We start from the raw sequence: 144179 nt of genomic DNA, 5'->3' as shown, positions 1-144179 counted from the left end.
CTGTATTCACCATATTTGTGATAGGCATTAGCTTCCCACCAAAGCCATCTGCAAAACCTTCTCCTTTGCCACATCTCACAATGCAGACTGGAAAGTCTAATGCTTGTGTTGCCAGTTTTCCTTTTATCTAGGAGTTATGGCCCATGAGACATGCAAGTCTGCCATGAGGACTTCTACTAATATTCTCCAGTGACCTAGCCCTTTTCCTTTCCTTGTTATTCCTACCTGAAGTGTCCTCTTAATAGCTGGAGGACAGCAGTCATCTTGCAACCATAGGGAAAAGCCAAAAATTTTCAGGGACAGTGTAACTAACCTGAATTAAGCCTCTAATATGATAGTTGCTCTCTGTGGCTATCCTGTTACCTGAGAATAGTAAAGTCCCATCTGTTTAAATCAGCAAACTATGGCCCTGGACCAAATGGGGCCCATGTCTTGTTTTTATAAATAAATGTTTATTGGAATATAGTCATTCGCCTTCACTTACATATTATCTCTGGCTGCTCTTACAATGGGCTGAGTAGTTGCAATAAAGACCATATGGAAAAGCCTAAAATATTTACTCACTGACCCTTTATAGAAAAACTTAACTGACCCTGGTTTAAGCACCTGTTGGCCAGGTTTCCTGCAGACCACAGCCAAGTGACCTTGATTAATACCCTCAGTACTTAACACAGAGCCTATCCTCAGAAAATGCTGAGTGATTGTCTGATGAATGGATGAGTCAGTGATTTGAGACCAGTAATGATTTCTCCACTAAAAACACACACACACACACACACACACACACACACAAAACCTCCCCTGGTACCTAGCAGTGACTTAAATGAACACTTAAGTGTATATAGATTTTTGTCTAAATATGGATATTTTTGTCTAAATTTTTGTCTAAATAACTTCAAAACAAAGAAAAATTAAATACTAAGCCGTATAGACTTAGGTTTAGGAGTTCTGAGAATGCTGGGCTGTATGTGCGACATCGTGCACTAGAATTTTCATGGTGCAGCTGGAAATCTTAGCTATTCTCTTTTCTTGATGGAATTATATTCAAATAAGTTCACATAGCATTTGATCAATAAAGATGAACTTCTAGAAGTATGTTAATTCAGAATGATTCAGAAGAACATCTCCTAGAACTTCTGGTCCTTAGGATTTGACAAGGACTTAACATTGTTTAACCAGGTAGGATTTAAAGAGGAGCTGGTAAAGTGGGAATTGTAGGTGGAAGGTAGAAGGGACTGGCACAAGTATAAAGCACAAAGGTAATAAAAACCCTGACACAAATAATGTAGAGCAGAGTTTCATTTCCCCATTTATATTGGAATATAAATATTACTGTTTTCCTTCTATATAAAAGCAAATACTGATTCAGAATATTTTTTAAAAGCATATATTTTTTGAAGATTTTATTTATTTGACAGAGATCACAAGTAGGCAGAGTGGCAGGCAGAGAGAGTGGGGGAGGCAGGCTCCCCGCTGAGCAGAGAGACTGATGAGAGCTCAATCCCAGGACCCTGGGATCATGACCTGAGCCGAAGGCAGAGACTTTAACCCACTGAGCCACCCAGGCACCCCAATAATTCAGAATATTAATGGGACTTCTCACCCAATAAAATTATTCATGGTCTCACATATCTAGAGGTCTATTTTTTTGCAAAGATCAATGATTTTTAAACCACAAACTATACTTTTATCTGAGGCTGAGTTGTATGTAGAACAGTATTTTTAGAGTATATGCCTTTAATCTGAAAACTCAGGCAAATCCATCAATAATCCAAAACCCTTTTGCATTTTGAAGTCATTGCTATCATAAACACCATGTGTTTAAACAAAGATTCTACTTTTGATACACTTCTATTTCAAGAACAATGGAAGCCCAATATGAAAGACACTGTTTAAGGGCACCGGGGTGGCTCAACTGGTTGAGCCTCTGACTCTTGATTTTGATTAAGGTTATGATCTCAGGGTCCTGAGATCAAGCCACACATTGGGTTCTATGCTCAGCAAGGAGTATGCTTGAGATGCTCTCTCTCCCTCTGCCCCTCCCCCCACTCGGGGATGTGCACCCACTCTCTAAAATAAATACAGGAGTGCCTGGGTGGCTCAGTGGGTTAAGTCTCTGCCTTCGGCTCAGGTCATGATCTCAGGGTCCTGGGATCGAGCCCCACGTTGGGCTCCCTGCTCAGCAACAGGGAGCCTGCTTCCCCTTCTCTCTCTGCCTGCCTCTCTGCCTACTTGTGATCTCTGTCAAATAAATAAATAAAATCTTTAAAAAATAAAATAAAATAAATACATAAAATCTTTAGACACTCTTAAACCACTGTGTCATCCTTGCCAACTATTATCTGCAAAACTGCCAGAAATCTGAAATAAAAATCTAATGCTCAATGAAGAACAAACAAAAAGCGCATTTCTAAGAATGTAAACATGGTTTTGCTGGGAGTAGGAAAAGAAAAATGGAAGTGAAGGAAACCTTATCTTGAACTGACCCAAACGGAAATCATAATAAAGACCATAACGGATCTACCAAAAGCTGAGATGAGTGAGTGAGTCAGGGGATCAAGGTTGGGAAAACAGAGTTTATCAGGAGATAAAAATGGAAGAATGAGGAGCAGGCATATAAAACCAACTTGCTGTTTCTACAGTCTAGAGCTTGACTCTCTTAAACCCCACCCTACCTTGGTCAGCTGAAGCTCTGATGGGAGGACAAAAATAAGACTCAATGAATCTGTTTCTCTTATACTTGAAATCCTTAACTCACCAGGAGACCCAGTAACAAAATTTCTGCCTCTCTCCTAACAACTTTATTCTCTTTTTTTGAAAGGCTTCCATTCAAACCACACACAAAGCACTGGCTATTAAAGGGCTTTTAAAAGTGTATTGACCCCTGATGATTCAGAAGAAAACCTCAAAAGATTTCTGATCCTAAGGATTTGATAAGAAGTCAATTTCATCTAAAGACTCTGACACCTTGGGGTGTTCAAGAACTCTTTGCCATATAGATTCTGTTTTTGCCTTTTCACCCTTTGTTCTAGCTCCTGAGGCTAGTAAGAAAGATAAAAAGAACACTTTTCCAAAATCAAGACCTGAATTCTGGCCAAGGATCTGCCACAGATTAGCCTATGGCTTCAGTCAAGTCACTTAACCTTTCTGTGTCTTAATTATGCCTTCTGTAAAATAATAGTTTAGAGCTCTGAAGTCCTTTCCAGCAATATGAGCCTGATAGCAACCAAAGATCATGTAGTGATTATTATTCTGTACTGTTACTGCTCTAACATCACTTCTGAGCTCCTGTGAAAACAATTTTAAAGAGTACATTTGGGAAGGTGGCAGAACATAATAAGGCATTTGTATTTGGAGTCAGATACCTAAGCTGACAAAGCAAAAAGAGCTGCTCTACATAAATAATCCATGTGACCTTGAGCTGGTTACTCAACCTAGTTGAGCCTCATTTAAATATAAGGGTATCATGAGAATTACATAAAGCAACACATATAAAATATTTGGCAAGTTGCCTAATAAATGTCAGGTACTTAATGAATGTTAGTTCCATACCCTCTGTACCCCTCACTGATTAAATACAAAGAGAGAGGCAAGAGTTGAAAATTACTAAGGGCTTGACCAAGAGTAACTAGGAGTATAGTGAATAAGTAGAAATAGAATTTAGTAGAATAAGATGATTTGCACATACAGAGAGTTCAGTTTTAGGAATATCGATTTGAGATAAAAGCTAAACAACCTAGAGAAAATGTCTATTAGATAGATAAGAACATAGAATGTAAGGCTTATCAGAGGAAAGATTTGAGAGTGTAATTCATCAGTAACATTTCTTTAGAGCAAAGATTTTCAAATATTGACTGCAAGCCATCTGAAGAAATACATTTGATATTTCTAACTAGTATTTGTTAAAGTATATGTGTGTGGGCACACATGTGTATACAGACATAGGACAGTAAACTTACCATTAAGAAGTTTGTTTCCCAGTGCCTGGGTGTCTCAGTCAGTTGATGTCTGCCTTCGGCTTAGGTCATGATCACAAGGTCCTGAGATCGAGCCCCATGTCTTCATCTGGCTCCCTGATCAGTGGGGAGTCTGCTTTTCCTTCTCTCTCTGCCCCTCCCCCTTTTCTCATGATCTCTCTCTCTTAAATTAAAAAAAAAAAAAGTTTGTTTCCTTGTTACATGAGATACAGCTATATTTTTTTCTATTGTATTCTAGTCTCTTCTACTTTTTCTGTTTCATTAAGGAAAAAAAAAATCTTGGTGACAACCCTGAATTGATTGCAATTCCCAATAAGGAGCTGAAATATAGTTTGAAAAACACTGTTTTGGAGGAAAGACAGTCATCATTTATAAACTATTATCTAAACCACATAAGTTATTGACTCAATAATGACCTCCTAGCTTTCTCCACAGAATGAGAATAATCCCTGCTTTCCTGTGACATTGTAAACTATACCATGTTTGCTAATTTGCTGGGTTCTTTAATGTTACACCCTTGAATAACTCACATAAATGGAAGCCCTTAACAGTTTTAAACTGGGTTCATCTGTACTTGAAACTTGGATCTCACCAACTCTAGTGAGACTTAACATTCTCTCATTTTTTTCACAAAAAAAACCGAGGTCCCCAAGTCGCACAGCTTTGAGTCCAGATTTCCTGAATCTAGAGATCTTGCCCTTCGCAAATACAACTTGCCTTACTATTTTGTTCAAAGCGCCATTACAGATGAAGTATTCTTACTCAAATCAGTTCTGACTACTGCTCAATAGGTAATCATTTTCAAATTCCAATCAAAACATAGTACAACCTAGACTTAGTCTCCCTCTAACAAGGTCTCCAAAGTTAAGGTTCTATTCATCTCTCTCCTATCATAGCTAGGCTTTAAGGCTCTGCTGTTTCCACATAACAAGATGAGAGATGATCATAATTATTATTGCCCCTTATCTGTCTGAGTGGTTTCCATTAAGCCAAATCCTTAGCTAGTCTCAGTAAGAGGTAATTTCTTAATGTGAGTAACTCAAATGGGGAAAAGAATGCCTTTTCTCACAACACTTTGCCCTATAAAAATTTTCCACCTAAAAGAAACATGAACATAAGCTCATTTGTTTTATTCCCTTTAGATTGCTGCTCTACCCCTTTTACCTGCTTTGGTTAAAATTAAACTAGGTCACTCAATAACCAATTCTTTTTTTTTTTTTTTTACGTTTTATTTAAGTAATCTCTATACCCAACATGGGGATCAAACAGAATCAAGAGATCAAGAGTCACATGCTCTTCCCAAGCCAGCCAGGCACTGCACGCACGCCCCCTTCTGTTTTTTAAAAACATCTGCTTCTTTTCCTTTTTTATTTTATTTTTTAACTTTTTTTTATTAACATATAATGTATTATTAGCCCCAGGGCTACAGGTCTGTGAATCATCAGGTTTACACACTTCACAGCACTCTCCATAGCACCTACCCTCCCCAATGTCCATAACCCAACCACCCTCTCCCTCCCTCCTCCCCAGCAAACCTCAGTTTGTTTTGTGAGATTAAGAGTCTTTTATGGTTTGTCCCCCTCCCGATCCCATCTTGTTTCATTTTTTTCCTTCCCTACCCCAAGCCCCCAACATTGCCTCTCAAATTCTTCATATCAGGAAGATCATATGATACTTATCTTTCTCTGATTGAATTATTTTGCTCAGTATAATATCCTCTAGTTCCATCCACATCGTTGCAAATGGCAAGATTTCATTTCTTTTGATGGCTGCATAGTATTCCATTGTATATATATACCACATCTTCTTTATCCATTCATCTGTTGATGGACATCTAGGTTATTTCCGTCCTAATAAACAATTCTGCACATGATGTTCTTCTTGAAATTCTCCTCCTTCAAGGTCCACAGTAAATGCATCTTTTTTACAAAGATTTCCCCAGCCATAATTAATGACTCCTTCTAATGTCATATGACATGCTCTATGCATCTCTGTTTTACCTCTGTTTTTATCATTCTGTTTTCATTACTTAAAATTTTTTATTTTAAAAGTATTTAAATTTTATAATAAAATTACTTATAGGTTACATATTACTCACTATTCTAAGTTTTTATTAATTGACAACCAGATTCCTTCAAAAGTCTAGATTTCATTCACAATTTTTAGTCTCAGGATATAATACCTTATACATAGGAAATCTACAGCAGTGAGATTTAATCATCCGTATGTTGGAAATCAATGTGGTTTCACAATAGTCTCTAGTATTATTATAAACAGTTCTTATACTGATATTACCTCTCAGAGAAAGAAAATCATAATTAAAACCATGGGTGGGGAGAATACTTCTATAGCGGGCAAAGAAAGCAAGAAAGGCAGAGTCAACCGAGGGGATTAATTAAACAAATTAAACAAGGGGATTAATTAAACAGCTTATAAGATGAATAGGGACATAGAAAAAAATTTAACACAGAAATCAATGTAAAGATATAAAACTATGAGATAAGAATTGGAAAGAATGGCCTAGCACTAAAAACCTAGTATACAGCAAATATACACAGTGATTTACCCAGTTCTCCCTAGCACAACACAGGGGCTGACCTTGCCTTCCGCATAAGTAAGTTAAAGTCTGGAAAAGCTAAGAACTTTTGCAAAATTTGCACTGGTTTAAGTGCTTGAATTGGGATTTAAATTTGGGTCTGATACAAATCCCTTCTTTCCCCTTACACAACTGCCTGTCTAAATTTTCTTTCCTAATTCAACTGAAAGGAAGTATAAACACAGATAAGGTTTTCGAATTTCCCACCTCTCAGCTCTAATTTCTGCCTTTGTCTTTCTATTTGCCCAGGTAACATATGTCCCAACTTGTAATAATGGGACTGACTTTATTTGCTTTCCCATAGACTTTTTTTTTAATTTAATTTTATTTTTATTTGTTTATTTACAGCATAACAGTGTTCATTGTTTTGGCATCACACCCAGTGCTCCATGCAGTACATGCCCTCCCTATTACCCACCACCTGGTTTGATCCTAATCCACTGGACACTGGAGATGTTTCTATCAAGGAACTATCATACCTGCTAAGATTTAATCATAGGTGTCTCAGGACAAGTTTCCTTAGGCCTTAATATGGAAACAGCAAGAGTGAGGGCCCTGAAAAGTATAGGAAACCTTGTTTACAGGTAACTCAAGCTACATACTCCATTAATTAACAAATGTATCCTTGTAAAGCATTCCAATAGCAGTTCACAGAGCACCTCATTTTCACAACCATACGGAAGTCCTATATGGAGGTACCATAGTCAATGCAATGCCCCTTGATGGATGGCCATTTCAATTTTCCCAGTATTTCTAGTTACAAATGATAAGGTTTATGCATTTGTATTTTCATACCATTGTTGCTATATCTCCAGGGCAGATCTCTAGAAGTGAGGTTGCTGGGTCAAAAGGAAAGCACTTAACGTTGTTTTGTTAGGCATTGCCTAGTAACACTGATGAAGGGTTGCACAGTGTGCATCACAAGTGGCAGGTATAAGAATAATGGTCTCCCCACAGTCTCACCAGCAGAACACATTGTAAAAACTGATTTTCACTAATCTAATAGGTGAAAAATGGCATCACGGTGTGATTTAGTACTTTGACTTTAAAAATGTAGAATTTTGCTGTGTTCAAGGGCCATTTTTATATGTTAATTTGTGATGTATCGGATCACGTCTCCTTTCCCACTTTTCCTACTGGGTTTTTGGTCTTTTGTTCCTTGCTGTTTAAGGTTCCTTCTTTACATGTAAGGAATAGTTGGGCTTTGTAGTATATGTCCCAAATACCATCTCCTAGTTTTTCAATTCTGGTGTGTTGACTGCAAAAATATTTTATGTAGTCAAATTTATCAGTCTTCTTTTACTGCCTGTAGGTTTTGAGGCTTTTCCCATGGTAGGATTAAAGACAAATTCACTCATATTTTCTTATAGTACTGAACGGTTTTACTGTTACATTTAGATCTTGGATGCACGCTGAACTAATTTTGTGTGTAGTGTGAAATATGGAATCTAATTTTTTCTTTTTCCAAGTGGCTACACCAGGTTTTCCAAGCTTCCTTTATTAAAAAGTCCATCTCTGCCTTTTAGCATATGCCAAATTTCCATGTGAACTTTGGTCTTTTGAGTTTTTCTATTCCACTGATTTATATGCTCCAGTACTCAATCATAACAGGCTGTATAGCAAGTTTTAATGTCTGATGGGATTTATCCACCCTCAATTTCTTTTTCAGTGTTTTCCTGGATATACTTTTACATTTGTTTTTCTGGGATAATTTCAGTGTCAATGTGTAAAATTCCATAAGACAGCTTACGTATATTTTATCAGTATTATGGAAACTTCAGAAAAGAAGAGACAATGGATAATGACGCATTTGAGTTAACTTGTATCTTTGGTTTCTTGAGTTTGTCAAATGTGATACATGCAAATAGAGATACTTTTAATACTTGATCTATTCTTATACTTTGATTTCTCTCCTCAAATACATTGGCTAATGCCCCTAAACAAAATGTTGAGATTTAGTGACTATGGTAGCATCCACGCTACCCATTGCTGATCTCAGTAGAAATTCCTCTAGTATTTTCCCATTAGTAAAATACTGCTTTGAAACTAAGAGATCTATTAAGAAACTGCTCCTCAGAGGAGTAAAGACGGCAGAGGAGTAGGGGGTCCCTAAGTTTGTCACGTCCCTAGAATACAACTAGATAGATATCAAATCATTCTGAACACCCGAGAAATCAACTGGAGGTCTGAGAAAACAGGTCTACAAGTAGAAAAGTGATGACCTTTATGGAAGGTAGGAGGTGTGGAGACTTGAATCCCCTGTGATATAGCTGAGTATATAGCAGTGGGGAGGGAGCCTGCTTAAGGAGGTTACCACAGAGAAGCAGAGTGCAAAATTGGAACTTTTAGAAGTCTGCTACAGTGGGGGTATGCCTAGCTTAAAGGTGTTCAGATGGTGAAGGGGGAAGGGATCCCAGGTGTGACACCATGATCTGAGGATCCCCTGGGTCACAAGAAAGAATGGCACCTAAGTGGTGCACTGTTCCCAAGCATAGGGGCGTGGAAGCTGACAGAACAGCAAGTCTAGGTGCTGGCTTTCTGCTCGGAGTTGCCATAAACTGCAAACTGCAAGTTGGGGCACGTTACCTGGGAAAATAGTAAGACAAAGGCAGAAATAAGAGGTGAGAGGTGGAAATTCAAACACATTACTCCTGTATCTGCATTTTTACTTCTCATCAATTGAAATAGGAAAGAAAAACTATTTTAGTTTTTAAGTAGTTGTGTAGAGGAAAGAGGAAGGGATTTTTATCAGACCCAAATTTAAAACCAGAAAGACTCCACGAAAAACAAACTGTTAGAATTGATACAAGAATTCAGCAGTCACAGGATATAAAATCAATGCACAGAAGTCTGTTGCATTTCTATACACTAACAGTGAAGCAAACAGAAAGAGAAATCAAGGAATCAATGCTGTTTACAATTGCATTAAAAACCGTAAGATACTTATGAATAAACCTAACCAAAGAGGTAAAAGATCTGTATTCTGAAAACTATAGAACACTCATGAAAGAAATTAAGGAAGACACAGTGAAATGGAAAAACATTCCAACATTTCATGCTCATGGATTTGAAGAATAAATATTTTTAAAATGTGTATGCTACCCAAAGTGGTCTACACACTCAAGGTAATTCCTATCAAAATACTACCAGGGGCACCTGGGTGGCTCAGTGGGTTAAGCCTCTGCCTTTGGCTCAGGTTGTGATCCAGGTTGTGATCTGCCACATCGGGCTCTCTGCTCAGTGGGGAGCCTGTTCCCCCCACCACCTGCCTCTCTGCCTACTTGTGATCTCTGTCAAATAAATAAATAAAATCGTAAAAAAAAAAATACGACCAGCATTTTTCACAGAGCTAAAACAAACAATTCTAAAATTTGTATGGAACCAGGAAAGACCCCAAATAGCCAAAGGAGTGTTGAAAAAGAAAACCAAAGCTGGAGGCATCACAATCTGGACTTCAAGCTATATTACAGAGCTGTAATCTTTAAGGCAGTGTAGTACTGCCACAAAAACAGATATACGTATCAATGGGACAGAATAGAGAACTCAGAAATGGGCCCTCAACTTTATGGTCAACTAATTTTTGACAAAGTAGGAAAGAATAGCCAATGGAAAAAAGACAGTCTCTTCAACAAACGGTGTTGGGAAAATCAGACAGCCACGTGCAGAAGAATGAAAGTGGACCATTTTCTTATACCCTACACAAAAACAGTCTCAAAATGGATGAATGACCTAAATGTGAGACAGGAATGCATCAAAATCTTAGAGGAGAACATAGGCAGTACCTCTTTGAGCTTGGCCACAGCAACTTCTTGCCAAACATATCTCCAGAGACAAGGGAAACAAGAACAAAAATGGAGTATTAGAACTTCATCAAGATAAAAACTTCTGCACAGGAAAGGAAACAATAGACAAAACTAAAAGGCAACCTGCAGAATGGGACAAGATACAAAGGACATATCAAAGAGCTACTTTCCAAAATCTATAAAGAACTTATCACATTCAACACCAAAAAAACCCAAGATATCCAGTCAAGAAATAGGCAGAAGACATGAACAGACCTTTCTCCAAAGACAACATACAAATGGCCAAAGACACCCAAAAAAAAATCCTCAACAGCACATGGCATTAAGGAAATACAAATCAAAACCACAATGAGATACCACCTCACACAGATCAGAATGGCTAAAATTAACAACTCAGAAAACAACAGATGTGGGGCGAGCCTGCAAAGAAAGGGGAACACTTCTACACTGTTGGTAGGAATGCAAGCTGGTGCAGCCACTCTGGAAAACAGTGTGGAGGTTCCTCAAAATGTTAAAAATAGAGCTACCCTATGGCCCAGCAATTGCACTACAAGGTATTTATCCACAGGATACAAAAATAGTGGTCCGCAGGGGCACCTACACCCCAACGTTTATAGCAGCAATGTCCACAACAGCCAAACTATGGAAAGAGCCCAGATGTCCTCTGATAGATGAATGGATAAAGAAGATATAGTGTATGTGTACACACACACAATGGAATATTACTGAACCACCAAAAAGAAAGAAATCCCACCATTTGCAATGCCATGGGTGAAACTAGAGGGTATTATGCTAAGCAAAATAAGTCAGAGAAAGATAAATACCATATGATTTTACTCATATGTGAAATTCAAGAAAAAAGGCAGATAAATTAGGGAAAGAAAAGGGAAAATAAGATAAAAAGAGAGGGACGCACACTATAAGAGACTCTTAACCATAGGGAACAAACTGACGGTTGCTGAAGGGGAAATGGAGAGATGGGGGGTAACTGGGTGATGGGCATTAAGGAGGGCACTTGATGGAATGAGCTCTGGGTGTTATATGCAACTGATGAATCACTAAATTCTACCCCTGAAACTAGTAATACACTAATATTAACTAAATTGAATTTAAATTAAAAAAAATACAGTGCAGGGGGGCGCCTGGGTGGCTCAGTGGGTTAAAGCCTCTGCCTTCAGCTCAGGTCATGGTCCCAAGGTCCTGGGATTGAGCCCCGCATCTGGCTCTCTGCTCAGCGGGGAGTCTGCTTCCCTTCCTCTCTCTATGCCTGCTTCTCTGCCTACTTGTGATCTCTGTCTGTCAAATGAATAAATAAAATCTTAAAAAAAAATAGTGCATAATACATAAAACATATTCAGAAAAGTACCCCTCAATTCATTTCATAAACTGAATTCCACCAATGGCTTTATCAGTATCTATGGAGAGAATCACATGACTTTTTTTCTTTAGAGCTATTAATATCATGTGTGATATTAATTAATTTCCTAATAGTAAGCCAAACATGGAATAAATACCACACTTGATCTAGTGTATCATATTACTGTAGTACTGAATTATATTTACTATTTTTGCATCAATATTCAAAAATACGGGTCTTTGATTTCCTTTTTTGTACCATGTTTATCAGGATTAAGTTCAATATTCAATTTTGCTTCATAAAAGTAAGGAAGTTCTCCCTCATTCTCAAAGCCCTGAACAATTTATAGAACATTAAGACTACTTGGTCTTCAAAGATTTAGTAGAATTTCTCTGTGAAACCATCTGAGCCTGGTCTTTTTATTGTGGGACAGTTCTTTAAAACTGTCTCTATTTCTACTATGAAAATAGAACTTTCCAACACTAGTTAGGCCAATTTTGGTAATCGCTATTCTCCTTAAAATTATCAATTTCACCTAGATTTTAGTACTTATGTGAAGGTCTATAATCTATTGATAATTAAGATTGTAAGATTTCTTCTGTTTCAGTAATTATTTCTGCCTTGTCAATTCTTTTTTTTGTATATAAATGCTTCCTCCCTTTGTTCTTGATTAAGTTACCTAGTTTTGATTTTTTAAAAAAACTGGATTTTGGAGTCTACTATTTGTTATTTTTTACTTCATTAACTTCTGCTTTTATCCTTATGACTTATGTTTTATTTACTTTGTTGTCTCTTTAGTTTTTTGAGGTAAGTGTATTCACAGTTTCATTTTTGCTGGTAAAATAATTTAGTGGTATATATTTCTTTGACAACTGCTAAAAATGTATCCCAGAGATCCTGATCTACATAGATCACTCCTTGTCTTAATTTTTTGTTCTGTAATTTCATTTTTTATGTCCCCTTTCACTCAAGAGTTATTTAAGGGGCACCTGGGTGGCTCAGTGGTTTAAAGCCTCTGCCTTCAGCACAGGTCATGATTTCAGGGTGCTGGGATTGAGCCCCGGCATCAGGCCTTCTGCTTAGCGGAGAGCCTGCTACCCCCTCTCTCTCTGCCTGCCTCTCTGCCTACTTGTGATCTCTTTTTTAAAAAAAGAGTTATTTAATAAAAGGTTTTTAGATTTCAAGACAGACTTTCTATTGTTTAGTAATTTCTAGTTTTATTGCTTTGATCATAAGATAGAAATATTAAAAATGTTACTCTATGAAACTAAGTGGTGTGCTACAGAAGACTTGTATGGCTTATGAAAGCCAATTGTGTAGCTCTCTTCCCAGCTTCTTGATCAGTGACATTACATGGGTAGTTTCAAATTGACCATAGGAGGATTTACATCAGAAAAATCAACAAATGCTATAATTCAGAGCTTTTCCCCCCTAAAAAAGCTCTTGTTATTTATCATCCTACCAGTGAACTTACTTTGTATGTGTCAATGTACAAATCGTGTGACTATTATATGAACTTGAGAATACATATTTTCTATCGAGGGTATAGAGTTTGATATTTATTCATAAGATCTTCTCCATTGAGGGGCGCCTGGGTGGCTCAGTGGGTTAAGCTGCTGCCTTTGGCTCAGGTCATGATCCCAGGGTCCTGGGATCGAGTCCCGCGTCGGGCTCTCTGCTCAGCGGGGAGCCTGCTTCTACCCTGCTCCCTCTCTCTCTCTCTGCCTGCCTCTATGCCTACTTGTGATCTCTGTCAAATAAATAAATAAAATCTTTAAAAAAAAAAAAAGATCTTCTCCTTTGATCATATTAGGTCTTCCTCTCATTTTTTTGTCCACCTTCTCTTTTCTATAGTAAGAGCACTGTATGAACATGTCCTATTATTACAGTGATTCTGTTTCCTTGCATCTCTTGTATTTTTTATAAAGATGACTTCTATGTCATTTGATGTAAAAATATTCATAAGGCTATATCTACATTGTGAATTGTGGCTTTCCCAACAGAAAGTGCCTCTAATTTTCTGGGGTTCTTGGTTGGTTGGATTTTGCCTTTGACAACTTGGTTTGCCAGGTTTTTTTTTTGTTTTTTTTTTTACCATACTTTAACTTCCACCCACTGTTTCTACAACAATCAACAAGCTTATTCTAATGTTCACAGCAGCATTATTCATAATAGCTAAAAAAGGTGGAAATTATCCCAGTTTCTAAAGGATGAATGGATAAGCAAAGTGTAGTATATACACAAAATAAAATTTTATTCAGCCTTCAGAAGGAAGGAAATTCTGACATATGCTACAATTTGAACCTTGAGGACATTGTGCTCAGCGAAATAACTACTCACAAAAAGACAAATACTGCATGATTCCACTTTTAGGAGGTGCCTAGAATAGTCAAAGTCATAGAGACAGAGTAGAATGGTGGTTATCAGGGGCTGAAAGGGGGGGTATGATTTAATGGATATGGAGTTTCAGTTTTGCAAGATTAAGAAGCTCTAGAGATGGAAGGTGGAAAATGGCTGCACAACACAAAATAATGCATGTACTTAATACCACTGATCTGTACATTGTAAAACAGTTTAGATTTTATGTTGTGTGTATTCTACAATAAAAGGGGAGAAATACCTTTTCTCAATTCTATCTTGTCTGATACCAGGCTTGCTAACTTCCTTACTTCTTCATTTGCCTGTATGCCTTTGTTCACCATTTTTAGCCTTTCAAAATGACTTTGTTTCAGGTATACCTCTTGTATACAGCACATACACAGTATGTGTTTTATGAGCCAAACTGAATGTTTTTCTCTTAGTACCTGAGTTAAACCTACTTAAACCTATTCTATATGACTTATGTTTGCTCTTATCTGTGGCAAAATATTTTTATGTATTTTGTTATAACAGCTAGGTTTCTTTTTCTATAGTATATGTACTCTTTGTCCTTTAACTTTTTTTGGTATTTAGAAGTGTTTATATTTTTGTTCTGATGATTATAATTGTAATTGTTAGTGTCTCTAATTTCTTGGCATTTTTTGGTTGGATTTTGCCTATAAAGATCTGGTTTACCACTTTTTGTTACCCTATTTTAACACCCACCTACTGCATATACAACAAGCAAAAAGCTTACTCTATTTCTCTTCCCTCCTGCTTTTCAGCTGCATTGTCTACTTTGTCACAACACACAACATTTGTACTTTAGACTTCCAACCTCTTCCCCACCAAGTTGTCATTATATGTACATTGACATACTGAAATACTCACCTTAGTTTTAGGATTTTCAGCAAAATCCTTTTGCTGAAATTTTCCCAGTTACCCCTGGTTCACTGAAGCTTATCCTCTACAACTGGCAAAAATCAACCAAACCTCTTCAATTCATTCTGCTGTTCTACAACTCTATTGTTATTTTCCATAAACTAAATTAGTGGCAGAATATCAACTCTTTCCCCTCCACCTTCCACAGAAAGAAATTTTTTAAAGATTTATTTTAGAGAAAGAGAGAGAGCATCACTGGGAGGAGCAGAAAGAGAGAGAGAATCCCAAGCAGACTCTGCACTGAGGGCTCTATCTCACGACCCAGAGATCAGAACCTGAGCCAAAACCCAGAGTTGGATGCTTAATTGACTGTGCCACCCAGGCACCCTGCAGAAAGTTTTAAGTCCATGGTAATTGGTCTTTCACATTGAGTAACCCATTTGGGTTAATGTCCTTCAATGTCATTAAAAGCATATATGTGAATCCTCCTCTGTTCAATTTGAAGCTACCAACATAATGCCATTGATCAAGAAGTTGGGAAGAGAGGTACTGGCTTATGAAAGCCAATTGTGTAGAAGTCCATTCTAGCACACCATTTAGTTTCATGGGGTATCTTTTGTAGTCTTTCCATTTTATGATCAAAGCAACCATACTAGAAATTATTAGCCAACAGAAAGTCTATCTTGAAATCTAAAAAGTTTTTATTAAACAACTTGAGTGAAAGGAAATACAAAATGAAATTACAGAATTAAAAATTAAGACAAGGAGAAATCTCTACAGATCAGGTTCTCTGGGATACACTTCTAGCAGTTGTCAAAGAAATGCATACTACATGTAAAAAAAAAAAAAAGAATTTTCAAAGACCTTATAATAGCATACCCACTGAAGTATTTCAGTATAATCAGCATTTAATCCAATCTTTGTTAAAACCTATAACCTTAATAATGATAGTCAATGCTGGCATCATCCCCAGTCAATTATAGTTTTATTTATTCATTTGTTAACATTTAGTTGAATTATCTAACCAAAACATCCTAAGAAACAGAATGGATTAATTATATAAAGAGAGCAGAACAATTATAAAGCAAGAGCAGTTAACATTTAGCTGGGTTGGAGCGTTCATTTGCATATGCCTATCTCAGGTTCAGGTTCTAGTGGCCTTGGCTGTTTTATTTTGTCCTTCTTTGATTTTTGCATGTTTCTTAGTTTCCTTCAATGAGATGCTATAGGGTGCTTTCCTTACTTAGGTGTCACTCTTACACATGTATTCATTTCCATTCAGAGATATGCCCAGGAGCCTTGGAAACATAGGTGGGGTGTAATTATAGGACACTTTGGGATGACAACAGGGAAGAAATGCATGAGGGAGTCTGTCCGGAATTAGACCTCTGTTTCCATAGAAGGCACAAGGTCTTAGATTAAAATCCTATGGGCCTTCAATCACATATACATTAGCTCATTAGGAAAACCTCTAGCATTTAACTGTAAATGAAAAGTTCATAATTTTATAAGACCTTTTTACAGTTCTAGGTCCATTTCTTTAGCCTGAAAGGAAACTTTTATAAGGAGCAATTTCTCTGACCTTATTTTCTCAATTCCTTTCATATCCTTTTCCTTTTCACCATCGTCTTGCACAGAAACTATAAATATATATTCCTTGAACCTACTTGCTTAGGTACTTGGCAGCCTGACTCAGTTCCCAAGGAAGAAGTGGTTTGGATTCATGTATTTAAATCACTTGCTTTAAAAATACATTTCTCAAAAATACACCTCTTGAGTCTAAATGAAGGCTAGAGATATATAATGCAGTTTGTAAAGCTAAAATTCTCTTTGGAAACAAAAAAGGAAAAAAAATCTTGCCACTATAGTATGTTGTTCTGCAGTGTAAGAGACAGAATGTACCAGAACATGATGTGCTGTACACAGACAACAAATCTTCATAGGTGTATAACCAGAGCAGGTTCGCTGTTAATCCCATTTGATGTACCCCTAAAAAAGGAAAGAAAATGAAAATATAAAGGCAGTGACATTTCCTTACCTTTATGTCCCAAGAATTTCAAGGACAGGTGCATGTGAATTTAAGTCTTGATGAGGTGGTTAGGGTACAAAGGAAACATAAATGACTCATTCTCAGTGACTCACTCTCTCAATTTTTTAAAAACACCGTGTAATTTCAAAGGTTCAAATTATGTGACTGATTTTTCCATGACATGTGTTAAATCCCTCACAGCAATTAAAAATTTCCTGGGAGGAAGGGTATGATAGTTATCTGCCAGTATCTTTTTATATTGACACATATTTTTCTAAAATATCTCGAATCCCTTTATAATTATTCTCAAAAGTTTTCTAATAGTGTAATTTTTAGCCTTCTCCAGTCTAGATGAAGATAGGACAACAAGTTCACCTAGAATGAAAATGATGTATCACCAGGAGAAGAAAGATAATATAGTGGAAAAGTCTGAATTTAGGACAGAATGGGCAGGCATATGATGCACAGGACAGAGGTTTTTACCCCAAAGAGGCGGACTGAAAAGATGCCAAGAGGCCTGAGGTCAACTGGACATTATACCTAGATAAATCTATCATGACATGGTTCTTATCCTCAACCTTATAATCCTTGGTACTGGAGACTCAGATGAACAGGTTATTACTGATAGGTACAAAATTAAATTCAAACGAGACTTGTAAATGAACCAAAGGCCAGTTTGGGTGTGGTAGCCATGGAGACTCAAGAGAACCTGCCCCAATGAGTATAGTTAGATCCTGGAGATCTGCTGCAGTGTTTGAGCAGAGGCTATGCTTTACCTGGCAGCCCCTGCTAATTACTGTGCATGGTACTGAGAGGGATACTGCTCTACTCAGACTTCTCCTTTCAATGGGCCTGGCCATTTCTGCCCGACACAGATCTTCCTTCTCTAAGGAATCACCAGAACTCCCCTCAGTTTGGCAAACATTTTCTGAGAATTGCAGCACAGTCTAACCCAGTCTTCCTTTTTTCCTCCTCTCCTTTCAGAAGTGTGAGACTTACATTACAGACTGGTCTCTCTCTGCCTTCTCCTCTTCCCTCTCTCCTTTGTCTCTTATGGTCATCACCCACCCCCCCACGATAAATAAATCTCTTTTTCAGCATCTTCTGGTATTAACTAAGTTCAATAAATGCATGATGGAAGGGCTTCTGATTTTGAAATGAGAGCAAAATAAAGTAACTTGAAAATTTCCCCACACAAACACCTACAAATACTATTGAAACCTAAGAAATCTTCCTTAGGATACATTGCTAGGCTTACAAGGAAGGGGAATACCCAAATTTCAAGTGAGAACAGTTACAGATTCCATCTATAAATCCCCACTATGATCTAAAATACAAAAAGAGGGACACCTGGGTGGCTCAGTTGGCTGAGCATCTGACTCTTGGTTTCCACTCAGGTCATGGGATTGAACCTCATGTTGCAGAATCTGCTTGTCCCTTTTCTTGCTCCCTCTCTGCTCCTCCCCCAACTCTTTCTCTAAAATAAATATATCTCTTAAAAAATAAAATAAACACAAAGGGACAATCCATTTTGATCTAGAGATAGTGTATTCCAAAAGAATCTACAAGAAAATATAAAATAAAATATTATCAAAGCCATCTATGAAAAACCACCACAAATATCATTCTCAATGGAGAAAAATGGAAAGCTTTTCCGCTAAGGTCAGGAACACGACAGGGATGTCCATTATCACCACTGCTATTCAACATAGTACTAGAAGTCCTAACCTCAGCAATCAGACAACAAAAAGAAATTAAAGGCATCCAAATCAGCAAAGAAGTCAAACTATCACTCTTCGCAGATGATATGATACTATATGTGGAAAACCCAAAAGACTCCACTCCAAAACTGCTAGAACTTGTACAGGAATTCAGTAAAGTGTCAGGATATAAAATCAATGCTCAGAAATCAGTTGCATTTCTCTACACCAACAACAAGACAGAAGAAAGAGAAATTAAGGAGTTAATCCCCTTTACAACTGCACCCAAAACTATAAGATACCTAGGAATAAACCTAACCAAAGAGGCTAAGAATCTATACTCAGAAAACTATAAAGTACGCATGAAAGAAATTGAGGAAGACACAAAGAAATGGAAAAACATTCCATGCTCCTGGATTGGAAGAACAAATATTGTGAAAATGTCTATGCTACCTAAAGCAATCTACACATTTAATGCAAACCCTATCAAAATCCCACCCATTTTTTTCAAAGAAATGGAACGAATAATCCTAAAATTTATATGGAACCAGAAAAGACCTCGAATAGCCAAAGGAATATTGAAAAAGAAAGCCAAAGTTGGTGGCATCACAATTCCGGACTTCAAGCTCTATTACAAAGCTGTCATCATCAAGACAGTATGGTACTGGCACAAAAACAGACATATTGATCAATGAAACAGAGAGCCCAGAAATAGACCCTCAACTCTATGGTCAACTAATCAACAAAGCATGAAAGAATGTCCAATGGAAAAAAGACAGCCTCTTCAATAAATGGTGTTGGGAAAATTGGACAGCCACATGCAGAAAAATGAAATTGGACCATTTCCTTATACCACACATGAAAATAGACACAAAATGGATGAAGGACCTCAATGTGAGAAAGGAATCCATCAAAATCCTTGAGGAGAACACAGGCAGCAACCTCTTCCACCTCAGCCACAGCAATGTCTTCCTAGGAACATTGCCAAAGGCAAGGGAGGCAAGGGCAAAAATGAACTATTGGGATTTCATTTACAAGGCAAAAGCAAAAGGCAAAAGCTTTTGCACAGCAAAGAAAACAGTTAACAAAACCAAAAGACAACTGACAGAATGGGAGAAGATATTTGCAAACGACATATCAGATAAAGGGCTAGTGTCCAAAATCTATAAAGAACTTGTGAAACTCAACACCCAAAGAACAAATAATACAATCAAGAAATGGGCAGAGGACATGAACAGACATTTCTGCAAAGAAGACATCCAGATGGCCAACAGACACAGGAAAAAGTGCTCCACATCACTCGGCATCAGGGAAATACAAATCAAAACCACAATGAGATACCACCTCACACCAGTCAGAATGGCTAAAATTAACAAGTCAGGAAATGACAGATGCTGGCGAGGATGCGGAGAAAGGGGAACCCTCCTACACTGTTGGTGGGAATGCAAGCTGGTGCAACCACTCTGGAAAGCAGCATGGAGGTTCCTCAAAAAGTTGAAAATAGAGCTACCGTATGACCCAGCAACTGCACTACTGGGTATTTAGCCTAAAGATACAAACGTAGTGATCCGAAGGGGCACGCACACCCGAATGTTTATAGCAGCAATGTCTACAATAGCCAAACTATGGAAAGAACTTAGATGTCCATCAATCGATGAATGGATAAAGAAGATGTGGTATATATACACAATGGAATACTATGCAGTCATCAAAAGAAATGAAATCTTGGGGCACCTGGGTGGCTCAGTGGGATAAAGCCTCTGCCTTCAGCTCAGATCATGATCCCAGCATCCTGGGATCGAGCCCCACATCGGGCTCTCTGCTCAGCAGGGAGCCTGCTTCCCCCCGTCTCTCTGCCTGCTACTCTGCCTACTTGTGATCTCTCTCTCTGTCAAATACATAAATAAAATCTTAAAAAAAAAAAAAAGAAATCTTGCCATTTGCGAAAACATGGATGGAACTAGAGGATATCACGCTTAGTGAAATAAGTCAATCAGAGAAAGACAACTATCATATGATCTCCCTGATATGAAGACATGGAGATGCAACACGGGGGGTTTGGGGGGGTAGGAAAAGAATAAATGAAACAAGATGGGATCAGGAGGGAGACAAACCATAAGTGACTCTAAATCTCACAAAACAAACTGAGGGTTGCTGGGGGGTGGGGGGTCAGGAGAGGGGGGTGGGGTTATGGACATTGGGGAGGTTATGTGCTATGGTAAGTGCTGTGAAGTAGGTAAACCTGGCGATTCACAGACCTGTTCCCCTGGGGATAAAAATACATTGTATTTTTATTAAAAAATTTTTAAAAATTAAATTAAAAAATTTTAAAAAAAGAAAATATAAAATAAGTGTTAAAATTATTACATATACCAACAGAAGAATTAAAGTTCTAAGATGACACTATCAAAAAACTACACAATTCAGGAAAGCTTCAGCTAATGTTACAGAATCTCAAAGAAAATATAAAATGTTATAAAAGGAATAAATAATCTGAAGCCTAAGAATGAGATATGGGGGAAAAAAAGAAAAATTAAACCACCACCATGTCTCAGAATAAAATATAGGCACTGAAATTGAATAGTAGACAGATTAAACAGTTTCAGAGACTTGAACTGGAAAACAGATCTTTGGAAATCCAGAATGAAACAGAAAATACAAAAAAAAGTTAAGGGGAATAGAAGAGAAAGAGCAACGCTAATTTACATCTAGAAGAAGTAAATGGAGAGGCAATTTCAAGAAAGCAATGACATGACCTACAATGAAAAGACAAGAATCCTAAGATTCAAGAAGCATAACAAGTTCCAAGAAAATAAAAACCACTGAAATTATAGAAAACAAACACAAAAGGAAAATCTTGAGTAACCAACAACAAAAAAAAGGAACAAATAAACTAACAGATTTCTGTTCAATAGAAACTAGAATAAAATCGAGATGGAATGAACTTTAAAATGAGTTTGGTTTAGGCCAGAGAGGACAAATCAAGTTAGTAGGCTCCCTTCCATTACCTAGTTACATGTCCGTAGAGGGATTTTAAAGTTCACTCAGTCCTAATGAGGGTGGCGTGGGGCGGGGGGAATCCCTTAATTATTGCTGTCTGTCAGTGTCAGAAGAAAGGCATGTAAAACTCCAGAGTGAGGGTGAGTGAGATCCATCTAAGATGTAGGCCATAGTGAAACTCAGTGAAATTACTACCCTACAGCAGAAAACACTTTCTTCTATAGCCAAAATCTTACAATAATGGGCCTTAACTTTACCTAAGGAGGTTTCAAGAATCAAGCTAATATATATAACATGTCTCTAGAAAGATTTGCATTCCTCAAGTGGAATGGCATTAGTGAGGACACCGCTGAAACGCCTTCAGCAACAGCCTCTGAGCCCAGCACTTGGCACCCAGACATGGCCTCTTCAGCTCACCAGAAGTGGATCCCTGTGGCATGGAGACTGAAGATGTAACTCAAGAGAGCTAATACCAGACTAGCTCTAATTAACTGCATTTTCCTCGACAATGACTTGGCATTTATGAGCACAGATGTCAATATAATCATAATTGGATTTGTAAAGGCAAATTTCAAATTAAGGAAAATGGACCTTCTGACTAAAATACTACGATGTTGAATTACTATATTGTACACCTGAAACAAATATAACACTGTATGTAAACTATAATTGAATTAGATTCGTTATAGAATTAAATAAAAAGCAAAAAAAAAAAAAGCCATACTATAAAGTACATAAAGGCTTTGGAACCTGGGAAATATTTTCTCATATCGACAGTATAACAAAATGATTGGGTCTCAAACCAGCTTGATAAAAATCCACATTGCTTATAATGAACCAGAAACAGAATATGTATTATTACTCAGTACCACTTTACTAATATATCTTGTCCCTAAGGGGTTGCCCACATACAGATCCAATGTGAAATGTTACATCTAGGGCCAGAAGACTGAAGCCCTTTCCTTTAGCCATGGATTTTCCACTACACCATCTACCAGCCCCTCCTGCCTCCTGCCTCTTAGCACTACATCCCTCTCAACCCCAAACCCAGAGGAGGTTAAAGCAGGGGTGAGAAGCTCCAATTATGCCTGTGTGGACTTAGGAGTTGTTTGCATGGAAGATTTCCTTCCTTGGAGAAAATATAGGCATGCTTGTAGGCTACGAATTTTTTAAAAAAGAAAAAAAATATAAAGACAAGGTGACAAAGGCAGGATGCCTCTATAAATATTGTATAATGAAGAAATCAGTGTATTAAGCTCTAACTTAAGAAATAACATTGGAGATTAAGTGTTTAAATGGACCTGGTAAGGCCCTATAGTAAGCACTTTACATTTATTTTAAGATAGGTATTCATATTTTCCCCATTTTATAGAGAAGCCAGAGGCTTGGGAATGTTAAGATGCTAGCGTAGGAGCACAGGGCTAGCAAGTGATGGAGACAGGATTTGGTAAGACAAAGATGAAGTCTGGCACCACTGCGTAATAGTCTCCTGTCCAATCCTATTAAGCTGTCCGGAAGAAGGATTACATACAAAAATGGCAAATGGGTTTTAACTCATGCCAACTCTGATCTATTTGTGGTTATTTTGATAAAGATTCCAATGCTCCATCCGGGCTTAGTGACAAAGAATGCTATGATCATTTAGCAATGTCTGCCACTGGTGAGAAAGTGGTAGAGTGACAGTATTTGCCACATATTTGCCATCCCCAGAATAGTGAGTATTTTGGAGAGTTTCTATCTTTAATAGTCAAGTTAAAATTATGAGGAAAGGAACATTGACAATTGCTGTCACTCCAAATTTTTTTTAATGGAAAGACACCCATCTGTGATATAAAACTTAAAAATGGAATACAAGCTACTAAATTGTTCCAAAGTCTGTATGGGTGAAGGTTAACCTCAAATACTATTGCTCACAACATTCCATGATTTTAAGTAATAAAAAAGTGAGTGATAATCCAGCAGCAGGGACAAAATGAAGTAGTATGCTTTAAAGAAAAAAAAAAGGAAAGAAAAAGTAAAAGTCTCCTGCCAACCAACTGCCAGGAGTTTCATGAGTCAAGCCCCCAGGTTAATAAATCCTTGTTTCCCCCTCAAATCCAGGGAAACACATAGGGAAAAATCACATCTGTCTAAACATACCTGACCACTTCTCATCACCATGCCAGCAACTACCACCCTTGTCTCTCACCGGAATGACTAATATCCCCCTCACAGTCCTATGGCTCTACCTTTAGCCTCTACAGATCTTAGCACGGGTATTAGAAGAGTCTAAAACCATCCAATAGCATTCCATATTACTCAGGAAAAGACAAAGTTTGTATAGTGGCTTACAGGCTCTAAGAGGCCCCTTTTCCCATCTTCACCTCCCTACTCTCCCTGCCCTCTACTTAACGACACCAGCCTTCTTGCTATTTTGTCAACATGCCAGCCTTACTTCAGCTCTAGGCCTTTGTACCTGTAATTCCTCGGGGCTGGAATATTCTCCCCTCTGATATCCCCACAGCTCACTTTGTCACCTCCTTGTCTTTATTCTGCCTAGCCTCCCTTCCGTGAGGTCTTTTGATTTAAAGCTTCTACTCCGCACACCCTTACTATACTGCCTTCTTTTTCTAAAAAAGTGGTTTTCTTTCTCTATCACCTATAACCATTCTAGAAATTATTCACTTTTAGTGGGACTTGCCCCTTCTCTTCACCCGCACTAAATTTCACAATGATGGGGACATGTTCCATTTTGTGCTCTGCTCTATGCTCAGTGTCTAAAATTGTGGCTGCCATAAAGTAGCCATTCTGGTGACACATAATTCTATTTCCTGGACAACAAGAAAAAAGTAAACTCAAATTTTCAAAAAAAAATTTTTTCCAGTGGATCTGAAGCTCAAAGATTTTCCGAGATGTTGCTTTAGGTGCACTATTTCTCGACACAGATGCCCCATTTCTGGAGGCCTTACTGCCAAAGACTCCACACTTAAAGCACGCAGTCCACAGTGACCCCAAGAACATATTCCATCCCTACTACTGCACATGCCATCTGGAGACATGGAGCATCAGCTATGAGTTCGCTAGAAATGCAAATCTTGGTTCTCAGACCAGAAGTTATGAGCCATAACATACATGTTAACAGATATATACGCACAGGTGGTTTTTAGGCGCAGTCTAAACAGCATTATCTTGAGTTTCTGGCAAAGGGCTCTGAGGTCTTATCAAAGAAAGCACAAACAAGTCTTTGGGAAACTCAGATGTTGCTTGTTTCCTAAAAAATAACCAAGCTTTAACAAGCAGTAGAGTCCACGTGTCAGCCTTCCATTTCTAAGTTCTATGACAGCGATGTGAAATCTCTAGAAGTTTAAAAAAAAACACATAAATATAAGCCCTTAATATCCCATGCCACCTTTAGTTAGTGTCCCACTGCCAGCCCACATTACGGCTTAGCGAGGAAAACAATGCATGAGGAAAGTGGTCCTTGAGCTCCTGAGTTATAGACCCTTAGATAAATCATATTTTCCTGCTCAGGGCCCAGCTGACTCATCTGTTTGGTGGGTAGGAAATCGGGCTCTCCCTCCCTTGAGTATGTTTGGAGTTTCAGATAGGATATTTGTCAATTTCTCTGAAAATAGTGTTGCATGAAGTCAGTTATTATTGAAGCCTTAGTATTTTGCTTGCCATTTCCTAACACATGCTTGGTTCATGCTTAGTGAGATGGATTCACGCCATATCACGATTGGCATTTGAAGACCAACTGTTGTTTGTTCTTATACTAGAAGCCACAGCAGCTAAGGTAGGACATCTTCCAATTAAATGGTTTTGGTTCTAATTATCTTGCACCCACACAGGAGTAAGTTTTCCCTTACCACTAGCAGAATTATAAGAATTATCATTCCTTCCTGTATCACTACAATCCTTAGAACTGAACTCTCCCCAGAGAATTTCATTCTTTTTCTGTGTGTCCACTACTAGGTCCCTAGTGACTCTTGCCCCACTTTAAGGAGAATAACCCTATATTCACCAACAAGGAAATTTCCCACCTACCAGAGGAGACAGTTGTTGCCATTGGATCAACAGGCAAGCCACAGTTTCAGAGTTGCATGTTGTCTCTACAGGTAGGGACGTGCTGTCCCTGATCTCCTGGACTGAGTCCTGTTTACCACCGGTTTCCTGGTACATGATCTCCTGCCCATGTGTAAATTTGTATTACTATCAAAACCCTTTTATTTCCTGAGGTTATTTGGTTGTCAATCTCAGCTTACCTGCTCTATTTTGCTTTTCGCAAGCTCCTCTCTGACCTCAATGTTGCTCTGAATTCACAGGATTTACCGAGGGTAGGTTCCACTATCCCCCCACACCCTCCAGTTGTGATCTTTGCCTATATGCCACATCATCAGTTAGAGACAAAGTACTTGGACCTGCCCCCTCTGGGTCTCTTGAGCACTAACATGCTGGTCCTCCTAAAGAAACAGCACTCTGTTTGCTACCTTTAGGTGCCATTGTTGTTTACAACCCCATGGTTGTTCTATGGGACACTCTTCAGAAGCTCCTAGGCTATACTCATTTTTTAAAAAAATAAATTTATATACTGAAGTATAATACACATACAGAAAAGCACACAAGTCATAAATTATCAAATATTCAGAGTGAACAGACCTGTATAATGCCCATTCAGGTCAAGAAACAGAACACTACTGGCATCTTGGAAGCCCATCCATGTCCTCAGTCATTAAAATCCCTAAGATAAATACTTTTTCCTCCCAGTCATTACCCACCCACCCCCCCCCCCCTGCAAAATAGCCATTCCCTTGACTTTTTAGCACCAGAGATCAGTTTTGCCTGCCTTTGAGCTTTCTGTATGGAATCATGCAGTATGTAACACTTTTGTGCTTGCCTTCTTTTACTCGACTTGACGTTTATGAATTTCATCCACATTGTTGCATGCAATTTACAACTATATAGCCTTCCACTATATGAATATACAAGTATTTGCCTATTTTTGATGGACATTTCTATTTCTAGTTTTGGTCTATTATAGACAGTGTTGCTATAAACACCCTTGTGCATGTCTTTGGTGAGCATAATGTACACATTTCCTGCTGAGCATGTAACTGGTACTGAGTTATACACCCAAATAGTTCCAGAGGATATTTACAGGAGAAACAAATTAATATGGCTATATAATGAAACATTTTTGATACTGAAAAACTGGAAAAATGTCCAACAAAAAGACATTTGGTTAAACACATTATGATATAAGCATATAATGGAATGCCATATCATTAAAGTGAAGATGTAATAAAATATTAAATGATACCAGAAGATAGTCATAACATTAAGGTCAAAAAAATTATATGGGTTATTATTTGCTCTACTTGTACGTTTTCAGTATAACTTTTCTAAGTATCATACAATTAGTTTTGGTTCTGCAATCAGAAAGATAGAACGCTCTTCGACAAAAAGCTTGTCCATCCTCTCATCTACTGCAAATGTAGCATAAAAAAACACTCCTGATCTACCTTCACCAGTATGGTATTATCACTGAAGAACTTACAAATATCATGTACTATGGGATGTTGTTCAAAACTCGAAAATCTGCAAGGAGTCATGACCCTGTGCTGACCGGTCATTTGCTGTTTTAATGCTCCAATAACTGGTATAGGCAGTACAATTTATTTGGAGTAGGAGACGTAAAAAGTTAATAGATCCAGCTTTGCCACGTTCTGCTTGACTGACTTGGAGAAAGTCACCATCTCTTCATTTCTTTTTCCCATCTGTCAAATGAGGATACAACGGACTTCAAACTCCTTCAGAAAATACTGACCAGGCCTAATTCAACCTTGTCTGTGGATGCATTAATGTGCTCAAATAACATACATGCCTAATTCATAGAAGAATCTGGGGGGGGAACCATGGAGACTATGAAACCCATAAGTGTACCATCATTCTGCAAGGAAGGCTTCTATAAGGAGGGAAGATGAACTGGACACTTCTTACATACCAAGTCATATCCTTTCATACTCACCTATCCCCAGGGCATTTGGCCACTTGTTCCAACCTCAGTGGCTAGAGTAGCTACCACCTCTGTGGAAAATTTGACCAACTTCACATGGGCACAACCCAACAGCATTTCACCACATACCTCCTTCATATCCCCTCTTGCCTCCTGCCCTAAGGTTTCATATATGTGACCTGAAAGTACATAGGAATACTCAGGGTAAAACCCTGACTAGTGGAAGTCTTTTCCCTTCCTCTCCAAATAGACTGTCCTGAGAAATGGTCATTTATGGGGTCACTGTCCCTGATATCAGTTTGGTAATATGCCATTATGGTAGATTTTCCACCCTTCTGGCTTCATTCCCCTTCTCCTACATTCCTGCTTCCTGGGATTTCAGGCTCCCTCAGGGAGGGCTTTAAAGGGCAATCGTTCAAGAAATCTTAATGATCAGAGCTGTCAACAATTTTATTGTTCACTTTGTTGGAGACAGAAATTCTCTGAAATATAGATACACAAGTAATCCTGGGCAGTGGTGAATGAATTGGTTGGCTGGTCAGGGGCCTGGTGGGAACAGATTAGAAGATTAGAGAGAAAAGTCTGTGAAAGAAATTTAATGGACATACAAGCATGGGGAAAACTTTGTCTCACATTGTCCTCCAGAGAACATTCACCACAGAGAAGACCATTAAAAATGAAATGGATTGAAATTATTTGTCCTGTGGACATCAGCCAGGAGGTCTTCTTGACCACTTCCAGATGGCATAATAGGACCAGGAACGGTGACCATGGAAGAATGGAGGCTGTGCAAGAATCCTGCAGCATAGACTCCCTTTCAGCAAGACTCATCCAGTTCTATTGCTGAATGTACAAACGTCCAGCAGTAAAGACTATGCTGATCTCTCATTTGGCACCATTCTGCAGGAAACCCAGCAACCATTTGATGACAGGTTAATTATATCCGGTCCATTTTATCCTGGAGGAGTAGCAATTAATTTCAACTCGAATCCATATCTATTCTGGTTTCAGGCTTGGTTTCCCTGCTACTGTGCTATAGTCAGCATTGTCATTTATGGACTTACAGATTGCCTGCCTTACTGACATGATAATCCATATAATATCACTTTGGACCAATGGACAAATTTCTCATCAACAACATTCAACATGGGTACATGACCATGTGGTCAAGCAGCCAACCTAATAAAACTGTGATTAGCCTGTCAAAGGCTCAGCTAAGTTACCAGGTTGAGGACCACCGTTATGGGGTTGGGAGTCTCTTCTGTAGAATATAGTATGTGTATTTAAGGAATAAGTGTTATGTCCTTAATACTTAGAATATGGAGGCTCAGAAACCAAGGAATGAAAAAGGATTGGCCCTTATCATTCCTAATGACTCACCAGGGAATTTGTGTTTCTTATCCTATTTTCCAATTCTGGGTGGGGATGGAAATGGGGTGAGCAGAGTGAGTAACAGATTTTTCCATGGGGGGATAGTGCACAAAAGGGTTCTAGTGAACTGCTCACTGTAATATCAAAGGTCAATTCTTTCCCATGCTACTTGACAATGAAGTCTTTCAAGTGGTAGGAGTGATTTGATCATGACTGCCATGGGGAGCTAGGGGAGCTATTACACAATGGATGAAGGAAAGAGCAAGTCTAGAAGCAGAAGATTCCCTGGAACATCCCTTACTGCTTCTCTGCTCATTAAGACCAATAAACAGACAATTGAAAAAATCAAAATCTGACATTAATAAGATATAACCACTGAAGTATAGGCATAGGTGGGGAAAATCTAGAACAGATGGAGGAAGATGATAAATACCAATTAAGGCCTTGTGACTGGCTTTAAAAGCAGCAACTATAGTTTGTTTCATTAACCCCTTTGCCAGGGTACCTAGGTGGCTCAGCTGGTAGAACACACAACTCTTGATATTGGGGTCATGAGTCCAAGAAGTTTAAGTAGAGTTTACTTAAATCAAGAAATACTTATTTTTAAAGACCCTTTAAAAAAACAAAACCCCCTGTCCAAGTCATTTCAGAGTTTGCAGCTGGTCATTACCGTGATGGAGCCACTGTAACTGCACTGCTTTCCCCAGAGGGCACCACTCTGTAGTATAGCAGCAAAATGTAACACCTCTTCTCATACCTGCACCAGGTACTTCTTGCCTCCTGCCCAGGATTTCTTGTTGACACTGAGATGGGACACACTGCAGAGCCCACCTATGCATATTCAAGAAGTTCAAAGAAATTAACACCCAGAAAGTTAACTTTTGACCAAAGGCAGATAGGAAGAAGAATTTATACACTGGCTCTTTTCTCCCTTGGACAGGCCTCTTGCAAGCTGGTCATTCACACAATCTCAGAAGGTGATGCTGCAAGATCGAGCTCTCAGAAGCTCTTAACACCAAATGGTAGCTGATTTAATAATGCACCTTTATATTGGCTTTCCCTCCTTTTCTGACTCATTTCAGTTTTCCTTTCCTCCTATTCCATGGGATTTCACTCCTGAATAAAGAAGTAGCACATGAGTCTCTGCTTCAGGCTCTGATTTCTGGCAAAACCAGGGTAAGACCTAAAACAACTGGCAGCCACAGCTGTGGTGTTCACATAGGGGGATGTGTGGGGGGATTTGTGGAATAGTCATCAAGGCAAGGCTTTCCATCCAAGAGATGGGAAGACACAGTCCACTCTTCCCAGAAACAAGGTAGTCTTCATGAATTTCCTCAAGGAACCTGGTCCTTTGCCAAAATTTAGGCAAAGAGTAGCCCTTGCTGATCCAAATGGATAGTTCCATAATCCCTTTCTTTACCAGCCTTAGAGTACATCTTTCCTGTTCTGATGGTGCTGGCCCCATCTTCATCCCAAATGATAGTCATGAAATTAGACCTGGCCTGTCGAAAGCTTCCTTTCCCCTAAGTATCATGACTGCTTCAGGGATTAGTTTCTGATTGGAGCCAAGCCAGTCAGGATCCTCCTCCAAGATCTTCCTACCAGTTCTACAAATGCTTTCTCTCTACTGGGGATAGGAGTCTAGTGGTCTTCATGGATGCCACATAGAATCTGCCCAATAATGAAGCCCGCAGAAAAAAAGCAGAGCTTAAGGTGAAAATAGAGACTTTTGTTGCTACCACCATGGTCATGGGCCCAGCTGGGATGATCAAGAGTTAAGCACATATCAGTTTCTAGGAAAGGAGACAGGGTTTTTCATGACCAGAGCACTTGAAAAATGTGTTGGGACTTTTATCAACCAAGATTTGAAGGCTGTCAAAATGCCATTAATGCTAGTATAAGAAGAACAGTCTAAACAGTGTTGCTGGCTTCAGACATGGCTGGATCTCGGGGGTCCAAGCAATGTAATCATGACTATCACTTCAGTTCTGAGCTCTGCTTTTCCTCTTTTGGCTTCATTATTGGGCACAGTCCATATGGAGAGCAGCCACATCCTTTAGGTTCTGTGTGACTATAGCAGCTGCAGTAACTGGTGGCTACAGTAGGCAGGAAGTAGGAGATGGAGCAGTTCTGACGTGGTGGCAGCAGGTCTATTCCCAAGTTAAGAACAAGCAATAGTTGACAAGGGCAGCAGGGAGAACAGACGCACCACCCAATTCCTGGATTTGCTGGAGGAAAAGGCAGGCAGAAATCAAAGTCAGAATTCTAGGGATCACAACAGAAAAAGTGAGGGAGAGAAATTATACTTTTGATTAACACTTTCTTCTTCTATAGCCCCACGTGTATCCTTCTATAAGCACAAACCAAATCAAATGTTAAGCAGATGATATTTGACAGTCACAATGTAGTATTTCCTCTTCTCATCACTATACCCTTTCAGCATTTGAAATTCTCCCTCCTGCCCCGAATTCCAACAGCTGAGTCATGAGAAGTGACAGACTTAATACTTTTTTTTTTTTTTAGTTTCGTTGAATGTAAGTACCTAACTGTAAAGCCTGAGCATATAGGAAATTTAGTTTTACAATTAAAACTCCAACAGAGCTCACGTCTTGCCCTCCATGGTATACACAGACAGCATTCATGCGATGCCCAGCAACTGAACATGTAAAATGAGTGGCCCAAGGAAATGACTACTGTAGCATTTTTCATAAAGTCAAATTAAATGTGTTTCAGTCAGTTGTAAAGAGGGGAAAGAAAAATGGTTCCCTCTCTCCTGCCAAAGAAGCAATGCTTGGAGGAGATTATCATTGCTGCAAGAACCCCATCTCCAACTTGCCTCTAATAATCCAGGACAAGAGTATGTTCAGCTGGTAATTTCTAGAACAGCTGGAACCTCCATTCACATACACAGAAACCTCAGGTGTATCTTCAACTCACCCCATAACTAATCCAAGGGATTCCAGGGAAGCTCCCTGTTTCTTTCAGGAAACACAAAACTTTCAACAAAAGGATTCTGAAGTTGGCAAGAAGCTTCCAAAATGTGCAATAAAGTATGGAGTTTTGGCAAAAATAAGAAGTTTTCCTGTTGCCAGTGCTTTCTGCTTTCTAAAAGATTTTAGTATACTTTGACTGCAAAGAAGACAGCAATAAGGGGTGAATTGCAATCCTTTCAGAAACAAAACAAAACAAAACAAAAATCTATAACAAGAAAGACAAAGCAAACACTAATAGTTACTTGGAAGAAAATGTGATGCTTTCCTGTTTTTAAAGGAGCCAAAATTTTAAAACAAAAACAAAACAAAACACCACACCTACCTGCCCTTTCCCAAACAGCCTATCTACTTTCCATGCCTCTGGCCATTACACTGCCATCTATCAGAAATGGCCTTACACTGAGGGCACAAAATGGTGAGGAAAAAGAAAGTAAACCCCTGCCTGTTTACAAGCAGGGAAGCATAGAATATGCAGAAGTGGTGAGAAGGGGCCCCTTACCCAGACTCTGGGGGTTAGAAAACCTTTCTGCAGAGAATTTAGCGAAAAATGAAAAATCAAGTTTTAGGCAAATGAGGAGGATAATATTCCAGGCAGAAGAATGACATAGCATCATTGAAAGAAGTTCAGGAGAGTTCGTTTACTTGGGGGTTGGAAGCAGAGAAAAAGAGATGAAAATGGGAAACAGGGTAAAGAGCAAAGAAATGATGAGGGAGGGACACAGGAGCCAAATCATGAAGGGTTTTTAAGTCATGCTTTAGTTTTCACTATTTATCCAAAGAAAATGAGAAGACACTGAGGAACTTCAAACTGACAAGAGAGATGAACATATATATTTGAAAATCTTTGGAATCCCAGTGTCTAACAAAGTGCCAGACTCTTAACAGGTGTTAAGTAAATTCAAGGGTGATGGGGTGCGGCAGAAATGGAAGAGGGGATGCACCAATGGAACAGTCGTTATGAAGACAATCTTTTAAATAAGAAATCATTATAAACCTTGTAAGGTTTGTAAACATATACTAGAAAACTGTAAATTCATTAGACCATAGGCACAAAAAGCACCAAAATGTTTAGGATGCCAACATTGCATCGAAAGTATTAAAAACAAAATCAAATTATTCATGAGTGTTTTCTCATTGCATAAATCATAGTTTTCCTAACACTAACACTAAGGTTGCTTTCTCAAGAAGAGGGAAGAAAGCAAGAGTGTTCTGGAACCTGAGGCAGGGAGAGAGGAGAGTATAGCTGTGAAGAACATCCACTGTGACTTTACTTACATTCAGATAGTTCCTAATAAGATTCCCAGAGGTGGAACCCTGACCTCTGTACTTCTGTTTCCTCATTTATAAGATGAGAATGTTATCCACTATCTCAACTTTGTTACAGCAATTCAGTTACATAGTTACCTATAAAACAACTATACTATGCCTGGCATAGAGCGATGGCTCAAGGACTATTCATTCCCACAGGGCAAAGAGGCAGGCTTTGAAGAACACTGTGGACACTTTGAAGACAGTATGGTACTCTTGAGGGCTGGAGGCCACAGAATACAATTTAGAAAGAAGGAGGGTGCCAGGGAATCCTGACCTGTTCTGAAATCTTAAAGATAGGCAAGACCACCTCTTTTGAGAATTTAGAATTGAAACTGAGTTTTGGCTCATTTTAGGTTTATTCATTCCCCCAAACATTTGCTAAGCACCTACTGTATACGAGGCATTACTCTAGGAACTAGATACATAACTATTAAAACAGATAAAAAAGGAAAAACCAGGAAAATTATAGTAAAAAATTATTTCAAAGAAGATTGATACCCACAAAAAGGAAATGGAGTGGTTTGGCTGGGGTTCTTAGACATTGTGTGAAAGATGGGCTTCTTTTTACTTCCATAAGCCCAGAGATGAAACACAGGCAGTAAAAGCCCCGAGCAAAGTAAACACATACACACACACACAAACACACACACACACACACACACACACACACACACACACAATGTGATGAGATGTAGCAGTGACGAGTGATGAGATGTAGCAGATACCTGTGGGCACCACCAGCAGGTGCTGGGGTACTGATTAAAGTCAGAGATGGCAGAGTTTGTGGGGACTTACTGAAGAGTCTTGAAAATTTAAGAATTAGGGAAAAGTAGAGATAACACATGAAACATTTTAATACCTTTTTTTGTTTAGTCCAGCAACAAAGTTCAAGGGTAGCTGGTAGAAGACCTGCTCAAGAGATGGGGGTAGGGGTGGGGAAGGAGGAGGAGCAGCAGCTTCCTCAAAGGTGACGGAGAACTTAGAACCTTGTGTGGAGGTGAGTGAGTATGCAAGTGGGGTCAGACTAAACACAAAAGAAGAAAACCAACATGTTTGCCTGGATCTCAGTAAAAGAAGAAGGGAAAGGAAGTCCCTAAGTACTATAATTCACATCTGTTGCTCAATAAGGGTCCAGGAGGACATCAAAAGAATAAAGCATATTTTCCTATAAAAACAAAAACTACAATGTAATTTGTTTTATCAATGTAACCAGCATGGTTTCATCTCTCTCATGAATCCCTAAATCCCCAAATTAGAATATCTGAGATCCTTATCCCATTTGACTGAGTAAGTTTAGTATTTATCAAATTTCCATCCTAAGTAATCAGTACTCCTTGGGAGATGCTTCTGTGCCCTTCAAATCCATCTTGTCACCTGATACCTGAGTCAGCCACTTGGCTCCAGGCCTCTTATGTGGCCTCTTATATGACCTCCTGCCACCTCCTCAGAGATTATGTTTCTCGTTGTTGTTTTAACCACTCCTCTCCCTTAGACGGCTTTGTCTAGAGCTGGGGTATAATGCTTCCTCAAGTTCAGTTATAGCAGAGATCAAGCCAAGCAGATTTTATTGCTGTTTGGAGGACAATAGATCAAAGAAGAGGAAGGAAGGCAGTAAAACTGAAACTATTTTTTTAATATATGGTGCTCTCATAACCTACAAGCCAAGACCCAAGACTAACTTCAAGAGATCCCTACTTGTAGCTCTCCCATCTAGACCATGTTTTAGGAGCCAGCTTATGAACACCACACATATTTCCTAGCAGAAGGTCCTTGAACACATCCTGGTTTTCAGTGAAATGAGTTCTTAATTTCAAGGCCCAGAAAAATACAGGAGCTTATTCCTTACGTTTCAGGGCTCATTCCATGATCTGAGACCTGCATCTCCCCTTCAAGGTAAAACTCCCATGATAAGGTTTTGCTCAATGGTCTTTAGAAAGGCTACCGGGGGAAGTCATCAAGAAGATGTGACCACCAGTTGACATACAATCAGACCCAGGCAACCAGAGATTCCTCACCCTTTTTCCTGTCCTTGGAACATGCATTCAGCTTGCCTTACCATTAGAAGTTTCCACAAGGACATACCTTGAAATAACATGTTGAGATCACCTGGACAGTAAATATGTGACTAAGAACCCAGTTAGGGCCTATATATAAACTTTTAAGATGTGGCAGCCAGGTAATGGAAATTTGCTTGTCTTGTGGCCACCCACGATAAGCCTTCTAAGTAAGTTTCCTTGTTTACTAAAATTGCCATTTGCCAATCTGGAGTGGTTTGCCCCTTTCTTTGGTCCCTCCCTGCCCTCCACATAAGATGGCCAGTTTGCAAAGCAACTGTGACCCCCCAAATACATAATAGTTCAGGTAGATTAATTCCCAGGTCTGGATATTCACTCTTCAATGTAATATTTGGGGCCTCAACAGTCTATCTTGTGTTGAGCTGCATCAGACTCAGGCCAATAAGGTGAAGATCATATCTGCCCATGTTTTCCAACCAGGTCTTACATTCTATTCTCCTATCAGCGGTGGCTTAAGCAAATGCACATGAACTTATCCAGAGCAAAGGCAAGACTACATTGCTGTAGATATATCCAAATCTATACACAGGCATGTTCTAAAAAAAAATAATCCTCTGAGATGCAATTGTCTGCTGTAAAGACATACTTTTAAATTATAAAATCAAACAATTTAGTCTTTTGGACCAAGAAGTCTCAACCCTTTTGCAGTCCACAAAGGAAACTTTGCTCTGAGTTTAACTGAAGTTCCATGGGATGGGGGATGATGATCTCAGAATAAAGAATGATAATGAACCTCTGGTTCAGTAGCTGCTCTTTGTGAAAATCTAAGATTTTTTTCAACTTTTACCCACCACATCATTAGGGACTGTCATATAAGAGCTTGGATGTATAACCAATTGGGTATTTGTGAACTTTTTATTATTGTGACACTAAATATGTATATTACACATTTATCTTTCAAAACTAAAAAAAAAAATGTGGAAGGGCAAATGTATATGAAAGAGTGTTAGAAAGTATAAAGTGTTGGCTTAACAACTCTAAGGTCAATTTTGGAAAGCTGAAGACAAACTAGAGACAATGCAAATTGAAATAAGCCCAAGACCTTCCATATCACAAAGAGAGGGACAGTGTCTTCAAATTCTTTTATATCCCAAATTATATCCTTCGTATATTTTGAAAACCCATCGCCACATATTCCTGGCCAGAGGTCCTAGAACCCATTCAACTCACTGAGCCCTGATCCCTAACTACTTTAAAGTTCTTCAGGGCCAGAGAGTCACTAGTTGATCAGTTGCTACTCTAACTGCATATGTTCTTTTTATCTCAACTCTTCTCATAGAAATTGTGTTGAATATACATGAATTTTCCATAAATCTCTATCAACCTTGGGGTTCCTACTGAACATAACTTAAACACACATTTATCTTTACATCTTCCCACTCCACTAAAATTGCAATGAACTCATTTCAAAAGACAGGCCAAATTCCTTAGACACGGGAATTCCCCGGAGGAACCAAGTGCCTCCGAAGTCATGGGAATTCAGTAAAAATCCACATGCTGAATGTGAAATCTCTAGTTCTTTTCCTAGTTTAAGTCCCCAGACGCAAAGCAGCCAGGCACGTGCTCCTCAGCCAGGAGATTGAAGCATTCTCCCTAGGAAAAACTGTAACTCAACAAAAAGACCCACATATACTGAATTTTGCATCTAGTAAAATTCACTTCCCAGTGAAATTCAATCACAAAAGTCAGCAAGTCCTATGCTCACATGAGACCTTCCAAAAAGCATTTCAATACCCCACTCTTAAAATGCACAGCGCAAGATCACCAGATGTGTAGGAAATACTTCTAAAATGAAGATAGACCCAAACAGGAACACACACACACACACACACACAATACAAGGAAAGAGAGAATATTTGAAAAGAACTATTAGCCATTATGCTCTAGGAGATAAGAGTTTTAAAAACATTAGAATGAGGAGCTTGGAGGGGATACCAACATCATGATGGCATATGCTGTTTCTCATTTTTGTCCACCCCCCCCCCTTCCCCAATCCCTCCAAGATACACACAAATTCAGGATCCATCCATAGACAAAAGAGCCTTTGAAGGAGCTGTGGGACCTGGTACCAAATGCCAAGGGACCCAGGAGTCGTCTCACTCACTCACAAATCTGGTAAGAGGCAACGAGACCTCAGCCTACAGTATTGACCTAGCAATAGCCCATAAACCAGTTCTAGCAATCTCTGCTGCAGTCTAGGAGCCCTTAGAAAACATGCTCTTAGACACTCACCCAAGGATGAAAAAGTTCTTGTGCAAGTCCAGAGGAGGTTTCCAGAGAAGTTCCAGCAACCTGTTGGAGGAAAAAAAAAAATAGGAGTTTGGATGCATTTGAGTGGGTAAGAACACTGATTAGTAACATAAAAATACACAATACACTGTTAAAAGTATGTAGACTTCTGTTTTATGTAAGCTTCATAGTAACTACAAAGCAAAAACCTGCAGTAGAGTCACAAAAAGTAAAGAGGATATCAAAATATACCACTAAAAAAATAATCAGTTTACACAGTAAGGCAGCAAGAAAAAGAATAAGGCAACTAAAAACAGCTAGAAAATGGTAAGTCCTTACCCGTCAATACTCTGAATATAAATGGATTGAATTTCACCATCACCCCCAGAAAACAAACAAACGAACAAACAAAAAAGACATACAACAACAGTAGAATGGCTGAATGGATTAAAAAGAAGGGGGGAGGAGTCAAGATGGCAGAGAAGTAACAGGCTGAGACTACTTCAGGTAGCAGGAGATCAGCTGGATAGCTTATCTAAAAAAGAAGAACAAAAAGGACTGAACTATATATGTTGCTTACAAGACACTCAGCTTTAAGGACACACAAAAGAGAAGGGATAGTTATATATGACAAAATAGACTTTAAGCCAAAAATGATAAGACAAAGTCATTATATAAGGATATAGGGGTCAATTCTTTGAGAACATAGATCATAAGTGTGTGTGTATGTGTATGTGTGATATCTCCAATATCAGAGCACCAAAATATATTAAATACTGAAATCTGAAGGAAGAAATAAACAATACAATGACAGTATGGGGACTTGAATATCAACTTTCAACAATGGTTTTCTGTTTGGAGGACTGATCCAAAAAAAAATTCTGGACTTGAACCACACCTTAGACCAAATGGACCTAAAAGACATGTACAGAACATTCCATCCAATGGCTGAAGAATATATATTCTTCAAGTGCATATAAAACATTTTCTAGGATAATTCATATGACAGGTCACAACGCAAGTCTTAGCAAATTCACAATTGAAATCATATCACCACAAATATTTTCCTACCATAATAACATGAAACTAGATATCAATAACAGGAGGAAAGCTGGAAAATTCACAAACACATGGAAATTAAATAATATGCTCCTGAAACAATAGGTTAAAGCAGCAATCAAAAATGGGTATCAAACATCTTTAAAAAATGGAAATGGAAACAACATATCAAAAGCTATGAGATAATGCAAAAGCAGTTCTAAGAGGAAAGATTTCAGTGATAAATTCTACATTAAAAAAAGAAACATTACGGGGCGCCTGGGTGGCTCAGTGGGTTAAAATCTCTACCTTCGGCTCAGGTCATGATCCCAGGGTCCTGGGATCAAGCCCTGCATCAGGCTCTCTGCTCAGCAGGGAACCTGCTTCCCCCTCTCTTTCTCTGCCTGACTCTCTGCCTACTTGTGATCTCTGTCCGTCCAATATATAAAAATAAAATCTTCAAAAAAAAAAAAGAAAGAAAACAAAAATTTCAACACGGATGGTACTAGAGGGTATTATGTTAAGTGAAATAAGTCAATCAGAGAAAGACAATTATCATATGGTTTCACTCATATGTGGAATATAAGAAATAGTGCAGAGGACATAGGGGAAGGGAGGGAAAACTGAAAGGGAAGAAATCAGAAGGAGACTGAGAGACTCTGGACTCTGGGAAACTAATTGAGGGTTGAGGAGGGGGAGGTGGACAGGGAGATGGGGCAACTGGGTGATGGGCATTAAAGAAGGCACGTGACGTGATGAGCATTGTGTGTTATAAGCAATTGATGAATTATTGAATACTGCATCTTAAACTAATGATGTATTATATATTGGATAATTGAATTTAAACTAAAATCTTCAGATGGGAAAAAAGTTTACAAATTAAAAATACATATTTTTTTAAATAAACAACCTATATTCACACCTCAAGGAACAAGAAAGCTAAGCCCAAAGTTAACAGAAGGGGGGGAAAGATGAGAAGTAAATGAGACCAGAAAAATCGCAAAATTCAATGAAACTAAGAATTGCTTTCTTGAAAAGATAAACAAAATGAACCAGTGCTTAGCAGGACTAAGATGACAAAAATCAAATAAAAGATGTTTCACATAATACCGCACAAATACAAATGATCATTAAGAGACTACTATGCTATGTGTTCATAGCAGCAATGGCCACCGTTGCCAAACTGTGGAAAGAACGAAGATGCCCTTCAATGTACAAATGGATAAAGAAGATACGGTTCATATAAACAATGAAGTATTATGCCTCCATCAGAAAGGATGAATACCCAACTTTGTAACATGGACGGGACTGGAAGAGATTATGCTGAGTGAAGTTAGTCAAGCAGAGAGGGTCAATTATCATACGGTTTCACTTACTTGTGGAGCATAAGGAATAACACGGAGGACATTGGGAGATGGAGACGAGAAGTGAGTTGGGGGAAATTGGAGGGGCAGACAAACGATTAGAGACTGTGGACTCTGAGAAACAAACTAAGGGTTTTGGAGTGGGGGGGGGTGCGGTTGGGTAAGCCCGGTGGTGGGTATTATGGAGGGCATGTATTACATGGAGCACTGGATATGGTGCATAAACAATGAAATTTGGAACACTGAAAAAAGTAAAATAAGATAAAATAAAATAAAATGGAAAAAATATTAAAAGGGAGGAAGCTGGAGAGGAAAATAAATTAGTAAATAAGTAAATAAAAGGGAGGGGGTTGTATACTCTATGTTATTTTTAGTAAATCTAATTTAGTCATTCTAGAAATTATTGAAAAAGTTAAACATTTAAAAATAATTTTCCCTATTCTAGAAATTTTTTAGTAAGGAAACCAGGAAAAAGAAAATAAAAATCATCTTCATCTTCTTAAGATTCATCTTCTTAAGATAACCATTTTAATGTATTAAAATGTAAAACGTTGTATGTTTTATTCCAGGCTTTTTAAAATTTTATATATGAAAGTGAAATTTTATCAAAAATATTTCTTTTATAAAATAAAGGTCATACTGTACAGTTAAAAAAAAGAGACACAATATGAACATTATATTGCCAACAAATTGTATAACCAAGAAGAAATGGATCAATTCCTAGAAACATAAAGCCTAACAAAACTGAAAGACATAAAAAATCTGAACGAACCAATAATGAGTAAGGAGAGTGAATCAGTAGTTAAAAACTTTTCAAAGAAGGTCCAAGAACAGATGGCTTCACTGGTGAATTCTACCAGACATTCAAAGAATTCACACCAATCTTTCTGAAACTCTCCAAAAACAACTGGAGAGAATAACGACCAAACTAATTTTAGGAGGCCACCATTACCCTGATACCAAGGCCATATAAGAACACTACAAGAAAACTATAGGCTAGTATTCCTCATAAATATAGATGCAAAAATTCCCAACAAAATATTAGCAAACCAAATCAACACTACATTGGAAAAAATCATACATAATCATCAAGAAGGATTTATCCCTGGGATGCAAGGACAATTCAACATATGCATATCGATAAATGTTTTTAGAATATGAATAGAATAAAAGATTAAAAACACAGGATCTCTTGTGTTTTCAAACACAGAAAAAGCATTTGACAAATACAACCTTTCATGATAAGAACTCAACAAATTCAGTATAGGAGGAATACAGAACTCAACAAATTCAGTATAGAAGGAATAAAGACCATATATGAGAAGCCCACAGCTAACAGCACACTCAATGGTAAAGGCTGCAAAAGTCTTTCCTCTAAAATTAGGACCAAGACAAGGATGCCCATCCTAGCCACTATTATTCTATAGGATTGGAGGTCTTAGCCAGAGCAGACAAAAAACAAAAAGCATTCAAATAAGAATGGTAGTAAAACTGTCTTTGCTTGCGGATGGTATAGTCTTTTTTTTAAAGTTTTTATTAAATTCCAGTTAGTTAACTAGCAGTATTAGTTTCAGGTGAACAACTTAGTGATTCAACACTTTCATATAGCATCCAATGCTCATCACAGTAAGTGCACTCCTTAACCCGATATAATCTTTCACATATAAAATGCCAAAGACTCTATCACACATGCACAAGGAAACACACCCAAACTGTTAGAACCAATAAACAAATTCAGTAAAATTGCAGAACACAAAAATCCACATGTGGAAATCAGTAGCATTTCTATACTCCAACAAAATATCTGAAAAAGGACCAATCCCATTCACAATATCAAAAACAAACACAGGAGTAAATTTAAATCAAGGAAACCAAAGACCTGTACCCGGAAAACTACAAGATTTTAGTGAAAAGAAATTGAAGAGGAAACAGAAAGCTATCCTGTGTCCACGGATCATGAAAATATTGTTAAAATGTCCATACTACCCAAAACCATCTATAGATTTAACACAATTCCTAAAAATTCCAATGGAATTTTTCATAGAAATTAAAAAACAAAAAAATCCTGAAATTTGAATGGGGAAAACAACAACAACAAAACCCTGAATAGCCAGGCAATCCTGAGAAAGATCAAAGCTGGAGGGACTACATGTCCTGATTTCAAACCATACTACACAAAGCTATGGTAATAAATAGTGCCAGAAAAAAAAAAAAAAAAAGACACAAAGTCCAATGGAACCCTCACATATACAGTCAACTAATACTTGACAAGGGATCCAAAAACAATGGCAAAAGGGTGATCTCTTCAATAAATGGTGCTGGGGAAACTGGATAACCACAAAAAGACTGAAACTAAACCTCTACACCATGCTACTCTCAGAAATTAACTTGAAAGGGATTCAAGACTTAAATGTAAGACATGAAGCCATAAGATTCCTAGAAGAAAACATAGGGAAAACCACTCCTTGATGTTTATAATTGTTTTTTGGATAGGACACCAAAATCACAAGCAACAAAAGTAAAAATTAGTTAAGTATAACCACATCAAACTAAAAAGCTTTCAACAGCAAAAGACTTGACAAAATGAAAGGCAACCTGCATAGTGGAGAAAAAATATTTACTGGTCATATATCTAATAAAGGGTTAATATCCAAAATATGTCAATAGAATAACAAAATAAAAAGCAATCCAGTTATAAAATGGGCAGAGGAACTGAATAGACATTTTTCCAAAGAAGACATACAAATGGCCAACAGTATATAAAAAGGTACTTAAAATCATTAATCATAAAGGAAATGCAAATCAGAACCACAATGAGAGATCACTGCATATCTGTTGGGATAGCTATCATCTGAAAGACAAGAAAGAACCTGTTTGCAAGGATGTGGAGAAAAGGGACTCTTTATATACTGTTGGTAGGAATGTAAATTGGTACAGCCATTATGGAAAACAGTATGTCCGTTCCTCAAAAGCTTAAAACTACCATATGATCTACCAATCCCACTCCTGTGTGTGTACATGTGTGGTGTGTGTGTGTATGCATGTGTGTGTGTGGTTTGTGCATGTGTGTGTTTGTGTGTGTGTATCTCCAAAATGAAAATGGAATCTTGACAAGATACCGGCATTCCATGTTTATAGCAGCATTATTCACAATAGCCAAGATATGGAAACAAGATAAGGGTCCATCAACAGATGAATGGTTGAAGGAGAGGTATTAGCTCTATATAATGGAGTATCCTTCAGCCATGATAAAGAAAATCTTGGTGTTTACAACATGGATCTTGAGGGCATTATGCTAGTGAAAAAGTTCAGAAAGAACCACACTGTATGGTCTCACATGTGGAATCTAAAAAGCCAAACTCACAGAAACAGTAGAATGGTGGTTACCATGGGTTGGGGGAAATGGGGATATTTTGGCCAAAGGGTACACACTTCCTGATATAAGGTGAATAAGCTCTGGAGATCTAGTGCACAGTGTGATTATTTATACTGTACATATTTATCCTATTACACATTTCAAAATTGCCAAGAGATCGATCTTAAATGTTCTCACCACCAAAAAAAAGAGACGGTCAATATGTGATGTGAAGGAGGGGTTAGCTATTTCGATGGGGGTAATAATTTTGCAATATATAAGTGTATCAAATCAGTATGCTCTACATCTTCAGCTTATACATCAATTATATCGCAAAGCTAAAAAAATAGCAAAAACTATGATCAACATTATTTGATAAGCATTAAAAAAACGTATGGTAAACCAAATTGTAAATTGACTGCAATGGAATATTTCAGGAAAGTAAATATTTTTTTTAATTTTTATTTATTTATTTTTTCAGCGTAACAGTATTCATTGTTTTTGCACAACACCCAGTGCTCCATGCAATATGTGCCCTCCCTATTACCCACCACCTGGTTCCCCCAACCTCCCACCCCCCACCCCTTCAAAACCCTCAGGTTGTTTTTCAGAGTCCATATTCTCTTATGGTTCACCTCAGAAAAGTAAATATTTTTAAATTAAAAAAAAAAGAATTAGGTGCTTTAAAGAATATAAAGCTATTTAACCCAAAGATACAGATGTAGTGAAAAGAAGGGGCACCTGCACCCCAATATTCTTAACAGCAATGTCCACAATAGCATTCTTAACAGCAATGTCCACAATAGCCAAACTATGGAAGGAGCTGAGATGTCCTTCAATAGATGAATGGGTAAAGATGTGATTCATATGAACAATGGAATACTATTCAACCATCAGAAAGAATGAATACCTACCATTAAATCAACATGGATGGAACTGGAGGGTGTTATGCTAAGTGAAATAAGTCAACCAGAGAAAGACAATTATATGGTTTCACTCATACGTGGAACACAAGAAATAGTGCAGAGGACCCTGGGGAAGGGAGGGAAAACAGAATGGGAAGAATCAGAGAGGGAGACAAATAATGAGAGACTCTGGACTCTGGGAAACAAACTGCAGGTTGTGGAAAGGGAGGTGTGTGGGGGATGGGGTAACTGGGTGATGGGCGTTCAGGAGGATATGTGATGTGATGAGCACTGGGTGTCATATGCAAGTAACAAATCACTGAACACTACATCAAAACTAATGATATACTTATATGTCAGCTAACTGAATTTAAATTTAAAAATAAAAAGGAACACTATGGAACGAGAGACCATTTGTGATCATTAAAAATACCATACATGTTAAAATTCAGTACATTTTGGAAGACAACAGTGGAACTAATCTCCTAGGGAGACAAGCTGCAGTGGTGGTTTCAGGGTGTAAGCCACTGAGAAGCTGTAACGTGAGTGACTGTCACACTAACGACTGCCGCTGGCGCTGGGCCACATCTGGCCCTGCTCCAGAAAGAGCTTCGAGGGCACTCTATAAAATTTAGTCCATCCTAAACAGTCTGAAGTAGACAAAGCCTTTTGAGCTTTTGTTCCTTCCTCTTGTCACAAAGCACCAAAACATTCTAATAAATGTGATCATTTACTTCATTAGATAGTTGGAATACTGGATGCCAACTCTCTCTCAGTACTGGGTTCGGTCTACACAGGCACTTCCCTGGGACCCAGAAATGTCCCATTTATTGTGCAATGTGCACTGCACAGCAAGAGGGCATCTCCCCCGCCCACAGTCAGTTCTAAAGAAATGATTAAAACATGGGAAAATATGAGCTCCTGTCACCCATCACTGTTGAGTAATGATCACTGTAGTCACGAAGGAGTCTGCTCCGATAAGGAAACACACGGCCTGGAAAATGCAATGTTTCAGACTCCTGCATCTGTGCTCTTGCAAATGCTTTCTTGGCACCATCCTATTACATATGATTAATTTTCCACTAGATTTACAAAGGAATAAAATTCCTCCTTTATAAAAGTTTGACTTATATTTTCTGAGTAACTTCTGACACCAAATGCTGAAATTCTGCCTTGGGGGGTTCATCAGGAAAAAAAGTTATTTTCCTCAGCTGGACATTTTCAGTTGGACATTATCTTTTCTACTATAGAGTAGGAATAGTAAATAGTTTGTTATATCACACTTATGTAGCAAAGCACATACTAAGTATGCATTAAAATACACTGAGTCAGGGGCGCCAGGGTGGCTCAGTTGGTTAAGTGTCTGCCTTGGGTCAGGTCATGATCTCAGGGTCCTGGGATCGAGTCCCACATTGGGCTCTCTGCTCAGTGGGGAGCCTGCTTCTCCCTCTGCCTCTGTCTGCTGCTCCCCCTGCTTATGTTCATGCTTTTTGTCAAATAAACTGATAAAATCATTTTAAAAAGACACTGACTCATTAGGCCTATTGGAGGCCTCCTAAACTCTTGTGTAGACAGACAACAGAGGAAAATGGAGGATCCCCATTGTCCAGTCAATGATGTACAGAGCAGGATACTAGAGATCCATCAGAACACAATTCCAAGAATGTATGCAGGAGAGCTCTGTAGGAGAATGACATGGCACTGAGCTGGGTTTGCTGTCCTTTCTAAGAATACAGAATTATCCTTCTTAGGAATTTGAGTCACAGTCATAGAAAAGTGACAGAAATCTCAGGATCCTGTGTTGAACACAGAACTAGGTAGTAAGCTATATACACACTAGGTGCCATGCATATAGATCTAAGGGCACTAGATTTTATAGACTGTCTTTGTAGACCGTAAGTGTTTAGAAAAAACCTTTGCACATCTCTAACCCACCATGCCCTCATCAGGCACACACGTGCACATGTGCACGCACACACACACACACACACACTTCAATTCGTTACACAGAAGATGGGGCTTGAGAATTCATAGCTTTGAAAAGCTCCCAAGTGATACTGATAATCAACAAAGGAACACTTCTCCAAGTGAGTTTTTAAGTCCCTTCCAGAGCTTTGGTAGATAGACAAGAGGGCTATGCCTCCAGGAACTTGAAATACAAAGTTAAGGACAATGTAAGGTGGTATAGGACTAAGCGAGTATCTTAAATAACAAGAGTCCTAAGAATATAAAGGTTCAGAAGCTCATCTCTTAAGGAGAAAGACCGTGAAAGAAGTCTCAGAATTCTTAGAATGCATAATAGCAGGCGAGATAGAGGAAGACACTCCTGGAGAGACCTAGCAGAGCACCGGTGCAAGACACAAGAGGCCCAGCGATACAAGCAGGTGAATACTGGCTCTGAGTGGTGACAGCATGGTCTGTACCCAGTAATTCCCCCCTCTGGTGAGTCTTTTCCCAAGTTTGTTTTCCTAAGGATTTCCTGCAGGGGAAGAAGAGCACATCAGATGAGTCCCCATCCTCCTACATAAAGCCTTCTCAGACCAAAACAAACTTCTCTTCTTCTTCCTCTGAACTCAGTTAAGGATGAATTAAAAGTGCCTAATTCAACTCTCTATACTATGGGTCATCATACTGAGATGTTTATTTACTTCCCAGTGTCACATAGGTAGGAGAGCCAAGAGAAGGAGATCCATGATCTCCTGTTGACAACCCAATATTCTTCTCATTACTTCACCTTTCTCTCTTACTGGAGGGACATGGCATATATTCATAATGTCTAAACCTGTGTTTTCATTATTATCCATAGAATCTACTGCAGTGTCAGACATATGGAATACCCAATAAATACTTGTGAAATGGAAGTAAATTCTTTTAACTGTTTATTGAATAGAAGACAGACAATATGAATAGAAGACAGAAAAGTCTTGAATAGAGGATGGAAAGAGCAACCAAGATTATTAGCCTCAGCAAAACCTTCCCCAAACTCCCATGTTCTCTTTTCCTTTATGTCTCTGAACTTGCTCCCTGAAATTCTTCTACCTCTTTCCTCCTCTTCCTCTAGATATGAATAATGCATACAATTTCAAACAACATGCCTTGCAGCTGACAACTCTTTGGGAAGCCATCTCAGTTTGGTGTCCCTACTCCATATTCCCATAGCATCATACACCTACCCCAAAAAACAAATCATAGTGAGTGTCAATCCTTCCAACTGGATTCTGAGCCATTTGCAGAGAGGTACCCTGCTTTTAACCACTTCTATTTCCCTACTATCCATAGCATGGCCCCTGGTAGAAAAATACCCAGGAGTTCATAGGACATGTGCCCTCTACTGAATTAGAAAGTTATTCATGTATTAGACAAATAGACACCATTAGGGAAAAGGCAACAGACTAAGCAAGTTATAGGTAAGCATAACTTAATTGAAACATTTGGTCTTACTAAACTAAAAAATTTACACTCATGTACAATTTTTCAAATTTGTATTTTCTTTTGTCAGTTATAGCTGAATTTTTTTGTATAATCCTACTTTAAGTAGGGCAGTAGTATGTCCATACAATGGAATGTTTGACAATAAAAAATGAAATATTGGGACACCTGGGGGCTCAGTGGGTTAAGCCTCTGCCTTCAGCTCAGGTCATGATCTCAGGGTCCTGGAATCGAGCCCCACATCAGGCTCTCCATCCCGCCGGGAGCCTGCTTCACCCCTCTCTCTGCCTCCCTCTCTGCCTACTTGTGATCTCTCTCTCTCTGTGTCAAATAAATAAATAAAATCTTTTTTTTTAAGTGAAATATTGATCCATGCTACAGCATGGATGAATCTTGAAAACATTAAGTGGAAGAAACCAGTTGCAAAGGACTACCTATGATTCTGTTGGTGTGAAATATTCAGAATAGGCAAACCTACAGAATGGTCAGTTAGTGTTTGCCTAGAGCCGGGGGAAACTAGGAGATAGGGGAGGGGAGTTAAGGCGTGACAGCTAAGGGGTTTGGAGTTTCTTTTGGATAAAGATTCTGAAATTGGTTATGAGAGCACAGTTCTAGGAATATACTAAAAGCCACTGACTTGTACAGTTTAGATAGGTGGACTGTATAGCATGTGAATGTTTCTCAATACAACTTAATAATGCCAGACTTCCATTTTGGGGATAATGGAGATCTACTTTTCCCTACTCCCCTTCTGCCAAGTGTAACTGAAAAATCCCTGGACACTGCATTAAAAAAAACATAAGACTTTGATAGGTAGACAGAACATTCAAGGGCACCTTGGTAGCTCAATCTGTTAAGCATCTGACTCTTATTTCTACTCAGGTCATGATCTCATGACCCTGAGATGGACCTCTAAACTGGGTGTGAGCCTGCTTAAGATTCTCTTTCTACTTCTCTCTCAGCTCTTTCCTCTTCCCCCCCCCCCCAAAAAGAGGGAAGACTTGAAAAACCTATAGATATTTCAAAATGCTAAAAAGTTGTTCAACTACTCCATAAAAAAGTAGGGTGAAAAATTAAAATGGCAGATTTAAGCCCTAATATATAAAGAAGATATATATTAAATATAAGTGGTCTGAATACATCAATATTAATGACTGGCAGACTGGATTTTAAAAAGTGATCCAATTATAATGCTATTACAAAAAGCTCCCTTTAAATACAAAATATAGGCAGGTATTAGGGAAAGCTAAGGATATATAATATAATTTTTAATCAAAGGAAAGCCTAAATAGCTCTATTAATACTGGATAAGTAGACTTCAGAGCAAGGAAAATTACCAGTGACAAAGTGATATAATGATAAGAGATAATCCATAAAGAGAGCAATACTACATATGTATACATCTAACAGAACTGCAAAATATACAAAGCAAACACTGATAGACTAAGAAAAAAATACACAAATCCATAATCATACTCTGAGGTTTCAATATTTCTCTCTCAATACTGATAGAAGAACTCAGAAAATCAGCAAGGATATCAAAGAACTCCGTATTATCAATCAACAAGACCTAATAAACACAGAACACTCCACCCAAAACCAGAATACACCTTCAAGCACCCCCAGAACATACATTAAAACAGACCATATCCTGGGCCATAAAATAAACCTCAACAAATTTAAAATAACTGAAGCCAATATTCACTAACCACGATGAAATCAAACTGAAAAATCAATAACAGGAAAATCTCCAAACACTTGAAACTGAAATACTTCTAAATAATCTATGAATCAAAGAGGAAGTCTCCAAGGAAATTTAAAAATTTTATTTGAGAGAGAGAGAGAGAGAGAGAGAGCAAGCTAGCATGAACAGGAGGAGGGGCAGAGGAAGAGGGCAATGGACAAGGAGACTCCCCACTGAGCACAGAGCCTGACATCAGGCTGGATCCCAGGACCCCGAGATCATGACCTGAACCAAAACCAAGAGTCAGTGGCTTAACGGACTGAGACATCCAGGTGCCCCTCTAAGGAACTTTAAAATACACTGAACTGAGAGGTACCTGTTTAGCTCAGTTGGTTAAGCCACCAACTTTTGGTTTTGCCTCGGTCATGATCTCAAGGTCATGAGATTGAACCCTGTGTGGGGCTCCACACTCAGCATGGAATCTGCTTGAGATTCTCTCACTTCTCCTTGTACCCGCCACCCTACTTGTGCCCATGTGTCCACACAGTCTAAAATAAAATCCTAAAAAAAAAAAAAAAAGAAAAAAAAGGAAGATCTCAAATTAATCTAAACTCAAGTCTCACCAAAAGAGCAAAGTAAAAAAAGCAGAATAAAAAAAGTCAATGAAATTGAAAATAGAAAAACAATTGTGAAATCAATGAAACAAAAAGTGGGTTCTTTAAAAAGACATAAAATTGTCAAGCCTTAAAACTGACAAGGAGGATACAAATTACCAATATTAGGAATGAAACAGGTGATATACTACAAATACTGCAGACATCAAAAGGATAACGAGGGAATACTAGGATTATCTCTGCAAGCATAAATTTAACAATTTAGATGAAATGAACCAATTCCTCAAAAACACAAACTACCACCCACCCAACATGAGTCACAAAACTTCAATACCCTATTACTATTAAAAAAATTGAATTATAATTTGAAAACTTCCAGAAAAGAATTCACAAGGCCAAGACGTCTTCACTGGCAATTCTGCCAAATATTTAAATAAACATCCATTCTACATAATCTCTTCCAGAAAATGGGCAAGAACACTTCCCAATTTGTTTTATGAAGCAAGTACTGCCCTAATACCAAAACCAGACAATATTTTAAAAAGAAAACCTACAGAGCAATATTCTCATCAACATGGACACATAAAGTCCTTAAAATAATAGCAAATATGATTCCTTTTATATATTGCTGAATTCTGGGTCAATTATATTTCAGTTTTTTTAAAAAGTTAATTATACACCATAAGCAAGTGGAGTTTATTCTAGGACTATAACCCTGGTTCCATATTTGATAAGTAAAAATATCATCTGGTATATTAACAGGCTGAAAGGAAAGATCTGTGATGCTATTAATGTGGAAAATGCATTCAACAAAATTCGACACCCATTCTTGATTTAAAAACAAAACCTCTCCATAAGGAGGGAACTTCCCAAACTTCATCGAGAGAATCTATAAAATCCCACAGCTAAAATCATACTTAATGATGAATGACTGAATACTTCCTCTAGTTTAGGAGCAAGGAGGCCTGCTCCCACCGTTCTTATCCATTTTTGTACTGGAAATTCTAGCCAGTGCCAGAAAAAAGTCACACAGATTGAAAAGAAAAATAAGTTGTCCATGACTGTCAATGACATGATGGGCTATATAAAATCCCAAGACACCTACCCCCCTCCAAAAAAAAAAAAAAAAAAATATATATATATATACACACACACACACACACACACACACCTCTCCTAGCACTGAGTCTACAAAGTCACAGAGTACAAGATAAACATACAGAAATCAACCATATTTTTATATACTAAGCAATGAATACTTGAACACTCATAGTTAAAAAATATAATACCACTTACTACCATTCAACAGCAACAAAAAACAAGGTGTAAATCTAACAAAACCAGATAGGACTTGTAGGCTGAAAACTCCACCATGCTGATGAAAGACCTCAAAGAAGATCTAAAAAGAATTATTAGAATAACCAAAATAAAAACAGTGATACCACCAAATGCTGGTGAGATTGCAGAGAACTGCATCACACACATTGCTGTGGGGACTGTAATGATGCCAGTCATTCTAGAAAACAGGTTGACATGGGGCACCTGGGTGGCTCAGTCAGTTGAGTGTCTGCCTTTGGCTCAGGTTGTGAACCCAAGGTTCTGGGATCGAGCCCTGTGTCAGGCTCCCTGCTCGGCAGGAAGCCTGTTTCTACCACTCCCCCTGCTTGTGTTCTCTCTCTCACTGTGTCTCTCTCTGTCAAATAAATAAATAAAATATTAAAAGAAAACAGGTTGACAGTTTCTTTAAAGTATGAAGTTACCATATAAACCAGCAATTGCCCTTTTGGACACCAGTCTTAGCACCATTATTCATAGCCCAAGTAGAAATGACCCAGATGTCCTTCAAGTAAATGGTTAAACCATGGTATATCTATACCATGGATTACTACTCAGCAATGAAAAAGAATTGATGCATTAAATGACTTAAATTTCCAGAGCAATCTGATGAGTACAAAGAGATAATCCCAAACGCTTATATGCTGTATAATTCTATTTAGGTACCATTCTTGAAATTACAAAATCCTAGAACTGTTAAACCTGGCAGTGGCTGCAACAGGGGAGGAAAGTGGGTATGGCTATAAAAGGACAATATGAAAGATCCCTGTGATGATGGATATGTTCTGTATCTCGACTATATCAATGTTAATATCTTGGCTAAGATATGGTGCCAGAGTTTTTACAGGATGTTAGCAACAGGGCAAACTGGGTAAAAGACATGGGATCCCTCTGCTTTATTTCCTACAACTGCATGAAAAGCTACAATCTTGAGATCTACACTGTCAAAACAATTTTAAAAAAGAAACAAAAGGCATGCTTCAAGGAGATAACATGAATAAAATTTTGAGTAAACAAAAATATTTATTTCTCAAAGAAAAAAGTCTTAAAAATCTTGCCCTGGACACTTACCTACTGCTTTCAACCTGATGGTTCTAGGGACTAGGAGGGGAAGCAGAGTGGACAAACGGCTAAAAGGGTCATACACCAAAACACTGGAAATCAATCAATGGGGTTAAACAAAATGCATCCCTTAATGCAGCTGCTGCTCTACAGGGGGGAGACTTGGAAGCTCACGGACTTCATCTTTTGGTCTCTGTAAAAGGGCACCCATGCGGGCGCCTGGGTGGCTCAGTGGGTTAAAGCCTCTGCCTTTGGCTCAGGTCATGATCTCAGGGTCCTGGGATCGAGCCCCGCGTCGGGCTCTCTGCTCAGCGGGGAGCCTGCTTTCCTTCCTCTCTCTCTCTGCCTACTTGTGATCTCTGTCAAATAAATAAAATCTTTAAAAAAAAAAAAAAGGGCACCCATGGCAGAGCTCTAACGAGAATAGGCACGATGATGTCTGGAACAAGAATCGAACTCCTTAAAGACCCTTAGGTAAGCTATCAACTTCTGTGGTGGTCATGGTCACAGTTTGAAAAAAAAAGAAGGTAACTCACACTGGGAACTGTTAATATGCCTCCAATTTGCAAATGGAAAAGTGAAGCAGAGTTGAGGTAGAAAAGTGAGAAGGGAAGGTTTTAGTCCTAAATGGCACTTGCTTGATTTGTGGCCTGAGGTAAACCACTCCCATGACCCACAGACACCAGACCTTAAGAATTCCCTTCAGGATGGATGCTGCCAGTAACAGAAGAATCCAGTTACAATCACGTGGTGTCTCCTTCCATATCAAATTATTTCATCAAATCATTTCATATAAATTTAGCAACAGTCCACAATTCACACACAGGCATCCTCTCCATTTGAGGAGCTAGAAGGGTCTACGTGTCATTTCAATGCCAACACCACCCTCTAGTGGCCAGAACAGGTGCTGGTCTGACAGAGCTGAGTCTTTTGGCTTGTTTTTCGTGTCCTAGTGATGGCACTCTCCTCATCAAGAGCAACTGCACTGAAGAGTTGTTCCTTTTGACCAACAACCAACCCATTCTATAGTACCATGGATTAGCATGCTAGAACAGTAGTAGCTAGTAGGGCAGCTCTTCTACTTAAGGCCCTCAGTAATATCTAAATTCCCGTAAAAGTTAAGATTTCCTAGGATTCTATTTAAATATCAATAATCCTTGTAAATTTGGAATGGAATTTGATTTACAGAAACAATCTTTGCCCACAACTCTCAGAATACACCCATGAGTACATGGGTTTTCATTGCCATTTAAGGGTAAAAGGATGGTTTCTGCCTCCTCAGAGGGCAAAGAGGCTTAAGGCGTTGTGTGAGATAAAAGACACAAATTTTGGAGGATCTCAGATGCAAATTTAGATCTAGTCCTGCCACTGGTTAAATGTCTTAGTCAAGTCACTCAATATGGAGATGGTGTGATTGCCTCTGCAAAAAAAAAAGGGGGGGCGGCAGGGGGGAGTGGGGGCTCAATCAGTTAAGCATTTGACTCTTGAGTTCAGCTCAGTTCATGATCTCAGGGTTGTGAAACCCAGCCCTGCCTCAGGCTCTGTGCTCAGTGGGAAGCTGACTTCAGAGTCTCTCTCTCCCTCTCCCCCTGCCCCTTTCCCATTTCTCTAAAATAAATAAATCTTAAAAAAATAATAATAATAAGGCAGGGGGATTAAAAATAATGCCTGGCTGACAAAGTGAGGGAAAATGTATGTGCAATTCCTGGTATGTAATAGGTACTCAATAATGTACAATATTAGGTGTAAGTCTGTACCAGCTCACACATGCCCCCCAAACAAAGTTTAAGTGAAGTGTCATTTGGGAGAATTATAAAAAATGAGATGGATGCTAGCCTTTCCTTTACAATTTAATTACCAAGATAGGATCGCAAGACCTTATCTCTAAAAGCTGTATCTTTTAGTAAGTCTTTGAAATACATTTATTGTATACTAATGGCTGCTCGTGATACTTTACATAAAATATCTCAATTAATCCTACAAATACCCTACAAGAAAATAAGGTAAATTTCCCATAGCTTGTATGTAGCTGGATGGGTACCTGAACCCAGAAACCTAAACTCTGGCTTCACCCTCCTGTTCCACTATCCCATCTCCCTAGATCAAACACCTGGCCAGGTGCAGGAGAACACCAATTTGGGACTTTTGTTCCTGGTGGTTTATTCTCAAGACTTAGTATCAGGCTTACCAGGCTTTGGAGGATACAGAAGTGAGCTTCTACCCAAGAGTCAAAATATTTCTAATTAAAAACTCTTCCTACCCACTCACATTTTATGTGTTATCCATGCATAAACTAGAAAACAGGCAAAATGTTTGCAATTGTTTAGTACTTTACTGTAAGTGGTTTCTTCAAACTACTGAAGACAATTTTCCTCCTCACAATAATGCTGACCCAGGAAAATATTATGTCTTATTTTATATATCTGAGGCCAAGAGAGTTAAGATCCCACAGCTAGGAAATGGCACAGCTATGACTCTTTTTTTTTCTTTTCTTTTTTTTTTTTTTTTTTTTTTTTCAGAAAGAGATCACAAGTAGGCAGAGAGGCAGGCAGAGAGAGAGAGAGGGAAGCAGGCCCTCTGCTAAGCAGAGAGCCAGATGTGATCCCAGGACCCTGAGATCATGACCTGAGCCGAAGGCAGCAGCTTAACCCACTGAGCCACCCAGGCGCCCTGCAGCTATGACTCTTAAACCCTATTCTTAGCGCCAATCCTGTTCTTCCCCTCACAATGTCTCTGTAGATAAGGTCTGCAGAAAACCTATTTCTAAGTGAAAGATATCAAAAGCCTACTTTCAACAGGGCCAGCAGTTCAAAACCCAGTCTTCATTGGGGGGAAAAAATGGAAATAAGTTTAAGGTTCAGGCTAGAGGTACCACATTCTCAAGGGGCCATTGTTGCCTCCTTCTCTTCCCAGGTTAGCTATGGTTGGCCAAGCCTCAGAGGAGATTAGGACAGGAGAGGGCTGGGTAGATGGGAATCTCCCTATCTGTTGTGAATCCATCAGTTACTAACAGAAACAAATCCTCATCTGCCAACTTTCTGGGTAACTGCATGACTGCATTTGGAGGACACACACCATATTTCGCTTTACAATCAGACAATGGGATTGGTTTTGTAGACTGGTATTTGAGCTACACTTTCAAGGTGTATCTTATCACATCCTAAAACCTCATCTTCAAAAAGATATTTTAGAGGGTAAGCTTGAAGGGCCCAGTCCCTTGAAATCATTCTCCTCTACCCTGGATAACCTGTCAACAATTCATGTTTATAATTTTCACTCAAAATGAAACCACACCAATTTGGGAAGGGGGACAGGGAACCTGTAAAGATAAAATTGGCTGCCTGTCCCCCAGCTACCATGATCTCTCACAGGAGGGTGGAAGCTTCAGCGGCTTTTCTGTTCAAGAGGCAAAGTCACCCTCAAGCATATGGGGACAACCAAGACTACACTTTGCGAAGTTGTCTGGCAAATTATCTTGTCCCCTACTAGAAGAAAAACAAATCCCTACAGATATGTGCAGCTGCAAGCAATTACTCATCTCCATTATACACTCACTTAAAAGACTAATTCAAACCCTGCTGCCTACACCTGTGTGAGGCAAGTAAACAAGTTATAAGGGGAAAGGGCAACAATGAAAAAAACCTGTCTATAACAGCATGTATATGGTCATTCCCAGAACCCCAGCATTAACTAATCAAGGCATCAAATAACTGTTCTCATGATTGAGTGGTCTGGGTTACTCCCAGGATAAGCAATGTATCGCTTCTGTTGCTAAATATTGTCGATCCCTTATGGAATTACAAGTCCCATGCTACCCTTTAGAAATGCCATAGAATTAATTATCTGAAAGAGACCTTAGGGTCCAATAGCCTCCTATTTCTCCCCAGGCACAGAAGACTATATGCTTAAAGGTTCCATGAAGCAACCAAAAACCTGCAGAGCATGAAGGAGAGATGTGCAAGTTCTACTTCCCACGGGCCAGACCGACATTGCAGGCCATGTGCTGGAAATGTTTCATGGGGGTATTTTTCACCACAAATAGGACATTGTTAGTATCATTTTCAAACTTCAGAGAAGGGAAGAAACCAGTCCATGATCACACGACTCGAAAGCCAAACGGAAATCAGCAATCCTCTTACTGAAGCCCAGGGCATTAAGCGCTCTGCTAGGATAGCTCAGGGGCTAAGCATTTAACACGTGGAGTCTCAAAGTTGGCTTCATGTTGGAGTCACCTGAAGAGCTTTATTATTTAATGCTAATATCTGGATCCCAACCTCAGGGAATTTGATTTAATAGGCTCAAGTGTGTCTTGGGCTTGGGAATGTTTTTTCCTAAAACTTCACAGTTCATTCTCCTGTGTGACCTCATTTGCAAACCTCTGATGAAACAGAAGCAGGAGGGCTAATGTATCCCTTTCCAAGGTGGGAGCCAGAAATGGGAGTTTAGCATGGGGCATAAAACAATCATTTCAGGGATCATTTGGATCTGGATTTCCATCTCAGCTTTGTCACGTGCTAGTTTTATTACCTGGGCAAAATTAACCCTCTCTACACCTTAGTTTTCTCACTTGTAAAGTGGAAACGCAGTGTTCACGATGATTAAGTTGAACAGGATTATATAAGAACTTAGCACAGTGCCTGACAGGCAGTCAAGTACTCCAAAAATATCATTATCCCTATAATCTTTGAAATATATAGGAGTCTAGTGATTTCATTTAATCTAGATTATAAATCATACATAATATATCATTAATGTTGATAACTACCCTGGGAATTACCCATAGTTTGAGATATATTGACATATCTCATTTAACACTCCTCACATCTCTGTGATATACCCCGTATTGTAAGTGAAAATTAAGTTCAGGGACAGGAACTATCTTTCCTAATGGCACCCATTCCTAAATGACAGAATGAGATTTTGAATGGACTCTCTAACGGTTCAGGATGGCTCAGATTCAATCAAATAACACTTCATACAAATGGAGACTGAGAATTTTTGCTGTGTTTTGAAAAAAATACAAGTTTTTCTTTAATATAGACTTCCTACTGTAGAAACAGTTGGAGGAGTTATCTTTTGAACTACCTTTGGAGCCAGTTTTTAAGTACAGATTTAAAATAAAAAAAAAAAACCACTCCTGTGGTTCTTGTTCTTTGTCTTATATTTTAGAAAGTATTATCCAGTTTAATCACTCGATCCATGGTGCTTACTTTTAAATTATATTCAAGAACGGACTTGTTTTCAAGAAATGAACACTGGAGAGAATGAACATGTTCAAAAGATTCTTCAAGTAGTTTCAGAAAAGGGATTTCAAAATGAAACTATAATAGCTTATCAAAAATCAGAGGAAGTACAAGATCTGCTTTGCTTTTAGTTCATTTTCTTATTTTATTGAGACAGCTTGTAAATGTGTAGATCACTAAGAAAGCACAAGTGAATTCAGGAAATGTCCAATAACTTGTATCATTACAGAAAAAGAATTTTTTTTTTAACCTTCAATTCCAGCCAATCCTAAGGCCCCCGAATCTTTTTTTTTTTTTTCAGTTGGGAGTAATTTTTCCTCTGATACATACAAGTGAAATCATCTGACTTCATTTTTCTTTCATGTTACAGAATGACCTCTGTATCATAGAGGGTATCCTAGAATCCTGTCCTAGGATTACAGAATTGTTATGGATTCTCAATTTCTTATTTTAATTGTTCCTGAAGTTATATAACTATACTCCTATCAATCCTATAGTCTTTATGAAATCAAGAATATTCTTTCAAAAATGCCTGAAAACTGGGGTGAGTGGATGCTTCAGATGGTTAATGTCTGCCTTCGGATCCTGGGGTCCTGGGATCAAGCCCCACATATGACTCCTTGCTCAGCAGGGAGCCTGCTACTCTCCCTCCCTGCTTCTCCCCCTGCTTGTGCTCTCTCACTCCCTGTCAAATACGTAAAATCTTAAAAAAAAAAAAAAAAAAAGGCTGAAAACTAATCTCAGAAACTTGATTTTAATATATATACAATATAACACAAGAAAACTTGAAACCCAATCTAGGCAGCAAATGTAAGTTAGATGCAAAAGCTATTAAAACTAGAAGGCATAAGAGCCCACCCACTGGCCTGCCCGCCCAAGAGTTAAACTGCAAATGAAGATGTTAAAGGACTCATCTAGTTTCTCAACAGGAAGAAACAGAAAGAATTCATAAAACTTACTTTCTGAGTCTAAGAGAAGGGTGCCACAACAATATCGGATTTGCTCCAAACATCTACTGGATAGCTCCTACAGCTGTAACTATTTTCAAAATGTGACCACAATGAGATATTACAAGGGTAAGGAAAAAAAACTGACGTTGAGTCCAAACAATGTTAGACTGTTGAAAGTCTAGCGATTCCAGGGGCTAGAAAATCAATAAGCATTGAAGGCTTACAAAGAGTCAGATCATCTATTCATTTTATAAGTAAGAAATCCACAAAGGAGGACATAAAAAAAATAGCAGAAGTAATAGTACACACTGATTTTGCTCTGGGTTGAGCACTCAGCCAAGCCACTGATGTGCATTCTCCTTATCCCAACAGCCTTAACAGGTAGCTTCTATTAGTATTCCCGTTTTTTAAGATAAGGAAACTAAGCAAGAGTGTCAGTAGCTTACCAAGACCACATGGTTGTTGTAGTAGGCACTCTCTTAAATTGGCCCCCAGCAATCACTGCCTTCTGGTATTCGCATTTACATTGACGGATTTCTACCAAATGGAATACAGCAAAAGTGATGGGAAGTCAGTTCCAAGACTGGGTGTACAAAAGACAGACTTCTGACTTGCTGGCACTCTTCAAGATCTAGCTTGCTCATGGCAATGAAGCCAGATGTCATGATGTGAGCTGCCTCATGGAATGGAGGAGCTTCTGGCCAATAGCCAGCCGCAAGCTGCAGCCTTCCATCCAACACCACACAAAGCAACTAAAGCCTACCAACCACCATGTGATTGAGTTTAGAAGCTAATCTACCCTCAGTAGTATCTTGAGATAACCAGAGCCCAGCCCAACACCTTTCTACAGGTTGTGGGAGACTCTACAGATCCAACTAAGTTTCACGAAGATGGCAGACCTACAGAAACCGGGATGATACTGTGTTAAGCCACTAAGACTTGAGATCATTTGAGATCATTTGACAACAATTGATAATATATCTAGTACATTAATATCTCAAGATTTAAGGGTATTGGATTCTAAGGTCTATTCTCTGACCTTACCCAACAATATCACAAGCACAGGCTATGCAGATTGTAGCTAACCTACAGTATGATGACTATATCCATATTTTTATCCTTTGGTTCATTTTTAAATTACTGAAAATTACAGCTAGGTGTCAGGAACTCCCCTACATTCTAAGATATGAAGACAAGACAAGGTTTCTGATCTTATTCACCTTCTACGAGGGAAGAATACATGCAAACAAGCCAGCATTGTTAAATTACCACTCAAATTCAAATTGTAGCTATTTACTTTAATGATTGAGTATGCAGTTCTGGCCTTTCCAGATTTTAAAGTAGATATCCACTGAGCATTTAATTCCTACCTTTGTTAGTCTTTATTTTCTTTTAGCAGTACAGAAATGAACCTTATCTTACACACAATGTTACTTAGTATAAAAACCATTATTCACTTCTATCTCTTTGCTCAACCTAAGCACAGTATTTTAAATACTGTTTCCTAAAATTAATAAAGTAAATATACAGCAAATGGGGTATTAGAAAAATCTATAGGGAAAGAACAATGGGAGATGTAGAAGTATAAATTGAAAGGAAATTTTTAGGAGGGAAAAAGGCAAGGGTGACATTAAAATGGGCAGAAAAGAGCTGGTAGAGTATTGATTGTCTGCTGTAGCAAACCCATGTGCTGACATCTCCCCCCACCCTTTCTTTTTGGGGGCAATTGAGGAAAGTTCACACTAAAATGATAATCCATGGTTTATTTGAAAATCTATCTGACTTAATTAGCTGAGAATGACAGAGTGGATAATGATGGCACTGAGTGTTGACTTTGGGTTCCTAATGGTTTTCAGGAGAATTTGTCTCAGTTTAGTTGAGGAGACTGACAGGCTATGAAGTGAAAACAGCGACAGAATGAAAAATGATGTGTTTTTCCTCAAGCTATTTGATCAAGAGCTGGAGCAGTAGGTATAGATGTTTCACGAATTTACATTTTAATATCCATAAATTTCTTTCTGCTTCAGATAGATTAGTCTTTTTCATCTTTTCAAAAATATTAGCTTTGGCTCACTTCTTGGTTTTACTTATTTTCCTGAACGGTCCCAAGTGCTGTATGTTCCACCCTACAAATGACGCTATGGGAATTAAAGCTTTTTTTTTTTTTTTTTTTTTTTTAATTCTCTGAAGTAGAAAAAGCTTCCTACTAAATTAGTCATGTCCTAATCATTCCTGCCAGACCATGTGTCCAGCTGGTAAGTATCTTCAGGGGAATTATCCACCAAGAACATAAAGACTCCATTTGAGTTTCTAAACTGAGTGGCTTAACCAACAGACTATTCTCACAGTTCTAGAGAATGGAAGGTCGGATTCCCAGCATGGTCCAGATCTGTTAAGAATCCTCTTTCTAGGTTACAGTGGCTGCTCGTTTGCTGAGTCCTCACATGGCAGGGGGCAGGAAGGGGAGCCAGCAGTAGGGAGATCATTCTAGACTTTTCCTCTATTCTTTTTTTTTTTAAGATTTTATTTATTTAACAGAGAGAGATCACAAGTAGGCAGAGAGGCAAGCAGAGAGAGAGAGATGGGGGAGGAAGCAGGCTCCCTGCTGAGCAGAGAGCCTGATGCGGGACTCCATCCCAGGACCCTGAGATCATGGCCTGAGCTGAAGGCAGAGGCTTAACTCACTGAGCCACCCAGGTGCCCCCTTTTCCTCTATTCTTATAAAGACACTAATCTTACCAAGGGAGGTGGTCTACCTTCATGGCCTCATCTAAACCTAATTACCTCCCAAAGGCCCCACACCTCCAAGGATGATCACATTTGAGGGATTAAGCCTTCACCATGAATTTGGAGGGGACACCAATATCAGTCCTGACCTTCCTTCTAGTGCTAATGGAAGGGCTAATGAGCCCAAGTGGAGATAGAAGATGCTGTGCTCAGCCTGTGGTGCCATAGTACTGAGCAGCTAGGGCAATCAGGTCAAACTGGATTATGTATGAAGCACAACTGATAGAATAACCTATACATGAGGGAAACCAATGGAACAGAAATTTCAAACAAGTATAACAAGTACACAAAACAAACAGAAGATAAAATAAGCACAAGGAATGCTGGTGACCTGAAAGCTGGGACAAGATAAAGATCGTAAAATTCTGAAAAACTAGATAAGGAAGATACTGCATTGAAATGAAAAAAAACTGAAGGAATTAACAGCAGAGTGGACAAAGTTAAATAGCAAATTAGTGAGCTGAAAGACTGGGTTGAGGAAGTTGTCCAGAAAACATGAAGAATGAGATCGCTATTAAAAAAAAAAAAGTACACATAAAAAATATAAAGAAGTAGAACTGTCTGAAGAGAAAGGGGAGAAATTATTTGAACAAATGACAGAGGAGACCTTCCCAGAACTCCCAGAACCACAGACAGACCTGGAATCACAGAAAGAATATAGACTGAAAGAGGGCTTGAAAAAAGTCATTCTGGAGACCAAAAAAATTTAACATTAAAGACTTCTGAAGGGGAAGAGGGAAGCAAATACTCAGAAACCTGAAATTGATGTCCAATTTCTTAGCTGCATTGGAAAAAACGCAAATATGATGTGTTAGTATCTTCAAATTGCTGGAGAAATCATTAACCTGAGAATATATCCTACCATGCTAACATTTAAAAGAAAACATTTTTCAGATTTATGAAAATATATATATTTCAGAAAATATACCAACATTGAAGCTGTTTGAAAGATATTCTACAGGAAGAGGAGAAATGAATACAACAGGAAGAGATATGAGAAGTAAGCGGAGATTTATAAATGTAGTGGTTTAAATGAAGAACAGGAGGAGGAGGAAGGAAGACTAGGAGGGAGGTGGACCTGGGGAGGACAGTAAAGGACAACAGAAAAACAAGGAAATACGTCCTTACTTTGGAAGAGAGGGACAAAACCTTAAGACACTAAGAAAAGAATTCAGAAATGAATGTGAGGCAGGAAGAGACAGCAGGAAGTTCAGAATGTGCTCCCGTCCTCTCCTTATTTGAGATGGAAGGAGTCAGTAGAGGCATAAGGACAGACACACTTTATAAATGGACAGGGGAAACAGGTACAAATATGGCTTTCAACTTAGGAGTAACTAGCAGGATAGAAATTACAGCTCAACTTTCAAGTCTATCCAAAAAACAAAACAAAACAAAACAAAAACGTTGAGAGAAGAAAAAGCATGGCAAATAAGAAACATCATTCTCAAAAATTTTTTCTGTAAGCGTAGTAAACTACACTTTCTGACATTGAAACATTCCTTAAGATAAACTATACTTACTATGATGCATTAAAAAAATGCTATCAAATTTGTCTATGCAATATATTAAGATTTTTATATCTATGTTCATGAACGCCCCTATAATTTTTGTGGTTTGTGTGGGAGTTATAACAAGATTAATCAACCCCTGTATAATGATTCAAGCAGCTTTTTTTTTTAATCCAAGTTAAAGAAAACTTTGATACCTTTATTATTTTTGCTCTGAAGAACCTTTAAACACTTTGGGCCTAGCACATTTTACATAAGGGTGGATTCTTGCCATTTTAAGGTCTTTTTCAGTCTGGCGCATCTAGATCTCCAGATACATCATCCTCAACTTCTTACAATCTGTCCAGCCAATAGGTCCAGCCAACCTAGCTTAGTTGCAGTCACGTGGAACTTACCTCTGCCGCACAGCCCCGCTTGCTCACTTGTCTTTGGCACAGGTTAGGTCTTCTTCCTGGAATCACCACTCATTCACCTACCTACTCTCATTGGCAAGGATAAACTTGGAATTTCACATCTCAGTCTGTGCAATCTGTGCATTTAATTCTTCTCCTAACCCTTAATCTATCTTCTGAAGGGCCTACATATGTCCTCCCCATTGGACTGGGTGAACTCCCACAAAAACCACTTTTTCCGTTATACACATCTCCCAGTTCCATGCTGGACATGTTCTCGCAGCACCCTTAGGCCAGGACCCAAAAGCATGGAACACATGGTTCCTGCTGCAGCCCCCACCCCCATCTCCTCTGTTCTGCAGAGCTACACTGACCTCAATGCTGGAGCACTTCTCAGGCCTCAGCAACCTGAGGATGCTAAGAAGGGAATTTCTGAAGATTAATGTATGAGAAAGAGGTGGTATTTTTGGATTCACAGGCACCATCTTTTACAGAACCATCGATTTAGCAGGATATACCATTCAGGCTGAAAGAAACCTCAGGGCATTCCTGGGTCAACTGTCCTTCACAGAAGCCCGACCACCATACCTCAAAACCCTGTTTACCACTAAGAAAATCCTGAGCACACTCTTCTGACACCTTTCCATCCCTGTGTGTCGCTGAGACAGGAAGTGTGGGAGAGGCAACTGGGGAGAGGCCGCTGGGCTGAAGGCAGACCAGAAATCAGAAATGAGGCTGAGGCCCAGCTGCAAAATTTGGTACATTGGGATAGTGACCTTAGTACTGCCTTTCCTTCTCCCTTGCTAAGTATTCCCACCTAGCTCACAGATCCCGACCAAAGAGGGGATAAAAGGAGATTTCTCATTTGGAGGTGTTTTATAAACTGAAGAATTAGAAGCGAAGTGAGCGAAGACTCACTGGCTGGCCTTAAGAAGGGCTGCAATATTGTGTGGCTGGCTTGTACCATTTTATGTACTAAGTAGAATTTTCTTTTTTTTTTTTTTCCTAGACTATGGAAATGGTTTTATTTTTTTTCCCATTTTATTTATTTTTTTCAGTGTAACAGTATTCATTGTTTTTGCACAACACCCAGTGCTCCATGCAAAACGTGCCCTCCCTATTACCCACCACCTAAGTAGAATTTTCTAAATGACAGTCTCTTAGCTCAAAAACATTCATATAATTTCTCTTAACTCAAAATTTTGCTGACTTCTTAGAGGAAGTCCCAGACTTTTCCATCTGCAGATACATGTAACAGGGTCAAAAAAAATTTAACTCACAACTCAGATATGCAAGGTGGGTAAATCATTAGTCTGATTAATTTTTCTCTCGAGTCTTTAACTTCTTAATCCACTTTAGATATCATCTGATTCAATAATTAAACGGTCCTTTAAAATAGTATTCCACGTCTCTAAGAAAGGCTGCTCAGAGTTCCAGGTCGCCTCTACCTGCCCTGGCATGCAGGTGTACAGGGGAGTTGGGTGTGTGAGTCCTTGGGGACACTGGGCCTCTGGAACGGTAGCCCTAGTCTGCCTTGGTGCCCCAAGGCTCTGCGGGCCTTCCCTGAAGACAGTTGAATGCAGCTCCTTCTTCTGACGCAGATGTGCTCCTGTGCTGACTCGCCATAGTTTGCCTTCAACGGGCTGCATGCCCCCGAGTTACATCATCCTGGTCGAGGACCACACTGCCCCAAAGCTCTATCAGCCCTCTGAACAGACCCTCGGGCTCTCAGTTCAGTGACTTCCTGACAGTAACTGGGGTGACTCAGGGAAGCAAAGCTGCTGCCTCCCCTAGGCTGAGCCCTCAGTACACTTTCCTGTGGTGGGGCTCCAGAGAAACAAACCGTTTGCCCCCTTCTCTGTCCCGCACTGGACATTTCCCCAACACACCGATTTTTCAAGCCTACACCTAAAGGACAAATGGGCAACATGGGTCCTGCCATCTCCCTTCCTCATCTCCATTCTCTGCACACAGCAGAGGCAGTGTTTTCTTTGTTCGCCTACACCCTCCTCTCTCCCTCAGAGGGACCGGGCTGGTATTCCCAGACTAGGAGTCTTCCTCACACCTGGGAGGATTTGACTTATTTGTTGATCCATCCGCCTTATTTGTTGATATTCTTAAGGGAACTGGAACATCCTTCCTCAAGACCATTATTATGGCTTACAAACCTATTATCTTGTGGACTAATCGGATTTTGGTTATCAAAATCAGAGAGGGTCCTTGCTCTTTCCCTTAGCATGTCCTTTGCAATGTATTCTGTTCCCCAGAACTTCCCTCTCCCAGTGGGCCCGCCCCAGACTGCTGCGGTGGGAAGTGTAGCAAGAGTGCTTGTTATCAGAAAGGGGAAAAAGGAAAGCAAAGTAGTAAGTTTGAAAGTATCACACCTACAACAGACAGGTAAAAACACTGTGGTGAGATACAACACTTTCTTGGAAGGATGAGGAACAGAGCGCAGACACAGACTTCCTTTGGAAGGCCGAGCTCCTCAGGCTTCTTTAGATTTTAGTATAAAGGACACCCTGGTATTCAGGGAACCTCTAAGACATAGCCTAGAGAGGTTCCAAGTCTGAGTGGTCAATCCCAATAATTTATGGTCAAGATCCCAGCTACTAATGATGGTGACAACGGGCAAGCATCTGACTAGAGCTAGCCAGAACCTCCATGTTTATAGATGGCAGAGAACTCCAACCCAGGTGTTCAGTCAGCAGGCTGAGAGCATGTGTCTGAAGCAGTTGGTTTTAACAGGATATCAGAGTGGACAGGGTTTCTAGGGAACTAGAGAAATTTTTCGAAGTTTCAAACACCATTTCTACCCCCCACTCCAAACTGAGCATTTATTAAGGATAGAGATGGCCTATAACAGAGTTTCCTGTCTTTGGGATTATACAAGATTAAAATGATCCTAAATGATTAGTGTTCTCCAAGTGAATAGGGGGTTGACAGCATTGAGAAGGTTAAAAAAAAAAAAAAGCATCTCAGAAATACACTAAGTGTAGGGGCGCCTGGGTGGCTCAGTGGGTTAAGCCTCTGCCTTCGGCTCAGGTCATGATCCCAGGGTCCTGGGATTGAGCCCCACATCGGGCTCTCTGCTCTGCGGGGAGCCTGCTTCCTCCTCTCTCTCTGCCTGCCTCTCTGCCTACTTGTGAGCTCTGTCTGTCAAATAAATAAATAAAATCTTTTAAAAAAATACACTAAGTGTAGTAACTTGCCACCTTTCACCTTGTGTTAAATAAGAATGAATCTTCAGAGTAAACCCTACTTTGTCTATTTATGGCGGGGGTAATAGGATATAGTGGGGAACTGGTTTCTATCATGATTGATCCTAAAGTATTTAAGTCAGGGGTCACAAATCCATGGCCCCAGGGTTCTTGCAGGCAGGACCACTGTGTGGGGCAAGTGGGGGGCCACAGGGTGTGTGGGCTGTGAAAACTGGAAGGAGCATGCCTTCCCGTAAATACCCAAAACCTACATCTTATCTAATTCTGGTGACGAGACAGCTGCTGTATCCCTTTCACCAGCAGGGTATGGCACCACTTACAACCTCCAGTGTATACAAACAACTATGGATCTTCTGAAGGAATGGGACTGGTTTCTGCTTCATAAAACAAGTGAAGTTTATGGTGTGTGAATTAGATTTCTCTTCTGTGTGTCCAAGGGCACATGTGCCTATAGCCAGAGACGAAGAACAAGTCTGTCTCCTTTGAAGGAGTGAAAAAAGTGAGACAGCCAATTAAGATCCAAATCCCACATGTTTCAAACCTTTCTCCATAAAACATGAGCTTAAGACACTCATCCCTTTCATATCTTCTCATCCTTTCATATCTTCTCATCCTTGAGGATAACCTGAGGAGGAGAAAACCATGGATTGATGGGTGGGAGGAGGAGGTGGACGGAAGATAAATATACAGAGAAAGCCCCAGGCTTCTCATGTGTTTGTCCTACATGTGCTGAAGTCCTTCCCTCACTTTAGGACATTGGGTCTTTTTATAATAATCCAAACCAGTCAGATTTGCCTCCAGACACGTTTCCTTTTGCTTGTCTGGTGCTTTTAAATCTTTGAATTATTTTCCGTCTTTTAAAACCTGGGAGATTTCAAAAAGCCCAGCAGGACTAGAGCCAACACCCCGCATGTGCTGAACAGAGGATGCCTCCCCAGATGAGAACTGTACTCTCCAGTTCATCACAGTCCCCACCACAGAGCTTGCCTTTTATCGCCATCTTGGGCTACTCTTGGGTTTTATTTTTAAATAGCTGGTTACTTGGATTCCCTGCCTGACACCACAGGCATCGGAGCCTATAATCCCTCTTCTAGAGTTCCCTTCCCACACCCTCTTCCCTCCTGAGCCCCCATCACCAGGCTGGGTTCAGGATTGCCATCCCATGCTCAACACCACGTCTGTGCACCCATAGAAATGCCAGAGAGAAAACACAGAGCATGCATAGTCAGATGGGTTTTATCAGCTAGGGAGTAATGGTTTCAGAGGGATAGGCAGGACTCCACTGATCCTGATTGTACTTCCTGACCTAGGTCAGACTAGGCTCTTGACTTCAGCCCTGGACAGCAGGTAGCACAGTTTCCAGAGAGATTCTCACAGAAATGCCTAAAGGGACTTCTTCCAAGTGTTGTCATAGATAAATTTCCTCTTTCTGGGAAGAGAGTAACAGATCTTAGTGATACTTGCTTAGTAGTCATAGTTTCTCTATTTTCTAAGAGAAAATAAACATCATCAAACCTGAGGAGTGTTATTAGGAGGGTGCAGACAAGCTATGCTTGAGGTTAAAATGGACTTTTTTTTCCTTACTAAGTTTATTTCGTTTTCTGCCTCCATGTATCGAGTGATAGAACTTACAAAATATCTTGTAATTAGATCTCAAAAGCCTATACTTCCAGCCTCACTGATTGTAGGGATTCAAACTGCTGTTCATGGCAAGCATCTGCCCACCCTGGAAGCTTAGCCTATGACTCAGGGTGTGACAGTGCATGAACCCTCTGAAGATCTCCTGGGCTGATGGCTTCTCTTCTTCCAAGCAAAAGCCAATCCTAAGAGGGTAAAAGAAGTCATTTCTGAAAAGTGGGTGCTAGCTGTTCAGTGAAAGCAAGAAGAGTTAGAAGTGGCAGGCAGGGAAGAGAAAATTTTGACCAAATGTCATTTGCCTGTATGTATGATAGGAATAGGTTTTAAATATCTCCTAGCATATTTGTCCTTGGTAACTGTTTCCTTGCAGACCGTCAATTTTTGCCCTGGAGAAGAAGAAGGCAGGTACCATCTGGGGCAGAAGAAAATGGAGAAGCAGTTCCTGTTAGTCAAGGAAGAGAAACAGGAAGTTCTTGGTGTGGGTGAAGTAGCTGTGAGAGAGAAAGATAGCCTGTGAGCAGTCAGATATATTTTAACTGGCACAGAAGGGAATACATTAAGAAATCCAAATGGCTATGGGTCAAGACAGGTTCTAGAATCAACTATCAGTAATAGAACATTTTCCATTTCATTTTTAAACTGTTTTTTTCCAACTGGTTATAAATAGAAAACAGGAAGGGTATGATTTAGCAATTCCTCCATAAACCCCAATAAATGGCAGTAGGAGATTGCGTGCGGAATATTAGCAAATCTCCTTAAGTGCAGCCTGATTAAATTGTAACATCTTAAACAATGATAGGGATAAAAGTGAGCATTGAATCTAGCTAAGGATCATTGTCTGCCTTCCATGAGAAATAGAAATGAAACTGTACTGTCATATCGCAGGTCAAATGGAAAGGACTTAAGAGATGAGCAGTGGAAGAAAACTCTTGGCTGCAGAACTAAAACTTTGAAGAAACTGTGCCATTAAACCAAAATCAGATTCCTTCCAAAGACCAAGTCTAGGAGAGTGGAAGATGTCATTTGTGAAAGAAAAACAGGTATATATAACCATCTAAAAATTATATAGAAGAATTAAAAGTTATAAGGCAAGCCATGGACATTTACAATGTTAACATCAGAAATGTAATGTTTCACCTTGAACTCCTATCAAAAAATGGCAGAACAAATGCTGATGTTCTAAAACAATTATTTCCTGGGACAGAAACCTTGAATAAAGGACAAAATATTAGAGAGCCAAAGTAAAGGGCATTGTAAAGATCAAAATTATAAAGTAAAAGAACATGAAGACACATCACCCTACAGATCTGTCCCTTCCTCTCCTATAGTAAGGTACATAGACAAGGCCCTGACTATCTCTCACTAGTGAAGCACATAATCAATGAATTACCTATAACTTCCTTCATCAAACCTCAACATCTAGGCCAAAGGGGATTTTCCCCCCTCCACTAACTCCTTAAGGCCTATAGTCAGATCCTGCTGAATTGGAGACATGGACAAGGCAGTGGGTTCCCAAAGCCCTTCAACTCAGGACTTCAATCTATTTCCTTTTTTCATTCAGCTCCTCAAACTAGTTTCTCTACATCTTCCCCTCCCTGCAAATTTGCTTTTCTATGATGATTTGATATTTTCACCCTCACCTCAAAGACTTCTCACAGAGCATACCTGTGGAATTTCTTCCTCATCCTGGTTCCTATTCTAGTCAGCCACCTCCACCTCACCCCCCACCAATTCACAGGTTTTTCACTAATTTTCCCAAAAGCTTTCACTATCCACATTTTCTAACCCTGACTTATTAGAAATGGATACTAGGACTCACTCTGCTTAAACATACCAGTTTTTTTAAAAAGATTTTATTTATTTATTTGACAGAGAGAGAGAGATCACAAGTAGGCAGAGAGGCAGGCAGAGAGACAGGAGGAAGTAGGCTCCCTGCCGAGCAGGGAGCCCCATGTGGGGCTCGATCCCAGGACCCTGAGATCATGACCTGAGCTGAAGGCAGAGGCTTAACCCACTGAGCCACCCAGGCGCCCCAAACATACCAGTTTTAGGAGTTTCTATTTATTCATAGAATTTTTACATCCTGTGCAAGCAAAAGGGTAAATGCAGTTTATGGAAGTAGTGAGGATTTCTAGATCATTCTTTCTTCGGCCTCTGGAGGGTAAGAAAAAATTTGTCTCTGCTACATATCTCCCGGAATGGCAACAATAATGCTTTTAATAATGAAGTTGAAATTCCCCACAAGTCTGCTTCCATTCTTCAAGGGAAGAAAAAAAAAAAAGAAGAAGATGAAGAAGAAGAAGAAAGGTCACCTCCTGCCTACGAGGATAATTACCATTCAAAAAAAATTTAAAAAGTGTTTGTGATATGGAGAAAAATGAACCCTTGCGCACACTTAATGGGAATGTAAAATGGTACAACCACTATGGAAAACAGTATGAAAAGTCCTAAAGAAATTAAGAAATGGAACTACCATATGATCCAGCAATCCCCGTTCTGAGTATGTATCCCAAATATTTGAAAGCAAAGTCTAAAAAAGATCCTTGCACACCTTTGTTCATAGCAATATTCACAAAAGCCAAGAGGTAGAAGCAACCTAAAAGTCTAACAGATGAATGGATTAACTAAATGTGATATATGCACAGAACAGAGTATTATTCAGCCTTAAAAAGGAAGGAATCCTGTCACATGGATGAACCTTCAGGACATTATGCTAAGTGAAGCCAATCACAAGAAGACTGCATGATTCCACTTAGGAGATATCAAAAGTAGTCAAATTCATAGAAACAGTAGAATGGTGGTTGTCAGGGGCTGGAGGAAGGGAGAAAAGGGTTGTTTAGTGAGTACAGAATTTCAGTTTTGCAAGATTAAAAAGTTCTGAAGATGAGTTTCATAAGAACATGAATACACTTAGCCTACTGAACTGTACACTTTAAAATGGTTAAGATGGTAAATTTGTGTGTTTTACAACACAATATAAAGTGCATTTAGCTTCATGCCTAAATGCTACTTGCTGGGTTCAGATGTTCTCAATCTGCTGATTCATACATATTGTATACCTGAAACTAATATTATACTGTATGTTAACTGGAATATAAATTTTAAAAAAATTTTTAAACCCTGCTGATTTAGTCCATTCAATAAAATCTTACTAAATTGATGTAAACTCAATAGCTCAAGTTAGTTTTTGCACTGAATTAAACTAAAACTTCTGTAGACAAGGCCTCAAGCATGTGAAGGTGTCTGTATGGCTAATCCAGTATGTGAAAATAATAATAGCATTCCTGTTTAGAACCTCTGCCAAATACTGTGCTAGAAAGTATAGTGGGAGCGGAGTGGACCAATTTCTCCTTCCCCAAGAATTAGGAACTGGAGCTTTCTTCTTGTGGTGTTTGGGAGTCTGAACTGGCAGTAGAAATAGGGACTATAAGCTTTAACAACTGAATTAAGGCAGATGGTTTGAGGTCACAGTTTAGAAAAGAGAATTCAAACAGAATGTCCATTTGAAGAGGAAGGGCAGATCAAGAGGAGTGATTGGAGTCCAAGGAAGAGTTTATTTATTTATTTATTTATTTAACACACAGAGAGAGTGAGAGAGGGAACACAAGCAAGGGGAGTGGGAGAGGGAGAAGCAGGCTTCCGGCTGAGCAGGGAGCCCGATGTGGGACTCGATCCCAGGACCCTGGGATCATGACCTGAGCCGAAGGCAGACGCTTAACCACTGAGCCACCCAGGTGCCCGAGGGAAGCCACCTTCTTAATCATATCACAAACAGGGAAACCTGAGAGTTGTGGAGGGTCAGACATCAAGATGGGTAACTCTAATTTAAACATGCGTACTCTGCCCAACCCACGGCCCCCAAATTACGCATGGGAATGGAGTACACCTATGTATTTGAGAACTATTTAAATTTCTATCTGGGAGACTAGAATCCAGAGAAGGCTAAAGTAGGATACTAGGCAGCAATTGTTGATTTGCTATTTCATCAGGGTTTCTCCTAGCCATTTAACAACTCCCCTAGAAGAAGGAGAGCAAAACAAAGAATTTCCCAGATTTGTGGAGACAAATGCAAACAGGATCAATCTTAGAAGATTTGAGGTTTTTTTTTTCATTATCTTCCCATCTTTCATAATAGTTTTAACACTATTAAAGACTTATGGATTAAGCTATTTTCATACTGTTTAGGATTTCCTGAATTAGGGCAACTAATTTTTCAAACACCGCAGTAAATAAGGAGGCTGTCCCATGTAACCTCTATAAGCCTCAGTATCTTTTTCTGCCAAGAAGCCATCCAAAGCAGCACTTATCTAGGTGTAAAGAATTTAACTGAAAATCAAAAATAATTTGCCTAAATTTGAATCCTTACTGTACTACTTTCTTGCTAGACGGTCCTAAAAAGATTTGAGCTTTCATTACCTTCATCTTCTCTTCCATGAAAGGGGAACCATACTATTTGCCTCATGGGATTATTGTGAGGGTTAAATGAGTTGATCTATGTAAATGCCTAGAGCAGTGTTTAATCTAGAAGATGACTATACATATTAACCCTTATCACCTAATATTTTCCAGGTTGTTTAAGACTGGTTCAATCTAAATTTTCTTATTCAAACACATGAGCAAACTTCCATAAAGTGAAGTTCACTCATCTAAAATAGGAAAAACCATGTGCCTCCTTCAAAGTTCAGTGAGGTTTAAAGGAGATAACTTCACCTAGTGCCTGGTCCATGCTAACTTCTCAGTTTTTGTTTTAGTTTTCATACATTCAATTACCAGCTTTTGAAGACATTCTACTTAAGGCATTGGGCAAAGAGTCTCTTATTCTCAGAAGGCTTGGTCCCTCTTACTGAATTAAGACATTTATCATTATGATGTGAAGGAAGTGCTAGAAGAGGAAGAAGGAAGGAGACTCAGGACAAGGTCTCATGGAGGGATAGCATCTGAACCAAACTTTGAAGAATGGGCAACACCCTGAGGGATAGAAATAGGGGACTGGTTATAGCCGTATCTTTTTTTTTTTCCCCATTTTATTTTTTTCAGCATAACAGTATTCATTGTTTTTGCACAACACCCAGTGCTCCATGCAAAACGTGCCCTCCCTATTACCCACCTGTTCCCCCAACCTCCCACCCTTGACCCTTCAAAACCCTCAGGTTGTTTTTCAGAGTCCATAGTCTCTTATGGTTCGCCTCCCCTCCCCAATGTCCATAGCCCCCTCCCCCCTCCCAATCCCACCTCCCCCCAGCAACCCCCAGTTTGTTTTGTGAGATTAAGAGTCATTTATGGTTTGTCTCCCTCCCAATCCCATCTTGTTTCATTTATTCTTCTCCTATCCCCCTAACCCCCCATGTTGCTTCTCCATGTCCTCATATCAGGGAGATCATATGATAGTTGTCTTTCTCCGATTGACTTATTTCACTAAGCATGATACGCTCTAGTTCCATCCACGTCGTCGCAAATGGCAAGATTTCATTTCTTTTGATGGCTGCATAGTATTCCATTGTGTATATATACCACATCTTCTTGATCCATTCATCTGTTGATGGACATCTAGGTTCTTTCCATAGTTTGGCTATTGTAGACATTGCCGCTATAAACATTCGGGTACACGTGCCCCTTCGGATCACTACGTTTGTATCTTTAGGGTAAATACCCAGTAGTGCAATTGCTGGGTCATAGGGTAGTTCTATTTTCAACATTTTGAGGAACCTCCATGCTGTTTTCCAGAGTGGTTGAACCAGCTTGCATTCCCACCAACAGTGGAGGAGGGTTCCCCTTTCTCCGCATCCTCGCCAGCATCTGTCATTTCCTGACTTGTTAATTTTAGCCATTCTGACTGGTGTGAGGTGATAATCTCATTGTGGTTTTGATTTGTATTTCCCTGACGCCGAGTGACATGGAGCACTTTTTCATGTGTCTGTTGGCCATCTGGATGTCTTCTTTGCAGAAATGTCTGTTCATGTCCTCTGCCCATTTCTTGATTGGATTGTTTGTTCTTTGGGTGTTGAGTTTGCTAAGTTCCTTATAGATTTTGGATACTAGCCCTTTATCTGATATGTCGTTTGCAAATATCTTCTCCCATTCTGTCAGTTGTCTTTTGGTTTTGTTAACTGTTTCCTTTGCTGTGCAAAAGCTTTTGATCTTGATGAAATCCCAATAGTTCATTTTTGCCCTTGCTTCCCTTGCCTTTGCTGTTGTTCCTAGGAAGATGTTGCTACGGCTGAGGTCGAAGAGGTTGCTGCCTGCATTCTCCTCAAGGATTTTGATGGATTCCTTTCTCACATTGAGGTCCTTCATCCATTTGGAGTCTATTTTCGTGTGTGGTGTAAGGAAGTGGTCCAATTCCATGCTCCTGGATTGGAAGAATAAATATTGTGAAAATGTCCATGCTACCTAAAGCAATCTACACATTTAATGCAATCCCTATCAAAATACCATCCATTTTTTTCAAAGAAATGGAACAAATAATCCTCAAATTTATATGGAACCAGAAAAGACCTCGAATAGCCAAAGGAATATTGAAAAAGAAAGCCAAAGTTGGTGGCATCACAATTCCGGACTTCAAGCTCTATTACAAAGCCGTCATCATCAAGACAACATGGTACTGGCACAAAAACAGACACATAGATCAATGGAACAGAATAGAGAGCCCAGAAATCGACCCTCAACTCTATGGTCAACTAATCTTCGACAAAGCAGGAAAGAATGTCCAATGGAAAAAAGACAGCCTCTTCAATAAATGGTGCTGGGAAAATTGGACAGCCACATGCAGAAAAATATAGCCATATCTTACAGGTGAAGAAATAGATTCTAGAGAGCTAAAGTCACTTGTCTTAGAACCCTCAATTAGCAGGGGGTGGGACCCAGGCAGGCCACTTGGAGCAAGCCCAGGCTCTCCCATGGTTTCACGCAGATTCTTCCAGTAGTCTTCCATCTCTCCACTTGTGGAATAATATTGAGAGAATACATTTTAAATATTAAATGCTTCAGGGGCACCTGCGTGGCTCAGTCAGTTAAGCATCTGACTTTGGCTCGGATCATGCATGATCTCAGGGTCCGGGGATTGAGTGCCCCCCGCCAGCATAAGGTCCCCACACTCAGCAGGGAGTCTGCTTCTCCCTCACCTTCTTCCTCTGCCCCTCCCACCACTTGTGCTCTCTTCCTCTAATAAAAATCTTTAAAAATAAATATTAATTTAGATTAAACTAGAAGAACTTCCTGGCCTAGTTAACATCCTCTTTCCCATGGCTATAAGCCTCTGTTCTTTATTGACTGAGACCCAGGCCTCCATTACAACCTCAACACTGGAAAGGCCCATGGGATTAAATTTAAAAAGCACACCACATTCAGAGGACAAGAGACCAGCTGACCTGCTTTCATCTTGGCATTATGTCTTCACTCCAGATGTTTGTAAAGCTACTATTAAGGAGAGGGCCAATCCTCTCAGGAGAACAGGAAGAAGGACAGATGGCATTAATTTAAGTGACCTTGAGAGACTTCATCTTGAGTTTTTCCTCCTGGAGTGGGAATGGTAACATTTACTATATATTCCTCACACACTGACCAAGGGCCAAGTTTATTAATGTTTATGTTTTTCTCAGGGAGGCACTGAAACCTTTAAGGAAAACAAATCTGGAGCTCTCTGATATTGGCTGACACTCATGACCCAGTGGGGACCCACTGGTCACCCACAGCAGTGACTTTTCAGAATAGCTTGCTATAAACCAAGTTAACTACCAAGGGTAATGGCCTATCCTTTTCTGCCCACTAGATAGATTAACCTATTTTCCATTGATTATAGTTTGTTCTCAAGTAGTTTTCTTCCCAAAGTCTCTATCAAGTTGTGGGTCATAAAAGACCTTGAGTGATACCAGATGCAATTAGATTTGCCAAAAGGTAAAAATTTGTCAGAAATTGTTAAGTAGATTATTCCAGAGCTATAACTTATGAAGAAAACTTAAAACCTAAGTGGAGAAAGTGGGAGTATTATTCTAGGGAGGGATGGAGGGACAGAGCAACAGCTACCTTCTCCCTCCCCAACATCTAAGGAGATTGACAGCTCCTGCAATGGGGTGTTTACTAGAGGCCAGGCACAGCAGCCATGTGCTTTACACACAGCCCAGTTCATCTATACAACAACTCTGGAAGATACACATTATTGCTTAGATTTTACAGTTAAAAAAACCTGGGGGCGCCTGGGTGGCTCAGTGGGTTAAGCCTCTGCCTTTCGCTCAGGTCATGATCCCAGCGTCCTGGGATCGAGCCCCGCATCGGGCTCTCTGCTTGGCGGGGAGCCTGCTTCCTCCTCTCTCTCTCTCTCTATGCCTGCCTCTCTCCCTACTTGTGATCTCTGTCAAATAAATAAATAAAATCTTTAAAAAAAAAAAAAAAAAACCTGAAGTTGAGAGTAAGTTTGTCCTAGGTCACAGAACTACCAAGTGGCAGAGCTGGCGTCTGAAAATACCATTGCCTGATTCCAAATCTGCTATCCTTCTTCCACATACCCTGATCTTATGAGTGGCCCATTGGAGACCCCTGAATATTCTAGAAGCAGGAAAAGAAAGGGCTAGAAGAAATGGATATAAATAAGTAGGCATCTCCTAGACACAACCTGTTATAAAATTTACAAGAAAAGATAATCAGGGCATATAAAGCTGAGGTTGAGAATCAACCATTACAGAATAGTGTTGGTCATGAAACAGAGCCAGGCTCTGTTCCAGTCACTTATAACATGGCTTCTGAGAGCTCTCACCACCTGGTTCAGAAGGTGGTCATGTCTCTATAGGTTACTAAACACCTATTAACTCATCAAAAACATAGAAGTGCCTAAGAAATGCTAATCCCCCAACCCTTTCTCATAGGGGAGGTCCCATAACACCCCTTTGCTATCTCCCCCTCTTTTTAAAGATTTTATTTATTTGATAGAGAAACAGGGAGAGAGGGAACACAAGCAGGGGGAGTGGGAGAGGGGAAAAGCAGGTTTCCCGCTGAGCAAGGAGGTGGGGCTCATCCCAAGACCCGGGGATCATGACCTAACTGAAGGCAGACACTTAACAACTGAGCCACCCAGGTACCCCACCATCCCCCACTTTTATAAGAGATGAGCATTCAACCCAACATAATAAAGCTCACTCCAACCAAATGTGTAACTTTTTCATAGCCCACCTTTCTCTTATAAAATTGTAGAAATTGTAAAACTCACTGAAAAAAAAAAGTCTTGAATAAAAATATACCCTTAGCCAATCTATTTCCTTTGGTTTATTCCCTTTCCTATATAAACTTTACTTATATGTAGGAGACAAAATGTACTTGATAATATGCTTTCAAATAGGATTTCCTTCCTTCCATCTTCCCTATGGCACAGCTCCCAGAAAAAGTCTTCATACCTCATTAAAAAAAAAAAAAAATCACTGACTTTATTAAGAGTTTAGTTCTGGCTAGTCTTTCTGTTCCAAAAGATCTGACTATTGTTGCTTCCCCACCCCTCCCCCTCTCCCGGCCCAAAAAAATATTCTAAGAAGATAATGGAAAAACAAACCTCCACCAGCCGACTGTAAATCTTATCACTAAGGCATTATTAGGTAGAAGATTTGCCACACTTGATAAAGATGCAGCTTTAAGAAAAAGACATGTGACAAAGAATTGCTAATTATAGGATTTGATGCTGGTGCTAGAGAATGTTGTTGGCAATCACTTTGCAAGTGGAACGAATCCATGTATTACATACCTCAAACTTATGCTAGGTTACATCTCAATAAAGCTGTGGAAAACAAATAGATGGGACTCAACAGTTATAGTCAAATGTTCATATTACATTATCCAAAACATCAAAATCATTTCCTAGATTTATGGGATTATGATTTCATTTCTTTCATATTTTTTATATTATTTGGAAATCTCTAAGTACTATTTTTTTTTTAAACACAACTCACCAAGTCCATGTCACATTCCTGCTTCTAGCAGATCCTCTCATCCTTCTAACAGCACAATGTAATAGCAGTTCATGAATGTCTGGAGAAGATTCTAGTCCCTGAAGGGCAGAAGCCTTGTAATTCATTTTGGCTCCTGGCTCAGGGTCTTGCACATAATGGATGTTCAAGAAGTACCTAAATCTATTGAGCCACACCTTATTTATCTCTTGAACATCAAATACACCCTAAAATATTTCCTGGTATCAAGGCCAAACTTCTTAGATCCTTGGATAGCTTATTGAACTGGTGGTTTGTTAACCTCTTTATAAGGCAAGCATGGTACTTCACATGGAAGAATACATTGTTCAATGAAACATTCCCTGCACAATCAATTAAGTGGGAATTAAACTGAACATTCCATGAACAACTTGTAGGCTGTATAAAGCAGCTTGGGGTCCTACTTTATGCTTTTATGGAAAATGAGTAAATATAGTTAATTCTTCTAGAGAGCAAGAAAAGATTGACTTAAAGTGTGGAAGTATCCTTTTTCTCACTAGAGTATGGAAAGTTCTCATTACATATAAGATCCCTCTTGGCAAAATGTTCTAATTTTGTGAATATTGCATTATGTGAGAACTAAGCAATATGGGACTTCTCCTGAAGCATGAAAGAAAGAAAGAAAGAAAGAAAGAAAGAAAGAAAGAAAGAAAGAAAGAAAGAAAGAAAGACTTTAAGTGGGAAATAAGAAAGAGACTTTAAGTGGGAAATCCTATTCTAGATCAGTGGTTTCCAACTGGGGGTAATTTTGTCCCCAGAAGACATGTAGAGACATTTTTGACGATCACAATGTAGGACAGGGGGCACTTCACAACTGGTATCTAGTAGGTAGAGGCCAAGGATACTGCTAAATATCCTACAATGGAAGAGATAGCCTACCACCACAAAGATTTCTTTACTCCAAAATTCCAATAGTAAGGTTGAGAAACCCAGTTCTATAAGAAGCTCTGCCATGTGTATGACCTTCACCAAGTGACTTTCCCTAATCATGATGTGGGGCACGGGATTCTTTCCTTATCTAGCTTATAAGTGAAGACACAAAATGTTAATGAAATATTTGATAAACTGTAAGTACTGATATTAATGTTTTTAAAGCATAAAAACACATAAAAACTAGTTGCTGAGTTATAGGTATCATTAGCCAGCCAGTACAGTTAAAGTAAGCAGCCCTAAGGACATGGTTTCAAACACAGCCATCTAGCACAACAGCGTGTTTTCCCTAGGATCCTAGGGCCCATGCCAAAAGAGACCCTAATACCTCAGACTCTTCTAGAATAAATGTAGTCCCTGAGAGAACATCTAGGAAATGCCTTGGGAACCACTAGGGAAGGATAACTTGTTCACTCCACTGTTGGCCTCCATCTGGCACCAAAGTAATGGCCAATTAGCCTACTAATGGCAGACTTTCAACTAGAACCAACTAGTGAGGCCAAATTTCCTTCCATTCCAGTGACCGTTCCTTAAATACAGAAATTGTTTTCAGTCCATAAATGTTTGTCAAAGACATTCTACTAAAACATGTTGACCTCAAATCTTAACATGTGAGTATATAGAATTTGGGAATTAGTAGTGATAAGTCCAGCTCTAGCCCAAATTTCTATGGAAATAGGGGCAAAGGAGTTCAGAAAAGCAGTTTATATCAAAACATAAAAAGTCAGTTCTTTTCCAGCCAATGAGAACTCTGGTAGAAAACCAACCCTAAAGTAGTTGCCAGAGGGAAAGGTGGCAGGGGGTGGGGAATGGGTACAATGGGTGAAGGAAGGTAGAAGGCACAGGCTTCCAGTTATGGACTAAGTCATGGGAATAAAAGGCACAGCATATGGAATATAGTCAATAGCATTATAATAGTGTTGTATGGAGATGGATGGTAACTATACTTGTGGTGAACAGAGCATTATGTATAGACTTGTCAGACCATTATGCTGTATACCTGAAACTAACATTGTGTGTCAACTACACTTCAATTAAAAAGTTAAAAAGATAAGGGTTTAGGTACACCCAGAAGTTCAAACCACAAGTTTAATTTTTTACAAATCCTTGATATTTAGGACATTGAGTAGCATGCCCCAGAGGTCAATAACTGAACATAAAATTTTAAGATTTCTCCTTGAGTTTTGGCATCAGAATTAGTTCAGTCAACCTGCATCATGATCTCCTATAATAAAGACTAAGTCCTTAGATTTGTTAAATAGATATTAAAATAAGAGGTATTAAGATCTGTGAATTTAAAACCTGAACAAGGGAAAAAGCAGAGGAAAGTAATAGATGATAGATGTGTGGCACTTCAACTTCATCTGTGTTGGGAATCCAGAGTTGAGGCAAGTTATTCTAATATGTATGGCTGTGAATTAAGGCATGAGGATAATATTTTCCAGATCCAGAAACTAAGAAATGTTGGTGATTATAGTTACTATTCTTATTACTAGTTTTTCCTTTCAGAAAACTTTATTAAGAGATCTGAGAATGAAAAATATTAATTCCCTCTATATTCTGTACCTGAAAACATACTCAATCCAAACTTTATTGCAATGTGTTTATGTCTCTTTAAATGATGCCTGGATTAGGGGCTACCAATGATAAACTATGGACAGCTTCTTCTCAAACACCCAAGTGCAAAACATTCTAAGGGCTCTAAAAAACATCCAATCCCACAAGATTTCTGCTTCCTTTTAAAAAGTATTTTTCATTTTTAATTTTCATTGGAACATTTTATGGGTAGGATTACTTGTTCTCTGCATAAGATAAACTAAATGCTATTGGAATATAAAGTCAGAGGAATTATTGTGAACAGGAAAGACCTTGGAAGGTACCACAGAGAGAAATTAGAGTCATGTTTTCAAAGATGAATACAATAATGACAGGAAGAATTTTAAAAATGGAAAGATATTTCATTGTGCCAAACAAAAGGCAAAGGTAAAAAAAATCCAGGGAAAAGAGGATTGAATGATTTGGACCCAAGGGTGAAGGGGAGCCACTGCAAGAAAAATTAAAAAAGAGCACATTACAAAGGGCCTTGAAGGTAAATTTCAATTTGGATTTTTCCTTGCTGATAAAAAAATAAAATAAAATTTTTAAAATGAGGATGCAAGAATTCCTCAATGTCCCAATCCTGCCAGACCAATGACAAATCAAGACAAAATTTTTAACAAGACAGATGTAAAACATAGTACATCAGAAAAGGAAAAACCAAGAGCTAGATGGACCAAGGCCATAGACTGGAAAAACTACAGGCTACCTCTGAAGCTTAATTTCCTTAGCTATCTATCCAAAGCTATATATAAACTTTACTAAGAATGACAGAATACTGATTTGACACCTACTGAAAGATTGGCAGCTATGTTTATTTAAGTACGCTTTCTGCATACCAATAAATATTATTAAAAATGAATCCTTCTTTGGTGGACTCTACCACTCCACAGTCAAAATGTTGCTCAAGGAGAACCAAGCATCATTGATTATCATGAAGACATAATAAAATTAGGTAGTATTATAGTGGCTAAATGATAGGAATATTACTTGAATTATGAAATTCAACAGTTCTACTGGTTCCATCACTCTGGAACATGGTGCTAAATTCTAGAGACCATATTTTAAAAGGACATTGGTTGGTGTATGAGAATTACCCAGAATGGGGCGATCAGGTAGGATATAAAGCCAATCCAAGAATTAAAGAAAAAATCCATATTCCTTAACACTCTGGTTGCCCCATTCCAGACCACTGTATGTAAAATAAGTATTTTTTGTTTGTTTCTCCCCCAAGAGAAAGGAGAATCACAGCAACTTCCCCGAAGAGTTGAAGAACCATCCCAGAGACTTTAACTTGTACTAGTCTGCATGTCAGACCATAAGCAGAGGGAATAAAATATAGAATATAGGGAAATAGCTTTAGATGAATATAATAAGTTCAGACAACTACAGATAGTCATTTGACAACAGACCTTCTCAGGAAATCGTGAGCTTTCCATCACTGGAAGTCTTCAATCAGAAGCCTAGTCACTATCTGTTAAGGAGAATATGGAGGGATTTCTAAATTTGGTGGAAAATCTAGGATTTAATACAACTCCTAGCCACAGGATAGGATTTGCTCTTCCCTGAGACTTTTTTTTTAAACAAGGAAATAAAACCTATTCTAACTTAAATGGGAAATTTTACTGAAAGGACCTAGGGGTGTCTTCTAGAACCACAGGGGCAAGAAGAGTAGTTGGGCCACAGAAGGAACAAGAAACTGGAACAGAAGGTGATCAGGAACCAATCTGTTGCTCCATCTCTTGTTCCCTCCCTTCTTAATGTTTTATATATATTATATAGGTTATGTGTTTATTAAAATATATGTATAAAGTATTCACACACCAAAACATTCAGGTAGCACCAATACTTCCCAAATATCTGGAGGTCTCATTTTGATCCTCAGAGCATATTACCATCTTCATTTCATTCTTCATATTTCATAAACTATAAAACTGATTTGAAATTAAATGGAGTCTACTATTCTTATGGTTAATGGTCTAACTGGGCCTGCATCCAGGCTTTCCCAACTCCTTTCAACTATTCCTTCTACACAACATGCTGCTCCCTTGATTATTTTTTTCCCTTGATTATTTTTTAATAGATTGGTAGGCTCAAGAATTACTTCACAGCCTGATGAACAGTGGTCTATTGCTTCTTACATATCTTTTTATAAGTGGCTTTCAATGACACATTAATGAACTTGGTCTTGAAAATAGTTTCAAATATTATAAATAAAGACAAATTTGTAACTGATATTCCTTCCATCTTGGACAATCGTGTCACCAAATACAAATTTATCCACCATCTCCCCCTTTAAAATATAAGCTCCATGATGGAAGTGCCTAGAATAGCACCTGGCACCATGTAGATGCACAGTAAATATTTGTTGAATGAAAGAGTAAATCTATCTCTCATCTATAGCCCTCCAGAATTCTGAATCCTTTTATAATAAGAACCACTTTCCTGCAGTTATTTTGCTTAGGAGAAAGTTCATCCACTACAGGAAGTTGAATACAACCTTGAACAAGAGATGTAGATCAGATAGATTTCCAAGAACAAATAGGGTCTCCTCTGAAACCTACCTAACCAAAAAGAAAAAGGAAAAAGGAAATAAAAGACCCACATTAAGAATGGTAGATAAAGGCCTCCTTTGGCTGAGATACCTACAGAGGACAAAGTGAAGCTGTGGGTACCTGCATCCAGAGAAAAGGGACGATTGCAAAGAGATCATCAGCTATCCAATAACCCAAAAACAATCTAAGAATCCCTTCTGCAAGTGAAGACCCAACGCAAGATAACTAGAAAGTCCAGTGGACTAGTTTCAGGTACAGCATTGAGCAGGCTTCCAGTGATACGACCAGGACTCCATTTCTCTCCATCTCTCTGCCTTTTTCTGCATTTGGTTCAACCTCCCAGTAGGCTTTCACCCTGGGACTGCAAAAGACTGCACTCTTTCTAGTCTATATCCTTCTAATCTTAAGTTCAGCAGAAAAGAGGGAATCTGCTTCCATGATGGCAAACCAATGTCCCAAAATGAGTCTCACTAACTCCCTACTGGCCTGACCTGGATCAGAGGTCAGGCCTCAACCCACCCACTCTGGCTAGGGAACAGGAGGTTTTGACTGGCCTATGCCTATGCTCCATTTCTAAATCAATTTCTCTTGAAACACACAGACTAAGAGTTGTGGGGAGACAGGATTCCCCCAATGGACTATCAGGATATAGTTTTCATACAGGGAACTAGATGCTAGAGGCTAAAACCACTAATATGTACTCCATTTTCCAACTAAACTTAGGTATGGCTTTTACTCTACTTGGCCAAGAATATGCTTTGTTCTTGGATTCTCAGAATCCCTCAAGACAACAGAAGCAGCAGAAATTTGGGAACATGAATTAAAAGCTGGCTCCTGCTTATTATTTGCCATGTGGCCCAAAGTTATTTAGCCTCACTAATCCTTAACATCTCATTTATAATTCAGTGATAATACCACCTTTCTCAGTTATTAGGACTTGGAGAATGTACACAAATTGTTCAGCTCATTGACTAGTGAATCCCAAAAATGGCTGTGATTATGGTGATAATGATGGGACATTTAGCTGCCTCACTGCCAGTACAACTCGTTCACCTATTTCTCTATTTCACCATGCTTGGCATGCTCTTAATGAGGCATAGCCAACATGAAGGTGCAGTGACCATCCTAATCCATGTGTCCTACCTTTCTTTGATTATAACCTCATTTATAGGAGGCTAAAATTAATTCCACTAACCTTATCCCTACTGTATCTTTTGGTACAGATTATATGAAACAAAAAGAATATTTTTTTCCTCTCCTACAAGATTAAAAATTTCAGTTAGTTCTATCCTAGAAAGTAGATACTTTATCACTCTTAAAAACAAAACAAACGTCAAATCCCTTTAGAACACTGGTCATAGAAAAGTCCAATTTAAAACGAACACATTTTGCTTCTGTCATTCTCTGCCTCCACAATTCTGACATTCTCTACAAAATCCTTTTTTTTTTGAATAATAGAAACACCCACAGTATCACTCCCTGTTGGTAGGGCCTAATGAAGCTGGTTCCTCAACAGAAATGGGGAAATTTTCTCTCCCAGCACCTTCCCAAAGTCTGTGAAAATGGATCTTCCATCTTGAATATAGAAAGTCCCCATTTTGGTTCTTCCTTAGAACGCGCTGCCTAAACTTCAGGCTCTCAATGACACTGGGAAGGGCTTGTGAGGACTATTAGATAGAAGGCAATATTTCTCGGCGCATTTTAATACATCTGTATTTCAAATGCTTTTTCTATGTCCTTTGTCTTTCACTATCAATAGTAAATCCTCAGAAGACTTTGTGGCATGGTCCATAATTCAGCTTGTCCTCATTCAATTTTATTCTATGTTGGAGAAAAAATATAACTGATTACAGTCACTCTTGGCACTCTGTGAGCATCCGTTACATCAGAGGTAAAACTCAGTTTTATGATTTGGGTCATAATGACATTCTTAGAACATGTTTTACTACTAAAGTTATCCTAAAAGAATTTTTTAAAAAGTACCTTGATTCCATGGAACATTTCTAAAACCCCCGTTTTCTGACCTCTTCTGGAAGTAGGTTAATTTGTCAGCAATAGATCACTTAGCATTAATTACATTCTTAGATTTACTTTAGGAAATGTTAGAGGGCCAGGTGAGAGGGCCAGGTGAATTATGTATTCCAAAGTGTAGAGATTCAGAAGAACACTTCAGATTGTAGGATTCCTTGACCACATTGGATTCTCTTCATCATTGTGTTCAGCACGAATCAGGGCCCACAGACAGAAGCTCAAAAATCAAAACCATCAAACTCAAGTGGATGCCCATGATGTGTGGTCATGAACTAGCTAAACCCAGCACATTCTTTTCTAGTAAAGAGCATTTACAGGAGATAGTCACTGTGAAAGTATCTGTGTAAGGATTATAAAAACACAGATTACTAAATATTCTCTTTGACATAGATAAAACTTCAAGTAAATTCTCTTCCAGACTAAACTGAGTTAATGAAGCCAGAACAGAGCATTTTCTTCAGTGATCATGAAAAGGATTTCTCAGGTTAAGTCTCGCTGACCAATCAATCTGACCACATCAACACCCAGCCCCATCCCTCAACACCTGATTTCCCTGGAAGGCACTGGCATTTAAGATCCTAAGAAACGCTGTTTAAAATCAAATCCTACTTATGAACAGACTCCAATTTACCTTTCTGCTTTCAATAGACGAAGATGCATTTTTTTTTTATTTCTTTGGATTTTATCCTCTCTTCAGCCTTAAGGGCACTATCTTTTTATAGAACTTATGATTAAATTATTTCCTGGACTTTGGAGGAAATGAAGCTTGGGGAGCTTGAACAAGACTTACTATAGATCAGAGAACCTCCACTCCTACTCCTAGCTCATCTGTTAGAGCTCTGGGAGAGGAGGAGAGGATGGTGATAAAGTCAAGTAACCTAAATCAGAGTCCTCCTGTCTCCCTCCACACTATGTACTGGCGTCCTTATCAGCACATTCATGTATCCCCCATCCTCCTGCAGCTTACAGACAAGCAATGCTACCACCAAAACACAGTACATTAAATGCCGCATGAGCGCACATGGGTTAGCCACCTTCAAGACAGACTTTCCAGGTGTACAATTTGTGTACGTCATGTTCTCTGCAGGATCCCAAGCTTCCTTTCATGCTCTGTTGTTGTGGTCTTGAGGTTCTTTGTTAAAAATGCTGCAGCATGGGGCGCCTGGGTGGCTCAGTGGGTTAAAGCCTCTGCCTTCGGCTCGGGTCATGATCCCAGGGATCGAGCCCCACATCGGGCTCTCTGCTCCGCCGGGAGCCTTCTTCCTCCTCTCTCTACCTGCCTCTCTGCCTAGTTGTGATTTCTCTCTGTCGAATGAATAAAAAAATATTAAAAAAAAAATGCTGCAGCATTCATGTTGCTATGGGCCCAGCAAGTTCTGTAGCTAGTCTTGGCCACACTTGTCATCCAAGGTCAGATGCAGGCCCTTCTGCTCAGGCCCAGTCTGGCATCTGGAGCTCCTTCTCCGGAGCAGACTCCAAGGACTCAGCATGTTTCCCTTTCCTCCTTAGTGCTACCATGGCATTCTTCCTTCCTTGGGCTTGCCACCCTCCTAAATTGACTGCAGAATGATACTTCATGCATTGGTTCATCTACTTCCTAGCTGACAAGGATATTTTTCATTTGATGATCTTATAAACACTAAAGAGAAAACTAATAAGAGGTTATAAATTTACTAGCTAAGAAATGGCAGATCAGTTACATTGCAGCCTGTTTTATTATCAGGGATGGAACAAAAACTCCAGCCCACTAAGCCCAAACAGCCAAGCAGGGGAAAGCACATACTACTTGGGTGACTAGCCTTTCTGCAGCCCAAACTGGGTCCCTAACACCTAAGGAGGGGAACCCCTGGGGCATTTTCTCAGAGGTTAAGACTCCACTAGACTCCAGAGCAAGCAAGTCAGATGAGCTCAAAGGACAGGGCCCTCTGCTCTGAGATCTGGAACACTTTTATGAGAAACAGCCTAGGATTAGACCCATTTTGATGGGCACTGTGATGCTTGGGGAGGGGGGGGTGAGCTTTTTGCAAAGGTCACACAGCTAACAGATGAAGGAACCCGATCCAATCCACAGGTCTCCAAATCACTATCTCTTGACCTGGGCTGCCAGGCTCACTAGGACTCCAATCTTCCAGGGCAGGGCTTTGCCTCTCCAGGATTCTCCCGAACAAATTTTCAGCTGCTGTTTAAGGAAGTGAGTAGAAACAGAAACAAGTAGCCCCACTCCCCCAGCAGCTTCAGTTCCTAATCGTAAATGTGTGCTTTGGGGAAGAGGCGGCAGCCTAGCCAGTTCTAACCTCTGAGGGGGCCAGACTGGAGAGAGGGACAGGTAAAGGCACCCCATTTCTACTTGCCAGGGAGCTGCACTCTGGGAAAGGGTCTTTATAGAGAACAGAGGCTCTGGAGAAGAAGGGCAGTGGTGTGAGGTCACAGCACATGAGAAGGTGAAGGGAAGGGCCGGGGATAGTGCCCAGAGAGGAGCAGTTTCAGCAGCTGCCAGAGGGAGAAACCATGAAGAAAGGAAGATGTGAAGTTTAATTTTTAGAAAGCCTTCTGAGGGCAAGTTTGCACAAATACCTATGCTGCCCTTCTAACTGAACATGGTTAAAAGACATTCTTCACATCTCCTGAAGCTAGACTGCTGTTTCTTTAATGCAACATCAACATCCTGGACCACAGGAGACTCTGGGATTGAAGTTACATAGGGAATAATTCAGCATTCCCCCCATTTCTACTGCTTTGGAAGTACCCGAAGCCTCTCTGGTAGGATTCATCCTAACCCATGAATTTTGCCACTAGCCAGAACTCGGGTAGATACTAGCTACTTCTTTTTTTTAGTAAGAAACTTTTTTAAAAATTTTTATTTATTTATTTATCAGAGAGAGAGACAGAGAACAAGCAGGCAGAGTGGCAGGCAGAGGCAGAGAGAGAAGCAGGCTCCCCGCTGAGCAAGGAGCCCGATGTGGGACTCGATCCCAGGATCCTGGGATCATGACCTGAACCGAAGGCAGCGGCTTAACCAACTGAGCCACCCAGGTGTCCCTTTAGTAAGAAACTTTTAAAAGGCAAAACAAAACCACAGAAATAAAACATCAGTTTTTAAGAAGCATACAGGCCGAGATTCCAGCAACATATAATCAGCTACCTAGAGAGCAGAAAATCAACCATATATCCAATGATTAGATGAATTCCATCCAAAATGTTAAAAATAAGGTTTGGTTATGCAGATCCAGCAGGGATGAGGGTTTCCCTAATAAATATCTGGATTCCAAATGAGACCTTAGACTCTTGAGGACCCTGGGAGCATGTGTATATATTCAGAAATAATTAGTCATCATTCACTGGACCCTTATGCTAATTTTTTTAAAACCTTAGTGAAGTCCCAGGTTAAGAATCCATTAAATTAGATTTGCTCCTTGGAGATGGATTTCCAGATTAACAAAGCAGAGTAGTGAAATAGGGAAACTCACATCATATCTGGGGAAGAACTTAAAGAGGCTATTTTCACCTTAGCAGGGAATAATTCATTTGGCAAGCCACTGGGGGCAGGGAGTTTGGGGGGGTTGGGGGTGGTGATGGAGAGAGGCTAAACTGTCAGAAGTAAAAAATCTTGATTAGGTTAACTCCGCTCCTGAGAAAATGGTTATCTCTGCCAGCAAGAGTTTTCTAGCCTCTTTAAGTTCCCTTAAATTTCCCTTTAAGTTCCATTCCCTGAAACGGAGATTAGCTCCAAGAGTGTGTGGGGCAAGGGAAACATTTTTTCCTTGGACTAGAACACAATCCACTCTAATGAAATTAGATTTTTTTTAAAGATTTTATTTATTTGACAGACAGAGATCATAAGTAGGCAGAGAGGCAGGCAGAGAGAGAGGAGAAAGCAGACTCCCCGCTGAGCAGAGAGCCCAAAATGGGGCTCATCCCAGGACCCTGGGATCATGACCTGAGCCGAAGGCAAAGGCTTTAAGCCACAGAGCCACCCAGGCGCCTCATGAAACTGGATTTTTAAGTGGACAAAGAACTTCCATAACTTTTACCTCGATCTCTCCTCACGAAGAGGATAAATTATGTTGTCACGTGATCCAAACTGTCCCAGTTCCATTTTGTTTTTATTGGAGGTAAAATTCATATAAAATGGATCTACACAATCCAGTGGCCTGTAAAACATTCACAATGTTGTGCAATCACCACCTCTAGTTTCAGGACATGATCAGTCTGAAAGGAAATTCTGTACCCACTGAGTAGTTGCTCCCTTCCCCTGGCAACTACCAGGTCTATTGTCTGTTTATTTAGCTCCCAGTTTCCTATAAAAGAAGCCATTCAACATGTGTCCTTTAGTCTCTGACTTCTTTAGCATAAGATTTTTGAGATGCATCCATATTATAGCTTGTATCTGTACATTCTTTTTCATGGCTGAATAATGTTCCATTGTGTGCTGATATCACAATTTTGTTTACCCACTTGGCTGATGGACATTTGGGTTGTTTCTGCTTTTTGGCTAGTAGGAATACTGCTGCCAGGAATCTACTAATATTCTTATAAAGTACCTCATTATCCTCAGATATATATATATATATATATATATATATATATATATACCCATATATCTATATATGGAGAGAGAGAAAGATATTGCCTCATCTGCGCCTGTAATACATCCTCCCTGCTTATCTCAGGATTTTCCTCAGACACCAAGATATAAATTTCAAAGGTATAATTCCAAGTCACCCATTTACTAAATGGTAGGACTCAGGTACTTGAATTCTTAGTAGATAGCTCCGTACCCCACGCAGGACTTCTAGTCCTTAACTATTTTCATCTGGGACCAATTTTCCTTCAGCAGGGAACCCATACTAATAATTTCCCAATCCAAACCCCACTGAGAACAGCGGCTAGATATTAAGCTCCAAGGAAACAGAAATTATGCTTTATTCATCTCTATGGTCCCACATCTAATACAGCATCTATCTAGCACAGAGCTGACACCAAAAAAAGGTTTGGAGGGAGGGAAAGGAAAAGAGGAAGAAAGGACACATTAGGAACACATTATCAAGGTTAAGAAAGCACAGTAACACCTCTCACACCTTATTGACGGGGGCCACGTTTCCAGATTCCCAGGAGAGGACTGAAACCATGGGGAGTACCAAACCTTGTATACTCTATATTTTCCCTATAATTAAAACAACCCCCAAACAGAGTCATCTGCCCACCACCACCACTACAACAGCAAACCAAGATTTATTTCAACTTAGGAATGTGACTTTTTAAAAAAATTTTTTATTATTGTATGTTAGTCACCATACAGTACATCATTGGTTTTTGATGTTGTGTTCCAGGATTCATTATTTGCGTCTAACACCCGGTGCTCATTGCAACGTGTCCTCCTTAATACCCATCACCGAGAGAAATGTGACATTTTAACAATCTGATATTTCCTGATCAGCACTAGGGAGAGAATCTGCTTGGTAAAAATCCCCACTATTCCCTTCGACCCCCAACTAGAAGATGTAACCTTTCTTTTTTCTTTTGCTAACAACTTCTTGCCCTTCCCTCCTTCCTATAAAAACCTTCCATATTGTACAACTCTTAAGAGCATCTCTCCATAGTACTTGCTAGATAGGATGTTGCCAGATAACATAACTTAAATAAAGTCAATTAGATCTTGATGTTTACTTGAGTGAATTTTTGTTTTTTAACATTGTACGTATATACCTATGAAAATTTAGTTTCTAAATTAGGCACAGTAAGATTAACAACTAAAATAGAACAGTTATAAGAATAGACTGGGAGGTGCCTGGGTGGCTCAGTTGGTTGGGCCACTGCCTTCAGCTCAGGTGGTGATCCTGGAGTCCTGGCATCGAGTGCTGGCATCGAGTCCCGCATCGGGCTCCCAGCTCTGTGGGGAGTCTGCTTCTCCCTCTGATCTTCTGCTCTTTCATCTCTCTCTCACTCGCTCGCTCTCTCCCAAATAAATAAATAAAATCTTAAAAAAGAAAGAAAGAATAGACTGGGACAAGCGAGCTGTGACTGTGGTCTCTCAAAATCTTACTGCACTGTACTCACTCTGTGTGAGGATGTATGATGATAAAAGGTCTACATGAGGTGGTGAATGACATAGGCATTGTGATACAGCATTAGGCTACTTGGGACTTTCCGATGATTGGTCAGGAGTGCTTCCAGACCACAGGTAACTGGAACTAAAGAAAATGAAACCCCACGTTAGGGTTGAGGGAGATACTATATTTGGACCTGTGACTTCCTGAGTGTTGTGCTTTTACACACCATGGGATCATGAGCCCCAATGAAGTCCTGACTGTAAAAGTAAAAATAAGGGGGGGGGGGGGGGATAGAAAGTGCTGTGGTCAGATCCCCAAACAGCAAAATTCCTGCCACGGTATCAAGCCTTTTTCTCTTTCCTGTTTTGAAACCATATCATGGTCTAAAAACAAACATGAAAACTAAAAACAGCAGCAAAAACAACAACAACACTTCCTAACGGGCATTAGTTCTATCGTCCTATTGCCAAGGTTATACTGTCCAACCCATTCTCTATGTCCAGGACAAATTATAGCTCTGAGCACACCATTCTATCCAGGTGAGCTCTGGATTTACAATCTTACCAAAGACTACAGAGTTTCTAGGACACTGGACAGATTCAAGATGGATTCCAATCCTGGAATGACTATAGAATCAAAATCTCAGATGCCTGTCCAAGCCCTACTCCCAGCTTTGGTTTTTTAAGATTTTATTTTAGAGAGAACATGCACAAGCAGGGGGAGGTACAGAGGCAGAGAATCTTAAGCCAACTCTCTGCTGTGCACAGAGCCTAATGCAGGGCTCCATCCCACCACCTTGAGACCATGACCTGAACTGAAATCAAGAGTCTGATACTTAATGGACATGAGCCACCCAGGAGCCATCCCCCATCCTAATTTCTCACCTATTGCAGTACGCATAAGAAATCTTGGCAGAGGGGTGCCTGCGTGGCTCAGTGGGTTAAGCCTCTGCCTTTGGCTCAGCTCATGATCCCAGGGTCCTGGGATCAAGCACCGCATCTGGCTCTCTGCTCAGCAAGGAGTCTGCTTCCCCCACTCTCTCTGCCTGCCTCTCTGCCTACTTGTGATCTCTCTCTCTAATAAATAAATAAAATATTTTTTTAAAAAAAAAGAAATCTCTGCAGAGCATGTTGGGCTAAGTGAAGAGCTGCTTAGAGCTGACACATGGGCTTGGACCTACTGAGACTTATGGGAAACTGCTCTAAATAGGAACAAAAACCCAACTAACAAAATCTATGGTAGTAACTTAGAGCTTAAAATTTTCCTAGTTCCTGTGGGAACTTTCACATTAGCATCCAGTCTTCATGATGACTACCTAAAGTAGGTAGCAGTCCCATTTTGCAGATGAGGAGCCTGAGGCTAAGTACATTGATTCATCCAGCTGTGGAGTAGCAGATCTACTGCTCTAAGCCAGGTCTTCTGATTATACCCATTGTTTCCCATTGTTTAGGACATCGATTGTATTTTAACAATCTTCTGATCTTAATGCGTATCCAAGCTTGGGAACAGAATCCAAAAGGTGGTGGGATGGAGTCTGTTTCTGATAAGCTACCAAGTACAGCTGGTTTTGGGGCCCACATTCAGGAATGAGTGCGGAGTAGACCACCACTGAAAGACCACCGCTACCCAGAGAGCTCAAGTTTGGCCAAGTGTTCACATGGCCCAGTAATTCCCCACAGACTTAGCCCGAACTTCAACCAGGCTTCTCTCCTTCTCACAGGGCCCTGAACTTGGACTCGTCCCAAGCCTGAGCCAGCACTAACATGTAGAACATGGAGCTCTTAACAGCTCACCCCTGGGAATAGACCAACCACACTGAGAATATTCCGGTCAAACCACCCCATCCTGTCACCTTTCCACCCTAACTGCTTATCCAATTTCCCCACAGAAGTTCCTCCTACTCCTGCTTCCCCTCCCTATGAAAGAAAAACCTTTTCGTCCCTTGCTTAGTTTTGAGACTCTTGTAGATCCTAAAGTCTGGGTGTGCCTCTTACTACAATTGTCTCTGAATCAAGTTTCCCCTTACCTAAGTCCAGGTTTGTTTTCATTTGAAAAAGGCCTGTGGCACTCCCTGAGCCTCAAGCTTCAGAGAATCTGGGGCCACTATTTTGGGTTCTTTTGTGTATGCAGGACTCTGGCCAGGGGGCTGACCCCATCATGGACAGCCGTGGGCCGCCAGGTCAGGCTGACAGGTGTTTGCATTTTACGGCAGACCTTTCTGACCTCAGTTTCAGGACTCCATTTCTGGCATTTGAACCTCAGACCTATGGGGATCCTGAGGTGAAAGCCTTTCTATTTCTGCAGTTAATTCCTCAAAACGGAGAAAGATAAAAGTCTCTGCCGTGACCAATTTCTCTCCAGAGATGCACCCAGCATGCATACTGTGCAGAGATGTCAAGGCCCCATCTGTCAAAGTGATCTTGACAAGCGACTATTCCCCACCTCCCAACAAACTGCTTCCTTTGGTTTTTGTGACTCCTCAAGGTTGAGACACTTCCCTAAAGTATGACGAAGCAGAATCTCAACAGACCTAGGCTGCCACCCCACCCCTCCATCTCCCAGCTCAACATTGGCCATGGCTTAGCAAAACTCTTGCCAGGAAATCACCCAGGCTCTTAAGATGCAGAAGAGAGTGCCAAAGAGTGAAATTAAAAGAACGGTTTTCTAAATGTAAAATCCCTTCCCATCAGAATTAGAAAGCGTTAGGCTGTTTCTCGTCTAATGCTAAAAATGAGTTCATTTGATGGTTGTTTCTATAATTATACAATTATGCCCTATTACACAATTCTGTGATGTTGCCAACTTTGTCTTTCAAGAAAAAGAAAAACAAGTTCTTAGTCATAAATTTAAGAAAAGACTGTCACAGGAAATGCTGTCTGTAAAGCTACCAGCACAGCTCTAAAGAAACCATGGTAGGTAACACCTTTCTGACACCTCTAGGAGACTTAAAAAAAAAAAAGTGACCAAGAGGTTAATAAGCAGCACATGCTGGGAGGAAAAACCCTGAAGTGGAGACACCTGGGTTTAAATCACAGCTCACCACCCAAGGCAAGTCACACAACTTCAATTTGATTACTTGATCTATAGACATAGGCACGAATAACACAACATAGCCTACCTCGTTGGATAGGGGAGAGCAAGGCAATTTGAAAGCATTTTAGAACAGTCAAGTGTTGTGCTCGCTTCGGCAGCACATATACTAGAACAGTCAAGTGTTTTAGAAAAGCAAAGCTACAAATATGAATGCCATCATCATGCCCTTCCAGTCACTGGAGCTCGACTGCTATGTGTCCTTTATTTTATGATCTCCAAATAACAAACAACTCTCCCCTTTGGAACACATTCCGAAGTGTTCACAAAGGCTTTTGTCAAAAAGTCATTTATACTGATCAGCCTTGTTACATTAACAAAATTCACGATGCATGCAAATATTTCTGGATAAGTCTTAAATCATATACCATGAACTTAGTAAAATAGCACTCCACTGTGCTCACAAGGCCTCACTTGAACTCTTTTGGGGATTAAGCAATTTATGTAACTCAGTAAAACTGGCAGTATACGTAAAGGCTCAGGTTTTTCTCCTTTTTAATGGACTGAAAACTTTGTAATGTTTTTCCAAACAAGTCTTACAATGTCTCAAATATAGTCCTGTTCTCATAATGTACCTGCCGCAAGATTTCTTATACTATCCCTGTTGTAGTGAAGAAAACCAAGGCACAAACAAGTTAGTCAAAAGGAGTTTTAAGGGGCACCTGGGTGGCTCAGTGGGTTAAAGCCTCTGCCTTCAGCTCAGGTTATGATCCCGGGTCCTGAAATTGAGTCCCACATCAGGCTCTCTGCTCAGCAGGGAGTCTGCTTCCCTTCCCTTCTCTCTACCTGTCTCTCTGCCTACTTGTGATCTCTGTCTGTCAAATAAATAAATAAAATCTTTAGGGGAAAAAAAAGGAGCTTTTAAAGGTCTATTTTGTTTCTCTAGTCTTGAGTCTGGAAAAGAAGTTGAAAGTGAAGTCTCTCCCTTATGAGACTTTACCTTGGGTGGCGAAGGGGTCCCGGCAGCCCAGAGGGGTAAGAGAAGATCCTGTGGAAGGCTGGAATTCTGGACCAAGACTTCAAACACAGCTGTCACCACAAAAATTCAAAACCAGCTCAAGAGCATACCTGGGCCTATTCTCCACTGAAACACTCTCCTCTTTGGTTGTGCTCAAAATGCTGCCTTGGGGCCAGCAGCAGAAAGAGTAGCCTCTTGTTAGAAGTTCATGGCCTCAGGCCCCACTGGAGACCACTAAATAAGAAAATCTGGGAGCAGGGCCCGTCTGCTTCCACATGCCTTCCTGATGATCCTAAGGCTCACCTCTGTTTGGTGCTTATCTCGTGATATAGTGCAAGTCTGAGGAGGCTGTTCCCAGGGCCTGAAGTGATCCTAGGTTCAGGGCAAACTCCCTTTATCTGCCATCTTGTAGGATTTTTATTAAAAGAAAAAAATTGAAGTCATGAGTTTTGTTTTAAAACAAACTAACCAAAGCACTACAGAAGAGAGGACACCTGCGATCCTGCTTCCCAGAATGAACCACTCAGGGTCGCTGCATTGCGTAACCCCGGGGCCGTGTTTCACGCAGAATGCAATGCACGTTATCGAACACAGGAGTCTGGACCACAATTCATATTTTTGTGAATATCCCTCAACACCTCCTCCATGGTTTGAAAACTTGCTTACTGACAATTTAGAACCCTTATCAGTATTATAATAAACAACTTAGAGCTGTTTCTCTTTGTGGCTTATCCCCTTATTAGCTTATGCAGAGACTAAAGTTTTTCTTTTTATTTACAGTGTTGCAATTCTGTTCTTCCTGTTAGCAAGCATTAATTCCCATTATCTTGAGATCTCTGACTTAGGCTTGCTCAAACACATTAGGCTTTATATTTACTAATCACCAAAGCATCTAGCTCAATGAAGAACTGGTTAAAAAAAAGAAAACACGTGGCTGCCCCATTTTTTATTCCTATCAACACTGCACAGGGTCGTAATTTCTCTACTTCCTCACCAGTCTTTGTTATTGGACATCCCCACTTCTGGCTATCTACCGAGAATCACTGAAAGCGGGAGCTTAAAGCGGTATTTGCACACCCATGTTGACAGCACTGTTCCCAACAGCCCCAAAGTAGAAGCAACCCAAATGGCTGTCAACAGACGAATGGATAAACAGAATATGGTATACGCATAAAATCGACTACTCAGATTTGAGAAGGAAGAAAAAACCCCGTCACAGCAGGCACCTTGAGGACATGATGTTCAGGCACCGAAAAGACAAATACAGCACTCCCCATGTGAGGTATCTCAAGGAGTCAGATTCACAGAAACAAAGTTGGATGGTGACTGCCAGGGGCTGGCGGGAGGGGGGAAACAAGGGGAGATGTTTAATGGATAAGAATTTCAGGTTTTCAAGATGAAAAGGTTCTGGAGATCTGTTTCACAACAATGTGAACACACTTAATACTACTCAACCATACACTTAAAAACGGTGAAGATGATAAACTTCTACGTTATGTGTTTTTACCACAAGAAAAAAGCACACTCAGCTTCACGTCTAAATATAATCTGCGGGATTTGGATGTTTGGTTTATTTACAAAACTAAAAGGGTCGAACCCATACAAGCAGAGAGTAGAATGCCGGTTGCCAGGGGCTGGGGGAGGGAGAAAGGGGGAAGTTGTGGGTCAACAGGTATAAAATTCCAGTTATGAGAGATGAATAGTTTCTAAAGATCTGCTGTTCAACATGGTGCCTGTAGTCAATGCCGTATTGTACCCATAAAAAGTTGCTAAGTGAGTAGATGCCGTGTTAAGAATTCTTACTATTGGGGCGCCCAGGTAGCTCAGTCAGTTAAGTGCCTGGCTCTTGATTTTGGCTCAGGTCATAACCTCAGGGTTGGGAGGTCAAGCCCAATGTTGGGCTCTGCTCTGGGCATGGAGCTTGCTTAAGATTCTCACTCCCTCTCCTTCTGCTTCTCCCTCCTCTCCCTTTCTAAAATAATAAATAAGAATTCTTACAATAAAAAATAGAAGTGAATACAAATGCTCAACCTCACTGGTAATCAGAGCCATGCAAATTAATGGAAAAAAGAAGAGAAGGGGGAAATAGAGATCCTAACGCCAAGATGAAGTTCTTTCTAGACTGAGGCCATTTGACAGTGATTACCCACATGTTTCCTAGATCAGTACTGCTTTCCCATAGCTTTGAAGGAAGCTAATTAGCCAAATTGAGTCTTGTCAGCTGAATCACAGAGGAGACCTTTCCCGCATACTCCAGATGCTCTTTGGTCACTGAAGTTCAACTACTTTCCAGTATCTGGAATTCTTCAGTGGCCTGTTTTCCCCTTCCACCTGTGACTAAATGGACCTTTAATCAATTTGCATCGTGTTGAAGCAAGCTGCTCTGGAATGGATGGTGTCCCTGTGCTCTAGGCGCTGGTCGAGGAAACACTGTGGTCCCTCCAAGGAGCCAGCTCATAACAGAAGGCACGACAGGCATTTAATAACCCTGGAGCACTGGGATTGCAAGCTCCGGGCCTGCGTGAGGCTGGAAGGGGGAATCTGCACTTCAGTACAGGAGAGCCAGGCCCCTCCTGGAGCCGCGCAGCTTCTGGCTGAAAGCTGCAGAGACCGCTCCAACGCACCAGCTGGGGGGAGGAAATGAATCACAGAATAACACCGAGTGTGCTCACCTCTCCCGCAGCCGCACATCCACGTGCGGGCTGGTTCCTGATCTCCAGTATGTCCGAGTGACGTCCTGAACCAGTTGCAGGGCTGGAGAGAATGCGGTTTTCTCCTTCTTCTGGATTATTCCTTGGTCTGCTGGGTTCAAACGACCCTACAAAGAGGGAAGCAACACAGTCCATGGGCAAAGGTAGTATAGAACCTTGCATGATCACCAAGGCCTTGGCTTCTCCTTCTCCCCTGATTGCTCAGCTCAGTGTCTTCACCTGTAAGCTGGGGAGAGCAACAGATGTCCTCCTCTCTCTCACACGGGGGCTACTAGGCTGGGCCAGCAATTCCTACCACTTATGAACTTCTGTGCTCCACACCATCTTCAGTCTTCGGGGGCAAGCCCCGAGGTAACATGGGGTTAGTCCATCATGTCAGGATTTAGAAACACATGGTTCATACACGATGGAGTATTATGCCTCCATCAGAAAGGATGAATACCCTACTTTTGTAGCAACATGTACGGGACTGGAAGAGATCATGCTGAGTGAAATAAGTCAAGCAGAGAGAGTCAAGTATTATATGGTTTCACTTATTTGTGGAGTATAACAAATGACATGGAGGACATTAGGAGATAGAGAGGAGAAGGGAGTTGAGGGAAATTGGAAGGGGAGGTGAACCATAAGAGACTATGGACTCTGAAAAACAACCAGAGGGTTTTGAAGGGGCGGGGGGTGGGAGGTTGGGGGAACCAGGTGGTGGGTAATAGGGAGGGCACGTATTGCATGGAGCACTGGGTGTTTTGCAAAAACAATAAATACTGTTATGTTGAAAAAATAAATAAAAATTAAAAAAAAACAAACAGGTCTCTTCCTAGCCCCGCTTTCTTCTCTACCTGTTTGAATGATATTTACCCTTTGTCATTCTTCCAAATAAATATCAAGCCCCTAACCCCCACCCCCAAGTTCTGGCCATCCAGGCCACATGGGCTGATGGGTCACTGAAGGATTCCAGACACTGGAAGGTAGCTGAACTTCAACTTCATTTACTTCAACCATCTATTTCTGGCCATCCCATCTGCAGTGGGTTCTCTCTTCCTGAGTCTCCGACAGCACTCGTCCCTCCCACTCCTTAAAGGCTTATTTGCTGTGTTATGCTCCAATTTTTTTAAATATACATCTCATCCCTACCACTGAATTATAAACTCCTTAATGTCAGACATTAGGAAGTATACTCCTGCACCTGCCCTACAATGCCTCCCATCATGGAATTTATCCTAAGAAAAGTATCACCGACACTTAGATTGATTAGTGGTAATCAATATGTCCACAACAATAACCACTCCAAAAATTTCTTTTCACCCCATAGAGCCTTAAAGGGAGGTGATAATCTGTCCTTCCCTCACTTACCATTGTCATCTGCTTCTTAATTCTCTATAGTCTAGGATCCAATCCTCTGGAAAAGTCTGTTCTCTAGTCCTTCCAAAACTCTAGATACTGCTGGACTGGGGAGGGCAGAGTGGGTGGGCTTGTCGCTAAAAATATCCCATAGGGTAGAACTTGTTTGGCAAAATTCCACATTGCCTTCAATTTCCTCAGAAACAATCATTCTCAGGGTACCTGGGTGGCTCAGTCAGTTAAGCATCTGCATTCAGATCAGGTCATGGCCCCAGAATCCTGGGATCGGGCCCCTCATTGGGCTTCCTGCTCAGCAGAGAGTCTGCTTCTCCTCTCTCTCTGCCTGCCACTCTGCCTACTTGTGCTCTCTCTTTCTCTCTCTCTTGGAAATAAATACAATATTTTTTTTTAAAAGAAATAATCATTCTCAAAAATTTTCAAAATTAACGAAGTTCTGTCTTCTAGGGAATTCTGAACAGAAATGAGTGAAGATGGTGGAACTGTAGAAGAATGGGGAATCATTGACCAGGAAAAAGGTCCCTTGGTGGGGGAGAGGCCACTGATGTAAATGACTTCCAGGTTTAGTGGCCAGCAGGAGATGGCAGCTTGGTCCAGATGGGCTGGGCTTCACCAGCCACTCCTTACCAATGCTTGACATTTATTTTAAAACAGACAAAGCCTTTTGTTCTTCAGTCAGAGATCATATGTAAAATGCAAATACCCACAGTGTTTAAGTTAACATTATGATGCAGGTGGTCTATGTCTAATTCTTTTCTTATTGCAGGCTTTGATAGAACAATACATGGAGACTCACCTAAGAAGGAAGAGAATAGAAAAGGAGAAGAAGGTCTTTTATCCATTTCAATTTTATCTTTGTGTACAGTATAAGAAACAACAACGTGTGTTGGAGAGGATGTGGAGAAAGGGGAACCCTCTTACACTATTGGTGGGAATGCAAGTTGGTACAGCCACTTTGGAGAACAGTGTGGAGATTCCTCAAGAAATTAAAAAATAGAGCTTCTCTATGATCCTGCAATTGCACTACTGGGTATTTACCCCAAAGATACAGATGTAGTGAAAAGAAGGGCCATCTGTGCCCCAATGTTTATAGCAGCAATGGCCACGGTCGCCAAACAGTGAAAAGAACCAAGATGCCCTTCAACGGACGAATGGATAAGGAAGATGTAGTCCATATACACTATGGAGTATTATGCCTCCATCAAAAAGGATGAATATCCAACTTTTGTATCAACATGGACGGGACTGGAAGAGATTCTGCTGAGCGAAATAAGTCAAGCAGAGAGAGTCAAGTATCATATGGTTTCACTTATTCGTGGAGTATAACAAGTAACATAGAGGACATAGGGAGATGGAGAGGAGATGGGAGTTGAGGGAAATTGGAAGGGGAGGTGAACCATGAGAGAACCATGAGAGACTATGGACTCTGAAAAACAATCTGAGGGTTTTGAAGGGGCGGGGGGTGGGAGGTTGGGGGAGCCAGGTGGTGGGTATTAAGGAGGGCACCTATTGCATGGAGCACTGGGTGTGGTGCAAAAACAATGAATTCTGTTATGCTGAAAAGAAATTTAAAAAAAAAAAAAGAAAAGGAGAAGTCTCCCTTTGGGGCCAACAGTGGATTTTATCCCATTTTTTTAGCCCTGATATCATCTACTCTAGATTAATAATAAATTAACGGAATAAAAAAAATCCCTTTATTCTTATAGAGTGGGAGGTGGTCTACAAAATACCTTCATCTCCATTGCCTAATTTGTTTCAGAATAATCCTATGTGCAGAGTTCCCACGTGGGTGCCAAGCTGTCCAAATCTGAGGGCTCTGCACCTGACCCATAGCCGTAATCAACCAGTTGGGGCTATTTTCTTTCAATTTTAATTTTTTAAAAGATTTTATTTATTTGACAGACAGAGATCACAAGTAGGCAGAGAGGCAGGCAGAGAGAGAGGAGGAAGGAGGCTCCCAGCTGAGCAGAGAGAGAGCCGGATGTGGGGCTCGATCCCAGGTCCTGGGATCATGACCTGAGCTGAAGGCAGAGGCTTTAACCCACTGAGCCACCCAGGAGTCCCGACTCTAATGAGAATTTAAATTCTACTTCACTTTTAATTTTTTAATCTTTTCTTATTACATCAGTGGTCCTGATTATATTCCTGGTAGTTTTTTCTTTATAGTTTTCTGCTTTTGCTTCATAGCTATCATGCCTTCTCATTTTTTACTGAGGCAGCTAAATAGTTATCAAATTTTCCTTTGTGGTCCCTACAGTAAATAATTTTAATAAGTCTGTTCTACCTCTGAATTTTCAGGATGACATAGCTCCTCACTTTTTCTGCAGAAAGTTGTATCTCATAGGAAACGCATTCTCATGCAGTTCTTTTAAATTTTATTTTTATTAAAACTCAAATGAGGGCCTATCTATCCAGGCCTGCATTTGCCAAGAGACAAGAGTCTGAGTTGTCCTTGGCCCAACTCTTTGCTCCACTCAGACCTTACTTAAAAATCACTTCTCAGGGCACCTAGGTGGTTCAGTCAGTTAAGCGTCTGCCTTGGCCTCAGGTCATGATCCCAGGATCCTGAGATCAAAGCCAGAATCATGCTCCCTCCTCAGCAGGGAGTCTGCTTCTCCCTCTCCCTCCTTCCCCCCTCCCCTGCTTGTGCTCTTTCCTGCACACGTGCACTCTCACACACTCTCTCTCAAATAAATAAAATCTTAAAAAAATAAAATAAAATAAAATCACTTCTCAAATCCATAGGTTGCTGTGCATAATTCAAACCAGTTTGCAGTCTTGAGTGAACTTTCTTCTAGAGCAGTTCTGCCAGGCTTCTGTAACATCGTCCCCAACTCTCACTGGCTACTTCTCTGGTGTACTGGCCAGATGGAGTAAATAAGAACCTCTCTGCATCTGTCTTCAGCCCATTACTTGTGAGGTCAATACCAATGAGGAGATCGCGAGCCTCACAAGTCTCCCGCCACCACTGCTCCTTGCCCGCAGGGCTCCCAGTCTCTGAGTGGATGTGTTACACTGACAGCAAGAAAGAAGATTGTATTGTGACAACACTAAATTACTAGCACACGAACCTCACCGTCGTGGAGACGGACGGACAGTTTTTTGGTTGATACCAATCTCACATTTCACACATGGGTAGCCTACATGAAGTGGTCACAAAGGGTATTTTGTACTTACGTTTAGGAGGGTAGCCTTAGTTCATGTCTAAGCACAGGCAGCTGCTGACTGTGTTTTTCAACTCAGTTCTTCATCCACGTCATTTGCGAAAGGTTCTCCCAACCTCTGGCAATGGGTTAACTGTCAGTCATAGTCCCCTTATTTTTCAGCGTCTTCCAGAATACTTTCCTCAGTGGCTGAGAAAGGTCATGTAGGGACCATTTAAACCCCGCTCAGCAAGCTCATGGTTTCTATAGAGCCTGCTACTCTTTAAGCATCAGGACTCAACTGTGACAATTATCTCCAAAGCAGAGGAGACAGCAGGACAGGGAATATGAGGACTGGGAAAATTCCTTCCAATCCTCTCATCCTCTATTGGATAGGGAACCTAGAATGCAAGAATAGGATAAGGACTTCAACTTTTCAGTGTTTATCATGCCTGCCCTTGAAAGAATGCTTCCATGGGCACCAGACCAGAGTCCATACGTGAAAACTTAGTGATAATAAAACCAAAAATAAAAACAGACCTAAATATGAAGTTTCAACCAGGACTAAGATCTCTAGACTCAATGCCTGCCTCTATTCCCATGTGGCTGTTTGACTGTGGGAACATTCCTTTACCTTCAGTGTTTAAAAGCATTTAAAAAGTTGTTCCTCTAAATTAATGGTTCTCAACCAGAAGAGATGATGATGATAGGACCAGACCACATGCAATCAGTGTGGAAACAGATAAAGGATTTCAAACCCCTAAACCTTTGCCCAAAGTGGCAGCCAAGTCTAAAATTCTATGATTTTATGAAAACTGAATTCAGCAAATGAGAAGTAGAGTTCTGGATAATATTTGGTCCTACATCCCGAAGGCCTATAACTTTCCTGAACTGCCAGGAAATGCTCTTGCCAAGATTTCTGGAATGGCTTATCCCAAGATTATTGTAGGGCTGGTGTGTGCTTTCCAAAGTGGTAATGTTCTCTAGATTGCCAAACCAGCTGTGCTGGATTCAAACAATGACAAACAATAAATGTAAAACCCATTAAACCCAACCAAGCATAAAGTAGTTTAGGCCAATGTATATTACACACAATCGATAGTGTTACCTCATTTTTTTCTTTCCTTCCCATAGAGTGGGGAAAAGGAGAGAAAACCTACTGCCCTTGTAGTTCAACAAGGGGGAAATGGCACCTTCTTTTTTTTTTTTAAAGATTTATTTATTTATTTGACAGAGAGAGAGATCACAAGTAGGCAGAGAGGCAGGCAGAGAGAGAGGAGGAAGCAGGCTCCCCGCAGAGCAGAGAGCCCGATGCGGGGCTCGATCCCAGGACCCTGAGATCATGACCCAAGCTGCAGGCAGCGGCCCAATCCACTGAGCCACCCAGGCGCCCCGAAATGGCACCTTCTTATGGTACCTTTACTGTGTCGCCTACCTCTATAAGTCACACAGAGTGCCACCTCATAGGGTTGGGCACTCATACGGACTATAATGTAGAAGGCATTAGGTTATATACCAAACATCCTAGACAACCATGCATAGCAACTCTTGTACATACACATGTGAACACACATATGCACAAACCCAACAAAGACACATACACATATCCATACACATAGACTCAACATATACACACATACCTAGGCACACATACATGCAAGTATCTCTAACAAGTACACCCCTACATAAATACTAATGTGTGTGTGCAAATACAAGAACATACATCATACAGCACATATACACCTAACATATAAACATCCACACATAAAGGTATACAGGCACCCACACGTGTGCACATATATATATATATACATTGAAACATCTATGTTCACAATAAGCATGCACATGCACACACACTTTCATATTATAAGCACACATTTACAGACATATAAGCCAAGTTATGGATCTGCACATATGTTTACAGGCTGACTCCATGAAAGTAAATTATAATTCATCAATAAGAACATCAGTAACTTCATTAAGCATTTTTTTTAAACTTTTTATTTTTTATTAACATATCACAGCACTCACCACAGCACACACCCTCCCCAATGTCCATAACCCAAACATCCTCTCCCTCCTCCCCTCCCCCCAGCAACCCTCAGTTTGTTTTGTGAGATTAAGAGTCTCTTATGGGGGGCGCCTGGGTGGCTCAGTGGATTAAAGCCTCTGCCTTCAGCTCAGGTCATGATTCCAGGGTCCTGGGATCGAGCCCCGCATCGGGCTCTCTGCTCAGCAGGGAGCCTGCTTCCTCCTCTCTCTCTGCCTGCCTCTTTGCCTAGTTGTGATTTCTCTCTGTCAAATAAATAAAATATTAAAAAAAAAAAGAGTCTCTTATGGTTTGTCTCCCTCTCAATCCCATCTTGTTTCATTTTTTCCTTCCGTACTCCCCAAACTCCCCACGTTACTTCTCAACTTCCTCATATCAGGGAGATCATATGATAATTGTCTTTCTCTGATTGACTTATTTCTGAGCACTCATTCTGTGCCAGGTACTTTTCCAAATGATCTGCGTGTACTAAATCACTTAAAACCAAAAAAATTCAATGAGGTTGGTCCTATTTTTAACCCCCATTTTCCTGATGAACAAATTGCAGCAAAGGAAGATTCGTTACTGAACCTGGGCCCACAACCACAGAGCAAATAAGGATTGGAGCGCTGACATGAATAGGGTCCCTACTCTCACAGCTCTCTGAAAACCAGTGTATATTATATATATATAAAAAAATATATATATATAATATATAATATATAAAATATTTATATTATATATATATATATAAAACGTACTAGGGAGCATTTCTGTGTGTGAGAAGTACTGTCATCTTAGTAAGAAAATGGTTTGTGACAACATCTGTGAGGCAATGAAGTCAGACAGCTACGTCCTCTCAACAGCCCTTTCAAAATGTTTTATTCCTTTCCTGATGCCTCGTCTAAGCAATCGTACCCCCCCATTACCATTCCTGCCTTTGCCCTCCTACACATACATACACACACACACACATGCATGCACTCTTTCTGGCAGTGTTCCATACCTTCACTTTATGCATCCACATACATTATGGATAGCTATATATAATTATATCCGATATGTACCGAGAGCCTGCTGTATGGAAGATGCTTTTCATGTATTTTTATATTATTTCATTCTCATAGCATCCCCAAAAGGGACTTAGTATTGTTCTCATTGTATAAGAAGAGACATCACCACAGAGAGAAGGAAATTCACTCAAAGGCCCACAACTAGAAAACGGCAGAGCAGTTGTGAAAACACAGTGTTCTGGCTCCAAATCTCCCCATCTCTTCACAAATCACCCCGTTTCCCTCTTTTCACCCCATAAAAGTCACTGCCACAGATCACAGCAATGGTGAAAGATAAATCCAGTGAGCAAAAAGATTTAAAAATTTTTGAGATACGACTGCTGAATTCAGTGGTAAATAGTGACTATGGCCGTGTTCGGGAGAAGGAATTTTACTACAAGTGATAGGGTGCTTACAGAATTATATTGGAAGGTCTGAAGGAGCAGGGGCTAGGCTGGGCCTCACTGCCAAAACACCACTGCCAAACGGCCCGCATGTATGATGTCCACCTCCATCACTGCCAGCAATCTGGCATTCAGAAGATGCTGTTCCAGCTGTTGGCTTCCAGGTCACACCTGCCACTGGTGATCTCAGAATCAGGAGGCCCCTTTGGAATGGCTGGCCCTGAAGCAGTGCATGGCTGCTAGACCCCAGGAGGCTAGACACCTCCTGCAACACCACCACTCTCCCTTCTGAGCTGATGTCTGAATTTCAGTCTCCTTTGACAGCACCCAGTTGATGGAACCCAAATCATTTCTAAATCCCTACTGCATGGAAGTTTGGGGAAGAAGTGTACAGTTTTCCAGCCTCTGCAGGACACAAGGCCCACAAGAAAGAGCGAAACAGATGTTGAGAGATCCAACCTACAGTTCCTACCTCATCATTTTTAGCAGAAGGGAGTGAATTTCTAAAGGAAGGGTTTCTGAAAACGTATTATAGTCAGTGAAGGGAGCTCCCAGTCATCTGGCAAGGAGCCCTCTAAAGGAAAGAACCCAATTCTATCCATTGGTAAAACCAGCTTTGCCTCGGGAACTTCGAAATATTCCACCTGGGACAGGATGGCCTTCAAAGACTGTTGTCATTAAAGCTGTCGTGAGAGCCAGGAACTACAGGTCGACCCAAGCCCAGGCTCAAACTTGAAGTGTATCTTTCCTTCACCGAGAGAAGACAGATGGCTGCTAAATGCCCCTCAGCGGGCTGGAAGGGGTAAAGCCCTTCCTGAGGGCTCTCATTTACTGGACTCTCACCACTTGGCTCCAGCCCAACACTTGGCATTTCGATCTGCACACTAAGGACTTGGCAGGGAGAGAAGCCATCCCAATCCAAATCAGGCAAAATGAAACACTTCCCTCTCCCAGTTCTGAAGCAAAAAAAAATAAATAAAATTTTAAAAAATGTTATGATGACTCCATTCTTCCAAAACCACCTTTATTTTAATCAGTCTGTGTTTGCCTAACTTTGTGTCTGATGGGCTACAAAGTAGATATGAAAAGTCAAAGCAACTAAGCAGTTATCTGAGTGGAAAAGTGAACTTCAAAGAAAAAAAAAGAAAATTTGTTTTTTAATACCTTCCGTGGATCAAACACTATTCTAGACCATCTACTATATATGTTACTTGATAAATCCTCACACAAACCTGCAAAATAATTATTACTCTCTCAATTTTCCAATGGGGAAATTGAGGCTCAGAAACAGAGCACTTGCTTCAAGGCACACAACCACTATGCTGTGAAGCTGGAATTCAGACCTAATCACTGATTTCACAGCCCTTGCGGCTCTTGTTACATGGGATTTTTCCACCCTTTTCAGCTATACGCACCCTAAAAACTCTGCCAAACATCCTTTCCATGGCTTATATTCCAAAAATAATGGCACTCATTTCATTTTCCAAATAGGACTTCATATTTCACTTTCAAATATAGAATTATTATGTGATCATATTAACTCTAATCCTCCAAACTACACACACGTCCCAACTCTTCCAATGGTTTCAATGATACACCATTTCCTTCACTACTACTATTACGCTGTAAAGGATGAAAATAACACGGGCAGTGAAAAATAATTGAAGGGGAAGTAGAGGCAATTTCTAAATGAAGAGCCATGACATGTGTAAACACCGCCACCTTAAAATAAGATATTCTGAATTGAAATTTGGATTTCTTTCTTCCTTTATACATTTATTATATCCCATATACCTTGAAGAGCTGTGAAGATGAATTATAAATTATATGCTTTGCAAAATGCCTTATAAGTTGGAAGACAGTACAAAAGAAGATAAAGTGTTACTTTTGAATAATATTTGGGTTGTATTGGAGATGATAAGACAGCTATCACTTAATTCATTCCTGTGACTTGAATAAACAAATATTCATATTAAAAAGCCATTGCTTTCCTCCTTAGATAGACCTGAGCATACTACTCTGAAAGAAATTTGTCTCCGAATTGTATGGACATAAATTTCTAGAGAATGGAGATTTTTGTGTTGTTTTGTTTTGTTTACACTGGAACCAGGAAGTGTGGCCGCAGTGAAAGAAAGAGCATACACTTTGCAGTCAGAAATCCTGAACCTGAATCCAGTTCCTCCACACACTTCTCCACACACTCCAGGCTTCTTGTAAGAATTACGTGAGACAAAGTCTATGAAACCTCTATACACACATAGTAACGATTACATTATGCAGGTTGTAGAGGTTTCATGTGACTTGCTTCCCACAGCTTCTACCCTGAAATATTAAGATGAAATTCTTGTATCTCTTTAGTTTCTACTTTGAACATTTACATCCCAATACAATTCACCCAGCAAAGACAAGATTTTCATAAAATTGCACGAAGCCGCGTTCAGCTGGAGCAGTACTGAGAATTGATTCTCAGCAGCGCCACCTACTGGGTTAGGAAGCAAGTCACATGTACTCTCTACAACCTGTGCCGGGGGCCGGTTATTAGGATTTCTCCAAGTTTCTGAGACATTTACACAACTTAATACTAACTTCTAAAATGTGCATTACGTGTTGAGGTATATTAAAGAAAGGAAGTTGATTTTATTCATCCACTTAATGTTTATTAAAAATGTAAAAAATAATGTATTATTCCTTTCAAAAATATTTTAAAAGAATACTTTCAACAGGTGTGCCTGGGTGGCTCGGTGGGTTAAAGCCTCTACCTTCAGCTCAGGTCATGATCCCAGAGTCCTGGGATCGAACCCCGCATCAGGCTCTCTGATCAGCGGGGAGCCTGCTTCCTCCTCTCTCTCTCTGCCTGCCTCTCTGCCTACTTATGATCTCTGTCAAATAAATAAATGAAAACTTTAAAAAAAAATACTTTTAACAGACCTTATCCTCTTAGAATATGAGAAAAGCATGTTTCTAAAAATGTTTAAAATACCTTTTGTATACATATATCTAGGAATGTGTGTGGGAAAATTCATATTAATATTAATCATAAGCAAAATCTGTTAGTAAATATTGTCTGCCAAAATGGCAAAAATTATATCTCTAGTCACAGATTCCAAGTACCAAAGAACATGAAATATTTTTTTAGAAAGTGACAAAAAAATAAGGAAAATGCATATAATTTGATGGGATGGATACTGGTGCAAAAAATATATATATGAATAGTCATGAAGTGTCAAGGGTAAAAGCACACACACACACACACACACACACAAATTGCAAGTTTTGTGATGTACTTTTTCTGGGACTACAAATATAGTTGGGAGTTACCTTTATCTGTATTGAAGAGGTGGTAGAGTAAAGGAGACTGTCTCCCTGATGGCCCTCATTAATTTGCCAATATCTTCTCTGGACTAATTCTTCTCAATTAAAAAAAGATTCATGACAGTCCCTGGAAAATTTACATGTAGTATCCTGGAGAGCAGATGCCCACCAAATTCCCATTCCATAGCTAACACATGAATTCATAGATTTGGTTTTATTCTCTACTAATAATTTTTAAGTCTGAACTAATTCAAACACATGGAAAAGTATAAAGAATAATGAACACACAAAAACCCACATGAACACATGTTGACATTTTTCTAATGTGGTTCCAAATATTGCTTTGTCTCTATTTTGTTTTTAAAAACAAAATATTGCAGAAATTGCTGAAGCCCTCTATTAACAACTCCCCCATCCCATTTCCTTTCTTTCTACCCAGAGGTAATCACAATCTATATTGACAATATAGTCAAGGGTATTTCAAGTTTAAAGAAATGCTATCATACTGCATAAAGCATTCAGCAACTTGCTTCTTTACTCAAGTTTTTCTTTAAGTATCTACACTGATAAATGTGTTCCCAGTTCATCCACTTATACTGTAGTATTTCCATGTATTCTTATACCATGTTTTATTTTTCCATGCCTCACTGATGAATATTTTGGTTATTACAACATTTCCTGATTACAAACAGGGCTTTAATTTAAATGGTTATGCGTGCCTATTTAAATACATTTATAAAAGTTTCTGTGGAGTATACGTAGAGTACTGCATATTACCCAAAGTAGAATTAGTAAGTAGGCATGCCTTAACCCTTACTAGCTAGTACCAGATTACCTGTGGAAGTAGTTGTATCAATTTATACTTCCACTAGGATGGGAGTCACCACCACTTAATATCCTTTCCAACACTTGGTATTGCCAGACTTATAAAACTTTTGCCAACCCTGGGGCACCTGGTTGGCTCAGTCAGTTAAGTCTATCTGAGACTCAGGTAATGATCCCAGGGTGCTGAGATGGAGCTGGATGTGGGGCTCCGTGCTCAGTGGGGAGTCTGTTTCTCCCTCTGCACCTCCCCCATTTGTGCTGGTTCTCTCTCTCCCACTCTCTTTCTCAAATAAATAAATGAAATCTATTTTAAAAAATTTGCTGATCCTATGAAATAGTACTTCATTCTGCTTTGGTTTGTGTGTTTTTGATCACCACTGAGATTGAGCCCTTTGTCATTTGTTTATGGTCTGTTTATGGTCCGTTTTACTCTTTGTAAACCATCTCTTCATATTCTTGTCTATTTTTGTGCTGAAGTCTTTGATCTTCATTCATTGATTTCCGTAAGTTATTTACATGTTCTAGAACTAACCTTTTGTCAGAATGTATTTTTTTATAGTCTGTGACTTGTATTTTCAGTTTATTTGTTGTTTTCTACACAGAAATAAAATTATGAATGAAAAGGGAGAGATCATGACTAACACCAAGGAAATAAAAACAATCATCAGAAATTATTATCAACAGTTATATGCCAATAACTCAAGCAATCTAGACAAAATGGATGCATTCGTAGAAACCTATAAACTTCCAAAACTAAATCAGGAAGAAACTGACAACCTGAATAGACCAATATCTAGTAACAAGATTGAAGCGGTGATCAAAAACTTCCCAAAAAACAAGAGCCGAGTACCTGATGGATTCCCTGGAGGATGCTACCTAACATTCAAAGAAGAAATAATACCTATTCTCCTGAAGCTGTTTCAAAAGATAGAAACAGAAGGAAAACCTCCAGACTCTTTTTATGAAGCCCCAAACCAGACAAAGACCCCACCAAAAAGGATAATTTCAGACCAATATCCCTGATGAATATGAATGCTAAGATTCACAACAAGATCCTAGCTAATAGGATCCAACAGTACATTAAAAAGATTATCCACCATTACCAGGTGGGATTCATCCATGGGTTGTAAGGGTGGTTCAACATTCGCAAATCAATCAATGTGACAGAACAAATCAATAAGAGAAGAGAGAAGAATCATATGGTCCTCTCAATTGATGCAGAAAAAGCATTTGACAAGATACAGCATCCGTTCCTGATTAAAATGCTTCAAAGGAATAGAGGGAATATTCCTCAGCTTCATAAAATCTATCTATGAAAAACCCACAGTGAGTATCATTCTCAATGGGGAAAAGCTGACAGCCTTTCCTTTGAGATCAGGAACATGACAAGGATGCTCACTCTCGCCACTGTTGTTCAGCATAGCCCTAGAAGTCCTAGCAACAGCAATGACACAACAAAAAGAAATAAAATTATTCAAATTGGCAAAGAAGAACTCAAACTCTCTCTCTTCGCAGATGACATGATACTTTAAATGGAAAACCCAAAAGGCTCCACCCCCAAACTATTAGAACTCACACAGCCATTCAGCAATGTGGCAGGATACAAAATCAATGCACAGAAATCAGTTGCTTTCTTAAACACTAACAAAAAAAAAAAAGATGTTTTTGATGGAACCAAATTTAGCAATGTTTTCCCTCATAGTTTTGTTTTCGGCATCTGAAAGGCTTTTCTATTCCTAAAGTTATAAGACAGTCTCCTCTATTTTCTTCTAAAGTTTTAAAACTCCCTTTTTTAACATACACGTCATTAACCCATCTGGATTATTTTTGTAAGTGACTAAAACAAGAAATTAGTTTAACTTTTTCCCCATATGCATAACCAGCACAATTTACTTAATAACCTCTTCTTTTCTCAGTGCCACATAATACCACCTCTATCATACACCAAGTTGTCTTTTTAAAATATGAGTTTTAAAATTAATTTTTCAAAGCTCCCCTCAAAAATCCCAATTTTTATTTCACTGGAAATACATTTAATTCATAGATTAATTGAGAGAGAATTGATATTAAGATATTGATATATCTTGATATTGACATAGTCATCTCCTCTATGGACATTTTTAATTCTCCATTTAATTAAATACTATTTGATATCCTTAAAAAGCAAAAAGGTCTTTTACCTGTTTTGTTGAACTTATTCCTCCATACCAAATAGTTTTGGTTCATCTTCTAAATTCTAAGACTATTTAACATCTCATCTTCCTCCTCAACAAAATAAAGACTTTAAGGTTCTTGAAGTATTCCTTTAAATATATCCCATCTCAGTAGGTCTATATATACTTTACTTTCTATATTCTTTGTGTGTACAGACCAAAATTAATTCTTTTAGTCCATACTTAAAACTTACTGACATTTATCTTTTTTATGTTCACTGCAGTTTCTTGATTTCTTGCCTCTACACCTTCCTCTGGGTTTACTTTTACTTTTGATTTTTTAATACTTCTTTAGTTTGGATTCATCAGTAATAACCTCTTAGTACTTGTATTACCATGAAGTTTTATTTTGTTTAATAATTTAGGGTGGGGGCACCTGGGTGGCTCAGTGGGTTAAGCCTCTGCCTTCGGCTCGGGTCATGATCTCAGGGTCCTGGGATGGAGCCCCACATCAGGCTCTCTGCTCAGCGGGGAGCCTGCTTCCTCTTCTCTCTCTGCCTGCCTCTCTGCTTACTCATGATCTCTCTCTCTGTCAAATAAATAAATAAATAAATCTTTAAAAAAAAATAATTTAGGGTGTACAATTCTAAATTGACAATTATTTTTCCCTGATACTCCAGAGATACTGTTTTTTTCAGTTTAATTCAGTGTCTTGTTACTGATCAGATCTTTGCCATTGGTCTAGTTGTAATTCAGTTGTAAGAAAGCTGACTTTGCTCTCTTGCAATTAAATTTTGTTTTTTAATATTTTTTTATTCTTTACCCAGCAATAATATGGTTAGATGTGGATGTTTTTATTTATTTGATCTGGGAACCTTTGTCTTTCTTCAGTTCTGGAAAAATCTCAGCCATTAGCTCTCAAATATTGCTTTTTTGTTCTCTTTCCCTCTTTGTTTAAATGTGGACCAGAACCTGTCAGCCTATCTTCTGAATCTCTTAACTGTCTTTTCATATCTTCAAAATGTTTTTTCTGGGTGCATTCCTCTATATTACAATTTGATAATGCTCTCTTTCATTAGGTCATTGGCTACTTTTATTTCCAATATTTGTACTGCTTTATTTTTATATCTACCTGATATTGTCTCATATCTCCATGTTCTATTTAAGAATTTGTCTGTCTTTTTAATTTTTTTTTATTTTTTCGATTTATTTTATTTTATTTATTTGAAAGAGAGAGAGATCACAAGTAGGCAGTGAGTCAGGCAGAGAGAGAGAGAGAGGGAAGCAGGCTCCCTGCTGAGCAGAGAGCCCAATGCGGGGCTCGAAACCAGGACCCTGAGATCATGACCTGAGCCGAAGGCAGCGGCTTAATCCACTGAGCCACCCAGCTATCCTGTCTGTCTTTTTTAAAGTAAATGTTATTGTCTCCATGCAACTCCTTGAGGGTCCTTGACAAACTACTAAACTGTTAAAGCTGGCTTCTAAAGCTGCCTTATTATTTTCATTTCAAGTGAGCTGAATTCCCCTTTTTCATCTCACACTATTGATTATATTGGCTGCCTTTCTTATCTCTTCCTTTGTGATTTTATTTGCCAGTTTATTTTTGTATGCAAGTTGTGCTTTTTTTCCGTTTTCTTTTTCTTCACCCCTTCCTATCCAGAGGTTTCATGGTTATCTACTTCCAGATCAGAATTAAGAGTATTGGGGCGCCTGGGTGGCTCAGTGGGTTAAAGCCTCTGCCTTCGGCTCAGGTCATGATCCCAGGGTCCTGGGATCGAGCCCCACATCGGGCTCTCTGCTCCGCAGGGAGCCTGCTTCCTCCTCTCTCTCTGCCTGCTTCTCTGCCTAGTTGTGATTTCTCTCTGTCAAATAAATAAAATATTTAAAAAAAAAAAAAAGAAGAGTATTGACAGGTAAGAGTTATGACCTAGAGTGGTATTAAGAATATGGCAGATATGGGGCGCCTGAGTGGCTCAGTGGGTTAAGCCCACTTCAGCTCAGGTCCTGATCCCAGAGTCCTGGGATCGAGCTCCACATCGGGCTCTCTGCTCCCCCTCCCTCTGTCTGCCTCTCTGTCTTCCTGTGATCTCTGTCAAATAAATAAATAAAATCTTTAAAAAAAAAAAAAAGAATATGGCAGATATGCATATGGAAAGCATCGTGCTTCAGTTCTTGGTGAAGAGACCAGATCTCAATCACTTCCTAGGCACTGGTCTTAAAGCTTCAGCCTAAGACATTGGTCAGCAGCAGGGTTTTTTCTCCCAGATTTAACAAGAAGTGGAAGTACTACCAGGGTCCTTGTTCCAAATGTCTAGCCTGACTTAATACCACCAAACTTCCAGCCACCAAGCATGCATCCAGTCCTGATTCGAGTCAGTCTGGAGCTTCAGCTTCAACAGCACTCAGTATTTCCGATTCAGATCTTGTCTGTGAGATATTTACTCTGTTCTTCAGTTTCTGGATGATTTTTTTTTTAATTTATTTTTATTTTTTTTTAATTTACTTTTATTTTTTATTTATTTTTTTAAGATTTTATTTATTTACTTGACAGAGAGAGATCACAAGCAGACAGAGAGGCAGGCAGAGAGAGAGAGAGGGAAGCAGGCTCGCTGCTGAGCAGAGAGCCCAATGCGGGACTCGATCCCAGGACCCTGAGATCATGACCTGAGCCGAAGGCAGCGGCTTAACCCACTGAGCCACCCAGGCGCCCCAGTTTCTGGATGATTTTAATACTTCCTTTTAAATATGTTATCCCTCATTGGAGAAAAAAGGATGTACCTTGAACACACAGAGCCAATTTAACTAAAAGTCTTTCTTCGGTTCTCATATTACATTATTATGGAGTCAGTGTTTAGGCTTTAATTTCCAAAGATACTGAAAAGAGAAATGTTTCTTTAAGTAGTCTGAAGGATCTACACCTGGCTGATATCCTCAGTGATTCCATGGGAAAGTTAGTATCTACTTAACTCAACAAATATTGCATTGTCAGAGTACTGAAGAATCTGGTAGAGATCATTTCTGAGTTTCTGGCTGAAGTCTTTAAATTCTAAGACCAGAAAAACATGCACCCACCTCTACCACTACTCCCTCCAAATCTATAACAGAAATCATGAATTATACATGCTCTTCTTCCCCACTTAGCCATGAAGACTCAGAACACATCTCAATTCACAGCACCATCAACTCACCTGACTCCTTCGGTGACAGTCCAAGAAATGAAACCTATTTGCCATGTCCAGTTCAAGACCATAAAATCAAGGGTGTGGCCAAAATAAGAGTTGCATGTATAAGAATTCATTATAACAGGGCGCCTGGGTGGCTCAGTGGATTAAGCCTCTGCCTTTGGCTCAGGTCATAATCTCAGGGTCCTGGGATCAAGTTCCACTTCAGGCTCTCTGCTCAGCAGGGAGCCTGCTTCCGCCCCCCCCACCCCGCCTGCCTCTTGCCTACTTGTGATCTCTCTCTATGAAATAAATACGTAAAATCTTTTTTTAAAAAGTAAAAAAAAAAAAAAAAAGAATTCATTACAACAAAATATTAGCTCCATTTAATAAGACATGTTGTGATTAATACTGTCAATTATGAGATAATATAAAGTGTATCTGTTGAGAAAAGTCAAAGGGAGAATGCGTTGCCTTTATTCGTTCATTTGTTTTACTTTACAGCCTAAGTAAACCTCATTAAAATCTACCCCAGTCTGGAAAAAATTAACTTTTAAAATTAAAATAAGTCAGTGTCTGTTACAAGGATGGCATTCTTTTTAGTCTGGTGTGATTTTTTTTTCCCCAGGCACAACAATCTCAGCCAAGGGACTCAATATTGCTTAATTTCTTTTGTTCTAACAGCTTTCTTTGCAATATTTCCCCCGTCCCTTATGTAGTATTCATTATCCAGAATGTTCCAGCTCATATTAGCAGTTTCCATCATAAACCAATGGGATTTGTAAAAACGATGGCAACATTTCAGGGGCGCCTGGGTGGCTCAGTGGGTTAAAGCCTCTGCCTTTCACTCAGGCCATGATCCCAGGGTCCTGGGATCAAGCCCTGCATCAGACTCTCTGCTTGGCAGGGAGCCTGCTTCCTCCTCTCTCTCTCTCTCTCTCTCTGCCTGCCTCTCTCCCTACTTGTGATCTCTATCTGTCAAATAAATAAATAAAATCTTAAAAAAAAAAACAAAAAAAAAAAACAAAAAATGACGGCAACATTTCAAATCAGTCTGCAGTCCTTTCCCGATACTCACTGGTAACTCCCTGCCACTAAACATTTGGTCTGCAGCTTCCTAGCTTTGCAGTTATGCTTTCTGAGGACTGTTATTTTAGAGCAATTTTCATCAACTCTACTGTTTTATTAAATGAATAATAAAATCTCCCTTCATTCATTTCCATTTTGAGGTAACTTTTGAAAGCACTATAATAGAATAAACTTTTCAAATCTTGTGCTGACTCTTGTTTCAAAGTTTACATCATAAGCTGAGCAAGAATTTCTATCATAAGCTGAGCATTCTATCTTCCTGGCTAGAGATGTGAAATATGTAATATATCCAAGAAGAAATATTTGGGGGTGCTGACATTCTGGTTTTGCCTTCACTGGAGATCAGAGTCTTGCCAGCTATGAAATCGCCAAGAGGGAATGTCTTTAGCTTCAAGAATTTATGAAAACAAAAGAAATTGTCAGGATTACTGAATGCACATTTGCCAGTAAAAATTACAAGAAACTTACAAGAATATTCATAGGTAGCAGTGTATAGAGCTTACCAACTGATAATAAACTTTGATTGGAACAGCTGAGGGAACAGTTGTGATGGTCAATATTCCTCCTTTGTATGACACTTCATCACTATTCTTTCCCTAAATGGTCCTATTTCAGAATTCTTGTTACTTTCACAGATCATTTGCGGGCTTCTGTTATTAACCCCTGGGGGCCACAAAACAATGGAGCTCTCCCTCTCTCCCTCTGCAGCCTGGTGTCTGCATAGCAGCCGCACTGTAATTCTGAAAGACACCTGAGCACTGTGACTTTAGAGGGGCAGCAGAAGCATTGCCATCTGCTAGTAAGGCCTCTGCAAACGGATTCCACATTTGCACTGTGCCACTTAGTGTGCCACATCCAAACATTCTCGCCGACCTCCTCATAAAGATGACTGAGGAGGATCCAGGGCATTGGGACTGAAGTCCCCGCACGCCAGTCATCAGACTGCAAATGTCCTTTGACCATCACAAGGATCCATCGGAAGTGACTGATCTGTTTTCTGACCTTCCTGACTTAAAATATCTTGAATAGTAGCGCAGAATTTGGCCACACAAAAAATGAACTGAATATCATCAATTCCAATGAAGAGTATGTTCACAGCCCTCTCTAGCTATAAGGAATGTGTAGCCAAAGGGATAGAAATGCACTGACTCAAACAGTAGGAAAAGAAACAGATGATATAGCTGAATCCTTTCTTTCTTTCATTTCTACTTCTTGCACTAACTCTGAATCTCTCACTCCGCTAATGTCCTTTGAACTCCTACTGCCATACATTATCAATGGCTAGACACTGACTCATATACTCTGCCACTGTGTCTGCCTTAGGCTTGACTCTGCAATCTCTTGTTGAGACCGAGTACTCCCCAATACACATGAGTCCCTCCCAGCACCTCCCCTACATCTAGGCACATGTCACAAGCCTAGTAAACACTATTGTTTGATAGCAGAGCACTCATGATTCACTACCTGATTCACCTTTGTACATCAGCCTTCCCAAAATAAAAGCTAACATGCCACAAAACCAAACTCTCGCAGGTAGAGCCACTGTCAAGCATTTCATCTTGAAATGGAGTCAATATAGGATAGAGCTGGACAGTAACCAGCAGCCTGTGGCCCTCAACCCACTGCTGAAGACCTGGTCTGCAGCTCTCACCCGAGTAAGTACTGGTATGAGTATCTACAGGATGCCAGCATCAGAGTGAGTACCATGTCATCACCGCCAGTCTCCCCATGGTCATGCCAACATCTTGCATCATCCTTGCGTTCCCTCAGGTTGGCCCATGAGCTTTAAGCAGGAGTCTGCATCATGGTGGTTTTTCAGGGCAGAGCACCCAATGCTCTACTTTGGGGTGAAGAAAGGCTGACTTTTGATCATTTTCTCTCTTTCATGGATTATTCTGCAACTGCTTACAAATAAATGAGCTGTGGGGCCAATTGCAATAAAAGTACTATTAGACCTATGACCCTAACAGAGAGGAAGAGAGACCTATGTGGCCTGCTGTGCCATGAAGCATGAAATGAAAATCTATTCATTTTTTCTTACATAACCCTATGGCAAAAATAAATGAGTCACAAGTTCTAACCTCCAAACTGAATGCCATTATTATATCGATCCCTTCTTCAATGAATCTATAGCTCCTTCTATCTGTAACAGTGCTCTTCAACTACCCAAGTCATATCTCTTTAAAATTAAAACATGATGCAGACTCCAACACAACAATTACACTTTGATTTATTTATTCAGTCTGCAGATAATGCTTGGTACGCACATAAAGTCACTCATAAATTTTATATAATTCTGCAGCCCCTGGGATGTATGGTTCACTGATTGAAAATGACACTATTCATTTCACAAGCATTGGCCAAAAGCGAGGATTGTCTTGCATTGCTATATTATTCATCTAAAAGTAAACTCTGTAAGGGAAAGGATCTCATGCGTGTTGTTCAGTTTTGTTGCCAGGCCCTGGAATAGTAAGTCTCATACAGTAGGCATTAACTAGGCAATTGTTAAACGTTACTTGACCTTATGTAATTTCATTTCATTTTTCACATAGTCATGGTTTCTTTCTCCAATTAGATTTTGCGTTATCAGAATAAGGGACTATTTTATTCATTGCAATCTCCAAAGCACCCAGCATTATGCAGTAGTTGCTCCTTAAATATCTGAGCATTTCCCAAAATATAAATATGTCAAAGATTCACAATGTACATTTTGAAGACTTGAGAAGTCCTGCAGTGAAGAATACCAGTTTCCTCTGTGCGACTAATTTTTCTCAAATTTGAGCATAGTGCTTCCTTCTCCATGGCATATCCATTAATTCCTTGCAGAAAAATGTTCCATGATTTAGCCACCAGTTTGAAAATGCAGTCCTTCAAGTCTGTGTCTCTCTATATGTAAATGTGGTGGTCACATAATGATACAGTAGAAAGAAAGTTTGTTTAGATACAAAAACAAAACAAAAACAAAAACACGAGTGCAGGTTCTCATAGTAACTAAGAACATCATTTGGAGCAAATCATTTCATGAGGGGTTGTTTCGGTGGAACTCCTGCCAAGGAAAGGAGCTGAAAATGAGAAAAGCAGTTGTGATTTTTTTTTCCTATTTTGTAACGTGAACATTGAAAGCCCTGACCATGGAACTTTGGAATCTGGATTCCTAGCTATCTTAACTTCCACTGTATCTTAAAATGTCATTTTTTAAAAGATTTTATTCATTTATTTGACAGAGAGACACAGTGAGAGAGGGAACACAAGCAGGAGGAGTGGTAAAGGGAGAAGGAGGCTTCCCACTGAACAGGGAGCATGATGCGGGGCTTGATCCCAGGAGTCTGGGATCGTGACCTGAGCGGAAGGCAGTCGCTTAACACTTAACGACTGAGCCACCCAAGCACCCCTCTTATAATGTCATTGATTTGCATCTGAAAAGTCACCTTAGAATCTCTATATAAAGTGCAGCACATCAAAACACCAAGTTGCACACCTTAAATATAGTCAGCTTTTGTCAATCATACCTGGATAAAGCTGGGGGGAGGGAAAAGTCACCCTAATAATGCAATAAGAGATGAGGTGCTATAGAAAGAATATAAGTTGATTGGTGTTGATTGAATAGGCCTCTGTGGCAGAGGCATCTTTTAATAGCCATTCTCCTCTCCTTGTTCAGCGTGCCTTGGAGCTAGCATGGCTATATGATTAAATTCTGGCTGCAAGATGTAAATGAGAGTCTCATGTAACATATAGGAACTTTAGCTGGCAAGCACCCTTTGCCTCTTTCCTTGTCCCTCTCTCTAGCTCACTCCTTGGGACGTCAATGTGATGGCTGGAGCACACAAGGACAAGGTCTCTCCCTAGGGACAGTGTATCAGTGAGCAGGAAAGAGCCTGGGTCCCTGAGAGCTTTATGGCCAGAGCTGCCACAACTCTGGACGGCAATCTCCAGATTTTCACATGAGAAAGAAATAGGTTTCTATCTTATTTAACTCACGGAGGGAGTATGGGGGGAGAAGGGGGATAGGAGCAAGGGGACAGGAGTTTCTATTATTCTCAGCTGAACCTAATCTTAACTGATACACAATTTTCTTTTTTTTTTAAGATATTTATTTATTTATTTGACAGACAGAGATCACAAGTAGGCAGAGAGGCAGGCAGAGAGGAGGAAGCAGGCTCCCTGCTGAGGAGAGAGCCTGACACTTGATCCCAGGACCCTGAGATCATGACTCGAGCTGAAGGCAGAGGCTTTAACCCACTGAGCCACCCAGGCGCCCCATTAACTGATACACAATTTTCTACCTGGCAGTAGAATACAGGGCCCTGGATCCATGCAGACACTGGAGAGCTGTATCTTTATGTAAAGTGGCAGAATATATGATTATACTCTCCCCTACTATACCCTGGGAGAGCATGTGCTGACCAAGGCTGTGGCATTCAGAGAAATGACAGGAACAAAATCAGAACTTGCAATCTGAGCTTCTTGATCATGGAAGAGAGAAGCTCAGCCTGGAGCTAACCAGTCTGCAAGCTGAGATGAAAAGTTTGAAGCCCTATAAGGGATGTTCTTTCTGCCTGCAATTTGGAGCCTTGCCAGACAGAAAAGCCAACCGCTTTTACATCCTAAACTGAAACAATAATAAGCAGGCTTCAAGCCACAGCCTGAACAAGAGATCAGTAATGCTCAGGCATATAAAGGTAACATAAAGGTCCTAAAGTCCTGTTGTTAGAGATCAGATTAACCTTTGCCTTCCCTCCCAAGCCTATTGTTTCATTCAGTCTTAAGACAGGCAACATTACATTGAAAAAAGAGAAGAGCACAGCACAGGGTCTAGGAGGTTAAAAAAAAGACTAGTGTCTTCAACCTTAAAATTACATCTAGCCAAGAACTTGGCTATGCACATGAAACTACCTGGAAATTTGCGAAGTTAGCCTGAGAATTTTCTAGTCAACGAAACCTTTAGCCTAGTCTGTAAAAGCCTGTGATGGTTTGACCCCTTGGAACTACCCTGGCCCTCAAATTTGCACCTACATAAAACCCTCTTTGTAAACTATGGAGCCCCCAAGAAATGCATCCTTTTTAAAGATCTCTGACTTAACCTGGAAGATTCTAGTCAAGGACGGAGCCAGCGGTCACAGAGGACAAATGATAAGGGAGTTCTTCCCAGAAAGCAGAACCAGGGGCTCCAAATGATCTGGTCTAGAAGCCTATACTACTGCGTGGAAAATAATCTGCACTGCTCTTGCTCTTCCTAGCATGCTTTGATAATTGCTGTGGGCCAGTGCTTATGATGTGTTTCCCATTCTTCTCTCTTCCAGCTATCCTGTTTCTACTCCACCATTTTATATTGTGCTATTTGGAAGCAGAGAGCTTGTGTTTTCATTTATGGGTTGCTAAGCGATGAAGAGCCACATCTGAGGTCATGGAAAGGAATTTGTATTACTCAGAGATCGTGCCTTTGAGGTTGGATGGGACTTGGGGTTCTCTACCTTGGGAATACACTCTAGACAAGGGGAGAAGAATATGTAGGGATACATGGTCAAACAGGCAGACTATATCAGAGACTTCTGGTTGTCACCCAATCTTTTTTCTTTTTGTTCCATGATAATAGCACCTCCAAATTTTAGCTGGGCACATGGACACCAAAATAAAGATGTGGTAGAAGTAGTGAAAAACTGTCTGATTCTGCATATATTTTGAAAATAGAGTCTAAAGGATTTGCATAAGGAGGGGAAGTGGGATGAAAAGAAAGAAAGGGGTCAAGGATGATGCCAAGTGTTGTGGCCTGAGAAACTGGAACAACAGAGCTGTCATTTCCTGAAACAGAAGAGACTGAACAAAGAGCATGTTAGGAGGATGAAAGCCCATGAAGGTAGCTTTGAACTTACTAAGAAATCTATGCAGAGATTGCAAGCTGGCACTGAGATACAGTTTGTAGTTCAGAAGAGATGTTGGGGTCTAGACAAAAATTTTAAAATCATTGGCTCACAGTCTATTTAAAGTCCTAGGGTCTGATGAGGTTACCAAGGCAATGGGTATATATGGAGATTAGAAGCCAACCAAGCCTTGGTGTCCTCCACTGCTTAGAGGTTAAAAGATGAGGAGGATCTAAGAATGGGACAGAAGAAGCAGCCAGTGAGAGGAAGAACATGTCTCAGGAGGTGAAAAGTGATCAGCTTTATCAAATGCTGCTCAGAGTTTGGCTCAATAGAGTCCTAAGGAGCATCTGTTAGATCCCTCCCCTGTTATTGCTATGAAGGGAGGAAGCATGGTAACCACCCAACACTCTAACCCAGGGTGAAATGTTTGGTTGCACAGTGTACAAACTGTACAACCACACATGACAGCCTAAAACACCTCCAAGTTCCAGTCCTCTGTCAGATTATTTCACCATGAAGCAAGATTCCTAGATATGGCACTAATGTTGCAGAGAATATCAGCCAGAATACCTCATGGCATTCACACATAACCACCTATTAGAGCAATACATATATACAATGTCCTATAATACCTTGATTTTCCTACCTCTGAGTCCCGTCTGGAAGATGGTCTTAGGCACACACTTCCATGCTTTAACTCAGTACTTAATGTGGAACTTTGGAGCATTAGTGCTAGAACCCAAAAGGAAAATACTTGGGGATTCTGATTAAAGGTGTTTCTTACAGCCCTTAAAATTATGGTATTGTTGTACCCCACACATTAAAATGACATTGCAATGTTTTCTTTTCAAAGCTGACTTCAGCAAGTGTTGGACAAAGCAAATATTGGCAAAACAGTGAGAACACAGAAGAAAATGGGTGCAGAAGAAAATACTCTATGAGGATATAACACATGACTTTGTCTGGCTGGTCCCATAGATGTTTGGAGAAAGAGGTGTGGACCTAAGGAGTGAAGGAAAGGAAGAGGGAAGGGAGAATTTGTCAGCAGCCTTCTATATGCAGCCTCAGACTTAAGTGAAATGGAAATTTTAGAATTAAAAACCCCTTGAGCGTTTGAGCCAAGAGAAAGGACAATGAAAAACATTTAAATATCTTTCCTTGCAAAACAAATCAAAGAGTTGAGACATTTTTATGACACATAATGGAAAGTCAGGTTTCAACCCTGCAGAAGAATAAGTGATTTTAAATTTGAAAATAGAGATGGGGAATTAATAGTATCATTAACATTTAAAAATGCTGTTCTGAGCACATGCACTAGAAAATTATAATAATGTGAAGCTCCCGTATTTAATAGCTCTCTGCTTCTATATACCCTGCTCTCAGAGCAAACACGTGGAATTGAAGAAAAACCACACTTGCCCTTTGTTCACTTGTACGTACACAAACAGTAGACTTTTTCTGATGGCTCCTATCCTACTTTCACGATAACTGTGGCCCTCCACAGTTTTCCTCCAATACTATTTCCTTCTCTGTCTTCTAAAAAACTGACCACAGGTGGATTCAAATACAGCATCTTTCAGTTACCCACCTTTTTCCCTCTTAACAAACTGACAAGATGGTGCAATCAATTTCAATCTGTTTACGTTAATTTGTTGAGTAATACCTTTGGTTCTCAGGGGTCATCACATCCAATCTGCCAGCAAGTTGTTAATATTTAGATATAAGGGAAATATAAAATCAGGATGTAAGCAAAACTCCCAAATCTCACAATACAAGTTAAATTAAAAAGAATGTACAAATATGCTACTTTCTTCTAATATTTGCATTTTCATCATTGGTAGAATCACTGGGGCAGGAGACGGGGACTATGCTTACCTCCTAATCTCACTTTACTGCATTTACTTTTGTCTCTTTGTAGCATTAAGGATAAGCCTAATCAAGAAGCAAAAGACCCAAATGTAATCATGGTTCTATCCTCCCTCTTATCTGTGTGGCTTTGAGCAAAGAATTTCTTGGAGCTTTGGCTTCCTCATTTATAACTCTATTTCTAGACCCTCTCTTGAGTTCCAGATGCATAAATCCAACTGTTTCTCTGACATCTCCACCTCAACAATCTCAAAGTATCTCAATCTAACAAGAGACCAACTTGTGATTTTCCACCATGAACTTGGTTCTCTTCCATAACTCCTCATCCAACCACTTGAGATAGCTAGAAATCTAAAACCCATGCCTCTCCTCACTCTCTCCTCTTGGGCCCAATCTATTACTAAGCTTTGTTAGATTTATACCTCTCATGTTAAACTTTTGCCTTCATTTCTGCTCACCTCTCTCCATCTCCACAATAGCACCAACTCCATTCAAGCCACCCTCACTCACTTCAGACTACTATGAGAGCTTCCCCACTGGTCTACCTCAATGTACTCTTGCTCCTTCAATCATTTGCCCATCTAAATCAGTATTCTTTTTGAAAATCAAATGTGATTGTGTAACCTCTTCCAAAAAAAAAAGTTCAAGTGACTGACACTAGCTATTTTGAAATCCAGCAATGTTTTCTGAACTCTTACCACACAGTCCTTCTTTCAGTTCCTTGAATGTGTGCCATGCTCTCCCACACCACAGGACCTTTGCACATCAGTTTATTGAATGTGCCATGCTCTCCCACACCACAGGACCTTTTCACATGTTATTCCCCACTTGCCCTACCACCTATCCTCCAGTCAACATTTAGTCTTCCATCAGACTTCATCTCAATTCTCACTCACTCAGAGAAACTTTCTCTCGCCTCCCATATTAAGTCAATTCTTCTTACCATACATGTTCACAGTATCATTACAGTTGGAATTTTTCTCTTTTTTTTTGTGATTATTTGAATATTGTCAGCTTTTCCATTAGACTAGAAACTCCATAAGGGCAGAAACAAAATCTCACTTATGACATATGCACAAAAAATATTTGTTGAACAACTGAATGGATCAGTGAGCATAAATAAATTAATAAAGCAAAAAATTAAGTGCCCTCTGATCTCTGAAACCCTACATGTCTATTATTCTCTGTGTATCAGATTGTGTAGCTAGCAAAAATATGTGGGTTTTGAAAATAATTCCTGATATACCCAAAATTCTTAATAAAAAGCAAACCACCTATCAGGGGTCTATAGGAAAGGTTTATAGGAAGGGAATATTTTGATGGAGAGATTGAAAACAGGGAAGAAAAAGTGGTTCAGACAAATACTGACAAAGGGAACAGCCTAGATAAAAGATAATTGAGGTGGTAAGGGACAAGGAGAGTGCAGCTCTGGGGTAGACACAAAGTATGACCCACATAAAGAGAAAAACAGATAGGAAATTATGAAATAATAGAGTTGGGTCATTTATCACCATGGACAACCTCACCTAATGCAGGTTCTGATTGAACAGGTTCCCTATAAAATAGTTTAGGTCTAAAAGTTGAAATTTTTTGCTCGGGACAGCAGTTTTTCCATAGTGTTTTCAGTTTTGGCAGCCTAAGAGGTATCAGAACACTGACTGTCTTCTGCCAGCAGTGTGCTATTTTGTTGGCTATGCTTGTGGCAAAACAGTTTGATTCTGGCTACAAATGGGAGTTTCTTCATTACCTCTGTTAAACCCCTTACTGAGGGCTATGTGAACAGATTCTGGGAAAGGGTGCTGTTAGATGAGCTTCAAGAGTTCCCAGGAGAATCTAACACACACAGACACACATGCACATACATATACATACACACACACACACACACACACACACACACACACACGTGGGCCTCTTAAGCACAACAAAAGTAACGCCTTCAGGACTTTCTCACTCAACTAAAACCAAGAGAAAAACGTATGTCGCCCATTTTAGAAATAAGCACCTTTTCTGGATAACCCTGTCCCAATGCTACATCCACACAGCTAAGGGACTCTCTCTTTGGCTTAAGCCCCTACCCAAGATTTATAACTCAAATCCTCCAAATATCATAGGGGTTGAGATTATTTTTACTCCCCCTCCTTAGGTTGGGATGATTATTACAAACTAGTACAATCAGCCCAATGATTTGTGCCCTTCCTACATGTCTTAAGCCAATAATTGGGAGCAGCTCTTTCTTGATGGAGTTCCCAGCCCAGCAGGTAAATGAGCAGCTGCTCTTAAGGGCAGTGCCCTGTCAGGAATTCTCGCTGGCTTTCATGGCTCCTGACATCTTATTGAGAGGTGGAAACTCAACCATTGGTGTTTCAGAGCCCTAGAAGTATTCTGCTGAGCCCTCTCCTAACCACTGGGTCTTGCTAGGCACAAGTCTTAAATAGGACTTGTTCAGGATGTCTTAGCACTGGATTAGGGACTCTAGTCTCTGAAGTAACCATCCAGTCCATACCTTTCAAGTCTTTGTTCTCTGAAGGAAGACACAGATGTCTGGACTTTCCCTGAGCACCAGGTCATTTCCATATGCAAGGCTGCCTCTCCTAGCAGTTCAGAAAAGAACCCATAATTCTCCTGGCAAATTCATACATGGGTATTTTAAGGACCTTATCCCCAAATCCTTCCCATATACCCTTCCAATAAAACATTGAGACATGTTTGAGAATCAGGATCGTGAAAAACTCTAAATTTCCTAATATTTCTATTCGAACTCACCTCCCCAAATGTACAAGAGATTCCATTATTTTTTTTAAGGAACTATAGATTAAAGATAAAAACCATGCTTCCCCAACTACATACCATGAAGTTCACGCTATCTCAGAAAAATGTTTGAGCAGAGGAAGTGGGAAAAACATAAATTACTTTTAGTATGCATATGAATCTCTGGCAAGGTCTTATATTTAGTACCTGACTAATTTTTACCATGTGAAAAGTCAAGAAAATATGAGCATCACATGGATCCTTGGAAAACAAAATTGTCTCTATCCTCAAGTGACCTGTCACACTTTCCCAGTATATTGGGAACAATATACTTGTTAGATGTAAGATAACTGTAAAAGTTGCCCAATCAAAAACCCAATTACAAAATAATGGGAACATTGGCCATACAGAATAAACCAAAGGAATTGGTATATATTCAGTAACTTGTAAGCATCATTCTAATACAAATTTTACATCCAGTTCTAGCTTACATTGGGAGGAAAAGGAGCTATTTAAACTATCATGAAACCATAAACTGGATCATGAACACAAAACAAAAAGAGCAGAGGGAAGGGGGATGTTGCCTTAATCTAAAGCTTCCCAACATAATGCTTAGAAGCAAGGCATTATCCCTTTTCATGCCCTCAAAAACCATCCTAAAGTCTTCTAACTTCTGTGAAAATTTTTCTCCCAAAGTGAAAGTAATACTTTTTTTTTCTTTCAGGATACTACAATTATACCTCTTGATTATGTAAGGTGTCTGTATGACCATCAAACCCAGTTTAAGATACTTTGCACACAATTATGGTTCCTTAAGCCTACATGCAGATATAAGAGATAAGTAACTGCAGAGCTTCTCACTTTTTTCCTAAGAGCAAACAATCACATTGAGAAGCATATTAAATGACTGTTCAGTCTAACTAGAAAAACATTCAGGACCTCATTCTCTGTATTACTGCACTGGATTTTCCCAAAGCAGATGCTTCAAGGACTCAAAATAATAACTGTGAACTTAGCAGCTTCCTAAGTAACCTCTGCACATGTAAACATAATTTTTTTTCTGATGTTTTCTACAGTAGGAGAATCAAATTGTTAAATGAAATGGTCTACCCAGTGCATGAAATTATATGTATAGGCAATGTAGTAATAGATTTTTAAAATTTTCATCAGCAGTTAACATTAAGCTTCCTTTATTTAATTTAGGAGTTGGAAAACTAGCCTGTGAATCAGGTCAGGGCCTGTCATTTACATGTCCACTTACATGTTGTTAATGGCCTTGCATGCTGTAGACACCACATGGCATTCAAAGCCAAAAATACTTACTATCTGACCCTTTACAGAAGAAGTATGCTAACTCCCTGGTTTAATTACCATTTTGAAAATCAAGATTTTATCCATTCCTTTTTCTCTGGTCTCCTTACCTCCATTATCTGTATTCTAACCTATTCTGGATATCACTGATAGATTTAGATTTCAAAACTTAGTTCTCATCACATTACTCTTCAGCTCAAAATGTTGGTATTCTGTCTTATGTAAGTTATTTCTATGTACTTATTTTATTTTCTTACTAAACTATGCATAGCATTCCTTCTTTGGAAGCAGGATTTTCCCTTTGTATTCTAAAATTCCTTTTTACTGTGCTACACATGATAGGTAATCAATATTTACTCATTTAATAATTTTATTGCTAGAAAAATTTTAATGCTCTTTTCTCCTCTGCAGTCTGAACATTAGTAGTTAGGTGTCTGAAATGACACATATTATTTCCAAATCATTTAACTGCAATTTCACTTGAAAATAATTCACTACCACCTCCACTGTGCTGTTTCCTTCTCTGCCATGCATCATCCCCTGTGGCACTCAATTTTGTCTTTCCATCCCAGCCTCTGTTCTCACTGGCCAATTCATTTTGAGCCCTCCTAATTAGTTAAACATTCCACCTTCCACCTATGTCCTTCTCAGTGTGTATGAGATGTATCTTGTCTTGATTTCTGCCTTGTCCTTTTGTTCAGAAGTCATGGCTTACTAGATAAAATCCTGCTCTGTGAAACTGTATTTATAGCCAAACTCACTTCCCCACTCTCCTTTTGATTCTAAAGCCATAGGGTTTAACTAGAAGGATAAATGAATATAAAACCTTGGGGGGCGCCTGGGTGGCTCAGTGGGTTAAAGCCTCTGCCTTCAGCTCGGGTCATGGTCCCGGGGTCCTGGGATCGAGCCCCGCATCGGGCTCTCTGCTTGGCGGGGAGCCTGCTTCCTCCTCTTTCTCTGCCTGCCTCTCTGCCTAGTTGTGATTTCTCTCTGTCAAAGAAATAAAAAATTTAAAAAAAAAAAAAAAAAAAAACCTTGGTAACCTTTACCCTTCTCTTCTATTTTCCTGCCAAGAGACTCAAATCTCTATAGAAAATTATACATGACTCATAGCAAGTGACTCAGCAGATGTAGAGAAGTTTTGGGTGGGCAGGACAAGCTACAAGGCTACAATACACATCAAACATTAGTCTGAAAGGATTTCTAGCCAACTCTTTCTATACTCCTTTGTTTATCACTGACATACATTTAACTCCCAATTTTCCATAGACTGTTCTTTAAAACCATAGGTATTCCTTAAATGTTCATTGGAATTGTGTTAAAAAATGACTTTCTTAGGTAAACGTTGGGAGTTATAAGTTAAATAGGTTTTTCTACTGCAAACATCTCAGAGCCTTCCCTGTTCTAATGGGCATCCTGTATCTCTGAGGGAGGAGTACATAGCAAGTAACTTTCCAAGCTCATCTCACCTCATTTTTGGAGATCAGCTACTACATTCTTGATGAACTACCAGTGTTCCCTCTGAAAACAATTTGCTGAGTGCTCATAGAACTCCCAACTACAGATTGGTTGGGAAGGGAAAAAAAAAAGAAAGATGTTTAACACTAAGGAGGGTTTCTGTTGAATTATATTGCTCTCATTATTGAACTGTCATTCCTCTCTCCTGAAATACTGCTTCATTGTCAACTTAAGCTCATAGTTTCCATGAAAGCTTAATTTCTCACAGCCCAGTAGTCCCAGAAAGGCCTAACCTATCTACCTATGAGCTTCCTTGAGGAGCTGTGAATAGCAACATATCTCCTCATGGTGCCTGATTGGAATTGGATAATGCTCAAGTTAACCAACAAAAGAAACTATAGAAAATCCCAATTTGGAGTCTTTAGATTTATTTTTCTTTCATTTTATCTTGCTTGTTTGATTTTAAATTGCTTTTAATGATAGAGTCAAAAAAGAAAGTAAATTACAATTATAGAATTATATTTGTCTTTCCCAACCTTTCTCATCTCTTTCTTTCCTTAAAAGAAAATAGCCCTGGGTGCCTAGGTGGCTCAGTGGGTTAAAGCCTCTGCCTTTGGCTCAGGTCATGATCTCAGGGTCCTGGGATCAAGCCCCACATCGAGCTCCACATTGGGCTCTCTGCTCAGCAGGGAGCCTGTTTCCCCCTCTCTCTGCCTGCCTCTCTGCCTACTTGTGATCTCTGTCTGTCAAATAAATAAAATCTTTTAAAAAATTAAAATTAAAATTAAAAGAAAATAGCCCCAACTGGTTAGTTATATATTTCCTTTTCATCTCTGGGTAAAAGTATGAAATCAGTAAGGTAGGAGAGCCTGAGTGGCTCAGTGGGTTAAGCGTCTGATTCTAGATTTTGGCTCAGGTCATGATCTCAAGGATCAGGTCGAGCCCCTCGACACCCAACATGGAACCTGCTTAAGATTCTCTCTCTCCCTTGTCCTCTGATCCCCCTCCCACTCTCTCTCCCTCTCTAAAAACAAAAACAAAACAAAAAAACAACAACATCAACAACAACAAAAATATTTGGGTACTGGTTTATCACTTGGACCACCTTGCTGTAGAAGCAATTTTTTTCAAAACTATTTCTCATCTCTAACACACTAATAGAGAAGTACATGATTAGTTTGTGAACAGAGCCATACTGCAGCTTCCTTCAATAATGTAACCATGAAAAAAATACTTAAGAAGCAATCATGTCAGTCCAGGAGCAGGTATGAGGCCAGAATGAGTGCCACCTAGTAAAGCAGCCTGGTAGCATCCTGGTAAGAAATGGATGACAGAGAGCAGTTATAGTTTACTAACCCATTTCATGTTCAGCTGAATTTTTAAAAAAATCCACTTCCAAGCCTATTACTTTACTACTGGTTTTAAAAATAGAAACAGCTGGGGCGCCTGGGTGACTCAGCGGGTTAAAGCCTCTGCCTTCAGCTCAGGTCATGATCCCAGGGTCCTGGGATCGAGCCCTACATCGGGCTCTCTGCTTGGCTGGGAGCCTGCTTCCTCCTCTCTCTCTCTTTGCCTGCCTCTCTGCCTACTTGTAATCTCTATCTGTCAAATAAATAAATCTTAAAAAAAAAAAAAATTAAAAATTAAAAAATAAATAAATAAAAATAGAAACAGCTTCCTCTCAGAAACGGGAAACACTCTTGTAAAAGAATTGCCCATTTGCAGAACTAGTAAGATATAAAATGGCATCCACGTGCATTTCTCCTATCTCTTCTCTTTTCCAAATATGTATCCCTTTTAAAAGGGGGATGAAAAGGGAAACCCGAATATGATTATTCAGGCATAATTTGACCACTCGACTCCTGATGTCCCACTTATCTCACTCTTAGGAATTCATTCTAGAAAAACAGTGTAACAACAACAAAAAAAGTACAATGTGAATCAAGAAGTTGTTGTAACATTCATAGCAGAAAACAAAAACAAACAAACAAACAAAAACCTCTAAATATATTCTAAATATTTAAAATATACTCTAAATATTTAAAAATAGGGAAATGTTAAATAATTTATCTACAACATGAAATTGATAACAATGTTGATACAGAAATAACATATATATTAATAAAAATAGTGTATATATATATTAATAGAAATGTTGTATATGCTAAACAAAAAGGCAAAAATATATAATTTTTAAACTCTAGGGGAGCCTGGGTGGCTCAGTGGGTTAAAGCCTCTGCCTTCGGCTCAGGTCATGATCCCAGGGTCCTGATATCGAGCCCTGCATCGGGCTCTCTGCTCAGCAGAGAGCCTGCTTTCTCCTCTCTCTCTGCCTGCCTCTCTGCCTACTTGTGATCTCTGTCTGTCAAATAAATAAATAAAACATCTTTAAAAATAAAAAATAAAAAAATAAACTCTAAAAGAAACATATACACATATGGATATACTAGGAAACACAAATCAACACATGCAGTAATTTTCACCTTATATAAAAGGATATCATTTTAGGTGATAGGAGTTTACTGTTATTCATTGTGAGGGTGTGTGTAGCACAGAAACCACCTCAACACCATTCTATTTCCTTTGGGTCCTAGTTAAGATTCCATTTATTAAATGAAAATACAGTACACCATTAAATTTGAATTTCAGATCTTAAAAACAACTAATTTTTAGTGTAATTAGAATAAAAGATAATTCAGTATAATAGTTTAAATCTTTAGTGTAATATGCATGTAATTGAGGGATATACTACACGAAAAAATTATTTTTGTTTTTGGTTTTTTGTTTTTTTGTGTTTTTTTTTTAAGATTTTATTTATTTAGTTGACAGACAGAGATCACAGGTAGGCAGAGAGGCAGCCAGAGAGAGAGGAAGGGAAGCAGGCTCCCTGCTGAGCAGAGAGCCTGATGCGGGCCTGGATCCCAGGACCCTGGGATCATGACCTGAGCTGAAGGCAGAGGCCTTAACCCACTGAGCCACCCAGGCGCCCCTTATTTTTGTTTTTTATCTGAAATTCAAATTTAACTGGATGTCCTGCATTTTATTGGCAATACTACTCTTGTTTCTTCTAAAATAACAAGTCTAATTGAGAACTGGAAAAAGAGGCTAGCATTTGGAAAGAAAAGATCACTTAAACTCTAGTGACTCGTCTTCTCATTTATGTCCCTATAGAGGTCTTCATATTGGGTAGAGTTTCACACCATGCTTCTGCAATGACCAACTCATTCTGGTGATGCCTTGTACTTAAGCATTGATCCTTAGTGTGGCCAGAAATGGTTCAATCTACAAACATGGCACAAAGCCCCAGAAATTTCATGCAGATATAAAGGTTTGAACTGCTTTTCTCAGAAGGGGAGTAAGCAAGCACTTAAACTTTCTAGACTCATCTCCATGATAAAAACCCAAATGAAGAAAATAAAATACAAAATGCTTCCAACACGTCCATCTTAAAAATCAGTATATCTAGATGCAAATGAGGATTTTATAGCAATACTATTAGCACCTGACTACAGGAGAAAGATTAGTTTGTGAAAATAGGATTATAGGAATCACAACAGAATTTATTATATATATTGGTAGTCCTTCAAATTCCCAATATTTTCCTTTACTAATCCCACTACTGGTCTGGTTATCAGAATTTTTAATGAGAGAGTATCATAAAAATATCCTCAAAAGTACAGGAGATAGCTTAAGAATAGTCAGTAAAATGCCTTGTTTCACAAATAAAATGGAGGTACCCGTAGGTTAAATGAGCTATTCAAGTTCACATCAACTTCCTGACTTCCCTTTGGGAAGAATAATTGAAATTTTTCCATTTTTCTCACCAAGGCCAAAAGGTGACTGAGGACCAACCAATGATAGCAGCAGACTGATTTACTTGGAGTAGGTTTCTGGTAAGCAAAAAGCAAAATACTAGGGCAACACAGGTAATTCTTGACATTTTGCTTTCAACACAACTCAAAGATGAATTCAAAGATTACGACCAATAAATATGTATAGATTTCAGCTAAGAATATAAAGACAATTTGATTAGGAATCACAGTGATTTCTATTTTTCAAGTCTAAACTTTGTTGTGACAGCCTTCAATTTTGCATTCAGATGAGTAGTATTTTGATGGGTGCAGAGGGGTGTGGGTTTTTGTAGAAGCAACCCGGCAATAATCAAAAACAAACCGTATCCATTCTTTGCTTCCACAGACAAGAGATCTATACATCTCTCTTGGAGAAATTGGAAGCTCAAAATTGTGGAGAGTGATAATATGTTATTTTGTGTCTTTCGTAACAGCTTGACTATACATAAAAATCTAGGCTACAACCAAGAACCCAAAGTAATAAAGCTTGTGCACAAAATGGTAATCCACTGTCAGATAAGATGGGAAAGTAATGTTTCCATAACAGTTTAAAGAGTTTTCATTGCCTTTACTAACAAGGCACTAGTTTCTTTTGCTGCACCAAAACGTTATAGAAAAAAATACAATTGCTTTCCTTCACCCAAGATGAAGCTCCTTGATGTAAAAACAAGAGAAATGGACTCATAAAACACTTGCATTTTATTTAGTTTTCTTAGCTCTTCTTTTCAAGGGAAGGGTGGCATCTTGTGGCACAAACACGACTTTCTTCAATAAGCTTACTTTCCCACTGAGCAAAACAGTTTGGAAAACGACATCTGGTTGGGAGCAATTATGCATATTTTTAAATTTCTTTTCCCTCCAGAACCAGCCCCTCTCCTGCCCTACTGTGCTTGTAGTTGTTGTCAGAAGACAGAGAGCAGTGGGTGGAAGGTGTTTGGTTTATTGAACACAGTCTGACAGCCAAACCACCAGAACAAGATGCTTTCCACACAGCTTCACTTACCTCTTCCCCTGGGGCAGGGACCCTGATTTTCAGATTTCTCGAGATTTTTCTCTCCTTGCTTACTTAGCCTAAATGATTAACCCTTCCTATAATTACCATCTCAGGCAGTTTGCTTCTAAAAGCACTTGGCCTATTTCTGGGATAGAAAACAGTAGCTGTGGGTTTATAGCAATTCAGTGTCAGAATTTTAATCACAGGGCAGGGGAGGAGGAAAGAAAGCTCTGTGCACTTGAGGCCATGAAAGAGAGAAGCAAAAGTGTTCCCAAAATGTTAATTTCATACCAAAGGAAGGCAAGAATGCTGACACTATCATGACTTCCATGGGAGTAAACTTTTTTTTTTTAATATTTTATTTATTTGACAGAGAGAAATCACAACTAGGCAGAGAGGCAGGCAGAGAGAGAGGAGGAAGCAGGCTCCCTGCGGAGCAGAGAGCCCAATGTGGGGCTCAATCCCAGGACCCTGGGATCATGACCTGAGCCGAAGGCAGAGGCTTTAACCCACTGAGCCACCCAGGCGCCCCATGGGAGTAAACTTTAAGTGTAAACTTTCAACTCTTTAGAAGATCTAATTTGGGGAGAAGCGTGTTTTCTTTTACTTCTCAGTGACAAGTACGACTGAGGTCTGACTGTTTCTTCCACACACTGAAACCACACCAGCATTATGGCAGATACATGTGTGCACGACACAGTGATTAGTCCATTTAACCCCTTTACAACTCGTGCTTTCACAACCAAAGAGCATCAAAGCCTTGCAGAGATGTTTCAAACCACGCTGATTAGTGCTCCCTATGCTCCTCTATAAAAATAACATCAGAGCACAAACTATTTCACAAGCAGATGATTTCAGTATACATGCTGTATGAGAAGACATTTCCCCATGGCATGAAATTTAATGACAACATAGTGTTGTCCATGTGGTATACTTTTTAATACCATCCCCCCAACAATTGTTAAGCACTAAGGTAGTTCTCCTTCTAAATAATACTTTATAAATCTTTGTGCACATTTCTGATTATTTTCTTATGAAAAATTTCCTCAAAGGTAAAACTTGAGTAAAATAAGTAGCATATTTCAAGAGTCTTGAAATATATTGCCAAATTGACAATAGAAAACATTGTACCCATTTACATTCCTTGAGCTACAGTTTCACACAACGATTTGAGTTTTATCACTTCTTTAAACCTTGCCATTTTTGATAGGTGAAAACTAGTGCCTCATTGCTAAAAGATGAATGTGTTCTAGTGGACAAAATATTTATTTACATATTTTTACTATATATGATTTTCTTCATTTTCACATTTTCAAGCCCTTTGTCCATTTTTCTATTAAATTGTTTATTTTTTAATATTATTTGGAGTAGTCTTTTTATATGTTGAGAAAATCAACACTTCAGCACCAAAAATAGAAACTATCGTTCTCAACTTTTCAATTGCACTTTAATTCTACTTATGGTATTTTTCTCTGGATTCTGGTTTAGCATGTTTATATATCTTCGCCTGCCAGTAGTCTCTTTTCTTCTTTTTCTAGCCCACATCAAGTTGCCTAAGATTTGGACCCTTTATTCCCACCAGAAATTGACTTTCTTTCTTCATCACTCTAGTATTGGTAACAGGTTGTATTTCATGTCTGAAAAGAATGGATTGATTATTCAATAAACAGTGATAAGACAATTGAATATCCAAAAGGAAACAAAACTTAGATTCTTACAACAGACCTTACACATACACACACAGGTATGTGCAATTTGCAGATGAGTTCAAGATCTAAAGATAAAATAAATAATAAATGAAAATAAAATAATAAAGTAACTAGAAAAAGGAATGAAAAGAAATAAAGGCTTCAAATCTAAGAATCTTGTATTCAAGTCCAGCACAGTTGCAGAGATAATGGGGGCTTGCAAAAACAGGTATATGGATGATATCCAAAAGGACTGTAGAGCCCAAAGTCCCGGCCAAATATACTGTTCTGCCTAAGAGAACCTTCCCATATCCATGAAGGTTTAGGAGAAGAATCCCAGTGATGACTGACCACGAGTTTCTCATCTCTGGGAAGGTGCTGCAAGAGAGGCATATAATTGCAATTAAAGAATATAAGGGAATGGGGCAGTTCTTACGCACCTGAGTGGGGTCACAGACTCATAACTGATAGATTATAGATAGATCAATAGATGATAAAGATCAAAATTCAGATTTGAGATATTTAAAACTCCTTAAAAAAACAGCAAAAATACAGTAAAAATAGGTGAAGTATATGAAAAGAAAATTCACAGGGAAAATATGCAAATGGGGAATAGACGTATGAAAAGATCCCTGACCCATTAGTAGTCAAAGAAATGCAAAATCAAACACCAATTAGACATCATGCTTTTATCTATAAAACTGGAAAAATCAATAGTATTGATATTAAACTGGGAAAACTGGCAAAAACTCTCATATGAATGTAAATTCGCACAGTCCTTTTGGAAAGATGTTTGGCAGTAACTCCTCATGTTTTAAATGTATAAACTTTTTGATTCAGAAATCCACAGGTGCATGCCCTAGAAAAATACTTGAAATTATGCACAAAGGGAGCACAAAAATTTTTTCGGCATTATTTTTCTATTTTTCAATTTTACAAGAAAAAATTCAGTTAATGTCTTTTACATGATTTTTATATATTTCTGTAGATTAGAAGTGAGTTTGCTGAGGGTAAGAGTATACACATTTAAATTCCTATCTCAGTGAACTAATATCCCACTAAAATGGTCTAATGGGTTCTCCATCCACCAGGTTTGAGAATGCCTATTTTCCTGTTCTCTTGCCAAATCAGGTATTACCAACTTTTACCAAACAGTGATTGAGAGTATAATATTTTGGTTAAACAATTTACTTTTCATTAGTTATTAGAGAAGTTTTCAGTTTTTATATGGTTAAAGTTGCTTAGAGTCTCTTTTATAACTTCTGAGTTATAGAATTTTTTCCTAAAGCTATTTATTTTTTCACCTTTTTAAAAATTATAGTAAACTGCCCATAACAAAATTTAGTACCTTCAACATTTTTAAGTGTACAGTTCAACATTATTAAGTACAACCATACTGCAGTGCATCCAATCTCCAAAACGCATCACCTTGCAAAGCAGAAATTTTTTACCCATCAACCAGCACTCCAATTCACCTTTTCCCCCAGCCTGTAGCATCCACCATTCTACTTTCTTTCTCCATGAATATGATCCCTCTGGGCTCCTCATATAAGTGGAATCACATAACATTTGTCATATTGCATCTGGCTTATTTCAATGCAATTTATTTTTAATATTGAAAAACTGGAAACAACCTACTAAGAAACAGAATAAACTATAATTTATCCATACTTTTTTTAAAAAAGATTTTATTTACTTATTTGTCACAGAGAGAGCACAAGCAGGCAGAGTGGCAGGCAGAGGCGGAGAGAGAAGCAGGCTCCCCACTGGACAAGGAGCATGATGTGGGACTCGAGCCTAGGACCCCAGGATCATGACTTGAGCCGAAGGCAGCGGCCTAACTGACTAAGCCACCCAGGCGTTCCTGTCCATACTTTTTATTACATGCAATTATTTGCTTGTTTTATATAACAGAGTAGATGGACTGGCCAAGCAGGAGGTGATTATGACTTGGACAAAGATTACCATCTTGGGTGCAAGTGTAAAAACTGGCTAGATTCTGGACATATTCTGAAGTTAGTGCCAACAGTATTTACAACTGGATTGGACATGGGATTTGGAAGAAAGATGACACTAGTGTTTCTGGCCTGTAAAAGGGAAGATTGAAGATAGTATTTCCTGAGGTTGGGAAGATGACTGGAGAAACAGGTTGGGATGTGCAGGAATCAAGAGATGATTTTTGATGGTATTCAATCTCAGATATAAAACTGACATCTATAGTTGCATATGAAAATAGTAGAATCATTTAAGTGCATTTATTTTAATTCACTGTCTCATGCCTTGAGATTAGAGCAATTTTTTAAAAGGATTCGGTAACTTCCACAGGCCGGCTTTTAATGTTGTTGGTTTTTTTTTTTTTTTATTAAAAAAATGTCTACCATATGCAAATACAATCTTTTAGCCAAATTTGCATTTTTTCCAAATTTGCATTTTAATATGGTGGTCTATTATACAATACTACCACCTGTGTAAAATGAGTCAAAACACAGCTTAATAGGACTTGGATATAATTTATAATATAAAACAGAATTATCACATTTGGTGATTATCAAAACAGTAAGCTGAATAAAATGAGAAGTTCCATCTGTTACTACCTACCTTTCACCCCTACATGAAGGAAATGTAAAAGGGAAGAGTTATAGGAGTTTCTCCAAGTGGTTGTATAGAATGAAAGTTCCCATTTGGCAAGGACTGTGTGTTATTCATTTTTGTATCACCCACAATGGCTTGTGTGGAGTAGGCGTCCAATTAACATTAGTGGAATTTAATCAAAATCTATTGAGCTGTAAAGAAAAATGTCACAGTCATTACTCAATACATTTGCACAAGCATTTATTATGGACTGTTAAAAAAAATTTAACTTCTGGTAACTTCAATTATCTACAACACAGATAGTAACTAAGAAAATAAGTGAAAAAGGATTAACTACCATAGAAACACTTGTACTTTGCAATTTGAGAGAAGCTGTTTGTCACCTTTAGGCCAGAAAAGGGCTAAGAACTATAAGTAAATTAAAATTCATTGATTTAATAACTTAGGAGAATAGACTGGAAGCAGCATGTACAGGAGGGTGTCTAGCTTATCTTAAGAGTATATATAAGAAGACTTACTCTAAGTGCCGACACTCAGATTCAATCCTAAAGGCACCTAACCCTGAAACAAACAAACTCGGTGGAAAGATATGTTCAAAATCTAGTCAGAGGATCAACTCATGCTACTCTGGAGCCTACCACCATCTGAAAACTGATGAACTTCATAATAGTATCAATTATCTCTCTTACATCCTCATCCTCTCCCTTTCATATGAGCTCTTTTTTTCTCAGCACAGAAATCTTTTTCATCTTTATGCCATCTTTTGCTCCCAGGACACTTCTAACTACTGCCCTACTTTTCTCCTCTACAAACTTTTCTTCATAAAACATGCTGCCTTCGCTCTCTCTGCTCCCTCAGCTACATCCATTCTTCTTGACACCTCACCAGTAATTACACTTGCCCAGGGAGCCAATGATCTTTTGCCTGCCAAATTCACTTAATATTTTAGCATACCTAACTTGACCTCTTTTTCTCCTTTCTTGGCTTCTCAAATATTTCAATGACTGTCCATTTTATTATAAAAATTCAGGCTAACAGCATTTTGTGTGAGGATTTACCTAGTTTGAAATCTATTTTTATTTCAGAAACAAATGCCTGATGGGAAATAGATTAAGACATATCACAGAGAAGTCCCCAAAAAGCTCATCATATTTAATCAGATAATCAACTTATAAATACAATTTAAGAAGCATGTGGCAGAATTAATAACCTCACCAGAGCCTTTACTCCCAAGCTAAGACCATGGATAAGAGCAGACCAATGTCCCTGATCCCTGTAGACAGGGAGTTCTCAAAGAAAAAAGGAATAGCAGACTCAGTAATTTGAACTAACCCTCTCACTGAGGACAACTAAGAAAGCTGCACCAAAAAAATAAAATAACTAATGAAATTATGTAGTATTGCTAGGCTGAGACTAGACAAGAACTGAGAAAGGTAAGCCCAGCCACTTAAAGCTGCATTTTTTCTAAAGGCACTTGCCTATGATGGAAAGGAAACGATGAAGCTCATTTGTATTTTAGAGTCATCTTGAGGCCAAAGAGACAAAAGTCAAAGCTTGGACACTGCCAAGGGATGGGACTCTGATAAATCAGTTTCCACTTTCAAATAAAATTATGAAAAACATGCCCTCAGGATAGATGTAAACTAAAAATAAATCAGCCAGAGAAGGGATTTGTAATCTAGCCTCCAATCAGCAGGATGTCCAGGAATCTTAAACTTTGTATCAAGATTAAGAGGTCCCAGAATGGTAGCTCTCTAAAACACCTAGCTGAACCAAATGAAAGTCCTCTCTGAGAGAAGACACCATCACCCTAGGTATCAAAATATTTTCCCAAATATCTTTTAAAAACAATGTGCAGCACAGAATTAAAGATAACTAAGCACACAAGGAAATAAACACCCTAAGCAAAAAACAATATAAATAATAAGTAACAGAAATGACTCATATATATAGTTAACCTTTGAACAACACGGACTAGGGGCACCACTCCCCATGCAGGCAAAAATCCATGTATAACTTCTGACTCCTCAATGACTAATTACTAAGAGCCTACTATTGACCAAAATCCTCACCAAGAACATAAACAGTCATAAAGTAACCTAAAGAAAATATTGTTTAAGAAAGCATGAGGAAGAGGGGCACCTGGGGTAACTCAGTGGGTTAAGCCTCTCCCTTCAGCTCAGGTCATGATCTCTGGGTCCTGGGATCAAGCCCCACATTGGGCTGTCTGCTCATCAGGGAGTCTGCTTCCCCCCTCTCTCTCTGCCTGCCTCTCTGCCTACTTGTGATCTCTCTTTCTGTCAAATAAATAAATAAAATCTTTAAAAAAAAGCATAAGGAAGAGAAAACACATTTACAGTATTGTATCAAAAAGAAAATCCACATGTAAATGGACCTACATGGTTCAAACCCACATTGTTCAAGGGTCAACTGTATACAAAAACTGTGTTTATTATGTTGAAAGAAATAAAGGCCAAGATTGAAATTTTAAGCTGAAACTGAAAACTATAACAATAACAAAGATAATGAGAAGAGAAACAAAAGACTAAAACTGAAAATTATAATTCTTAAAATTAAGAACTCAGCAAATGGTCTGAATAATACATTGCACACAGAAAATTAGCCAACTGAAAGACTGAAAGATCAAATGAAACTAGTATAGTACCAAAAATTCAGAAAAGAAAAAAAAGATACCTGGAGGATGTATTGAGAAGGTACAATAAATGTTTTGTTGGTACTCCTCTTGGTTGTTCCTCCCAAGAGGAGAAAGAGGATGTGTCAGAGGCAATATCCATCTAAAAGAGAGAGTGGTTGAAAACAGTTTCACAGTGATGAAAGACATTCATCTACAGACTGAAGAAGACAAATAAATTCTAAGCAGAATACATAAAAAGAAACACACCTAGACACATCATGTCAAAAAGGCAGAAAACAAAAGACTATGAGAAAATCTTAAAAGCAGCCAGGGTAAAAAGAGCTTCAAAGCATCAAAAGTTAGAATATAACTAACTTCATAATAGCAACAATAAAAGCCAGGAAACAATGGAGTATCTTCAATATGTGGGTATGGAATTCCATATCCAGGGAAAATATCTTTCAAAAATGAAAACAAAATACTAACGTTGTCAAATTAAAAAAAAAAAAAAAGTACTAAGTCATCCCCAGAAGACCCATGTTAAAGGAAATTCTAAAAAAATATACTTCATGCGGGGCGCCTGGGTGGCTCAGTGGGTGAAAGCCTCTGCCTTTGGCTCAGGTCATGATCCCACCATCCTGGGAACGAGCGCCACGTCTGGCTCTCTGCTCCACGGGGAGCCTGCTTCTCCCTCACTCTCTGCCTACTTGTGATCCCTATCTGCCAAATTAATAAATAAAATCTTTATATATATATATATAAAGATTTTATATCTTTATTTATTTATAAATAAATAAAGATTTATTTATATATATATATATACTTCATGCAAAGGAAAAATGATCTGAGGTGGAATCTGAAATGCAGCAAAGGATAAAGGTGAATAAGGTGGTAAAAATATGGGGTAAATTGGGCGCCTGGGTGGCTCAGTGAGTTAAAGCCTCTGCCTTCAGCTCAGGTCATGATCCCAGGGTCCTGGGATCAAGCCCCACATCGGGCTCTCTGCTCCGCAGGGAGCCTGCTTCCTTCTCTCTCTCTACCTGCCTCTCTGCCTGCTTGTGATCTCTCTCTGTCAAATAAATAAAATCTTTTTTTAAAAATGGGGTAAATATGAAAGAATATTAGCTGTATCAAATATAAATAATGTCTTGTGACCTTTAAAGTGTTAATTAAAAAATTACCTAGAAAAGAATGGCATATTGGGAGGGTAATTAATAGAATTAAATACTCTTAAGGTTCTTGGATTACCTGGGAGAAGGGTAAAAATCTTGATGAACTTAAGTTTTTATAAGTTATTAATGAATATTTTTGGTAATTATAAGTGTAACTTCTAATTTTGAAGGTAATCACTAACAGGATACAATAAAATGTATAATTTTTAAAATAACAGACCTTTTTTTTTAAAGATTTTATTTATTTATTTGACAGAGATCACAAGTAGGCAGAGAGGCAGGCAGAGAGAGAGAGGAGGAAGCAGGCTCCCCACCAAGCAGAGAGCCCGATGCGGGGCTGGATCCCAGGACCCTGGGATCATAACCTGAGCCGAATGCAGAGGCTTTAACCCACTTAGCCACCCAGGTGCCCCAATAACAGAACTTTTAAAGATGGAATCATAACTAAATTCAAAAGGAGGCAAAAAAAAAAAAAAAAAACAATGAGAGAAAAATAAACAAAGAATAAGTGGGACAAATAGAAGACACAAAACAAAATGGTAGGTTTAAATCCAAACACTCACTAATTTCATTAAGTGGGCAGAATCTCAGAATTAGAAAGCCCTCCTCAGTTAGTCACAGGAAGTGCTGAAACAAGCACAGACCTCTCCTGGACGCAGATGGAGGAAAGCCATCCATAAATTTTTCAACAGGGAGAAGGAGAACAAAGTGCATTCTTCCTTAAGGCAACCTGATCTCAGAAGAAAGGGGAAGGGAAAAGAAATGGCCACTTCCTGTTCCCAAGTTTACCAGGCAAATAATTAACTATCTTCCATCCCCCAAAGAAATGTATGAGGGAGCAGAGAGTGGTCAAGAATATTACAATGATTGAGAAAGCTAGGGAAAAGTCAGCCCACCATTGTAAGAATATTTATTTATTCTAGTCTAGACCACTATAACATATTTGTTTGAGAAGAGGTTAGGGACAGAGGAAGGGAGTGTACATATACCAGGCCAATATGTGTGTGTGTGTGTGTGTGTGTGTGTGTGTGTGTGTGTGTATGAGAAATCTCAAGAAAACTATAAATCCTCTACCAGGGTTAGGGAGGAGTAAGGAGAATATCTCAGCTATTTCTGGGAGTTATTAGGACAAAAATAAAGAGTAGTAGGAACAGATACAAATAATTAGGAGAGATAGGGAAAAAGAACTGGTTAATACAAATTTTCAGATTAAATATAATTCCTTCAAGGCTCTATGTCTGTCTTAACCTATATCCCTTGAAAAATATCAGTTGTACAAAAGCCCTTCTTAAGAAGGTGCATTTTTTAACTAAAATTAGAGAGCAGTTTCAATCAAAGGGTTCAGAGTTAGAAAAGATATCATGTCAATCCCTCCATCTTTAAAAATACCCC

At 39.4% G+C, this 144179-nt stretch overlaps 1 long non-coding RNA gene across 3 annotated transcripts; it reads right to left on the bottom strand.

Annotated features, from left to right (window-relative positions):
• Window positions 1–74489: 74489 nt before the first annotated feature.
• LOC123925977 lies at window positions 74490–143517 on the bottom strand. Of its 3 annotated transcripts, none has more exons than XR_006815129.1 (7): window positions 143432–143517; window positions 141675–141775; window positions 138987–139171; window positions 102618–102984; window positions 98046–98191; window positions 96600–96709; window positions 74490–74547 (listed from the first exon to the last, which is right to left on the bottom strand). It is a non-coding gene; the product is annotated as an uncharacterized LOC123925977 (long non-coding RNA). The 3 variants fall into 3 exon arrangements; XR_006815128.1 differs by having other exon boundaries at window positions 143351–143500; XR_006815130.1 differs by lacking the exon at window positions 138987–139171 and having other exon boundaries at window positions 143351–143500.
• Window positions 143518–144179: the final 662 nt, after the last annotated feature.

This window comes from Meles meles, chromosome 15 (genome assembly GCF_922984935.1).
Source record: "Meles meles chromosome 15, mMelMel3.1 paternal haplotype, whole genome shotgun sequence".
In the NCBI taxonomy this organism is placed as follows: Eukaryota; Metazoa; Chordata; class Mammalia; order Carnivora; family Mustelidae; genus Meles; species Meles meles.
This window is presented reverse-complemented; position numbering and strand designations above follow the sequence as displayed.